Here is a 144,179-nt window from a genome sequence, read left to right as displayed (position 1 = left end):
GGGGCTGCCATTAGGGCAGACACAGGGGTGGAAGGCTTGTTGATCCCTGGAAGTGGTGGGCTGCGTGTTAAGATGACGCAGTACGCCGACGACACTTCCTTGCTGCTGTGCAAGGACTCGTGCCTGACAAGGTCCCTTGCCATCTTTGGGGATTTCACCCGAGCGTCAGGAGCAGTTCTGAACCATGCAAAGTCTTCCGTCAAGTTTTTCGGAAGATGGCGCGGTAGAATGGATGTGCCCGGGGGGTTATCTCTCTGTGAGGGGGCCCTGAGGATTCTCGGGGTCCATTTTGAGACCTCCGGCTCAGCGACGCTAAACTGGAACATGCGTATCGCAGTGGTACAGAGGAAGCTAGCAATGTGGAAGGCTAGGTATTTGTCTTTTATGGGCAAAGTCCTGGTTCTAAAGGTGGATGTGTTGCCGTCTCTTTTGTATTTGGCGTACATCTACCCATTGCCGGCTAGTCTGAGGAGGCCTCTAGTGAGGCTTGTGTTTCAGTTCATGTGGAGTGGCAGGTGCGAGTGGGTCGCCAGGGCACGCATGCTTTGTCCCATCGGGGCAGGCGCGGGGTCTGGACAACAGGCTCAAGGACCTGAATTGGTTGAGCCTCCATAAGTGCTTGCCGGTACGTTCCATCATGTACCGGTATAGTTTGGTGCAATCCCCCACCTGTCCAAGATCTTCTTGTGGCAGGGAGGAGACTGTGCGCCATGTCTTTTGGGACTGTGCCTTTGCCGGAGTAGTATGGGCTAGGGCACGGGTGTTGTTAGGTTTGGTAAGGGGGGATTTTGTATTGACGTGGGCCAGGTTAGAGAGAGGTGTAGGGAGAGCGAGAGGGACGGATAGGGACAGGTTTCTGCTCTGGCTTCTCATGAGTCTCTTTAAATGGGGGCTGTGGGAAGCCAGGCAGAACATGGTGAAGACAGGGAGAGATTGGGGGGTGGAAGGGATAGTGAGGAGGGTGGAAGGAGATTTGAGGGGGAGGATGAAGAGGGAGGAGAGGAAGTGGGGGCAGCATGCTGCCCGGGAGAGGTGGAAGGGGGGTTTAGGGCTGGGTGTCATTTAGATTTGTAAGGGGATAGATTAGGGACGGGGAGATAGGGAAAGGTAGTTTGTAGGATGACGGGGAGGGAAGATGCTCCCCTGAGGTTTTGTTTGGGGTTTTTGTTTTGTTTAAATTAAAATACCACTATTTGAGTTTGTATGGAAATTATGAGTTGTACAGAATGAATGGTATTGATGATAATAAATTATTTTTATAAAAAAAATTTTTAAAAGATAGGGCTGTTTTTTTTTTTTTCACGGTTCTTGTTTTTTTTTTTTGTATATTGTTCATTTATCATCTTCATTAAAGATGTATAAAGATAACTACGCTGCATTTTCGTCCTCCTCTCTTTCGACAGAAGAAAACCGTAACAGAAGCATGATTCATCACTCCAGCAAATGAGTTTCCACTGCTCCAGAGTCCAATGGCTGCGAGCTTTACACCCATCCAGCCAACGCTTGGTATTGCACATGGTGATCTTAGGCTTGCGTGCAGCTGCTCGGAAATGGAAACCCATTTCATAACGTTGCTTCCAGAGGCAGTTTGGAACTCGGTAGTGAGTGTTGCAACTGAGGACAGACGATTTTTACGCACTTCAGCTCTCGGTGGTCCTGTTCTGTGAGCTTGTGTGGCATACCACTTGGCGTCAGAGCCATTTTTACTCCCACACATTTCCACTTCACAATAACAGCACTTACCGTTCACCGGGGCAACTCTAGCTGGGCAGAAATTTGATAAGCTAACTTGTTGGAAAGGTGGCATCCTATGACAGTGCCACGTTGAAAGTCACTGAGCTCTTCAGTAAGGACATTCTAATGACAATGTTTTTGCTATGGAGATTGCATGGCTGTGTTCTATTTTATACACCTGGCAGCAACAGGTGTGCCCGAAATAGCCGACTCCACTAATTTGAAGGGGTGTCCATATACTTTTGTATATGTAGGGTATCAAGTTGTTTCAGATCTATACAAATTAATGTATGAATTCATTTGTATTTTCGTGTCAAATTACCAGTTGATAGCCCATCCCTTGACACAAACAAACATTACAATAATTATTCAATACAAAATAGCAAATAAGGTTATCCAAACAATAATTATATGCCAAGAGCAGTACAAAATGTACATACATATACATACACAGTTGAAGTCAGAAGTTTACATACCCTTAGATTTGGGTGGTTGAAAACCGCCATAAAAAAGCCAGACTACGGTTTGCAACTGCACATGGGGACAAAGATCATACTTTTTGTAGAAATGTCCTCTGGTCTGATGAAACAAAAATAGAACTGTTTGGCCATAATGACCATCGTTATTTTTGGAGGAAAAAGGGGGAGGCTTGCAAGCTGAAGAACACCATCCCAGCTTTGCTGCAGGAGGGACTGGTGCACTTCACAAAATACATGGCATCATGAGGCAGAAAAATTATGTGGATATATTGAAGCAACATCTCAAGACATCAGTCAGGTCAGGAAGTTAAAGCTTGGTCGCAAATGGGTCTTCCAAATGGATAATGACCCCAAGCATACTTCCAAAGTTGTGGCAAAATGGCTTAAGGACAACAAAGTCAAGGTATTGGAGTGGCCATCACAAAGCCCTGACCTCAATCCCATAGAAAATTTGTTGGTAGAACTGAAAAAGTGTGTGCGAGCAAGGAGGCCTACAAACCTGACTCAGTTACACAAGCTCTGTCAGGAGGAATGGGCCAAAATTCACCCAACTTATTGTGGGAAGTTTGTGGAAGGCTACCCGAAACCTTTGACCCAAGTTAAACAATTTAAAGGCAATGCTACCAAATACTAATTGAGTATATGTAAACTTCTGACCCACTGGGAATGTGATGAAAGAAAAAAGCTGAAATAATTAATTCTCTCTACTATTATTCTGACATTTCACATTCTTAAAATAATGTGGTGAGCCTAACTGACCTAAGACAGAGAATTTAACCTAGGATTAAATGTCAAGAATTGTGAACCTGAGTTTTAATGTATTTGGCTAAGGTGTATGTAAACTTCTGACTTCAACTGTATATTACCTCAATCCGAGGCCACCAGCAACAATGTTAAACACCCTAACCACTGTCCCAATAAGGGATATCTGAAGGGCATGTGCTTATTGGGCCACTATAGTTAGGCCCTGTCCAGAAGAAACTCCTCCTACCTAGGAACTTATGTAGATGAATCTACTTGATTGGTGTAAGGAATAGATGAATGCAACTTTGATATAAATCTCAGCTCTGATAAAAGTACACTCAAGAAAAACTATTTTTATTCAATCATAGTGATTCCGGAGTAACAATAAAACAGGTTAACATGCCCCACCAACATTAGACAACTATACAAAAAGCCTTTAAAAATCGCTGAAATAAGTAAGTCAAATCAACGATGAGACTCGTCAGATTAACTGACATCTGACACAGACATGGTAGCGTAGTGGAAAGATCAGAGTATCGTGGACCAAGAGGTTTTGAGTTTAAATCTCAGGTGAAGACATGATTAATAATTACTATATACATGAACATGCACAATGAAATTATTTATGTAAAATATGTAAGTTGAAAACTGCATGTTAAAAGCAATGTGTCGGTGTGAAAGTATCCCTAACCTTGCCAAAAGACAAAGACCTATGAATGGATCAGTGGTTCACTAATCAGGGCCTTGATTGGCTCTGCAAAAGTAACAAGGCATTATGTTAACGAAACATACATTTTGGGGGTATTGTTTCTTTGGGAACATCAGGCGACGTTCTGACAACTGATACAGAGAAATGTTCTTGCAACATGAAACATGTCTAGAACATTAACATCTTAGATTCTGAGAACATGGCAACCATGTTCTGTGTATGTTTGGTGGGACGTTGATGGAATATTCTCCTAACCCTCAGAAAACTGGACACATGAGACATGTCTAGAACATTCATATCTTATGTTCTGAGAACACGGCAACCGTCTGGACACAATGTTGTTGCAACGTTACCATGAAACGTGTCTAGAACATGAATATCTTAAATTGGTAACCACGTTCTGGGTAAGTTCTATTTGACATTAAGGGAATGATCTCTTGGAAATATTCCTTGTACATAATGGAAACATTCCTATGAAAACGTTAATTAATGACCTAATGAGACTCTTTAGGGAACATTCTCTAACGTTTTGGGAACGTGTTTTGTTAGCTGCATCCTCACCAACTGCACCATGCAGACAATTCCTGGTTAGTGGAAGGCAATATTTGTCTGGCTAATCATTAGGGTGTTTTTGGTTGACCTCCACGAACGTGACCAAAGATGTGACTGCAACTTTAAAGCGATTCTAAACATACAAGCAGAACAGAGGATACAAATGAAAGTGACATTTGAGACTCTCTTACCAATTTATTATACACATGTTATGTTTTTTTTAAATATGGGGATTAAGAAACGCTTATTTCAACATTTATAAACAATATGCCTGTTAATCTGAGCCTTGCTGTTCAGCTGTCACAGATTCATCTCTCCCAACTACACTCATCGACTTCCGTACAGTTGGTGTTGTTAGCCTTACTACTCGAACACACCCAATGAGATGAACATTATGCAAGACTTTGCTCTCACATAGTCACACAGAGTATCTGCACATGTGCACGGGTGTGCGTCACGCTGCTACAACCGGGTAGTTACGGGACCAAAACAGCTGAGAAGTTTAACCTCGCACTACAATGCTCCTGGTTGTGGTGGAAATTGACCCACTACTACTGTTTACTTCATTAAGCTACAACATCTCACTGAGTGTACCTTTAAACTTAACCTAACCTATGACCTGACCAAGGCCACAGGGTTCCGGTCTAGAAGCACACTTTCCACTGTACCCAGTGGACTTTTTTTTCTTTCGGTATTGCAGTTTAGCTGAATTCAAGCCCAAAAAGATAATTGCCATGGAGTAGTCCACACTGAAAATTGCAAATAAGACACCTTAGTCATCACCTTTAGTCAAGTAAATATTTTTTTCCATAACTCACAGCCAAAGATATTAACATTTATACTTCACAAAAAAATAAACGCAATATGCAAGGTGTTGGTCCCATGTTTCATGAGCTGAAATAAATTATCCTAGAATTGTTCTATACGCACAAAAAACATTTCTCTCAAATTGTGTGCACAAATTTGTTTACATCCCTGTTAGTAAACATTTCTCATTTGCCAAGATAATCCACCAACCTGACAGGTGTGGCATATCAAGAAGCTGATAAAACAGTATGATCATTACACAGGTGCATTACACACATTACACACCTTGTGCTGGGGACAATAAAAGGCCACTCTAAAATGTGCAGTTTTGTAACACAATGCCACAGATGTCTCAAGTTCTGAGGAAGCATGCAATTGGCATGCTGATTGTAAGAATGTCCACAAAAGCTGCTGCCAGAGAATTTAATGTTAATTTCTATACCATAAGCAGCCTCCTGCGGGAGCCGCCACCTGCAGGATCATCTGAGACCAGTCACCCGGACAGCTGATGAAACAGCTGAGTATTTCTGTCTGTAATAAAGCCGTTTTGTGGGCTTTTGATTGGCTGGGCCTGGCTCCCAATTGGGTGGGCCCATGACTGTTCTTAATTTATTTAAATTGACTGATTTCCTTATATGAACTGTAACTCAGTAAAATCATTGAAATTGTTGCATGTTACGTTTATATTTTTGTTCAATGTCTGCCATGCTTCTGGATGATGTGATGACGCTGCTCGCGCTTGTTCCAGTGCACACTGAGTGCTAGCTATCGGCTCTATAAAGCAGATGGCAACCACCATGAAACGGGGTATGTGAACGTGAGTAAATTACATTTAAAACAACGGGTGTCTATCTTGGACTATAACTCAGGACCTGACCCATCACCTTATGCCATTACTGCACCACAGTGGCAAGAAGTGACATCTCAAAAAACACCAAAACTATACAAAACATAAATGGCTCCTAGCCTCCCACACATAGGCTACTTTCTGTCCCTAACACTAAAACTGAAACCAAATAACATAAAACCTAAATAGAAATGTTTTTATAAAACTTAAACTAACTAAAAACTAGTAAATCAGATCTGAAAACTGACTGAAACTAAACTGAATTTCAAATAAAAATCTTGAAACTAATAGAAATATATACTAATATAAAAACACAAAACTATAATAACCTTGGTGTGCATGTGTGTGTGAGTGACTACATTCTGCTTTGTAAATGGAGAGAGGGAAAGTAGGCGTGCAGCTGTATGTTCGTATTTTTCCTCTTGGTCAGCACTTCATTAATGCCCCGCTTACACATTCCCTAACTGGCCTAATTTATGGACAACCTACTGGGTCTTTATAGTCTAATGACAAGTCAAGTACAGCAGGAGTGGCTGTAATACTCCAGTCTGCGTCACACACAGCTGGGAGTCTGGGTCAAAGTATTACATTAAAACACCCCATTGACTTCTACACTAAGCTTATGGCTGCCAATGCCTGCCATAAAGCTAAAACTTTACAATGAGCAGCAGAGTTGGATGACTACTCCTCGCTGATACAGACCACTATTTACAGAACATTGAATTTGAGTTGCATTTCATAACAAGACAATAACTGTATTTTGGAAACTATTATTTTGAATCAACTGAATAATGTCTGTCTGTCTTTCTTTATGTATGTATGTTTGGAAAATTGTTCAAATATTCCTGAGGTGTGATCAGCTTTCAATACAGGATGGGTAGAACTGTGTCCTGCTAGCCATTGAAAAGGAGTTTAGCGTTATAGTACACACTGACCTCTATACCTATGCACATTACTTGCAGCCTCCCTCTGTAACATTTTACAGAGAGCTGACAGGTATAACACTATATTACCTGTTATAAGCATATATGAACTATAATGTCTTATTATAAGGCGTATAATACTGTATCTTATTTCTCTCTATGAAGCCTAAGGCAAAGGTCATATACAGGCAGGCTCTTGCCTTGCAGGCTGACTGATATTGTTGTGCCCCATCTCACACGTGTCAGGTTACTGTATCTCAGTCAAGTTTCCTTTGTCACTGTTTTTCCCCTGCAAGTGATACTGTATGTCTCCTGACTTTGTTTTGCTTACAAACAAGCCTCTACCACTGCCATAATCTCACTAACAAATTTGTTGGAAAATCATCCATCACCCACCCATGGTCTGAATAAGGCAGTTCTTCAATAAACAGACTTCAGACTAAACTAGCATATGGAATGGATTTAAGATGGCCATACCATGGACCATTTAGCTATTTTATTTAGAATTGTAGGACCAATGTAGGTATAAAAAAATATACATATTAAATTTGGCCTCGTCTTCTATAGCCCATAAACGCATTGAATAACACATGCCTAAATGGCAAAACATACAGTCCCCCCAAAAAATCATAAGGAATAAGGTTTTGAAGTGTCTGTCCTGTATACAGTATAGGAAATATAAGAAAGCTCAGGAATATGCACTGAACTAAAATATAAACGCAACATGTAAAGTGTTGGTCCCATGTTTGACGAGCTAAAATAAAAGATCCCAGAAATGCTCATTTGCATAAAGAAGCTTATTTCTAAAATAAATTGTGCACACAGTTGTTTACATCCCTGTTAGTAAGCATTTCTCCAAGATAATTAATCCACCTGACAGGTGTGGCATATCAAGAAGCTGATTAAACAGCATGGTCATTACACAGACAATAAAAGGCCACTCTAAAATGCACACAACACAATGCTGACTGCAACTGGCATGCTGACTGCAGGAATGTCCAGCATGTTCATTTCTCTACCATAAGCCACTTCCAACTTTGTTTTAGAGAATTTGGCCAACTGGCCTCACAACCGCAGACCACGTGTATGGCGTTGTTTGGGCTAGCGGTTTGCTGAGGTCAACGTTGTGAACAGAAAGCCCAATGGTGGCTGTGGGGTTATGGTATGAGCAGGCATAAGTTACGGACAACGAGCACAATTGCATTTTAACAATGGCAATTTGAATGCAGAGAGATACCATGATGAGATCCTGAGGCCCATTGTCATGCCATTAATCCGCTGCCATCACCTCATTTTTGATAATGCATGGCCCCATGTCGCAAGGATCTGTACACAATTCTTGGAAGCTGAAAAGTCCAAGTTCTTCCATGGCCTGCATACTCACCAGACATGTCACCCATTGAGCATGTTTGGGATGCTCTGGATCGATGTGTACGACAGCGTATTCCAGTTCCTTCTAATATCCAGCAACTTCGCACACCCATTGAAAAGGAGTGGGACAACATTCCACAGGCCACAATCAACAGCCTTATCAACTTTATGCGAAGGGTGATGTGTCGCGCTGCATGAGGCAAATGGTGGTCACACCAGATACTGACTGGTTTTATTAAGGTATATGTGACCAACAAATGCATATCTGTATTCTGAGTCATGTGAAATCCATAGATTAGGTTGTAATGAATTTATTTCAATTGACTGATTTCCTTAGATGAACTAGCTCAGTGAAATCTTTGAAATTGTGGCATGTTGCGTTTATATTATTGTTCAGTACATATAAATATATGTATTTCTTTTACACGTATTTAACCCCTTTATTTGGAGCACAAAATACTTCCAAACTTCCTGGTACTGGGAGAACACCATCGTGTTTGTGGGAGTCTCCTCTTTCCTTCAAGTGGTTATATTAGTTTGTAGGCCAAACCTTTCGCACGCTACAAACATTTTTGTGAGAAGACTACCGGTCTGTCAAACAGTACTGTAGCTCTGCCACTTTCCACCGCAGATGCAGAACGCCAACATAGGCAGATGCGGTGAATTGAGACGCAGCCCATATCTCTAGCTGAAACAGACAAATTGTTATGGGGATTTTCTTATTATGTTAATTGGATTGACGCAAAGCAGCCAATCCATAAACATTCAAACGTCAAACAGTAACCAGTTTCTCAAAGATCATTCTGGTTTAAACATGTTGATTCCACTTAGGGACATGGAGCTATATCAGGTATGCTGCAGCAATGTTAATGACAGCCTAATAAACAGTCTAGCCCACTTTTTTCCTCCATCATGTACACACAGACACACCACACACACATGCATGCACGCACACACACACACACTCACACACAAAATACTAATTGTGCTTATGAAGGTCTATCAATCCCTATATTGGTAATTCATCATTACCATTGATGTTTTGCGGTCTCCTGCTGCTCAGTAAATGTCACATGAGGAGATCCAAAGCATTTTCTTTTGAGCTCAAAGCATAGTTAAGCAACATTAGCACAGATTCTCTGTTTGGGCCTCAATCCATGTGGGTAAATAGATATTATGACTAACGGTCATTCAGTGGATCTACTGGTTATTAGTGATGGGGGGGGGGAATCGATACAGTTACATATCACAATATTATTTTGTAGGTAGCATTAGCTAGCGCTAGTTGGCTGTACCTGCGCCCAAAACGCCAGTATTTTTCATCCTATAGCTTGTTCTCCATCTTATTTTTAAATAGTGTGACCTTTAATAATGTATTTGACTGATTGAGGACTAGAGTGGTCCTCAGTAACAAGTCCAGACATGTTGCCAGCAGGTGCATTTAAAGGTCAGGACAATCTAGCTCTCAGACATTCCACTGATTTGTATGACAAGAGAATGTACAAATACACCTATCATTTGTCCACAACAGAACATCTTGTGACATTTGCAGAAGTCTTGTCTCTCACCTTGGAGCTGTCGTCATGTGAACGCTGGTAGCGTTTCCAGCGGCAGCCATAGATCCCAGTGAGGAAGGACAAACACAGCTGCTTCTCATAGACCTGCTGCAAGGGTTGGTGCTTCACCATGCTCCTTCAGCCTCGGCTCGCCACCGGTCCGCTAGCATTCCACACTGAACAAGGAAGCCTGCAGGAGAAGAAGACCGAAACATCTTGAAGATAATTAAAAACTGGAGAGATCATTTGGAGAGAATAAAGTAACTTGAAGGAAGATAAAGGAGTGTTTGTGTGGAATACCGTTTATTATATTTTCCAGCTACTCAACATGATGACTGTCTTTCCAGTAACTGAACTCCATGGTGATTGTTGTGATGAACAACAGGAACCCTATAAATCCTAAAAACATGCATGAATATTCTGTGCCTTAGTCATGTAACTGGGGTAGCCGGATTGTGGATCAGTGGATTGGTTTCTTTACCTTTACTCATGGTAACTCTTCCATCCGAAGCCTCCAACCATCCTATGATTAATGAGTTCTTGGCAACCAAGCACACATCAGCATATTTCAAAATGGCCTGTTAAAAGAATAGCCTGCTCGAGAAAGAGGCCCAGTATATTCAGCTCCCATTTGCCTCATGCTTTTTAAAATGCTGGTTGTCTTGGTTGCGTTTAAAAATGTCCTCTTGGCAAAGATAGCTTTTTCATACCCTTTTGGAGAACAAGGAAACCTTTCCTCAAATTGCTGACACCTCTGTTCTGGAGTCACTGTCTATCATTTATTTTATTACTCTGTCGTTCAACATTTTCATCTTGACAGTCATTTAAACAGCAGTATTACGTAAACAATACCTTTGAAAGTGTCTCAATGCAACTACTGTAGTATGAACCTTCCTCATGGCTTCATAATACTTAGACACAACCAATGGGTCAATTGTCTACAGTTGCAAAACAAGAGTCGATTTTGTGAAACATTGACCTTCAGTTCTCTTTCTAACTGCTTTCGATGGTGCAGCTGCAGAACCTTTTCAGGATCTGAGGACCCATGCCAAATCTTTTCAGTCTCCTGAGGGGGAATAGGCTTTGTCATGCTCTCTTCACTACTGTCTTGGTGAATTAGGACCATGACAGTTTGTTAGTGATGTGGACACCAAGGAACTTGAAGCTCAACCTGCTCCACTAAAGCCCTGTTGATGAGAATGGGGGCATGCTCGGTCCCCCTTTTACTGTAGTCCACAATCATCTCCTTTGTCTTGATCACGTTGAGGGAGAAGTTGTCATCCTGGCACTACATGGCCAGGTCTCTGACCTCCTCCTAAGCTGTTTCATCGTTGTTGGTGATCAGGCCTACCACTGTTGTGTCATCGGCAAACTTAATGATGGTGTTGGACTCGTGCCTGGCCGTGCAGTCATGAGTGAACAGGGAGTACAGGAGGGGACTGAGCACGCACCCCCGAGGGGCCCCCGTGTTGAGGATCGGCGTGGCGGATGTGTTGTTACCTACCCTTACCACCTGGGGGCAAATAGAATACAATATATACATTTGAAATGAGTAAAGTAATGAGAAACTGGAGAGGTGCTCTGAAACAGTAGGTAAAACATATTCACATTAATTATGAACTTTTTGGATGAAGCAGCCTGGTCCCATAATAAAAGAGTGAACAATCTCAAGTTGCAACCTTCTCAATTATTGTGAAAAATTCTTATTACAATAAATTCTTAATGTTGTGTGACTAGGAAAGGAAATCATACTATATATCTGTAGGACTGAAACACATCATCCATCCTCTGGCAACTCACTTGATACTGAGGACCAATACCATGTTTTAATGGACAAAATGACAAATTAATGTCCTTTCAATTCAACACATATCAAGCCAAACCCAACCTCAGCACCCAGAACCAAATCAGCTGAGGCTGTCATGAGAGACTAGGCCTAACGACATGTGATGCACTTTCCAACATTCAATGAAAGTATTAATTACATGTAAAACAGAACATGATTCAACTTTTTGTCTATTATCTCATCTACAGTGTACTCGGAAAGTATTCAGACCTCTTGACTTTTTCCAAATGTTTTCCTCATCAATCCATACATACCCCATAATGACAAAGCGAAAATAGGTTTTTAGATTTTTATGTACAAATGTATAATAAAAAAAAAAAGTAATATATTATTTACATAAGTAATCAGACCTTTTGCTATGAGACTCGAAATTGAGCTCAGGTGCATCCGATTTCCATTGATCATCCTTGAGATGTTACTACAACTTGATTGGAGTCCACTTGTGGTAAATTCAATTAATTGGACATGATAGGGAAAGGCACATGCCTGTCCATATAAGGTCCCACAGTTGACAGCACAAGTCAGAGCAAAAGGAATTGAGGTCAAAGGAATTGTCTGTAGAGCTCCGAGACAGGATTGTGTCGAGGCACAGATGTGGGGAAGGTTACCAAAACATTTCTGCAGCATTGAAGGTCCCCAAGAACAGAGCGGCCTCCATCACTCTTAAATGGAAGATGTTTGGAACCACCAAGACTCTTCCTAGAGCTGGCCGCCCGGCCAAACTGAGCAATCGGCCTTGGTCAGGGAGGTGACCAAGAACCCGATGGTCACTCTGACAGAGCTCCAGAGTTCCTCTGTAGAGATGGGAGAACCTTCCAGAAGGACAACCATTTCCGCAGCACTCCACCAATCAAGCCTTTATGGTAGTGACCAGACGAAAGCCACTCTTCAGTAAAAGGCACATGACAGCACGCTTGGAGTTTGCCAAGAGGCACCTAAAGACTCTCAAACCATGAGAAACAAGAGTTGGTTTCATCAGAACAGACACTCTTTGGCCTAACTACCAAGCTTCATATCTGGAGTAAACTTGGCACCATCCTTATGGTTGTGGCAGCATCATGCTGTGGGGATGTTTTCAGTGGCAGGAACTGGGAGACTAGTCAGGATCGAGGGAAATATGTACTTTGCTCCGTTCACAGAGATCCTTGATGAAAACCTGCTCCATTGTGCTCAGGACCTCAGACTGGGGCGAAGGTTCACCTTCCAACAGGACAACAACCCTAAGCACACAACCAAGACAACGCAAGAGAGGCTTCGGGACAAATCTCTGAATGTCCTTGATTGCCCTAGCCAGAGACCGAACTTGAACCTGATCGAACATCTCTGGAGAGACCTTAAAATGGCTGTGCAGCAACACTCCCCATCCAATCTGACAGAGCTTGAGAGGATCTGCAGAGAAGAATGGGAGAAACTCCCCAAATACAGGTGCGCCAAACTTGTAGTGTCATACTCAAGAAGACGCAAGGCTGTAATCGCTGCCAAAGGTGCTTCAACAAAGTACTGAGGAAAGGGTCTGAATACTTATGTAAATGTGATATTTTATTGACAGCTGACCCTTACCTACTGACTCTTACCTTAACCCTAATATTAACCTAACCTTAATGCAAACAAATTTGGAAATTATATATCAGTTTGCCTGTCAGCCACATCCCCTTAGTTTTTCCCTACCTCAAGCTGAAAATCAATTTTACACGAGAACATACGGTATCAATCATTGCCAAAGCTACACTTCCACTATCTCCTCCACTCTGTTGATTTACCAAATCAATGCTACCATGCCAACCTAAACGAGATAAGCACGAAAATATTTATTGGTCTTTTTAATCACACCAGCGGTTCGGATGAGCGTCAGTGTTCTCTCAGTGAATGGCTGTCAGATGAAGACATAGAACAGTGACAGGAGCCCATTTCCTGGTTAATCTTCCCAGACAAAGAGAGCAGTGAATTTCCCCCTGTACTTTATCACCTAACAGACTGACCGATTCTCAGAACGGAGAGATAGAGAGAATGAGATTGAAAACGTGAGTGGCTGGCAGCTCCAGCTGTATTATCTGGTTTCCTCAGCTCAGCTGTGTTTTGTGTAAAGCTACTGTGCCAGGTCCACTGTTTCCATGACGCTGGAATGAGCTCCCTATCAGCCTTTCACAGATCTAGCCTGGTCCTGGAATAGGGTTTATTCAAGAAATAAGATTGATGCTTTATTGAGTAATGACCATATAAACCAGTGGAGGCTCTTCAGATGAGAATGTGGAGGAGCATTCTCCTCAGTGAATTTCATAAAAATAAAAATAGTGAAACATTAAAAAAGCAATCCTTTTTATATAAAACTATACTAAATATATTCACGTCACCAAATAATTGATTAAAACACACTGTTTTGTAACAGTCTACAGTAGCCTTAACAGCACTTTGTAGGGTAGCGCCATGGTTTAGCCGGAGGACAGCTCGTTTCCGTCCTCATCTTGGTACATTGGCTTCAATACAAAACCTAGGAAGCTCATGGATATCACCCATTCCATAAATTTACAGTAATTATGACAACTTCCGGGGGACATCGTCCAACCCATCAGAGCTCTTACAGCATGAATTGACATGATGTCCACCCAATCAAAGGATCAGAGAATGAATCTAGTACTGAAAGCATAAGCTACAGCTAGCTAGCACTGCAGTGCATAAAATGTTGTGAGTAGTTGACTAAGAGAGAGAAAGACAATAGTTGAACAGTTTTGAACAAATTAATTAATTGAAAAATGAAGGAGAAGCAAGAGAGCGAGAGATACATGTATTTTTCTTTTCACTTTCACTTAGCTAGTGAATGCAGCTAGCTAGTTTAGCCTACTCAAAATACGGCAGAGAGGGATGCTATGTTAGCTAGCTGGCTATGGCTATCCAACACTGGAACCCTTCCAAGTCAAGGTAAGCTTTTGGTTCAATTCATTATTGCCACTGGGGTCCACAGGTGTAACTGCTAAACTGTTTGCTGACTGTACACTGTACTGCATGATTGTAGCGGGTTTACTAACGAGTTAGTTCTAGTGGCTAAGTTGACTATGAAGTTAGCTAATATAGAGACAACAATGTAGGCTGTGTATAGCGGTTAGCGGTTATGATATGAAGGTTTGGCTTCGAAAGTTTTTTTCACCTGGTCACAGACAGCTGATGTGTTTGTTGTACACTGAAGTCTACAAGCGAAGGGACAGAGGAGGAAAGCGTGTAGATGTGAGAAGGAATTACACAATGAGTAAAATTATTATCCTGTTTGTATGTGGCTGCTATGAAAGTGAACTGTGTTTGCGTGTGATCTGGGGTGTATTCATTCCACCGAGTTTGTTGAAAAACACATCTTAAGCGGTAGCAAACAGAACAAAACAGAGATAAACATATACTAACTATATTGAACAAAAATATAAAATGCAACATGCAACAATTTCAAAGATTTTACTAAGTTACAGTTCACAGGAGGAAATTAGTCAACTGAAATAAATGCATTAGGCCCTAATCTATGGATTTCACATGACTGGGAATACAGATATGCATCTGTATTCCCATGACTGTGCCAGATAAGGTATCTGTATCTGTACAGACACCTTAAGAAAAAGGGCCTCACTATGAGCCTCAGGATCTCATTGCGGCAATTTTTGTGCATTCAAATTGCTATTCGATAAAATGCAATTGTGTTCTTGTCCGTAGCTTATGCCTGCCCATATCATAACCCCACCGCAACCATGGAGCACTCTGTTCACAATGTTTACATCAGCAAACCGCTTGCCCACACGATGCCATACACATGGTTTGCGGTTTTGAGGCCAGTTGGACGTACTGCCAAATTCTCTAAAACGATGTTGAAGGTGGCTAATGATAGAGAAATGGACAATCAATTCCCTGCCAGTAGCTCTGTTGGACATTTTTGGAGTCAGCATGCCAATTGATGCTCCCTCAAAACTTGTAACATCTTTGGCATTGTGTTGTGTGACAAAAACACACATTTTAGTGTGGCCTTTTATTGCCCCCAGCACAAGGTGCACCTGTGTAATTATCATGCTGTTTAACCAGCTTTGTGATATGCCACACCTGTTAGGTGGATGGATTATCTTGGTAAAGGAGAAATGCTCACTAACAGGTATGTAAACATTTTAGAGAAATAAGCTTTTTGTGCACATTTCTGGGATCTTTTATTTCAGCTCATGAAACATGGGACCAACACATATTTTTGTTTAGTGTACATTACCAAAAGTATGTGGACACATGCTTGTCGTAAAATCTCATTCCGCTCAGCCACAAGAGCATTAGTGAGGTCGGACAATGATGTTGGGTGATTAGGCCAGGCTTACAGTTGGCTTTCCAATTCATCCCAAATGTTTCGATGGGGTTGAGGTCAGGGCTCTGTGCAGGTCAGTCAAGTTCTTCCACACGGATCTCGACAAACAATTTCTGTATGGATCTCGCTTTGTGCACAGGGGCATTGTAATGCTGAATCAGGAAAGGGCCTTCCTCAAACTGTTGCTACAAACTTGGAAGAACAGAATTGTCTAGAATGTAATTGTATATTGCAGGGTTAAGATTTCCCTTCACTGGAACTAAGTGGTCTAGCCCGAACCATGAAAAACTTTATTCCTCTTCCACCAAACTGTACAGTTGGCACTATGCATTTGGGAAGGTAATATTCTCCTGACATCCGCCAAACCCAGATTTGTCTGTCAGACTGCCAGATGGTGAAGTGTGTTTCATCACTCGAAAGAACGCGTTTCCACTAATCCTAGACCACTTAGTTCCAGTGAAGGGAAATCTTAACCCTGCAATATACAATTACATTCTAGACAATTCTGTTCTTCCAAGTTCGTAGCCTTCCAAGGGTTGGCGCCCCCCCTTGGGTTGTGCCATGGCGGAGATCTTTGTGGGCTATACTCAGCCTTGTCTCAGGATGGTAAGTTGGTGGTTGAAGATATCCCTCTAGTGGTGTGGGGGCTGTGCTTTGGCAAAGTGAGTGGGGTTATATCCTTCCTGTTTGGCCCTGTCCGGGGGTGTCCTCGGATGGGGCCACAGTGTCTCCTGACCCCTCCTGTCTCAGCCTCCAGTATTTATGCTGCAGTAGTTTATGTGTCGGGGGGCTAGGGTCAGTTTGTTATATCTGGAGTACTTCTCCTGTCCTATTTGGTGTCCTGTGTGAATCTAAGTGTGCGTTCTCTAATTCTCTCCTTCTCTCTTTCTTTCTCTCTCTCGGAGGACCTGAGCCCTAGGACCATGCCCCAGGACTACCTGACATGATGACTCCTTGCTGTCCCCAGTCCACCTGGCCGTGCTGCTGCTCCAGTTTCAACTGTTCTGCCTTATTATTATTCGACCATGCAGGTCATTTATGAACATTTGAACATCTTGGCCATGTTCTGTTATAATCTCCACCCGGCACAGCCAGAAGAGGACTGGCCACCCCACACATGCTCTCTCTAATTCTCTCTTTCTTTCTTTCTCTCTCTCGGAGGACCTGAGCCCTAGGACCATGCCCCAGGACTACCTGACATGATGACTCCTTGCTGTCCCCAGTCCACCTGGCCGTGCTGCTGCTCCAGTTTCAACTGTTCTGCCTTATTATTATTCGACCATGCTGGTCATTTATGAACATTTGAACATCTTGGCCATGTTCTGTTATAATCTCCACCCGGCACAGCCAGAAGAGGACTGGCCACCCCACACATGCTCTCTCTAATTCTCTCTTTCTTTCTTTCTTTCTCTCTCTCGGAGGACCTGAGCCCTAGGACCATGCCCCAGGACTACCTGACATGATGACTCCTTGCTGTCCCCAGTCCACCTGACCGTGCTGCTGCTCCAGTTTCAACTGTTCTACCTTATTATTATTCGACCATGCTGGTCATTTATGAACATTTGAACATCTTGGCCATGTTCTGTTATAATCTCCACCCGGCACAGCCAGAAGAGGACTGGCCACCCCACATAGCCTGGTTCCTCTATAGGTTTCTTCCTAGGTTTTGGCCTTTCTAGGGAGTTTTTCCTAGCCACCGTGCTTCTACACCTGCATTGCTTGCTGTTTGGAGTTTTAGGCTGGGTTTCTGTACAGCACTTTGAGATATCAGCTGATGTACGAAGGGCTATATAAATACATTTGATTTGATTTGATTTGATTCAATAGTGGCGAGCTTTACAGCTCTCCAGCCGATGCTTAGCATTGCGCATGGTGATCTTAGGCTTGTGTGCGGCTGCTCGGCCAAGAGTTATTGTGCTGACATTGCTTCCAGAGGCAGTTTGAAAGTCATTAGTGAGTATTTATTTTTACGCGCTACTCGCTTCAGCACCTGGCGTTTCCATTCTATGAGCTTGTGTGGCCTACCACTTCGCAGCTGAGCCGTTGTTGCTCCTAGACGTTTCCACTTCACAATAACAACACTTGTTGACCGGAGAAGCTCTAGCAGGGCAGAAATTTGACAAACTAACTTGTTGGAAAGGTGGTATCCTAGGACGGTGCCCCAGCATCACTGCTCTAGAGGAGATCTGCATGGAGGAATGGGCCAAAATACCAGCAACAGTGTGTGAAAACCTTGTGAAGACTTACAGAAAACGTTTTACCTCTGTCATTGCCAACAAAGGGTATATAACAAAGTATTGAGATAAACTTTTGTTTTTGACCAAATACTTATTTTCCACCATAATTTGCAAATAAATTCATAAAAAAATCCTACAATGTGATTGTCTGGATTTTTTTTTCTCATTTTGTCTGTCATAGTTGAAGTGTACCTATGATGAAAATTACAGGCCTCTCTCATCTTTTTAAGTGGGAGAACTTGCACAATTGGTGGCTGACTAAATACTTTTTTGCCCCACTGTATATGACGTAATGACGACATTGTAAATGTTGCACTACACATGCAACACAGCATTTCTAACCCAGCCCACAATATCTGCTGTGTGGATCGAGCAGTAAACAAGTTGAGCAGTCATTTGAAAGAGTAATAAAATTCAGTGAGACAACTCTAATGGAATTCATTGCCCTTGACAATCAACAGTTCTCTGTCGTGAGTGATGTTGGCTTTCGCCGACTGGTCGAGCACCGGTACACACTACCAAGTGCGCTATTTTTCAGATGTTGCCCTACCGGAGTTACACAGTGATGCAGAAGGTTAGAATTGGTGGATAATGTTAAACAAGGTTGGAATGTGAAGCAATGAAATGGGATATCAGTCTACTCGGTGACACCCACAGAACACAACTGTGAAGAGTTCACGCAAATTTTAGCATCGTAGCTCTTATCGCGGGACTGTGACTGTGAAATCACCTCCCCAGTCAGCCTATTTTGTGTATTGACATTCATATTGCTCTGTACAGCTTACCTAAGGATTGGGGATCAATGAAATGGGGTTTCAGTCTACTCAATAATGAAGATATTTTTCCCCAACGTCCTCCTCAGAGGTACCAGACTCCAAAACATCCACGCAGTATTGTTTTTCCTCAGGAATAGTGTTCAATACAAATAGGTTGACAATAAATGTGTCTCAATTCACGGTTGTTTCAGAGTCCCGCAATATGCCCCCAGTGCAATTCTAAAGTATTATACATCCAGTGTGATTTCAACAGATTTTTGCAAATTAAACAATTATTGTCTTCTGTTGATTTTATATAACAACATTGCAACCTCGTTTAGCATTATCTATTCAATTATGGCATATGTAATAACTACGTAAAAAATGTATGAACACGTTCAATTATTATGTGGCGTGCAGTCATATTCAGGTCCTGATTGGTCAACAAGCTTATTTGACACGTCAAATAATGTTATATACACTGCTCAAAAAAATAAAGGGAACACTTAAACAACACAATGTAACTCCAAGTCAATCACACTTCGTTGAAATCATAATAATAGACAACAGGTGGAAATTATAGGCAATTAGCAAGACACCCCCAATAAAGGAGTGGTTCTAAAGGTGGTGACCACAAACCACTTCTCAGTTCCTATGCTTCCTGGCTGATGTTTTGGTCACTTTTGAATGCTGGCGGTGCTTTCACTCTAGTGGTAGCATGAGACGGAGTCTACAACCCACACAAGTGGCTCAGGTAGTGCAGCTCATCCAGGATGACACATCAATGCGAGCTGTGGCAAGAAGGTTTGCTGTGTCTGTCAGCGTAGTGTCCAGAGCATGGAGGCGCTACCAGGAGACAGGCCAGTACATCAGGAGACGTGGAGGAGGCCGTAGGAGGGCAACAACCCAGCAGCAGGACCGCTACCTCCGCATTTGTGCAAGGAGGAGCAGGAGGAGCACTGCCAGAGCCCTGCAAAAATGACCTCCAGCAGGCCACAAATGTGCATGTGTCTGCTCAAACGGTCAGAAACAGACTCCATGAGGATGGTATGAGGGCCCGACGTCCACAGGTGGGGGTTGTGCTTACAGCACAACACCGTGCAGGACGTTTGGCATTTGCCAGAGAACACCAAGATTGGCAAATTCGCCACTGGCACCCTGTGCTCTTCACAGATGAAAGCAGGTTCACACTGAGCACGTGACAGATGTGACAGAGTCTGGAGACGCCGTGGAGAACTTTCTGCTGCCTGCAACATCCTCCAGCATGGGTCAGTCATGGTGTGGGGTGGCATTTCTTTGGGGGGCCACACAACCCTCCATGTGCTCGCCAGGGGTAGCCTGATTGCCATTAGGTACCGAGATGAGATCCTCAGACCCCTTGTGAGACCATATGCTGGTTCGGTTGGCCCTGGGTTTCTCCTAATGCAAGACAATGCTAGACCTCATGTGGCTGGAGTGTGTCAGCAGTTCCTGCAAGAGGAAGGCATTGATGCTATGGACTGGCCCGCCTGTTCCCCAGACCTGAATCCAATTGAGCACATCTGGGACATCATGTCTCGCTCCATCCACCAACGCCACGTTGCACCACAGACTGTCCAGGAGTTGGCGGATGCTTTAGTCCAGGTCTGGGAGGAGATCCCTCAGGAGACCATCCGCCACCTCATCAGGAGCATGCCCAGGCGTTGTAGGGAGGTCATACAGGCACGTGGAGGCCACACACACTACTGAGCCTCATTTTGACTTGTTTTAAGGACATTACATCAAAGTTGGATCAGTCTGGAGTTTGGTTTTCCACTTTAATTTTGAGTGTGACTCCAAATCCAGACCTCCATGGGTTGATACATTTGATTTCCATTGCTAATTTTTGTGTGATTTTGTTGTCAGCACATTCAACTATGTAAAGAAAAAAGTATTTAATAAGAATATTTCATTCATTCAGATCTAGGATGTGTTATTTTTGTGTTCCCTTTATTTTTTTGAGCAGTGTATATATCTTGTGTTTGTGTAATTGGTGTCAAATGGTGTTATAGTGTTATATATTTTTTGACACGCAAAGACCCAAATGGCGTTCCATAGAAATCCTGATTGAGAATGAAAAGACTGAACAAATGAACAATGAAACAGCACAGCAAGTAAGTGAAAGAAATAGGTTTTGATTATGTTTTTCTGGTAATGGGGACATACGTAAATGCCAACAAAATTACTTTTTGGTCAGTGGTGTGTGTGTGTATGTGCGCGCGTGTGTAACCATTATTTAACTAGGCAAGTCAGTTAAGAACAAATTCTTATTTACAATGATGGCTTACCCAGGCAAAATCCGGGACGAAGCTGGGCCAATTGTGCGCCACCCTATTGGACTCCCAATCACGTCTGGATGTGATACAGCCTGGATTCGAACAAGAGACTGTAGTGACGCCTCTTGCACTGAGATGCAGTGCCTTAGACCACGCGTCCATGTGTTGTGTTAGCGTTTTTATTGTACTAGAATGCAAAAAAAGGCTGCAAGAACGTTTAATATTGGTTATCGGTATTGGTTTAATTTGGCAATGAAAATATCAGAAATCGGTATCGACCAAAAATGTCATATCGGTGCATCACTAATTCAGACCCTTTGCTATGAGACTCGAAATTGAGATGTTTCTACAACTTGATTGGAGCCCACCTGTGGTAAATTCAATTAACTGGACATGATTGGGAAAGGCACACGTCTGCCTATATAAGGTTCCACAGTTGACAACACAAGTCAGAGCAAAAACCAAGCCATGAGGTCGAAGGAATTGTCCGTAGAGCTCCAACACTGGATAGTGTCGAGTAACAGATCTGGGACAGACAGACTCTTCCTGGAGCTGGCTGCCCGGCCAAACTGAGCAATCAGAAGAGAACGGCCTTTGTCAGGGATGGGACCAAGAACCGATGGTCACTCTGACAGAGCTCCATAGCTCTTCTGTGGAGATGGGAGAACCTTTCAGATGGACAACCAGCTCTGCAGCACTCCACCAATCAGGCCTTTATGGTAGAGCGGCACAACGGAAGTCATTTGTCAGTAAAAGGCACATGACAACCTGCTTGGAGTTTGCCAAGAGGCACCTAAAGGATACTTTGGTCTGATGAAATCAGGATTGAACTGTTTGGCCTGAATGCCAAGCGTCACGTCTGGAAGAAACCTTGCACCTTCCCTATGGTGAAGCATGGTGGTGGCAGCATCATGCTGTAGGATGTTTTTCAGCGGCAGGGACTGGGAGACTAGTCAGGATTGAGGGAAAGATGAACGGAGCGAAGTACAGATAAATGCTTGATGAGGTCCTGCTCCAGTGCACTCAGGACCTCAGACAGGACTAAGGTTCACCTTCCAACAGGACACCGACCCTAAGCACACAGTCAAGACAACGCAGGAGTGGTTTTGGGACAAGTCTCTGAGTGTTCCTGAGTGACATCTCCGGAGAGACCTGAAAATAACTGACGTTCCCATCCAACCTGACAAACATTTCTAAAAAACTGTTTTTGCTTTGTCATTATGTGCTATTGTGTGTAGATTAAAGAGAGGGAAAAAACAATTTAATCCATTTTAGAATAAAGATGTAATGTAACAAAATGTAGGAACAGTCAAGGGGTCTGAATACTTTCCAAATGCACTGTATAGTGTGCCTGAATTTGTCCAATAGAAGCTCTCGTTTGCAACCCTATATCAGCTAGATGTAGGCAAGAGTGTGCAAGGCAGTATTGAATTTGTCACTGTCTGTCACCTTGATTACTCAAAATGTTCTCTCGACCTGTGCACCTACAGTACGTTGTGAACATTCGAGTCAATGTGCGCGGGTACAGGTTAGTCGAGGTAATTTGTAAAGTGACTATGCATAGATAATAAACAGTAGTAGAAGCAGTGTAAAAGCAGTGTGCAAGGCTGTACTGAATGTGTCACTGTATCTCACCTTGATTACTCCAAATTTACTCTCGCCCTGTACACCTACAGTACGTTGTAAACTTTAAATCATAGAGACCTAGCCTAGAGCAGCTCACCATGCTGGGCGAGCTGAGCCGTGGGCACCCTGCCAGAGTCCACACCCTGGACTGGCCCCCAGGAGAGGGTTATGCAGGGACGCCCAGCCCTCCATCACAAGGGAAATATTTTACCCAGGTCAGGTCACCCATCCCCCTATTGACACACTCTGCCTTTTCAGAACAAGAAATCTGATGACAGGTTAAATGTTTATCCCTGTTAGGCTGTTCCATTCAAATGAATAGTTGAACACAAAAGGAAAGGTCTTTATTTTTCTTTTGAATAGGTTTCAAACAGACAAGTGGAGGACAGATGAAGCCAGCAGCTAGCTGCAAAAGGAATGAAGTTTAAAAAACACTCATACCTTTCAATAAATCAAACTGCCAGAGACAAAGTCAGACCGATAATTATTTATCTCAATATTCTCTTAATAAGTTCAAATCAAATGTTATTTGTAATATGCGCCGAATACAAAAGGTGCAGACCTGACAGTGAAATACGTACTTACTAGCCCTTAACTAACAATGCTGTTCAAGAAATAGAGTTAAGAAAATATTTACTAAACATCTAAATCACATCAAAAAGTAACAAGAAAAATGACATAACAATAATGAAGCTATATTTATTTTATATGACTTTAATTTAACTAGGCAAGTCAGTTAAGAACAAATTATTTTTTACAACGACAGCCTACCAAAAGGCCTCCTGCAGGGACGGGGGCCAGGGATTTAAAAAATAAATACAATATAAATATCGGACAAAACACACATCACAACAAGGAAGACAACACAACACTACATAAAGAAAGACCTAAGACAACAAAATAGCAAGGCAGCAACACATGACAACACAGCATGGTAGCAATACAAAACATGGTACACACATTATTGGGCACAGACAACAGCACAAAGGGCAAGAAGGTAGAGACAACAATACATCACACAAAGCAACCACAACTGTCAGTAAGAGTGTCCATGATTGAGTCTTTGAATGAAGAGATTGAGATAAAACTGTCCAGTTCGAGTGTTTGTTGGAGCTCGTTCCAGTCACTAGCTGTAGCGAACTGAAAAGAGGAGCAACCCAGGGATGTGTGTGCTTTGGGGAGCTTTAACATAATGTGACTGGCAGAACGGGTGTTGTATGAGGAGGATGAGGGCTGCAGTAAATATCTCAGATAGGGGGAGTGAGGCCTAAGAGGATTTTAAACATAAGCATCAACCAGTGTGTCTTGCGACGGGTATACAGAGATGCACAGTTTACAGAGGAGTATAGTGCAGTGATGTGTCCTATAAGGAGCATTGGTGACAAATCTGATGGCCGAATGGTAAAGAACATCTAGCCGCTCGAGAGCACCTTACCTGCCAATCTATACATTATGTCTCCATAATCTAGCATGGGTAGGATGGTCATCTGAATCAGGGTTAGTTTGGCAGCTGGGGTGAAAGAGGAACGATTACAATAGAGGAAACCAAGTCTAGATTTTACTTTAGCCTGCAGCTTTGATACGTGCTGAGAGAAGGACAGTGCACTGTCTAGCCATACTCCCAAGTACTTGTATGAGGTGTCTACCTCAAGCTCTAAACCCTCAGAGGTAGTAATAACACCTGTGGGAAGAGGGACAATCTTCTTACCAAACCACATGGCCTATGTTTTGGAGGTGTTCAGAACAAGGTTAAGGGTGGAGAAAGCTTGTTGGACACCAAGAAAGCTTTGTTGTAGAGGATTTAACACAACATCCGGGGAGGGGCCAGCTGAGTATAAGACTGTATCATCTCTAAATAAATGGATGAGAGAGCTTCCTACTGCCTGAGCTATGTTGTTGATGTAAATTGAGAAGAGCGTGGGGCCTAGGATCGAGCCTTGGGGTACTCCCTTGGTGGCAGGCAGTGGCTGAGACAGCAGACTTTCTGACTTTAAACACTGCACTCTTTGAGAGAAGTAGTTAGCAAACCAGGCCAAAGACCCCGCAGAGACACCAATACTCATTAGTCGGCCCACAATAATGGAATGGTCTACCGTAGCAAATGCTTTGGCCAATATACAGGGGGTACCGGTAGCAAGTCAGGTTAGTCGAGGTAAATCCTGGATGTCAGGATGCTTGGCCCCAGTGATGTACTGGGCTGTACGCACTATCCTCTGTAGCGCCTAAATGTCAGATGCCAAGCAGTTGCCATACCAAGTGGTGATGCAAGTGGCGATGCTCTCGATGGTACAGCTTTCAAACTTTTTGAGGATCTGGGGACCCATGACAAATATTTTCAGTCTCCTGAGGGGGAAAAGGTGTTGTCGTGCGCTCTTCACAACTCTCTTGATGTTTTAGGACCATGATAGTTTGTTGGTGATCTGGACACTAAGGAACTTGAAACTCTTGACCCGCTCCACTTCAACCCCATCGATGTTCAGCCCTCCTTTTGCTATAGTCCACGATCAGCTCCTACATCTTGCTCACATTGAGGGAAAGGTTGTTGTCCTGGCACCACACTGCCATGTCTCTGACCTCCTACCTATAGTCTGTCTCATCGTTGTCTGTGATCAGGTCTACCATTGTTTTGTCGTCAGCAAACTTAATGATGGTGTTGAGCGGCGTGCTTGGCCACACAGTCGTGGGTGAACAGGGAGTACAGGAGGGGACTAAGCACACACCCCTCCTGTACTAAGCGCGCACCCCTCCTTTGTCTCGGGTTTCCGGCATGATGGTGTTGATGTGAGCCATGACCATTCTTTCAAAGCACTTCATGGCTACCGACGTGAGTGCTACGGGGCGGTAATCATTTAGGCAGGTTACCTTTGTTTTCTTTAGCACAGGGACTATGGTGATCTGTTTGAAACATGTAGGTATTACAGACTCGGTCAGGGAGAGGTTGAATGTCAGTGAAGACACTTGCCAGTTGGTCCACACATGCTTTGAGTACACGTCCTGGTAATCCGTCTGGCCCCGCAGCTTTGCGAATGTTGACCTGTTTAAAAGGTCTTGCTCACATTGGCTACGGATAGCGAGATCACACAGTCGACTGGAACAGCTTGTGTTCTCATGCATGCTTCAGTGTTGCTTGCCTCGAAGCAAGCATAAAAAGCATTTAGCTCATCTGGTAGGCTCGCGTCACTGGGCAGCTCGCGGCTGGGTTTCCCTTTGTAGTTCGTAATATTTTTCAAGCTCTGCCACATCCGACAAGTGTCAGAGCTGGTGTAGTAGGATTCAGTCTTAGTAATATATTGACATTTTGCCTGTTTGATGGTTTGTCTGAGGGCATAGCGGGATTTCTTATAAGCGTCTGGATTAGTGTCCTGCTCATTGAAAACGGCAGCTTTATCAATTTGCTCAGTATGGATGTTGCCTGTAATGCATGGCTTCTGGTTGGGAAATGTACATACGGTCACTGTGGGGACAATGTCGTCGATGCACTTATTGATGAAGCCGGTGACTGAGGTGGTATACTCCTTAATGCTGTTGGGTGAATCCCGGAACGTATTCCAGTCTGTGCTAGCAAAACAGTCCTGTAGCGTAACATCCACGTCATCTGACCATTTCCATATTGAGCGAGTCACTGGTAAATCCTGCTTTTGCTTGTAAGTAGGAATCAGGAGGATAGAATTATGTCAGATTTTCCAAATGGATAACGATGGAGAGCTTTGTATGCGTCTCTGTGTGTGGAGTAAAGGTGGTCTATAATTTTTTCCCCCTCTGGTTGAACATGTGACATGCTGGTAGAAATTAGGTAAAAAGGCCACCATTAAAGTCCCCAGCCACTAGGAGTGCCGCTTCTGGATGAGGATTTTCTTGTTTGCGCATGGCCTTATACAGCTTGTTGAGTGCAGTCTTAGTGCCAGCATCGATTTGTGGTGGTAAATAGACGGCTACGAATACTATAGATGAGAACTCTCAGGCGAACAATACCTTGAGACTTCTTTAATAATAGACATCGCGCACCAGCAGTTATTGACAAATAGACACACAACCCCGCCCCTCGTCTTACCAGACATAGCTGCTCTGTTCTGCCGATGCACGGAGATTTCGATTCCTCGTTTAGCCACGTCTCGGTGAAACATAAGATATTACAGTTTTTAATGTCCAGTTGGTAGGATAGTCTTAATCGTAGATCATCCAGTTTGTTTTCCAATGATTGCACATTCGCCAATAATATGGAGGGTAATGTGTGGTTTACCTACTCGTCAGTGAATTCTTCAAGCACTCCTTGGGGTTTAACATACAATACTGCCAATGGTTGATGCAGTTAACTGGAGAAATATCTATAACAGAGCTTTTTGGAATAAAATTTACCCTGGGCAGGAAAATATCCCAGGTAGTAAGACTTCAGAGGCCTTTAAAGGATCGCTGCAGGGAGTTTCATAACTGCCGCCGTACTGTAGCTGAGGAACAAGTGTCCCAGGGGCAAACAGAGAAAAGCAAAACAACCTGAAACAAGACAAGAGACAGGGTGGTGTGTATTACAAAACAACTGGCAAATCAAATATTAGAGAAGGGTGTAGTCCCCTTTGGGAATTAGTCCTAAATTGTATAAATTGTTAAAAACTAGAGAAACAGTCGCAGGTGTGGGGATGCTGTGCAATGTTGGTTTCTCTATTTTTCCATGGAAAAAGATACAACAATTCCATAATCCACTGCAAATGTCTGTCAACACACTCTATCAGACGGCACTGTCTAGTTCCACCTGTGAGAGATGGAGAAATCAGTCTGGTTGTCTGTTTGCTGACCGGAGTGTCTTCAACACCCGTTGTTTTAACGCGTCCCCCTAGCAACTTGTAATAACCATGCAGAAGAGCCACCCAACTGACTGGCCCCTAAATGTCTTGTGACATCTTTCATCAACAGTCTCCTCTCAGCTGTTTGTGGTTATCTGTCCATAGCCAGAGGGACTGAACTGAAGAGACAGGACTTCCTTCCTGTTGGGGTGTCATTATGTCTTTCCTCTGAGTCTGGCTTCCCTGGTCAAAAGATCTACCACACTCCATCTCAATCATCTCAAGTTGCTTCCTCTGCTCATCTCCTGTTTGAGTCTGCTTTCTTTGAAGCTACCAACCAACACTGCTACATCTCAATAATCTAAAGTGGCTTCCTCTCCTTGTCTCCTTTTTTATTCTGCTTTCCTTGATGCTACCTACCAACATGGCTGCATCTTAGTCATCTAAAGTGGCTTCCTCGTCTCCATCTGCACTAGTATGAGAAGTATGACAAGCCAAGTAAAATCCTTACAGCAGAGGGACTTGTTTTCTTCTGTCCAGCATGCAGGTAAAGAAGAGGAGACAAGGAGAGTGAATCTGTTTAGATTATTTGAGAGGCTGCCCACAACAACCTGAGAAGACTTCTCTAGGTTTCTCTCCCTGTGTCTCACTTCCTTGCCAAATCTGTTCTAGAACCATCCTCTCAGACGATAGCATTGTTCTAGAATTGGCTTCTCAGATGAGAGCACATGTCAAAGTTACCGTTGTCATTAGAATCATCAGCTCATGGTTATTCATAGAATAATCCACTGAGTCTCTGCCATGGATATATATATAATTAGCTCTTTATATTGGTCAGTGTTACTTATCTCCAGGCTCCCTCATCATTCATTCATTCCCTCATGAAAAATATATTACATGAGTTATTCATTCCTGGATCTCTCATTCAGTGTGTTCACCTCCCCACAATAGGGTTTTCATTAGAGCAATGTTCTCATCATAGCTACTCATCAAAGGGGTGGGAAGACATTGAACATTTACTAACACTGCCCTCATTCAAACCATAGGTTCAGATATGACTCATACTACATGTGAAATCAATCATCGCTGAGGTTGCTGGTGCCAGAAATAGACTTTGCTGGCACTGTGTTATGTACCTGACATTATCAGGTAGTGGGTGGATGTGGCTTAAAGCTGATTGAGATGTCCCTTAGTAGCAACGCTGTGTAACCTCTTGGCATTAATTTGATCATTCATGCAGAGTCTGCCACATTGAGGCCAAATCATTATTTCATTAATGATGATTCAGACCTGACAGATAATAACCTCATGATGACGTAGGTTGGGAAAGGCAGGGTAAGATACAGACTGGAAAGTGTTGTTACAAAAGCACTGGCTCGACACTCTTAGAAAAAACGGTGCTATCTAGAACCTAAAGGGTTATTTGGCTGTCCCCATAGGAGAACCCTTTGAAGAACTATTTTTGGTTCCAGGTAGAACCATATTGGTTCCAGGTAGAACCTTTTGGGGCTCCATGTAGAACCTTTTGGGGCTCCATGTAGAACCTTTTCCACAGAGGGTTTTACATGGAACCCAAAATGTTTCAACCTGGAACCAAAAGGGTTCTCCATGGAACCTCTCATATGGGGACAACCAAAGAACCCTGTTGGAACCCTTTTCTCTAAAAGTATAGTCTCTCGACCAGATTCTCAAAGGCAAAAAAAAAAAGTCAACTTAATTAACCCAATTAATTAAAATGGAGATCCTAGAGTTGCTTATGACTGAGATGTTACAACGGCCCTGGTGCGATTTGTTGCTGTGATTACTAGAGCCCATCCCAACCTTCTCTCTAAAACTATTGACGGATCTGGTACAGGACAAAGATAGGAAGAGATCCATATCACAACCTGGTTGGCCAACACCTGGTGAAAATATTTCAGTCAGTCTACGGGCTCCCGAATGGCGCAGCGGTCCAAGGCACTGCATCTCAGGCTGTATCACAACCGGCCGTGATTGGGAGTCCTATAGGGCGGCACACAACTGGCCTAGCGTCGTCCGGGTTAGGGTTTGGCCTGGGGTAGGCCGTCATTGTAAATAAGAATTTGTTCTTAACTGACTTTCCTAGTTAAATAAAGGTTCAATAAATACAAATAATAACCTGTCAAAATGTCAAAACAGGCCTCAATATTAATTGTATTAAAACACAAAGCGAAATGTGTGCATTCACAAATGTTGATCTTCTCTCAGAAATCATAATCTCTATGACAGGCCCAAGCTAGACAAACAGATAATAGCAGCCCAGAGATGTCTTTGCTGGCCCAGTCATATATGGCAGAGGACCCAAATGTAACTATGAGCCATTTCTTCATTTGGCCTTGAATTTAACTCTGGTTATAGATCAATATATGAGATATATGAGATATGAGTTGGGAAATAGTTTGCATAAAGTTGCCCTTCTGCAATCTGTAACATATATAGTATTGTCTAATTACTCAGCTAGTACTACACTGTAATTGCAGACACAGTGTATAAAACAACTAATTCAACTAGAATTGAAGCAAGTGGCCAAGTACTTTCTGCATTGGTCACTAGTACAGTTACTGTGTAGTTATTTGGTCATTACGCAAGTGAATTCAATTTCTATTTAACTAGGTATCAGTGCAACTTAATGTAAGGGTTGACCAGGAATTGTAGGCTACAGTGAGAAATAATACAGTAAGGTATGATGATGGTGATGTGATAGAGAACAAAAATCATATTTAAACTGTCCAGGTCTGGTCAGCCACTGTGAGCTACTTTACCTGTGCCAATTAACATGTTTTATATACATTATACAGGATGTATATTTTATCTACCCAGTTAGCCAAAATAAATACAACTTTCTGGTCATCATGGTCTCATTGCGTCTCATGAAATGATAGCAGGGAAACAAGGCACTTCACACAGGTCAATAGACTATGTGACAGCGATCGGATTATATGAAACGTAATCCGTTAACCTGCGCACAATGTCAACACTCACCTTCCCTCCACGACCGTGTATCTTCTCCAAAGCAAAACGTATAAAACAGGTTCCTGTCTGTCACAGCTATGTTCTTGTGAGATTAGGCTACACCAATACTTGTCCCCTCTTTGAAGTTATTGCAGATTCAAACTTCAAATAATACGCAAATGTGTGGTTTCTGGTTATATTGGCAACCCATCTAATGACAAAACATCACATGAATTAAACTAAACGCAGCGAGGATTATATTTCAAATGACAATGTCCGAAGTTATTTTTCTTTAAATCCCAAGAAAATTACTCACAGGACTGTGACTCGCCGACACACTTCGCAGATCAGGAGAGGACCTTAATCCATTCGACACGGTGTGGGTGGAGCTACAGTGTATCCTCTGCATTTGCCCTGGTTCTAAATAGAGGGCGTTAGAAACTAGTGACACAATGAGCATCGGAGGTATGATCAACTGAATCAGGTCTACACATTGGATAGGTAAATAAAAGTGCACACTGTAAACGACATATTCCAATAATGACTAAATAACGCAATTATTTTTTCCATAGGTTCCCTGCAAGGATCATATTCCTAATCAGGGCCAGATTAATCCAGGCCCGTGGGAGGCCCAAGGGGCAGCTAAAGATAAAACAAAATGCTAAACTAATACATCAAAAATATAACAGTGAGTGTAAAAAACATTACAAACATGCTATTTCCATGGAATAAACTGAGCAGATGATTCCAGGTGAAAACTAGGATCCCTTATTGATGTCACCTGTTAAATCCACTTCAATCAGTGTAGATGAAGGGAAGGAGAGGCTAAAGAAGGATTATTAAACCTTGAGACAATTGAGACATCGGTTGTGAATGTGTGCCATTCAGAGGGTGAATGGGCAAGACCAAGGATTGAAGTGCCTTTTCACACTCAACAGTTTCCCGGGTGTATCAAGAATAGTCCACTTCACACAACTGTGGGAAGAATTGGACTCAACATGGAGCAGCATTAATGTGAAACGTTTCCAGCACCTTCTAGAGTCCATGCCCGATGAATTGGGGCAGTTCTGAGGGCAAACAATGTACAACTCAATATTCGGAAGGTGCTTTGAACACTCAGTGTATGTATGATGTACAGTTGAAGTCAGAAGTTTACATATACTTAGGTTGGAGTCATTAAAACTCGTTTTTCAACCACTCCACAAATTTCTTGTTAACAATCTATAGTTTTGGCAAGTCGGTTAGGACATCTACTTTGTGCATGGCACAAGTAATTTTTTCAACAATTGTTTACAGACAAATTATTTAACTTACAATTCACTCATCACAATTCCAGTGCATCAGAAGTTTACATACACTAAGTTAACTGTGCCTTTAAACAGCTTGGAAAATTCCAGAAAAATGCCATGGCTTTAGAAGCTTCTGATAGGCTAATTGACATCAATTGAGTCAATTGGAGGTGTACCTGTGGGTGTATTTCAAGGCCTACTGTCACGACTCCTACGGAAGGTGGCCCCTCTTCCTGTTTGAGTGGTGCTCGGTGGTCGTCACCGGCCTACTAGCTGCCACCAATCCCTTTTCTGTTGTTTTTGTCTGATTAGTAACACCTGTTTTTTGTTTAGGTTTAGTTGGGCTATTTAAGCTGCTGGTGGGCCCGCCTGCTCTTTGTGCGGGCTTGTTTAGTTCCCCACTGGTTATTTTGTGTGGTAGTGCTGGTTGTTTTGGATTTTCCCTCCGGACTGTTGCGGTCCTGGTTTTGGGCAATTGTATATGTGCGCCCAGTTTCTTGGTGAGTACATTTTCCCCGGTGTGTAATAAAGCGCTACTCTGTATCTTCTGCCTCCTGTGTCTGAATCCGCACCCACTACGCCCAGTGCGTTACACCTACCTTCAAACTCAGTGCCTCTTTGCTTGACATCATGGGAAAATCAAAATAAATCAGCCAAGAGAAAATGGTAGACCTCCACAAGCCTGGTTCATCCTTCGGCGCAATTTTCAAACGCCTGAAGGTACCACGTTCATCTGTACAAACAATAATACGCAAGTATAAACACAATGGGACCACGCAGCCGTCATACCGCTCAGGAAGGAGATGAGTTCTATCTCCTAGAGAGGAATGTACTTTGATGCGAAAAGTGCAAATCAATCCCATAGCAACAGCAAAGGACCTTGTGAAGATGCTGGAGGAAACAGGTACAAAAGTATCTATATCCACAGTAAAACAAGTCCTATATCGACATGACCTGATAGGTCGCTCAGCAAGGAAGAAGCCACAGCTCCAAAACCGACATAAAATAGCCAGACTACGGTTTGCAACTGCACATGGGGACAAATATCATCATTTTTGGAGAAATGTCCTCTGGTCTGATGAAACAAAATTAGAACTGGCCATAATGACCATCGTTATGTTTGGAGGAAAAAGGTGGAGGCTTGCAAGACGAAGAACACCATCCCAACCATGGAGCACGGGGGTGGCAGCATCATGTTGTGGGGGTGCTTTGCTGCAGGAGGGGCTGGTGCACTTCACAAAATACATGGCATCATGAGGAAGAAAAATGATGTGGATATATTGAAGCAACATCTGAAGACATCAGTTATAGCTTGGTTGCAAATGGGTCTTCCAAATGGACAATGACCCCAAGCATACTTCCAAAGTTGTGGCAAAAAAGGACAACAAAGTCAAGGTATTAGAGTGGCCATCACAAAGCCCTGACCTCAATCCTATAGAAAATTTGTGGGCAGAACTGAAAAAACATGTGCGAGCAAGGAGGCATACAAACCTGACTCAGTTACACCAGCTCTGTCAGGAGGAGTGGGCCAAAATTCACCCAACATATTGTGAGAAACTTGTGGTAGGCTACCCGAAACGTTTGACCCAAGTTAAACAATTTAAATGCAATGCTACCAAATACTGATTGAGTGTATGTAAACTTCTGACCCACTGGGAATGTGATGAAGGAAATAAAAGCTGAAATAAATAATTATCTTGTAACGATCCTCTTCCTGTGAATGACTGGACCAAGGCGCAGCGTGAGACGTGTTCATGATATTTTATTAAAATCAGAACTGGAACAAAAAATAACAATGAGGAAACAAACAGTTCTGTAAAGAACCTAACAATACAGAAAACATAGAAAAAAATAACATAGAATGCCTAGTCACAGCCTGGCCTAACCAAAATAGAGAATAAAAGCCTCTCTATGGCCCCCCCCCAAAGGTGCGGACTCAGGCCGCAAAACCTGACTCTCAAGGGGAGGGTCCAGTGTGGGCCCTCTTTACGGTGGCGGCTCTGGTGCGGGACGGAGACCTTTGGCTTGGCCCCCTTAGGTGGTGCCTCTGGAACGGGGACCCTCGCGGCGGGCCCCGGACAGGAGGGAGACTCTGGCAGCTCCGGACAGGAGGGTGACTCTGGCAGCTCCGGACAGGAGGGCGACTATGGCAGCTCCGGACAGGAGGGTCGACTCTGGCAGCTCCGAACAGGAGGGCGACTCTGGCAGCTCCGGACAGGCTACAGGCACAGGACTCACCAGGCTGGGGAGACCTACTGAAGGCCTGGTCCGTGGAGGAGGCACAGGATAGACCGGGCTGTGGGCGAGCACTGGAGAGCTGGTGCGTAGCCTTGACACCACTCTTCCAGGCTTAATGCCCACTCTAGCCCGGCACGTGCGGGGAGCTGGAACAGGCCGCACTGGGATCTCCTGGCGAACTGGGGAAACCGTGCCTAGAGCCGGCATGGGATATCCTGGCCCGAGGAGACGCACTGGACCCAAGAGCAGGGCTGGCACCATCCGTCCTGGCTGGATCCTCACCCTAGCCCGGCAGATGCGGGGAGCTGGAATGAAGCGCACCGGACTAAGAACGCGTACTGGAGATCTGTTACGCCAAGCTGGCACAAGACGTGCAGGGCTGGGGAGGCGCACAGGAGGCCTGGTGTGTGGGGCTCGCACAGTCTTCACCAGACGGCTACAACGCACCTCAGGACGAGTATGGAGAGCTGACTCAGGTGAAATCAAATCGAGGACATGCTCCGTCGGGCGGATGTCGTGCCTCATGCACCAACACAGCAACTCTCTCATTACTCTCTCCTCCAATCTCCCCATCAACTCCTTCACTGTCTCTGCTTTGCTTCCTTCGCTCACCTCCAATTTCACCCTGACTGGCTCTGGTTCCATCCTCAGCTCCGCCGACCGTCCCGTGTGCCCCCTCCCCCCAAAAATATTGGGGCTGCCTCTCCTGGCCACGCTGCTTGGTCCTTTGGTGGTGGGTAGTTCTGTAACAATCCTCTTCCTGTGAAAGACTGGACCAAGGCGCAGCGTGAGACGTGTTCATGATATTTTATTCAAATCAGAACACTAGAACAAAAAATAACAAAGAGGAAAATGAACAGTTCTGTAAGGTACCTAACAATACAGAAAACATAGAAAAAAGAACATAGAATGCCCACCCTAGTCACACCCAGGCCTAAACTAAATAGAGAATTAAAGCCTCTCCATGGCCAGGGCGTGACATCTCTCTACTATTATTCTGACATTTCACATTCTTGAAATACAGTGGGGATCCTAACTGACCTAAGACAGGGAATTCTTACAAGGATCAAATGTCAGGAATTGTGAAAAACTGAGTGTAAATGTATTTGGTTAAGGTGTATGTAAACTTCCGACTGCAACTGTATTATACAGTATATACAGTATATATCAGTGTTCCCCAACTGGTGGCCCGTGAGCCGAATTTGGCCCACGGGTGGTTTTATTTGCCCCCTTAAGTTTTCTGAGCAAAAAATACCATGGCAATTTCACTGTTAATTGTATGGGTATGCTAACAATGGCTGCCAGTCCTGACTGCCATCTATGGATTATATTTCTATGGTTGTTCTCAAGAAAACCGTACAGTTTAGAAAGCAAATGTTTAAAGCTGAAAAGAGAAGACTAATCTGTCTCTAGAACCAACAGAACATTTTATTTTCTCAACAACTCCCAATTTTTAACAGCACTGTTTTTCAAAGTAGCTCATCTTTAGAAAGGCTATTGCCACGATGAGGGCATCAGCCATCACTGTGAGGAGCCTATGACTTAATCTTTGTTATTAGGTGAGTCAGTGCACCATTGGACATGTTATTTAGTAGCCTACAGTAGCCTATATTCAGACCCCTTGACTTTTTCCAAACGTTGTTATTTTACAGCCCTGTTCTAAAATGGATTAAATAGATTTTCCCTCGTCAATCTACACACAATACCCCATAATGACAAAGTAAAAACAGTTTTTTATTACAATTTTAGCAAATGTTTAAAAAATACAAAACTGAAAAATCACATTTACATAAGTATTCAGTACCTCTACTCAGTACTTTGTTGAAGCACCTTTGGCAGCGATTACAGGCTCGAGTCTTCTTGGGTATGACGCTACAAGCTTGGCAAACCTGTATTTGGGGCGATTCTCCCATTTTTAGTCGCTGCACAACTATTTTCAGGTCTCTCCAGAGATGTTTGATCAGGTTCAAGTCCAGGCTCTGGCTGGGCCACTCAATGACATTAAGAGACTTGTCCCGAAGCCACTCCTACGTTGACTTGGCTGTGTGCTTAGCGTCATTGTCCTGTTGGAAGGTGAACCTTTCCCCAGTCTGAGGTCCTGAGCGCTCTGGAGCAGATTTTCATCAAGCATCTCTCTGTACTTTGCTCTGTTCATCTTTCCCTCGATCCTGACTAGTCTCCCAGTCCCTGCTGCTGAAAAATATCTCCACACCCTTCACCTTCGGGATGGTTCCAGGTTTCCTCCGGACGAGACGCTTGGAATTCAGGCCAAACAGTTCAATCTTGGTTTCATCAGACCAGAGAATCTTGTTTCTCACAGTCTGAGAGTCTTTTAGGTGCCTTTTGGCAAACTCCAAGCGGACTGTCATCTGCATTTTACTGAGGAGTGGCTTCAGTCTGGCCCCTTTACCATAAAGGCCTGATTAGTGGAGTGCTGCAGAGATGGTTGTCCTTCTGGAAGGTTCTCCCATCTCCACAGAGGAACTCTGAAGCTCTGTCAGAGTGACCATCGGGTTCTTGGTCACCTCCCTGACCAAGGCCCTTCTCCCCTGATTGTTCAGTTTGGCAGGGTGGCCAGCTATATGAAGAGTCTTGGTGGTTCCAAACTTCTTCCATTTAACCTCTATGGGATCGGTGTCCATAAACCGGGACGGTTGTTGCTAAAGTGCGCTAATGTGTCCAATTTACAGTTGCTATTACAGTAAAAAGATACTACGCTATTGTTTGAGGAGAGTGCACAACAACAAAAAACTTTTATCACGTCAACTTGTTTGATACATTCACCTCTGAGGGTAAATAATGTACTTACGTTCAGTAATCTTGCTCTGATTTGTCATCCTGAGGGTCCCAGAGATTAAATGAAGAATAGTTTTGTTTGATAAATCAATTTTTATTTTCAAATGTAGGAACTGGGTTCTACAGTTTGAACCCCTGCTGTCTCTGGCCCCACACCCACCCCTAGACATGTGAAGATAAGTGTTTTTTCTGCAGGGAAGCTAATTATCCATCATGTATGACATTCCTGGATGTGTGTAAACTTACATTTTTCATTACCATAGCATTTTTGTGTGTTCTCTATACTTATGCACTTGAAAATATATCAAGTGACCAATTCGTCACATTTGGGCAAACTCCTGGCAGACTAAAGTGTAGGAATGTAATACTTCTCTGGATCAGTCTGAAACGTTGCACAACCCTGCTACCACCTGGTGGTCAGAATCTACAATTACACAAATTCCTTTCTCTTCAATTTCAAATATCATGGAACAATTTTTTTTAATAGAAAACACATGTTATTTTGTTTTATTATCTTTTACCAGATCTTTTGTGTTATATTCTCCTACATTAATTTCACATTACCACAAAATTCAAAGTGTTTCCTTTCAAATGGTTCAAGAATATGCATGTCCTTGCTTCAGGTCCTGAGCTACAGGCAGTTAAATTTGGGTATGTCATTTTATGCAGAAATAGAAAAAAATGGGTCCGATCCTTAGAATGGTGGAAGCCACTGTGTTCTTGGGGACCTTCAATGCTGCTGATATTTTTTGGTACCCTTCCCGAGCTCTGTGCCTTGACACAATTCTGTCTCAGCCCTCCACGGACAATTCCTTCGACCTCATGTCTTGGTCTTTGCTCTGACATGCACTGTCAATTCTGGGACCTTATATAGACAGGTGTGTGTGTACCTTTCCAAATTATGTGCAATCAATTGAAGGATGATCAATGGAAACAGGATGCACCTGAGCTCAATTTCGAGTCTCATAGCAAAGGGTCTGAATACTTACACAATTGAGGTATTTCTGTTTTTTTTGTTTTGCACATTTGCAAAAATGTATAAAAATGTGTTTTCACTTAGTCATTATGGGGTTATTTTGTGTAGATTGCTGAGGATTTTTTTCTATTTAATCTATTTAAAGCTGTGACGTAACAAAATGTGGAAAAAGTCAAAGGGTCTGAATACTTTCCGAATGCACCGTACATGTATATAAAAAATGAAAAGCTCTGGGGCCCGTGATTTTTTAATCCGGCCCTGTTCCAAATCATGGTAGTTGGTGATTTTCAATGCTGGATTTGATGTCCATGCCTTAATCGGCTGTACTATTTGTGTATGGTACCTCCAGTAATCAGGATGGCTGGCCTACTACAGGTGCCATCAAGCACCAACCCCTGATACAGCTCGGAGGCATTGAGCCAACACCAGGCACAGGGAGTGACTTCCAACAGTATATCTATTTCAGGCCTAACAGCCACAGATTAACTCCTGGCTTGGAAGATGATTGCGTCAATTCCCTCTAATCTTGTGCAACTGACAAGTGAAGTTAATTTACTTTAGCATACTGTACAGTAGGTGACCAGAGACTCTGTGAATCTGTGTCTGTCTCTGAGAGCACTCTGCTGGAGATTGACTGCAATAATTTACAAGGCGGTTTATAAGGAGTTTATAAACTGTAACTGTTAATTACTGTTACTTTTAAATATATAGATCATTTCTAAGTCTATAACCAATAGTTTAAATTGTGTGACTGTCATTTGATTTAAAAAAAAACAGATATCTAAATGCTATAATCAAGTGGAGATAAATATATATATATATATATATATATATATATATATATATATATATAATTGTGCAACAGAGCTCATGGCTGAACATTCCCTAGCATTTGGTAGTCCCTGGTGGTGAATCATAATCGTCTCCTCTCTCTATAAGTCCCTGATCCCTGCTCTGTCATGATCATGGCACATTAGCAGATTTTCATCCACCAGAGAATGCTATTGCCATCTGTAGCTCACTTTGCTCACTTGAGGGCCTCTCTCTAAAACATTTGTCCAGTTCCAAATGTACACTAGCCCCTACTCCTACGCACAACGCCTGAAAGTATTGTCAATATGTATGTCAGCAATATGACCAAAAAATTACAAAAGATTCTGCATGATACAAATCTTCTACACAAACTCTACTCATTAGTGCAGTGGTCTTCAATCATGGGTTGAAAGACCCACAGTGTGTGCAGGATTTTGCTCTAGCCCAGCACTAACACACCTGATGTCAACTGACCCCCTGATTAACTGACTCAGATTCATTAGTATGGGGCTGGGTCAACGGTCTGCTCACCTGGCAGTGGGTCTTCAGGAACATGATTGAAGAACACTGCATAAATGGGATCAGAATAAACTGTAACAGTATATCTCTGCACACTTCCACTCTTTCCAGACAGGCACTAAACTACTGTACCAGAGTTTATACAGTAAATCACATCTTTGAGTGGGTTTGGCAGTAGTTGGTGAGAGTTAAACAGCTGAAGGTTGCATCAGCATGCAGGGCAACATTACTGAGGTCTTACATCATGAGAATATCAGGCCAATTTCTATTTCTAAAGGAAGAAACCGACTGTGACAATGCTTCCTCTTACAGAGAGCTCGTATTTGAGAGAAAAGTCAAAGTTAGCTGAAAAAAGTTCCAAAGAATAAGAAGGTACCTTGAGGATGCTCCTCGGCTTCAAAATATGGATGAGCTATAGGCCTAAGATATGGAAGTTGTCATTCATTTTATTTTATTTTATATGATATACAAAACATTCTCCAAAACCCCTCATAAATTACTTAAATAAATGTAAAAAGTTAAGCAGAAGTGCTGAACGAACTGTAGGGTAACTGAAACCAGATGGCTTTGGAAGTTTTTCACATGAATGCTTATTTTTCCCTCTCCATGATCAGCACCTCCATCCCTCTGCTACATGGTATTTCTGGATGTGGAACCAAGGCAGGTCATCACAGGAAGCTGGACAACATGGAGACGGATATACGTTCTGTTCCACTGCCCCTTTTTCCTACTGTTTGTTGATGGGATTCCCATGCCGCCATCATTGCTATTGTTACATGCATCTTGACATGCAGTATTGTGCAGGCACTAACCAACGTGAGCTATTAAGTCCTCAGTGAATGTATACAATACAGTACAGCATAGGAGGTTGGTGGCACCTTAATTGGGGAGAACAGGCTCGTGGTAATAGCTGGAGCAAAATAAGTGGAATGGCATCAAATACATAAAACACATGGTTTCCATGTATTTGCCATTCCATTTGCTTCGTTCTGACCATTATTATGAGCCGTTCTCCCCTCAGCAGCCTCCTGTGCAATACAGTAATCTATTAATGACAGAGAACATTGTGTTTTGCATTGCCTATAAGATCTTAGTTGGAGACTGCACTATATAGCCCTTTATATACTGTACACAATTAAACCATTACCACAATTAAACCATTCATGGATTGGTCTGTAAACATTTGTAGAAATATGCAGAAAAGGCCCAAGATGTTTAAAGCCATTACAATATATTAAGAGGGTCTGTTCCATCAGTTTTACCATTGTGTCTCTCCTACAGATGTAGGATGGATCTTAATTTGACCAGTTTCTCACAACAGGAAAATAAGCCTGCAGAAACAGGAAATTATCATTATTGTGTGGATTATAATTAATGGGCATTTTTGTAGGGGTTGATTCATTTTTTAGTTTGGGCAAAACTTTAGAAGCCTTGAATACACTATAAATGTGCATTTCCAGCTGTGCAGGACATTTCCTGCAACAACAGGGTGACCAAATTGAGATCCTACTTCTGTATCTGCCGTTAATCAGTGACAGTAAATTTGAGTTTAATGAAAATATATCTGAACTGTATAGATGTTCGAAATGCCATCTCTTGGCTAGCTGAGCTGCAGCCTTAGCAGCAGAGTTCATTGAAGCTGCCTAGCCCTATATGCACGCAAAACTAAACCAATGCTGCCCTCAGGCAGTATATCAGGCCAACCTATTCTTCTGAGACAAAGAGCCAGTTTGGAATTTAGCTATGTAATACAAAAGCATGTAGCCAAGTGCTATGCTTTTTCATGTTGAGGGTGGAGATGTGGTGTGGGTGAGTGGGGTACTTCTTTTGTACTCAGACCAATGTTGGCCCTATGTAAATTGTCCATTTATCTAAACATCAACAGAACATGTGTCTTATGCATAGCCTTTTCACTCTAGCAGTGCTGAGGCATAGCCAATGTAATGTGACCTAATTTCTAACATGATGTCACAAATCCCTTGGCACCAAACACTGGGCTACTATGGCATGTTGAGTGATTTCCTAAACTTTATTGCTGTTCAGCAGAAACACTCCATGTTTTAGAGTGCCTGGATAGATTTTTCGACAGGGAATAATCAGATACACTGCATGCATGTCCATAATGACATGTTGTTCAGTGAGTCAGTTAGACACCAGGGGATCATTTAACAATTTGGCATGGCTAGGCAGACCAGGTAGGGGGGCTTGAATGGACACACCCCCCATCCTGCATCCCACGCTATCAGTCTCTCAAATCAGACAGACACAGCCACAGACGTGGCACTAAGAAGGGGGAGGAAGAGGAAGAAAAAAACGGTCAAATCTTCGCAACTTGCAAGCAAAATTTACGAACCACAACAATTATAATACCAAAGTACTTTCTACCCCCTAACAATTATTATTCTTCGGTCTCATGGAATTTTTGATTTTCAATGACCTAGTTAGAAAACTTCCCTGCAACTCTGTTTGCAGTAGGTAACCCAAACAGATGGCACTATTATTAATTTGATGTTGTTTGCCATCTGCGTCTGACATTAATGTACCCAGCCCGCTATACACTCGTGTCCACCAGGGACCAGCTCATACATAAAGCATCATCCATTCAGGCTGCAAAGGCCTCAATTTCCTCCTTAACTTGATTTAATGGCACACACAAACACTAGGAAAATATGTGTACTGTCTTAAGAAAACACAATTTCCCACCACTATTTTCTGACAATTTATAGATGTTGCACACTGTGTTCAGTCCAGCAGTCTGTTGTTAACCCCTGGCTCAAAGCGGTGTGCAACATCTAGAAGTTGTCAGAAAATCCGAAAATGGAAGTGGAAAATGTTGTTAAATTAAGACAGTATTCATATTTTCCCCGTTTTTTTAGGCAGGAGGGCCATTAATACAAAATAATGTTGCTCTATGATGCATGGTCTAAAACTGTGTACAGTATATTACAGTAGCAACATTTGAGAATACAGAACTATGAACTTTATAGAAACTCTGCCAGATGTCTGTCTGCAGTGTGAATGAGCTTTCAGTGTGTCTCAGGCTTTAGGACCTGGAGGGGGAAAGTCCCACTCACATAGCTGCTCAACAGATACTGTGGGAGTGCCCAGTGCATTGAAAATCACTGTACGTCATTAACATTTTCCATTCCCCAACTTCCAGAATATTTCCCCCATGGTTTGTAGACCAGCTGAAGGATCGTGTGGAAGCTGAGAGAGAAATTGGAGGAAAACTGCTGAAAGAGCCTGGTAAGTTAAAAAGGAGGGGGGGGGGGGGCTGGACTGCAGGAAAACTTCTGACCAGGAATGTGAAAGTCCCTCCATTTCGGGCTTATAAAATTATTTTTGCTAATTTAGTTCTGTATTACAATACAGCTTCATGTGATTGAGCATGTGCAGGCCAGTTGAAAGGAAAAAGTTGTCAGGCTAAAACATACTTCTTCCTCCCAACTTCACTGTTCACACTTAATGAATGGGTCACATGACAGTGAAAATGCTATGATGATCAAATAAAGTGATGGTCAATTAACAGTGGCAATGCTGCTTTGAATTGTGCCATGTCTGAGGAAGCCTATTTTATTAGTAGCGGTCCCACCCAGCAACAGACTCTTGTGCTCTGATCTGAGTCTCAGTTGCCTCTGCCAGGGGGCATCTCACTTTACTTGGTAAATTGAACACATGCTGTGTGGTGGTAGAGAGTGTAGAGAAAGTATCAGATAGATTATCAGAAGAAATGAGCTGTGTAATTTATAAACATATGTTCAGACAGATATTAATGACGATGCACGGAACTGTAAACCGGCATATTCCTCCTCCTCTAAACTTTCTCTCACACTGGTTTCTGTCCAATTAGATGAGACCGCCATTGCCGGTATTTGTACGTGCCAGGATGTTTCTTTGTTATGACTTATAAGGGCATTGAATTAAGCCCGTTGTCCACCAGATGCATATGCATTTTGTTTTGCCGGATGTCTGGCCCACATTTTCCGTACTTGACACCCGTGTTTCGCTTTTCAACTAGCTAAAACCTAGCTAGTTGGAGTCAGTGTGTTTACCTCCATTTGTAAAGCAAAGCACAAGTTGAAAATATTGAAAACATGCAGTACACACACAGTTGTGGACTGCTCCATTCACAATGAAGAGTTTGATGCATCTGGTGGACATGAGGCGTTAGCTTGTGCTGTGATTTGTAATTATGCATGCAGAATCAAAATAATAGGTAATGCAAATTTAGAATGTACTGAAATAATTTGTAGTTCCAACAAAACTTCTACGGGCGTCATTGTTACATTAGAGATCAAACTTTCTGTTTAATACTGAAAAATGTGAAGCCTCACGCCTGCTTAAGGTCACTCATTCCAGGCCTCAGAGGATGCATAGCATCCTTTTGTTTAGACTTCATGGCTTAGCCTGATCATGTTGCTACTTGTCTGCTACCGAAAGCCTCCTGCAGGGCAACACAGAACAGGGAGAGATAAATAAAAAGTGTTTGGTCCCCCAAATGAAGCGAGAGCTTGATTTAAATGTCCATTGTTCTTCTTAAGAGAACTTGTATTCTTTATTCAGTAGCTAATGGCCCTCATTAGTTGCTGTAGAATTATTCCACTTAGAATGTTGACCACTGTTTCATCTTCTAGGCGTTTTACAGCTGCAATGTCAACGTGGCTCTTGAGTCTTGCCTTGAATGTCTACTTGGAGACTCTCCAATGGCACGGTCAACCCTGCTCTCAGATTCTCTACCAATGAATTCAGGTCTATAATTACATTACAGACTGCATAATGAAAGCTTAGTATACCACACAGCATGTCCATTCTGCATCATCCAGGTTGAATAAAAGAGAATGTGGTATTCCTCTTGAAGCTCAGCGAAGTGTTTGAGAAGTGCATTATCTCCTTAACTTATGCTATCACTGGCAAGAGCAAGGAGAGAAGTCCCGCAAGAGGTTTTCTGCATTCAAAATACAGGACAAATTTAATTTAATTTGCCTCTAACACATGGGATTTGAGACTCTGTTGCTCTGTAATCGCTATGATGCTCCATAAGAAAGTCCACTGTATACATCTAACTCATACACCTTTTCCATGTCCCCTCTCAAGTCTCTACTGATATGGTTGACACCATGTGGGTGACTAACCTGGTAGCCATGGCCCTATTGGCCACTGCAGCCTCCGCTGCCACCGCCGCCTCAACAGACAAGGTCTTGAGCAACCACGCCACCCTGCTGGCTGACAACAGCGCCAGCCTGGCCTTCAGTCTCTACCAGAACATAGCCAAGGAAAAGGACCTGGAGAACATCCTCATCTCCCCGGTGGTGGTGGCCTCTTCCCTGGGCCTGGTGGCACTCGGGGGCAAGGCCTCCACTGCCTCCCAGGTCAAGACCGTGCTGAGCGCTAACAAAGTGAAGGACGAGCAGCTGCATGCTGGCCTGGCCGAGCTCCTGGAGGAGGTCAGCGACTCCAAGGCCCGTAACGTCACCTGGAAGATCAGCAACCGCCTATACAGCCCCAGCTCGGTCAACTTTGCAGATGCCTTTGTCAAGAGCAGCAAGAAGCACTACAAATATGAACACACAAAGATAAACTTCAAGAACAAGAAGAGCGCTGTGAAGTCCATCAACGATTGGGCGGCCAAATCCACCGATGGCAAGCTGCCCGAGGTAACCAAGGATGTGGAGAAGACCGATGGGGCCATGATCATCAATGCCATGTTCTTTAAACGTGAGTTCTCTCTTACAAAGGACCAGAATTTTGTAGATGCACTCTTCTCTCTTTCGCTTAGTTTTTTTACTCATTCACATATTTACAGTATAATTGTATTTTACTTTATATCTGAACAGCCCATTGGGATGAACAGTTCCACCATAAGATGGTGGACAACCGTGGCTTCCTGGTGTCTCACACTCACACTGTTGGTGTACCCATGATGCACCGCACAGGTCAGCCCTCATTATAATATCATAAAGTACCTTTGAACTGAACTGGGGTGTTCTCATTTCAAAGTGAAGGAAGATGTAAAGAAATGCCCTAGAAATGTCTCTTGAGTCTGTATCCATACTGACTGTACCTGCAGGTATCTATGGCTTCCACGAAGACACGGTGAATAAGCTGTTCATCCTGAGCATGCCCCTGGCCCATAAGAAGTCCAGCCTGGTGTTCTTCATGCCCTACCACGTGGAGCCCCTGGAGAGGCTGGAGAAGCTGCTGACCCGCAAGCAGCTGGAAGACTGGATGGGCAAGCTAAAGGAGATGGCTGTTGCTGTGTCTCTTCCCAAAGTCTGCATGGAAGTCAGCCACAACATCCAGGTACTGGAAATACCTAGAGATGACACAGGTCATTGTTTAAAACAACATTTATTAATAATTTTGTTAACTGTTATAAGATACACGTTTGAATAACAATAATTTTGTTAACTGTTTATGAGATACAAGTTTGAATAACAATACTTTTGTTAACTGTTTATGAGATCCAGATTTGAATAACAATAATTTTGTTAACTTGTTTATGAGATCCAGATTTGAATAACAATAATTTTGTTAACTTGTTTATGAGATCCAGATTTGAATTACAATAACTTTGTTAACTGTTTATGAGATCCAGGTTTGAATAACATTTTAGGATACAGTACACATCACTGATACTCTTAGGTGGCTGAGAGTTCCTTCGTGCTTCAAACTCCTTTACAATAAATCTCTCTCTCTCTCTCTCTCTCTCTCTCTCTCTCTCTCTCTCTCTCTCTCTCTCTCTCTCTCTCTCTCTCTCTCTCAGAAACACCTTGGGGAGCTGGGTCTGACTGAGGCTGTGGATAAGACCAAGGCGGACCTGTCCAACATCTCTGGGAAGAAGGACCTGTATCTGTCCAATGTATTCCATGCCTCTGCCATGGAGTGGGACACCGATGGGAACCCCATAGACATAAGCATCTTCGGCACAGACAAGCTGAAGAACCCCAAGCTGTTCTACGCTGACCATCCCTTCATCTTCCTGGTGAAGGACACCAAGACCAACTCCATCCTCTTCCTCGGCAGACTGGTGCGACCTAAGGGCAAGAAGATGAGAGATGAATTATAACACTTTGGAGTCTTATGTGAAGTGTTTTTGTATGTGTGCGTGTTATGGTGTTTATGTGTTTGTATTTTTCTATGCAAAGAGAGGAAAGGGAGAAAATGAATTGTACGTTTAATACCTCAAGAGTACATTCCCATTTGATCATCAATGTGCCAACATTTGTTCCTGTTGTTCACTATGCATGATTCAGAATGATATGTTTGTGTTGTAAGAAACAAAGCATTGTGTACTCTTAACTTCAACTGGACATGGTATTATCATCAAGCCTGCTTTCAAAACTGAATATCGCCCCATTTCACAAAAGAGAGTGATAATTGGGTTTGGTCACCCTCATGTTTGAGTATTTCAATTAAGATGAGATCACAGGATGGATACTTACATTAACTATTGCTTAAATGTAAAATAAGCATTCCTCTGTTTTCCTCTCCTGTCTCCAGTTGGGATCCCAACTGATTGCACACTCTTTCACTTCACTTTGGATTATAGGCTATTTTTCTGTTGTAGTTGTTTATTTGAATTTCACCGAATCCACATCAACTTACTTTCAATAACTAATTGAACCTTTATTTTACTAGACAAGCCAGTCAAGAAAAAAATATTATTTTACAATGACAGCCTACCCTGGTCAAACCTAACCCGGACAACACTGGGCCAATTGTGCGACACAGCTCAGGATCAAACCAGGGTCTGTAGTGACAACTTTAGCACTGAAATGCTGTGCCTTAGACCACTGCACCACTTGGGAGCCCACTCATCCATTTGATAGTTGTTCAAAGGTGCTGAGCAAATTGCTACTTTTAGTTTTTTTGCCAGGATTACCGTGTACCTTTCACCAAATATCTAATTGTGAGTTTGTGAAATTTGTGTGGGCTCTTCCAATATCTTTAATGTTTAAAGTAAAAACACATTTTTCACAAGCTTTTTCACAGGTTTACAACCTGGTGCTAGCCTTTTGTTCACTCCCCCAAAGAACATTCATCAATGACCCAAGGGTCACGCCTCTGTCTGCTACTCTGCTTGGCTTTTTACTGATCCACACTGAAGGCACTGCACAGCACTCTATAGCTAACTTACTAGTGAAAGAAAAAAAGTATCAGGGATCAAGGTAAGACCCAGATGCAGACTGTCGAAGTAACAATGTTTATTGTAGCAACAGGGGCAGGCGGACTCAGGGTCAGGGACAGGCAGAGTTCAGTAATCCAGAGGTGGAGCAAAGGTACAGGACGGCAGGCAGGCTCAGGGTCGGGTAGAGAGGTCAGGTGGGCGGGTACAGGGTCAGGACAGGCAAAGGTCGAAAATTAGGAGGACGATTAAAAGAGAGGCTGGGAAACGATAGGAGCTGACAGGAAAAATGCTGGTAAGCTTGAATGAACAAGACGAACTGGCAACAAACAGAATGAGAAAACAGGTATAAATACACAGGGGATAATAGGGAAGATGGGCGACACCTGGAGGGGGGTGGAGACAAGCACAAGGACAGGTGAAACAGATCAGGGCGTGACAGAAAGGCCATGTCTGTGGAAGGCTTTTGACTAATCAGTCTTGTCTCCAACACTATCACATTTTGCCACAAAAAAAATATTTTTGGGAACAATGGAATGGCATGAGATATTTACAAGTTTCCTCTTTTTCCCATAAAATGGTAATACAAAGAAAGTTGTAATGTGACTTTGTTTGATAGTGGGCTGTGGGTGACTACTAGGATGAAATGATAGCCATAGGTAGTGTGGCTAGCATTTGTGATGTCATGCAAAGTAGCCAATAGGTTTTTCCAACTGGTTGGCTGTAAAGGAATTCTAGCTATGGGGCTTTAGAGTACACAAGGAAGGACAGATACACTATATATAAAAAGTATATGGACATCCCTTCAAAATAGTGGATTCGGCTATTTCATTGTATGCTGTAGCGTTAAGATTTCCCTTCACTGTGCATGGTGATCTTAGGCTTGTGTGCGGCTGCCTGGCCATGGAAACCCTTTTCATGAAGCTCTCGACGAACAGTCCTTGTTTTGATGTTTCTTCCAGAAGCAGTGTGGAACTCGGTAGTGAGTGTTGCAACCGAGGACAGATGATTGTTACGCGCTACTCGCTTCAGCACTCGGTGGTCGCGTTCTGTGAGCTTGTGTGGCATATCACTTAGCAGCTGAGCCGTTATTACTCCCACACGTTTCCACTTCACAATAACAGCACTTACAGTTCATCGGCACAGCTCTTGCAGGGCAGACATTTTACAAACTGACTTTTTGGAAAGGTGTCATTCTATGACGGTGCCACGTTGAAAGTCACTGAGGTCTTCAGTAATGCCATTCTATTGGCAATGTTTGTCTATGGAGATTGCATGGCTGTGTGCTTGTTTTTATATACCTGTCAGCAACGGGTGTGGCTGAAAAGCCAAATCCACTAATTTGAAGGGGTGTCCACATACTTTTGTATATATTATTGGACCCAAGGAAGTCAGGTTCGTATCCTGTTGCTCTTGGTAAGATTGCCAGGTCAGCCAATTGTTGGCATTCAATGAGTTGCTCTTATACCTGGGTATTAAAGAGATTCTCAGGTACTTTTGTATTCTTTTTAGCCAGTAGTTCTGAAGGTAGTGCTCACGAGACAAAAGTGGTAACCAAAAATTGCACACTTCGTCAAAAACGTGTATATATGTGCTATATGTCATTGCTCTCTCTTTCACTCTGCTATGTGTGCATCTTGATAGCTGTCACTCAAATGGTGAGGGGCTGAAGCTCATTGGATAGAAATCAAATTTCTTGGGGGCTGGCCCACATGGGAGAAAAAGTAGGGCAAATAGCGCATCACAGCTTCCAGAAAAACAGTCGCTTTAAATCTCGGGATTTCATGGCTAATTAAGTAAAAGTTATTTTCTTATAGATTATACATGTATGAACTACAAATTGAAACATCCAGTTGCCAATGTTCCAGAACATTAAATATATGTTGTTACTGTAGTAATTAATTACACAGGTATAAGAGCAAGTGTTACCCAGTTGGTCAAAGTAGTAAGCCTAAATCTAAATCCATGTATTTTGTCATAGGCTACATGCATGGTATGCCTATCTCTAATGAAGTGGCACTGTGGATAATTTAAGTATCTCTCACCAGCAAGTGGTTTACATTGCAGGCCTACCAATGGCCGCGCGACAGCTTCATTCACAGAGCGCCCGTGACAGCTGTGCTCCTGCCGTTTTTCTGACACAGCCCAGCCGCCCTTCACCCGCCCTTCTCCCAACCAACGACACTATTACAGCTGCCAGTTGGAGACAAGACACTAATTTAGCATCAAGCCAGCAGCATGCCTACTACCTGTCACCACTTATTTTTATATTTATAGATTTTTATTATTTAAGGTACATTGGATGCCATGTCCATTTGAAAAAGGTTTGTGGAAAGGTGCTGTAAATGATTGTGTGTGTGCAAAACATATCAGATAACGAGGATCAATCGTAGTCACCTGGATCCAATGGTGACGACTAATCAAATGTTATTGTCATGTACTTGCAGGTGTCGTGTCTTGGCTATGCCGGATTAAGTGATATGATTTGCTATTCTATAAAATCATTTATCTGTAATTAATATTACCTGATTGAACTAATTATGTAAATGTAATTAACTGGAAAGTTGGGGCTCCACGAAATAATGTTTATAGAGCTGTTATCTTCCGAATAAACTCTTAAAGACCTGGTCATCTTTTACATCAATAGCCGTCAATTCTTAATCGTCACCTTATTCAGTCTCATCTGAAGTCATTGAATTCTTGGTTATCTTCACGAACCCTGGCTAACAAGTTGAGTCAGCAATACCAAATTTGGTTTAATCATTTATTTACTAAATACTTAAACAATCACACAGAATTACATATACACAGGATGGGTCATACATTGATTACTAATTATGTCATAAAATAAAACGTTCCTAGCGGACAGAACAGATATGACGGCTGGTTACACAAAGAAAGGGGGTTGGGGGTTGAATGAAAACGCGGGAAGACTGAGGATGTAACGGCCGTTGGTGGAAGAAGGTGAGGACCAAGGTGCAGCGTGGTAAGTGTTCATCATTTTAATGGTAAAACTGAACACTATCAAACAAGCAAAAAAAGAACAACCGAAACAGCTCCGTCAGGTGTAAAACACACTAAACAGAAAATAACTACCCACACCACACAGGTGGGAAAAGGCTACCTAAGTATGGTTCTCAATCAGAGACAACGATAAACAGCTGCCTCTGATTGGGAACCATACCAGACCAAACACAGAAATACAAAACATAGAACAAAACATAGAATGCCCACCCCAACTCACGCCCTGACCTAACAAAATAGAGACATAAAAAGGGAACTTAGGTCAGGAGATGACAGAGGAACAAAGGATTTGGTCTCTGATCGGACCTTGTAAAGCTATGCTATCGTAAATACAGAATCTTATGCATTCTAAATAACCGCCCATTTGGAGAAGGAAAATGCAAGAAATATTTACTCTGAGCTGTGCTTCAATAGGTTGGTCGTAGATGGAAGGCCGTGTTGCCCAACAGAGATCTTCCTGTCCTCTGAAGAATGTCTGGTAGAACGGATGCGTTGTAGTACCATCGTGTGTTTGGTAGAAGAGATACTTTGTCCGTCCTTTTTCTAGCCCACGTTTACAGCTGCTGCTGCTCACTCAACGGCTAGGAGGTATCACTTCTTTAGTGTATAAGAGTTCAAAGTTCATACCAAGTTGCCATACTTTAAGCTGACGCTGAAGTTGGCTTAGTTCTGTAGTTTGATATTAGCCCTTTTAACGTATGGACCGTTGTCCTCACGTCCTCGGGAACACAAATGTAACATTTTTGTAAAGGCCTTATGTAGTAGGGAGAGAAGGGCGTGTTTCATAGTTCACAACCAATGTCTGTTCACATGGGCGTGGCCACTGAGTTGAGCCTAGTTCACTTATGAAAACCAATTCTCTCATTTAGAAGCTAAAATTACATTTAATCTGTTCACAAATAGTTTCATATTTAAACATTTAAACAATTGCACAACAATTCCATGTGAATCTGATAACTATAATGTGTAGACTTTCCAAGATACCATTTTTGTCATCATATCATCAGTAATAATGTCTCAGATGACAACTGATCTGATATCATATTCTTTAAGAACCAACGCATATTTTCAACTGGTTGGATTACCAAAATATGGTTCTGTTCACCACCCTTTTCATGTTAACAGACTCTCTCTGCGTTTACAAAGGGCTTTCCAATAGTCACATCTGTAGAGTAGAGAGAGGAAAGGGGAAAAGGTATTTACAGTGCCTTGCGAAAGTATTCGGCCCCCTTGAACTTTGCGACCTTTTGCCACATTTCAGGCTTCAAATATAATATATATATATATAGTCTTTTTTTGTGAAGAATCAACAACAAGTGGGACACAATCATGAAGTGGAACGACATTTATTGGATATTTCAAACTTTTTTAACAAATCAAAAACTGAAAAATTGGGCGTGCAAAATTATTCAGCCCCTTTACTTTCAGTGCAGCAAACTCTCTCCAGAAGTTCAGTGAGGATCTCTGAATGATCCAATGTTGACCTAAATGACTAAATAATGATGATAAATACAATCCACCTGTGTGTAATCAAGTCTCCGTATAAATGCACCTGCACTGTGATAGTCTCAGAGGTCCGTTAAAAGCGCAGAGAGCATCATGAAGAACAAGGAACACACCAGGCAGGTCCGAGATACTGTTGTGAAGAAGTTTAAAGCCGGATTTGGATACAAAAAGATTTCCCAAGCTTTAAACATCCCAAGGAGCACTGTGCAAGCGATAATATTGAAATGGAAGGAGTATCAGACCACTGCAAATCTACCAAGACCTGGCCGTCCCTCTAAACTTTCAGCTCATACAAGGAGAAGACTGATCAGAAATGCAGCCAAGAGGCCCATGATCACTCTGGATGAACTGCAGAGATCTACAGCTGAGGTGGGAGACTCTGTCCATAGGACAACAATCAGTCGTAAATTGCACAAATCTGGCCTTTATGGAAGAGTGGCAAGAAGAAAGCCGTTTCTTAAAGATATCCATAAAAAGTGTTGTTTAAAGTTTGCCACAAGCCACCTGGGAGACACACCAAACATGTGGAAGAAGGTGCTCTGGTCAGATGAAACCAAAATTGAACTTTTTGGCAACAATGCAAAACGTTATGTTTGGCGTAAAAGCAACACAGCTGAACACACCATCCCCACTGTCAAACATGGTGGTGGCAGCATCATGGTTTGGGCCTGCTTTTCTTCAGCAGTGACAGGGAAGATGGTTTAAATTGATGGGAAGATGGATGGAGCCAAATACAGGACCATTCTGGAAGAAAACCTGATGGAGTCTGCAAAAGACCTGAGACAAGGACGGAGATTTGTCTTCCAACAAGACAATGATCCAAAACATAAAGCAAAATCTACAATGGAATGGTTCAAAAATAAACATATCCAGGTGTTAGAATGGCCAAGTCAAAGTCCAGACCTGAATCCAATTGAGAATCTGTGGAAAGAACTGAAAACTGCTGTTCACAAATGCTCTCCATCCAACCTCACTGAGCTCGAGCTGTTTTGCAAGGAGGAATGGGAAAAATTTCAGTCTCTCGATGTGCAAAACTGATAGAGACATACCCCAAGCGACTTACAGCTGTAATCGCAGCAAAAGGTGGCGCTACAAAGTTTTAACTTAAGGGGGCTGAATAATTTTGCACGCCCAATTTTTCAGTTTTTGATTTGTTAAAAAAGTTTGAAATATCCAATAAATGTCGTTCCACTTCATGATTGTGTCCCACTTGTTGTTGATTCTTCACAAAAAAATACAGTTTTATATCTTTATGTTTGAAGCCTGAAATGTGGCAAAATGTCGCAAAGTTCAAGGGGGCCGAATACTTTCGCAAGGCACTGTATGGGGGTCATAAACCTCACCAACAGGGCAACGTCATGACACAGGCTTCTCACCAAAGTAACATAGTCATCAAATAAATAACATAGGAAAGCAATCAAATAAGTGACAGAGTAAATATACTGTATAACATACTACTAAAAATACTAAATCAATTAAATCAAGTACAAGAGGCATGCAGAAAAGAAAATAAGATAAAGTAAAATACGATTTTTTTCAAATAGCCTATAGCGATATATTAGGCTATGGACATTGTTTGCCCATGTGCATTATGAGTGGAATAAGTACAGCACAGTTGCAGCATAGAATTATATGAAATCATATTCATTAGTAGTACTGGAAGGTGACATAACTACTGCAATGGTCCGGTCTACAAAACTGATTTTGGTGTGTATGGAATATAAATAAACGCTAAGTGTGTGGTAGGGTGCAGTAGTTCAGCTGTTGGAACAGTCTTTTGGCTTGGAGGTAGAGGATGGCTTTGAGACAGGTGGTTGTGGCGATGGCAAGATGGCTTGACAGAATGCAAGGTAGCATCCACCACACTGTCGACTTCAGGTCCTTGGCACCCATTATAGCCAGAAATCTAAGCTACAAAATGTAATAGAAGTATTAGAAATTACACATATTTCCCTCCCCCCTATATATACCCCCTATATTTTATATACATGTATTGTGACAGTCTAAAGACAGATGGCAGATATTTCAAATAAGTATTTACATTTAAGTTGGTAACAGTTATGTTCTTACCTTCAACAAAAAGTGTTACAAAAAACACGTACTGGTACCAAGTGTTACAGAAACAAAAAGTGTTACAACACATGCTGGTACCAAGTGTTACAGAAACAAAAAGTGTTACAACACATGCTGGTACCAAGTGTTACAGAAACAAAAAGTGTTACAACACATGCTGGTACCAAGTGTTACAGAAACAAAAAGTGTTACAACACGTGCTGGTACCAAGTGTTACAGAAACAAAAAGTGTTACAACACGTGCTGGTACCAAGTGTTACAGAAACAAAAAGTGTTACAACACGTGCTGGTACCAAGTGTTACAGAAACAAAAAGTGTTACAACACGTACTGGTACCAAGTGTTACAGAAACAAAAAATGTTACAACACGTACTGGTACCAAGTGTTACAGAAACAAAAAGTGTTACAACACGTGCTGGTACCAAGTGTTACAGAAACAAAAAGTGTTACAACACGTGCTGGTACCAAGTGTTACAGAAACAAAAAATGTTACAACACGTGCTGGTACCAAGTGTTACAGAAACAAAAAGTGTTACAACACGTGCTGGTACCAAGTGTTACAGAAACAAAAAGTGTTACAACACGTGCTGGTACCAAGTGTTACAGAAACAAAAAAGTGTTACAACACGTACTGGTACCAAGTGTTACAGAAACAAAAAGTGTTACAACACGTGCTGGTACCAAGTGTTACAGAAACAAAAAGTGTTACAACACGTGCTGGTACCACTTTATATAATATTTAGTATGATCTTCAAAAGTGAAATACGTTTGTATTCAACGTGTGCCTTGCACAAACGTGTGTGTTCGTATTCAGTGTGTGACTGTCAAACCTCATATGGACCAGAAAAAAACGGCCCCGAACTGAACACTGCAGTCAGGCTTATTTGAATCAGTGAGGTGGTTTAGGGAGTGACATTTATTGCTAGAAAGGAACAGTTTGTACTGCCTCAATTTATAGTAGCCTATATAAAATTAATGGCAAAAATGTTGGGTATTTTTGGACATAATCAATATATCATTAATCTACATAACCTGTAAATGATTAGGTGTATCACTTTATGTGTCATCCTCAATGATTTTAAATGCATTATGTCCACTTGCATTGTATTGTGTTTTTAAATGGGCAACATTAAAATCAAAACAAATGTAAGGTATTTATAAAAACAACCAAAACAGCTTGCATCCTCTGGCTGGCTGTGTGGTTAGTGGAAGGCGGCAGGATGCATTTGAGATTAAAGAAATTCCTTGCTATTGTCTTTCAAATTAAATCATGGCTAGATTACTTGTCTTGGGTTTATAGCTATTCTCTGAGCGGAGGCTAAACGACAGAGATGAGAAAGCTGCCTGCCAAAGGCTTATTGCGATCGTATGAATGGGGGCTACCCGACAAAGATGCAAATCACTTCATTTGGCAAACTCCATTCGCCCTCTGGCGGTAGGAATGTATAGCCTTGGGCGTAAGAAAATAGCATGTGGGAGGAAGGTTTACAGGCAAAATGTTATCATCCCATGGGATAAATGGGCTCAAGGGGCCTACTTAGATTTTTCCCTCAGATCAAGAATAAGTATCGGTTTGCTTACATTTAGATTGCGTGTCAAATGTATCCAGCATATATTTGTTTCATACCAATTAAAATAATGTTTTTGACTTCTTGACTTGTTAGATCATATGTTCGCATATTAGCTTTAAGAAAACATATCAAATGAAAAGTTTTACTGCAATTAAAGTCAAACATCAAACATCAATCTCATGAAATGTGTTAATTCAAGGACTACATTTATTTGTGTTGTTGAGCCTCCGTCCCAGGCTGGATTTTGACTGCGGTCAAGCTATCCTGCAAACGAAAATGATCGCTCAAGTCATCCGCGCTGTAGAATTTGTGTACGCATGCACTGCACGTTATGGTATCAAGCGTAATATGTTTGACAGAAGAGAGAACCTATTCTTAACAGATTTAGTGTCGCCAGATAACTATGTTATGTTGATGTGAAATATTTATATCCAGTAACTTCATTCAAAAAGGTAGGCAAATAGTATTGTCTTTTTTCACACTTTTTTTTGTTTGGTTTCGGTACCAACATACATCAAATGCTGAAGCACATGCCTCCCAGTCAGTAGTTCGTTTAGACACTATTCAGTGAATATTGGGGGATCTCGGCTTGTTTTCATAATGTCCATGGCATTTCTAGGACAGCGAGATGTGTTTCACACATACAGTGCATTCGGAAAGTAGTCAGATCTTCAACTTCACTTTTCCCACATTTGGCTATGTTACAACCTTATTCAAATCCTTATCGATCTACACACAATACCCCATAATGACAAAGTGAAAACAGTTTTTTTTCTGTGCAAATTAATATAAAAAAAAAACCTTAACATTGATTATCCTTGAGATGTTTCTACAACTTGATTGGAAGCCACCTGCGGTAAATTCAATTGACTGGACATTATTTGGAAAAGCACACACCTGTCTAGATTAGGTCCCACAGTTGACAGTGCATGTCAGAGCAAAAACCAAGCCATGAGGTCGAAGGAATTGTGCTCCACCAATCAGGCCTTTATGGTAGAGTGGCCAGACGGAAGCCACTCCTCAGTAAAAGGCACATGACAGTCCGCTTAGAGTTTGCCAAAAGGCACCTAAATGACTATCAGACCATGAGAAACCAGATTCTCTGGTCTGATAAAACAAAGATTGAACTCTGGCCTGAATGCCAAGCATCACGTCTGGAGGAAACCTGGCACCATCCCTACGGTGAAGCATGGGGGTGGCGGCATCATGCTGTGGGCAAGTTTTTCAGTGGCAGGAATCAAGGGAAAGATGAACGGAGCAAAGTACAGAGAGATCCTTGATGAAAACCTGCTCCAGAGCACTCAGAACCTCAGACTGGGGCAAAGGTTTACTTTCCAACAGGACAATGACACTAAGGAGACAGCCAAGACAATGCAGGAGTGGCTTTGGGACAAGTCTCTGAATGTCATTGAGAGGCCCAGCCAGAGCCAGCACTTGAACCCAATCTAACATTATCTGGAGAGACCTAAAAATAGCTGTGCAGATGAATGGAGCAAAGTACAGAGAGATCCTGATAGAGCTTGAGAGGATCTGCAGAGAAGAATGAGAGAAACTCTCCAAATACAGGTGTCCCAAGCTTGAAGTGTCATACCCAAGAAGACTCAAGGCTGTAATCACTGCCAAATGTGCTTCAACAAAGTCTGTGTAAAGGGTCTGAATACTTATGTAAATGTGAAATCAGGTTTTTATTTTAAATACTTTTGCAAAACTGTTTTTTTTTTATCTGTTTTTATGGGGTATTGTATGTAGATTGATGAGGGGGGACAAGACAATTTAATCAATTTTAGAATAAGGCTGTAACGTAACAAAATGTGGAAAAAGTCAAGGGGTCTGAATACTTTCCGAATGCACTGCAGTTATGAATGTGTCTCCCTCTGCCATATGGAAGAATTGTATGATACACCGAGAGCAAATGGCGGCAAAAGAGCTGAGCACAGAACTTGGAGATATACTGCAGCAGGTAACTTCAATTGTAAACTAGACCAGATCCACTGCGCACCTGCCTTTTCACAAAGCTATGCGAAGATATGGGATCAGAGCCTGACAATGTTCTACTTCACACCGAGGTTTGGTGGTTATCGAGGGGGAGTGTTGGAAAGATTTTTTGCATTGAGAGAGGAACTGTTTATTTTACAATGGATGTCAAAACAAAAACAAACACCTGGTTGACTTTCTGTGTAAGAAAATGTGTCTCCTTGCCTATGTAACAGACATATTTGGTAAACTGAACAAACTGAACGCAAGCATGCAGGGGAAATACAAAAGCAGTCTACAGATGAGAGACCAAATCAGAGTATTCAGATCAGAGGAAATCATTTTTTCAAACGCGAACCATGCCCCTTTCCCTCCGCTGTGCACGTTTCTAACATAAGACAGCATCAGTAGGTGTCCCACACGAGTGAATGCTCATCTCCAATGCTTAGAAGAACACTTTAGGACCCACTTCCCAATTTGTTTGATCCTGGCTCAGTTGACATGCCGGTAAGTGATCAAGCTGGATGTGACCGAATGCTGCAGACAACGCATTCATGGTTCACAATGCAGGAGTTTTGGTTTCAGACTCAAAGGGAATATCCTGCAGTCTCCATCTGAGCATAAATGCGGCATTCAAAACAACTGGGAACTCAGAACTTAGAAATCTCAGACTTCCGACTTCAGTGCATTCAAGACAACTGGTGAAAAAACTAGCTTTGAGTGGGAAAAATCATTTTGAACGGTCATCCAACTCGGAATTCCAACTCAGGAACTCAGGCCTATTTCTAGAGCTCCAACTTTCCAACCTGAAAATCACTGACATCATGATTTTACCATGTATTTTTCAGAGTTCCCAGTTGTCTTGAAAGCACCATAAAACTCATGGTACCCTTCGCCAGTTCATATCTGTATGAAGCTGGATTCAGTGCACTCGTCTGCATTAAAACCAAATATCCAGGTTAGATGTGACAGCAGAAATGAGGTGCGCACTGTCGACTATGCCCCCTGACTTTGAGAAGGTCTGACGCGACATGCTTCATGCACACCCATCTCATTAGTGATGGTGAGATAAGAGACATTATGTCAGACTAATTTGCAATTGACTGTCATAGCCCCACATTAAAAGTATGTGACAGTGAGCTTTGATAGCCAAGCCCCCAGGACTCTCTCACCATAGCAGACAGAGAGCCAAGCCCCCAAGCCAAGTGTTGTTCTCACTGACCGTGTCCATTCCACATAGGCAACCAGTGCCCTCACAGGGCACAGCATGTCGGGGGGAGGCCCAGACCCCCCCCCCCCGCCACTGCCGGGGGATCGTAAGCAGACAGGTTAGAATGGATGTTCACATGCCTGTCTGACAGAGCCTTCAGAGGAATGAAGTGTTGGGGCAGAGAGATATAACCCCCCCGGGGTCCATCCAGTAGCACTCAGAACTTACCGAAAGAGCATGGAGCTCACACCCACCCTCTTCATGGAATTAATTGCTACCAAGAAAGCCACCTTCATAGAGAGGTGTTTCAGGGAGGCAGGCTCCAACGGTTCGAATGGTGGCTTTGCCAAAGCTGCCAAGACAACATCCAGATCCCAGCTCGCCACAGAGCGGATCTGGACACAGGCGACGAACCCCCTTCCTAAACCTGGAGACCAAGGGATGGTGCCCCACTGGCCTGTCCATCCACCCCACATGACAGGCTGATATAGCGGCCAAATACACTCTCAGTGTAGAGGCTGCTAAGCCCTCATCCAGGTGATACTGCAGGTATTGGAGGTCATACTGCACCCCGTATGGCTCGGGCAGCACCTCAATACCAGTGCACCAAGAGCAGAACAACCGGCAGCGCAACTGGTATGCCGAGGTTGTAGCCGGTGCCCTTGCACTCTGCATGGTGTTTATTACACCCTCCTGTAGTCCTAACATGGACCATTGGTGCAGTGGCCAAGCCCACAGCCTGAGGCGGTGCTGCCTCGGATGCGACAGAGTTCCCCCAGCCTGAGACAGCAGGTCCGGTCTCAGGGGAGGTTGCCAAGGTGTCCCAGAAAACAGGGACAGGAGAAGGCTGAACCAGGGTCGTCTGAGCCAGTATGGGGCCACCAGAAGCAGACGATGCTCTGCCATCCTGTTCCTGTCCAGCACAGCCTGGATCAGGGGAAATGGGAGGAATGCGTAAAGCTCCAGCCCTGGCCAATCGTGAGCCAGAGCGTCCAAGCCCCGAGGCCCTGGTGGCTCTGACATGGAGTACCACAGGGGGCAGTGCACATTGTCCAGGGAGACAAACAGGTCCACCTGTGCCCTGCTGAACTTGTCCCACAGGTGCTGCACCACCTGGGGATGTAGGCTCCAGTCCAAAGGTGGCGGGCCCTCCCTTGAGAGAATATCCGCTGCCACATTCAGGATGCCAGGTATGTGCACTGTGCGTAGAGACGCTAGACATTCCTGAGCCCAGAGAAGGAGATCCCGTGCCATAAGATGGAGGCGGTGAGACCTCAGTCCACCCTGATGGTTGATGTAAGCCACCACTGTGCTGTTGTCAGTTCTCACCAGGACATGTCTTCCCTTCAGATGTGGAAGGAAAGACTGTGGAGCATTGCAAGTTAACACCATGTTTAGCCATTGTTCTCTCTCTTACGTCTGGTCTTCACAAGAGAATGCCACGGTTGTTTTGTACGGGTATCTTTCATTGGACTACAGCCAAACAGTAGCCTGTGTGGAGTTTAGTTAATAAACCGTGAATTCGTAAACTCAATCAACTGTCTGGACAATTGTTCCTTTACGATCTAGCCAGGTCATTACATTGGTGTCAGAATTAAAAACGTAGATAAAAGTTAGCCAGCTACCTAGCTGACTACCGTGGCTAGCTAACGTACGTGAGAACGGGGGTTGAAAATGCTTCGAGGGAATCCGAAAGTGAAGGTGGAGATAGGGGACGATTATGGCCAAGGAGGTGCGTTTGCATGGACGTCGGAGGATGTGGCTGAGGAGATTGCCAGGGCATCGGAGCACAGAGGACGACTGAGGGACACCGCAAGAATGATGGCATGAGTGCTTCATCGACTGTGCCTTGTGCGGATTCTGATGGGCTGACCAAAGGGGTGATCTCGACGCTGCGGGATGAGGAATCTGGGGCTCAGGATTTAAACAAACATGGTGGCGCCCAGTTCCCGATTGCATCCGTATCTGTTAAAATAGGATTGGGAAGCTTTTCATGCTCAGTTTGAACTGTTAGCTCATTTTGGTGGGTAGTTGAATGAAGAAAGGGCACTGCAGTTGGCTTTTTGCCTCCCGGATGATGCTATGTCCTGTTTGATATTGATTAGCCCCGAGGACAGACAAGATTATGGGGCTTTAGTGGGAGCACTGAGGAGGCGCTTTGGACAGTGTGTGCAGCCCGGGCTGCTGCGCTCCAAACTGAGTAATAGACGCAGGCAGCCTGGAGAGCCACTACGGGTGCTAGCTAATGACATTGAGAGCCTCTCTCTGTTGGCATAAGCTCACATGCCCCCCTCCGTGCAGAGCGAGCTAGCACGGGACCAGTTCATCCAGCCGCTCTCTCCTATGGAGCAGCGCATACAGACCCAGCTGGCTCATTCTGAGTCATTGCAGATAGCCTTGGAGATGGCTTTGAAGAGGGAGCTCGTGTAAGTGAGTGACCATGACCAAGGCCCCTCTCCTCCGATTGCTCAGTTTGGCTGGATGGCCAACTCTAGGAAGAGTTTTGGTGGTTCCAAACTTCTTCCATTTAAGAATGATGGAGGCCACCGTGTTCTTGTGGAACTTCAATGCTGCAGAAATGTATTGGTACCCTTCACCAGATCTTTGCCTTGACACAATCTTGTCTCGGACCTCTACGGAAAATAGTTTTGACATCATGGCTTGGTTTTGCTCTGACATGCACTGTCAACTGTGAGACCTTATATAGACAGGTGTGTGCCTTTCCAAATCATGTCCAATCAGTTGAATTTACCACAGGTGGACTCTATTCAAGTTGTAGAAAGATCTCAAGGATGATCAATGGAAAGAGGATGCACCTGAGCTCAATTTCGAGTCTCAGAGCAAGTGGTCTGAATATTTATGTAAATAAGGTGTTTCTGTTTTTATTTTTAATACATTTGCAAAAACAAAAAATAAACTGTTTCACTTTGTCATTATGGGGTATTGTGTGTAGATTGATGAGGATTTTTTCATTTTTTAAATCCATTTTAGAATAAGGCTGTAACGTAACAAAATATGGAAAAAGTGAAGGGGTCTGAATACTTTCCAAATGTACTGTATTTGAAAAGGTCCTTTAATTGAGTCTCCAACATGGGATAAATGCCATTATTAACCGGGTAGTTTGGGTCCTGGATGCTGATTGGCTGAAAGCCATGGTATATCAGACAATACACCACGGGAATGATGCAAAATGTTTACTGTTCTATTCATGTTGGTAATCGGTTCATAATAGCAATAAGGCACCTCGGGGGTTTGTGTTATATGGCCAATATACTGTACCATGGCTAAGGGCTGTATTCAGGCACTTCACTTCACGTCGTGCCTAAGAACCCCTTGGGTCTTATTGCTTATTTATGTCATGTATGTGTATTTTGTATGTGTATTTTCTAAATGATACATATTTGAAACAGTATGTTAAACTTTCATTGAGTCTCCAATATGGGATATATATTTTTGGGGAATATGAGATTAATTACCATGTGTATTTGAAAAATGAATGAAAAAATGAATGAATGAAAAAGCATTGTTCAATGACAGTATGGCTAAGAAAGGCAATTCACCTTTAAGAGAACTGGCAATCTATTTGAATTAGCTCTTCAAATAAAATCATGACCATCCACATCTTATACATTATCATATTTGACAATAGGTTATGATCATTAAAAACAATCCAATCATAGCTTTATTAATCAGGAAATGATTTTGATCAAATTTGTGCCTTCAAGTGCTGTTTCCTTGCTTCGAGACCGTATTTCTGACCTATTTCAAGAGATCCAAAAGCAATCCTAGTTCTGTGGAATCTCAATCACTGAATAGGATCTAACCGAACTACTGCCTAGGAGGCATGTGCTTCCGCGTGTGATGCATGTTGTTACCGAAACCGAAACAAAAAAAGTGTGAATAAAGTCAGTATCATTTGCCTAAATTATTTAAGTTACTGGGTATAAACATATCACATAATCGTCACACAATTCACTGGCGACACTAAATCTGAAGAGGTTCAGAGATCGGATCGTCTTCCCTGTCAAGCATAGGTTATTCCTCGTGATACCATAATGTTCAGTGCATGGGCGCATTCATATTCTACAGCGCGGATGGCTTGACGGAGGATTTTTGTTTGCAGGATAGCTTGGCCGCAGTAGATTTTGCATCGTGAGCCATGGCACGAGTTTTTCCGCAAAAGTAATCTGAGAAGAACGAGGTTAGAAATAGGTTAAAATGGGCGGCACACTTCTGCTTGCGTGAAAGTCGTTACATGGACTGTACTGGTGAAAAGTTATACGGCAGATGGGGGAAGCAGACAAAGAGGAAAAAATGTAAACGACAGTCTGTTTTAACATAATACTGTCTCTTGCCATCGCAAAGGGATCTATCTTAACATATCGACTGAATAAGTGCCACAAACGTGGTACAATTCTTCAAGAAGGGTGAGCAGTTTACATTGCATTCAAATCACCCATATAATGTGTCCTGAACTTTTCAAAAGACAGTTCACATAACTTTTTTTTCTGAGGCTATTATGTCTGGAGGAAAGTACAATTGTTGTTGACTTTTGAAACATTGTAACATATCACAACGATAACATTGCTGTCTATGTGATTCCTGGCGGACTAAACTTGGTGAAGGAAGATTCTGATGAAGTTCCTCAAACTTCCTTCACCATGCAGTGGAGTTTAGTCTGCTATGTGATTCCCTGTTGTAGTATAGGTTAATGATCTAAACATGAGACAAAAGCATACATGGCTTACCAGAAGTCAAATCATGCAATAAAGAATTTAGATTTGTTTCGTATCAAGTAAATACTTTTATTCAGAATCCCCAAACTTCTCTTTTATTTGATGACCAAAAAGTAACATCCATCTGTCAAGATAATAATACAATGGCCTTTACACACCTTCTGCTCCCCAAAGAAAGGATAAAGGATGTAGTTTTAGTTAGTGATGCTTTGAACAGTGAAAGCAAAAGGGTGGTGGTGAGAGAATGGTAGAGCAGAGAAAGGAAAGGGATGCCGTAATTGTAGATGTGATAATTGTAGTTGAGGTGATAATAACGGGTCTCCTCTATGTTGGTGAATTATTGGCCAACTCCACATCTATCTATAGAGGCTGTGAGAGGAGAAATGTTGTCAGTACAGGAAATACACGCAGTATATGCACTCAGTTTCAAATAAGTCTGTTAATTAGTTCATTAAAAAAACTGTGGTGTAAAGTACTTAAGTAAAACAAATAATTGAAAGTACTAATTAAGTAGTTTTTTGGGGTATCTGTACTCTACTTTACTATTCATATTTTTGTCAACTTTTACTGATTTTAATGATGTACTAATGATATACTTTTTACTCCATACAGTTCCCCTGACACCCAAAAGTTACTCGTTACATTTTGAATGCTTAGCAGGACAGGGAAATTGTCTAATTCAAACACTTATTAATATTAAGAGAACATTCCCTGGTCATCCCTACTGCCTCTGAACTGGCGGACTCACTAAACACATGCTTCGTTTGTAAATTATGTCTGAGTGTTGGAGCGTGCCTCTAGCTATCCGTAAATAAAAATAAAATGGTGCTGTCTGATTTGCTTAATATAAGGAATTTGAGTAGGATACTCAAGTAGGATTTTCTGAGTGACTTTTACTTGAGTCATTTTCTAATAAGGTACCTTTACGTTTATTGTTCTGTTGATCTAATATGGAACCTAATTAGAGGTCGACCAATTATGATTTTTCAACGCCGATACCGATATTGGAGGACCAAAAAAAAGCCGATACCGATTAATCGGACTATTTTTATTTATTTATTTGTAATAATGACAATTACAACAATACTGAATGAACACTTATTTTAACTTAATATAATACATCAATAAAATCAATTTAGCCTCAAATAAATAATGAAACATGTTCAATTTGGTTTAAATAATGCAAAAACAAAGTGTTGGAGAAGAAAGTAAAAGTGAAATATGTGCCATGTAAAAAAGCTAACGTTTAAGTTCCTTGCTCAGAACATGAGAACATATGAAAGCTGGTGGTTCCTTTTAACATGGGTCTTCGATTTTCCCAGGTAAGAGGTTTTTAGGTTGTAGTTATTATAGGAATTATAGGACAATTTCTCTCTATACGATTTGTATTTCATATACCTTTGACTATTGGATGTTGTTATAGGCACTTTAGTATTGCCAGTGTAACAGTATAGCTTCCGTCCCTCTCCTCGCCCCTACCTGGGCTCGAACCAGGAACACATCGACAACAGCCACCCTCGAAGCAGCGTTACCCATGCAGAGCAAGGGGAACAACTACTCCAAGTCTCAGAGCGAGTGACGTCACCGATTGAAACGCTATTAGCGCGCACCCCGAGTTGATAGACTTGAAGTCATAAACAGCGCAATGCTTGAAGCATTGCGAAGAGCTGCTGTCAAATGCACGAAAGTGCTGTTTGAATGAATGCTTACGAGCCTCCTGGTGCCTACCATCGCTCAGTCAGACTGCTCTATTAAATCATAGACTTAATTATAACATAATAACACACAGAAATACGAGCCTTTGGTCATTAAAATGGTCGAATCCGGAAACTAATTTAGAAAACAAAACTTTTATTCTTTCAGTGAAATACGGAATCGTTCCGTATTTTATCTAACGGATGGCATCCCTAAGTCTAAATATTGCTCTTACATTGTACAACCTTCAATGTTATGTCATAATTATGTACAATTCTGGCAAATTAATTACGGCCTTTGTTAGGAATAAATGGACTTCACACAGTTCGCAATGAGCCAGGCTGCTTGCACGGAATGCAAGAGAAATGACACAATTTCCCTAGTTATAAGAAATTCACATTAGCAGGCAATATTAACTAAATATGCAGGTTAAAAAATATATACTTGTGAATTGATTTTACAGAAAGGCATTGATGTTTATGGTTAGGTACATTGGTGCAATGACAGTGCTTTTTTCGCAAATACACTTGTTAAATCATCACCAGTTTGTCGAAGTAGGCTGTGATTCGATGAGAAATTAACAGGCACCGCATCGATTATATGCAACGCAGGCCACGCTAGATCAACTAGTAATATCATCAACCATGTGTAGTTAACTAGTGATTATGTTAAGATTGATTGTTTTTTATAGGATAAGTTTATAACCTTGTTGTTCCTAGGCCGTCATTGAAAATAAGAATGTGTTCTTAACTGACTTGCCTAGTTAAATAAATTCTGCAAATCGTTGTCCAAATATACAGGTTACCGATTGTTATGAAAACTTGAAATCGGCCCTAATTAATTGGCCATTCCGATTGATCGGTCGACCTCTAAACCTAATAATACTCAAAATAGTTGTATTGCCAATGCAAAATACTAGGTGAATATAGATAGAGCTCATTCAAGTTCCAGAGTTCAGATAGGGTGAGCCGTGCTTTGTACTGCACACCTGGAGCTCAATGCTCCCACTTGGCAGGTATTTCACCATAACTCCATTGTCCGGGCACACACTCACAAACACACTGCACAACTGATCCCTCCCCGGAGCAGAGGTGGGGACAGGTGTGACCCCTCCGGTTGACATGACACATCTGAGCAGTGTGATTTACCACAGAACACAGGGCCACAAGAATGTTCTGTGAATACTGAATAAACTCGTAGGCCTAGGATTCATCCGCAACATGTCCAATGTGCAAATGTAGCTTCTGAGAGAAAAGGAAGATGGTTGTTATAGTATTTGAGATGGTGTGCTGTAGCAGTTTATTGTACTTAAAGAACGACTGCCCCTAAAAAGCAAATAATCCCTTTGAAAACGGCCTATGTGGAATCGATATGAGTCAGAAACAAAATTGACAAAGTGTAAATAGGATCATTTGGTTCATAAAGTCAGTCTTGTCTAAAGCAGAGTTTGGAACCTCAGTGTATCAGTGAGTAAATGATTACAAATATATAAACAAATCATGGCCCATTTTGCCAAGCTCCACGTGCAATTCGCCCCTCCGCCCACTCTGCTTCCCTTCATTGAATGGGGCTCCGTTGTTTCATCGCCCCCAACGCGTTCCAAGGACGGCAGACTGAAAATCCTTATACGGATTGACCATGCCTGGTGAGTATAACCAGAGATCCTGGAATATAATGACATCTCTGGTATAATTTAGCTAGCTAACGACGTTACATAACGCTATTGCTGGTTATGTAGTTAGCTGCAGTTGTTCAAGAGATGTCCAGTTTGTAGCCGAACATGCATCATAGAGAAGGTCAGCTAGGGGACCCTCAGACTCACGCAGACATCCCTCGCTGTGAGCCGTCCTATAAATGGAACAGGGAGAACACTTGAATTAGGTTGGTGACATTTGACCTGGTCAAAGGTCAAAAGAGTTTAGAGGTTTGTCCCAATTCACCTTTGTAACCTAGCCTGGTGGAACCAGCCTGATCGCTGCATATACCATTCTATTTCACTTCACTGATCATGATATCTAAAGTGAAATAGAAAGGTGAATGCATCGATAAGGTTGGTTCCACCATACTAATCACCATACTAATCATAACCACCATTGATAATCTAATCAGTGTCTTTGATACGGGATCAGAAGCTGATCTATGCTGCCATGCCCATCAATGTGGGACTGAAGGTGATTACTAATAATACAGTACAGCAGAAATGTCCAGTATTTGCAACACCCTTTTCATTCCATACGTCACTGATGAACTTTGCCTCAACTCTGCCTAGTTCTACAGATGGAGAGGACTTTAGATGCGTTTGCCAGTCGCCAGTCTCGGTCGTTTGATGGGGAGACCATAATTGGGTAGGTATTATCTGACCTGTTCTAACTTTAACATAGTACCAGTTTGTGTGTCAGATATGACCTATCCTAACTCTAATTGGTAATAAAACAGTGACTATGTGTTCACAGAAACATGTATGGAGCCAGCACATACACTTGCAAGATTATGTGATGAAGTCGAGACTGACAGACGGGCTTGACACTGATGTCTCTAAATGGAGATACCTGGCACTCGGCATTAAAATGTTACTAGACACTAACTTTTACTTGTATTGTCTTTATTATTATTATTGAATTGAATGGTATCAGTCAATATGGGGAGGGAGAAACCCTGTGTATTCTGCACCAGGATCAAGGAAGGAACTCCTGTTATATACGATACACCACACAGGGCGGTATGACCACTCTGACATGAGAGGACTGTTGTTATATTAGCAGAACATCTCTGGTATAACAACTGCAGCTACCTGCTTCAATGGTATTTTGTAAAGGGTTGTTTATTCTACATGAACCTGTTACTACATTTAAAAAATGATCAAAACACTAAGTTTAGAATATCTACATAAATTCAGCAATTGCATTCTTCTCATATTGCTCTGTAGGCTACTGACCTATTCAAAGCTTCCTCCAGCATATCACCATACATCTGCATGTATATTATTTAACTCAACCTGCAGGAGGTTTGTTTGTGGGGATTGAGTGGGGTGAAACAGCTGCGGGAAAGGTTCTGACAGATGGGTGTGTCTTGATGGCGTGAAGGACACACCCAAGAAACACACACATCAAACCACACCCCCAAGCCGACTCACGTTTGGCTTCTGTCATGGGCGCCAGCATTTTTTGAGGAGCAAGCCAAAAAACTAGGTCAAACCAGTAGGGTTTGCTTTTGTTAATTAAAGCGAAAGGGTCATTAATGATGATTTATGACTAATATGTGTTTAAAAAAAATATTAAGTGGCTCTAAATGTGGTCCCTCCATGTGTGATTATGATAGATGCATACATGGTGGATGAATGAACACAGACGGTTGTATGATTTACAACAGTCAAGCCAATGCTTCCCCCACAGAGAAAGTTATTTACTCTGACCAAAAACCATATCGCAATTTATACTGAAAATATACAGTACTTTCCTCACTATTTCTCATCTCCCTTGACAACCGAAATAGAAAAAGTGTTCATGTTAGTTATCTCTGTGCATTTGAGCGTATGATTGAACTTGTCCTGAGGGACATTACATTAATTCTAAGAGAAAAAAAGTTCTTATTTGAAGACGTTAATAATATAGGTCTTCTAAATAACCAAATTCTTGAATAGGAATGTAATGAATTCATGAAATGAAAACATAATTTAATCAAACATGTTGCGTCTTCCTCAGGATTTGCTATGTCCAGTTTCCTGGGTGTGAGTGTTTGGTTCTTGCTTGTCCTTCACTATGTGGCTGCAGTGATGGACTGCCACCCGGGTTGTCGCTGTGAAGTCGAGAGCTTCGGCCTGTTCCACAGCTTCAGCCTGACCCGGGTTGACTGTAGTGGGGTGGGCCGTGGTCATGGCCTGGTGGTCCCCATCTCCATCCCCCTGGACACCTCCTCCCTGGACCTGTCCTCCAGCTCCATCCACACCATCGCTGACTCCATGCTGTCTGGGCCGGGCTACACCACGCTGGCCAGCCTGGACCTTAGCAACAACCTCCTCTCCAGGCTCAACAGCAGCATCTTCTCCAGGCTGCGCTACCTGGAGACCTTGGACCTGAGCCACAACACCCTGGAGGAGCTGGCCCCCGGCTGCTTCTCTGGCTTGCCCCTGGCCGAGGTGGACCTGAGCGGCAACAGGCTCCAGGAGGTCAACCTGGAGGTCTTTTCCAACAAGGGCCACGGTGCAGGACCTCTCAATGTGGACCTGTCTAACAACCTGCTGAACACTGTCACGACTAGGGATCCACAGGTGCTAAGCCCTCCTAATATTCAGAGCCTCAGTCTGGCAGGGAATCGTCTGAGGGCTGTGCCCAAGCTGCAGGGCCTCCCTCTGAGGTCTCTGAGCCTGGACGGCAACCCCATCCTCAGCATCGAAAGGCACAGCTTCACAGGGCTAAGGGATCTGGCTTACCTGTCTCTCAGTGGACTGTCTGAGCTCACCTCCATCCAGCTCCAAAGTTTCAGTGAGCTGAGCAGCCTGCAGGTCCTGGACCTGTCCCACAACAGCAGGCTGAGACCACTTAACCCTGAGGTGTTTAGCGGACTGGCTGCCTTACAGGAGCTCAACCTGTCTAACTCAGGGGTGGTGTCTCTGCCCAGCAACATTCTCCACCTCCTGCCCAGCATCAAAAGCATCGTTCTCAGGGAGAAGGTAAACTGTTGGAAGACCCATAGACAGGTGCAGTTCCACAGACAGATAGGAGGACAGTCAACAAGGGGGGAGGAATTGACCTGTGATGTCATAGGAATTGTTTTATGAGTCTGCCGGCCTTAACAGGTTGGTCAAAATGAAGAAGGTGGAGAAGCAGTGAGAGCCTCACAGTGAAATCAGCTTATACAGTAATTACACTATATTTCAAAATTCAGTCCTCAGATTTGTGCATCATCATCAAGGGTTGCACTCAATTTCAAAATATAGCTTTTGTTCCACTGCTTCAAGGGAGTGTGCAATAAAATACCAGTGTAGAACAGTGGCCATGGGCTAATAAATGATGCTGGCAACTGAACTAACCATCTTGATAACATGACGACGTGTGATGATTTACAAGGACAAAGTCAGAAATTATTACCTGAACTTGTTTTGTAGTTTTCAATCCCTTTTCTATTTTTTAACGAATTCAACTGAACTAAATAATGACAACTCATACAGTGTTATGATGCATTAATGTCCATCAGACTTATAATGTAATAAACTGTTTTAGAGGGCCTCATATTGTTAAACATTACAACAATTTCTGCTGGCAGATAATACCTTTTGATTACTTGACAAAAAATCTTTTTAATAACATTTTGCAACATTTTCTACAGTATTGCCTTGGACATATTGTGTTGTGTATATGAAGTCTGTCAACTATTGTTAATGACTGAAACAGAGACATGTATTTTGAATAAAATGGATGCAACACAATTTGTTCCACACCCTTTTCTGGTCTCGCAACACAAGGTCCAGTGTGTGACTGATTCACATAAGGTTTGTTTCATTCTGTACAGTCAATAGCACCATGTAAAAAATGTGAACGTAAGAGAGTCTTGTCACCGTTTACAGAGTTGAGGAGCGACTCACCAGCAAGCTGTTATGTGGTCACTGAGGAGGCGTTTTCACATTTTAATTGCACTGTCATGTAATGATGTCACACAGTTCAGCTCTTCTCACTGCTGTGGTTTAGTCACTGGATGTGTTGTGTCTGTCTTCAGATTGTGTTAAGAGCATGTTATAGACCTAGTTTTAGGATGAAATTTGGTCTCAAGACTCAAATGCAGTTCCACTAATGCGGGAAGTGGAGAACGGGGTAATGTAATAGTGAGACTGTTAAGAAAAAAAGACGAACAAGCTTATTCTTGTTATTACCTGTTCTTTGTTTAAATCAGAGGAAAGGTTGAAATAGATTAGGTTCAAATAAACTCTGATCCACTTGCCTCAGTCCAATCTCAAATAAAATGTTGCATCATCTTCGCTATTGTTCCTTTGGCTAATAGAAACAGGCAAGCTGGCCATGTTTGACAATCATTTTGACACATCCCCTTAGTTGTAGAGATGAATGAAGAGTTTCATTCCAAAACACCATATATCCATTTTCAGAAATGTTGGTAAATTAGCTTTTATTGTTTTAAGGAAATAATGAAATAGAGAGTGGAAAAAACACAATCTAATCATAGCAGGATTTACACAGTCAAATGTAACAGATAATTACAATTTTAATAAACAACTGTACAAATGCTATGTTTGTGACATCAAAATTTTAATGTAAAAATAAATATATACAGTGAATTTGGAAGGTATTCAGACCCCTTGCCTTTTTCAACATTGTGTTACGTTACAGCATTATTATAAAATTGATTAAATAAAAAAATGTTCCTCATCAATCAACACACAATATTTACATAAGTATTCAGACCCTTTGCTAGGACACTCTAAATTAATCTCAGGTGCATCCTGTTTCCATTGATCATCCTTGAGATGTTTCGACAAATTGACTGGAGTCCACCTGTGGTAAATTAAATTGATTGGACATGATTTGGATGTCTATATAAGGTCCCACAATTGACAGTACATGTCAGAGCAAAAACCAAGCCACGAGGTCAAAGGAATTGTCCGTAGACAATTAGCAATGTCGGAGCAGCATAGACTTAAAATACTAGTAGAATAGAATACCGTATACACACATGCAAATGAGTAATGCAAAATATGTAAACATTATTAAAGTGATTAATGTTCCATTATTAAAGTGGCCAGTGATTTCAAGTCTATGTATATAGGGCAGCAGCCGCTAAGGTGATAGTGATGACTATTTAACAGTATGATGGCCTTGAGATAGAAGCTGTTTTTCAGTCTCTCGGCCCCAGCTTTGTTGCACCTGTACTAACCTTGCCTTCTGGATGATAGCGGGGTGAACAGGCAGTGGCTTGGGTGGTTGTTGTCCTTGATTATCTTTTTGGCCTTCTTGTGACATTGGGTGCTGTAGATGTCCTGGAGGGCAGGTAATTTGCCCCCGGTGATATATTGTGCAGACTGTTGTCGTACCAGGCAGTGATACAGCCCAACAGGATGCTCTCAATTGTGCATCTGCAAAAGTTTGTGAGGGTTTTAGGTGTCAAGCCAAATTTCTTCAGCCTCCTGAGGTTGAAGAGGTGGTGTTGCACCTTCTTCACCACACTGTCTGTGTGGGTGGACCATTTCAGTTTGTCACTAATGTGTATGCCGAGGAACTTGAAGCTTTCCACCTTCTCCACTGCAGTCCCGTTGATGTGGATAGGGGGTGCTCCCTCTGCTGTTACCTGAAGTCCACGATGAGGTCCTTTGTTTTGTTAACACTGAGTGAGAGTTTATTTTCCTGGCACCACACCCCCAGGGTCCTCACCTCCTGCCTGTAGGCTGTCTCGTCATTGTTGGTAATCAGGCCTACTACTGTTGTGTCGTCTGCAAACTTGATCATTGAGTTGGAGGCATGCGTGCCCACAGGAGGGGGCTGAGCACACATCCTTGTGGGGCCCCTGTGTTGAGAATCAGTGAAGTGGAGGTGTTGTTTCCTACTTTCACCACCTGGGGGGCGGCCGTCAGGAAGTCCAGGACCCAGTTGCACAGGGCAGGGTTCAGACCCAGGGCCCCGACCTTAATGATGAGCTCGGAGGGTACTATGGTGTTGAATGCTGAGCTATAGTCAATGAACAGCATTCTTACATAGGTATTCCTCTTGTCCAGATGGGATAGGGCAGTGCGATGGCAATTGCATCGTCTGTGGATCTATTGGGGCGGTAAGCAAATTGAAGTGGGTCTAAGGTGTCAAGTAAGGTAGAGGTGATATGATCCTTGACTAGTCTCTCAAAGCGTAGCACTCACTAATGATGACATTAGTGAGTGCTACGGGCGATAATCATTTAGTTCAGTTACCTTTGCATCCTTGGGTACAGGAACAATGGTGGACATCTTGAAGCATGTGGGGACAGCAGACTGGGATAGGTGTAACCGGTGTGAAATGGCTAGCTAGTTAGCGGGGTGCGCGCTAATAGCCTTTCAATCGGTGACGTCACTCGCTCTGAGACCTTGAAGTTGTTATTTCCATAGGTAACGATGCTTCGAAGGTGTCAGTTGTTGATGTGTGCAGAGGGTCCCTGGTTCGAGCCCAGGTAGGGACAGGGACGGAAGCAAAACTGTTACATAGGGAGAGATTGAATATGTACGTAAACACTCCAGCCAGCGCATGCTCTGAGGACACGGCTAGGGATGCCGTCTGGGCCGGCAGCCTTGCGAGAGTTAACACGTTTAAATGTCCTACTCACGTCGGACACGGAGAATGAGAGCCCACAGTCCTTGGTAGCTGGCCGCATCGGTGGCACTGTGTTATCCTCAAAGCGGGCAATTTTTTTTTTTAGCTTATCTGGAAGCAAGACGTCGACGTGGCTGGTTTACCCTTTGTAGTCCGTGATCGTCTGTAGACCCTGCCACATACGTCTCGTGTCTGAGCCGTTGAATTGCAACTCCAATTTGTCTCTATACTGACGTTTTGCCTGTTTGATTGCCTTATGGAGGGAATAACTGCACTGTTTGTATTCGGCCATATTCCCAGTCACCTTGCCATGGTTAAATGTGGTGGCGTGTGCTTTCAGTTTTCAGTCATACCCAAGACTCGAGGCTCTAAATGCTGCCAAAGGTGCTTCAACAAAGTACTGACTAAAGGGTCTGCTTACTTATATAAATGTCATATTTCATTTTTTTCTTTCTAATATGTTTCCTTTTACATTATGGGGTATTGTGTGTAGATTGATGAGGGGGAAAACATATCAAGGCTGCAACCTAACAAAATGTGGAAAAGTCAGGTGATCTAAATACTTTCCGAATGCACTGTATACTGTATATGTATGTAAAACATTTACATTTGAGATTTTAGTCATTTAGCAGATGGCCTTATCCAGATCGATTTGCAGTAAGTGCATTCACCTTAAGATAGCTAGATGAGATAACCACATAGCACAGTAAAATATACAAGATACAAACATTCCATTCCAGATAAACAATGGCTATAAACTCAGCAAAAAAATAAATGTCCTCTCACTGTCAACTGTGTTTGTTTTCAGCAAACTTAACATGTGTAAATATTTGTATGAACATAACAAGATTCAACAACTGAGACATAAACTGAACAAGTTCCACAGACATGTGACTAACAGAAATGTTATAATATGCCCCTGAACAAAGGGGGGGGTCAAAATCAACAGTAACAGTCATTATCTGGTGTGGCCACCAGCTGCATTAAGTACTGCAGTGCATCTCCTCATGGACTGCGCCATATTTGCCAGTTCTTGATGTGAGATGTTACCCCACTCTTCCAGCAAGGCACCTGCAAGTTCCTGTACATTTCTGGGGGGAATTGCACTAGCCCTCACCCTCCGATCCAACAGGTCCCAGACGTGCTCAATGGGATTGAGATCCGGGCTCTTCGCTGGCCATGGCAGAACACTGACATTCCTGTCTTGCAGGAAATCACGAACAGAACGAGCAGTATGGCTGGTGGCATTGTCATGCTGGAGGGTCATTGTCAGGATGAGCCTGCAGGATGGGTTCCACATGAGGGAGGAGAATGTCTTTCCTGTAACGCACAGCGTTGAGATGTTCTGCAATGACAACAAGCTCAGTCCGATGATGCTGTGACACACTGCCCCAGACCATGACGGACCATCCACCTTCAAATCGATCCCGCTCCAGAGTACAGGCCTCGGTGTAACGCTCATTCCTTCAACGAAAACTGCGAATCCGACCATCACCCCTGGTGAGACAAAACCGCAACTCGTCAGAGAAGGGCACTTTCTGACAGTCATGTCTGGTCCAGCGACGGTGGGTTTGTGCGATGACATTGCTGGTGATGTCTGGTGAGGACCTGCCTACTGGAGGCCTACAAGCCCTCAGTCCAGCCTCTCTCAGCCTATTGCGGACAGTCTGAGCAGTGATGGAGGAATTGTGCGTTCCTGGTGTAACTCGGGCAGTTGTTGCCATCCAGTATCTGTCCTGCTGGTGTGATTTTCGGATGTACCAATCCTGTGCAGGTGTTTTTACACGTGGTCTGCCACTGCGAGGACGATCGGCTGTCCGTCCTGTCTCCCTGTAGCGCTGTCTTAGGCGTCTCACAGTACGGACATTGAAATGTATTGCCATGGCCACATCTGCAGTCCTCATGCCTCCTTGAGCATGCCTAAGGCACGTTCACGCAGATGAGCAGGGACCTTGGGCATCTTTCTTTTTGTGTTTTTTAGAGTCAGTAGAAAGGCCTCTAGTTTTCATAACTGTGACTTTAGCATGGGAAACCATGTTTAAACCCTTTACAGTTCAAATCTGTGAAGATATTTGGATTTTTTCTGATTATCTTTGAAAGACAGCGGCCTGAAAAAAGTCAGTTTCTTTTTTTGCCAAGTTTATTTGCGTTTTGCAAAAAATATTACAATAATAAAAAATGTAAAATCGATTTTTTTTTTAAATCTGAGAACAGTAATATTTTACACACACATGAATGTACTCATAAGCAATCATTTCTGTTGAAAACACAAATGTGAAAAATGTGTGGATATACGATTTTGGAAATAAACTCCTCACATTGATATTTGATTTTCTTTTATCTTTGTACGTGGGACTCCAATGAGTAAATCAGAGGTCTGGTTTCAGTGTTTTCAGAAGAGTGGGGGAAAAAGCAGCACAGGCACTAACGCACAGGATGTGACACTGAGCAACTTCGTAGCTTTCTCTCTTCAGACCATAGCAGTGAACAGATTTATTGATGGAGACTATGTCAGTCAAGGTACTCCACAATTGAACAAGAGACGCTGGCTTTATTGCTAGCCTTACAGTTCTTTGAGGTATATGTCGGCTCCAGTGCCTTGCCTGTAATGGTCTTCACAGACGATAATCCTTTAGTTTTTTTTAAACAAATGTACAATCAGAACCGCCGCCTTATGCGGTGGGCTCTGATTGTACAAGGATATAATGTACAGATAGCTTATGTGAAGGGCTCGGCGAATGTGGTTGCCGACGCTCTATCACGGGTTTACTAACTGGGGATACGTTGGTTTTTGTTATTGCAAACTGTATGTTTGCATTTTTTTGTGGTGGGCGTGTTACGTTCCCCAGTTAATGTGTTGTAGTTTTTGTATTTGCATGTATTTATTTCAGGAGATGGCTTCCTGAATTCTCCCCAAGCAGCTGATTGGTCAGCCCCATTGATGATTGGAGCTGATCCCTCCCCCTCGTCAAGACGCAGCTGTCTCCAATTACCCATTCCTTCTGAAGATATATAAGCCAGTGTTCTGTTCAGAGGGATTTTGTCACATCCTGGTGTAACATTGAAAGCAGAAGAAATAATAATTATTGAAAATGTTTGTCTAAACATAGCAGTTAAACTAAACATTAGATTATGCATCATGTGAACACATTTGCATAAGCAAAACAATATCCTCAGTAAAATATGAGACATTGTGTCAGTGACACTATGAGCACTGGCAAAGTGTGTTATAATGATCTTAGAGATTTTAAGAATTTAGTTTCCAGATGACTGCTTAGGCTATTATTTGTATAACTGGTAATCACACACAATTAGTTTTTGCTTTTTGTAGCCTACTTGTAGAGTATTGTCTTCATGGACAAGTAGGCTGAAACAAATGTCAATGGCTTTCTGTTTACAGAATAGCTAGATGCCTTACCACACAAAACAATGTGGCTACCCTTGTCATCTCAATGTAATAAACTATCTGTAAACTGGTATTACTGGCTAGTATGTCACAGCTTCCTGCATCCTCTATTTGTACTGGTCCTCTAAACCTTTGTCAGGAACAAAGCAGTGTATATTTCCCAATAAATAAATCAAATGTTACCACTTTCAAATTCATAGACAGCTATGGATGCAAGGACTGACCGTCAATACTATAAAAATGATAGTTTTAACCATGTTTTGAGGCTATACCATGTGTGTTGACAGTAAGGCCTGCATTGTTTACTAACAAAGTAAAACAAGCATATTTTGGGTTCTGATGAGGATGACAGTTGACAGAAGCTCTTGAGGAATTTTAAGTTATATTCTTCAAGAAAATTGTATTATAGTATATAAATCACCAGATTAAAAAAATATACATGGTAAAATTATAATTACACAGTAATAACATATTAATACATTTAGTATGAGTACCAGAAAGTGGGCTATTCCTTTGATACATTTATTTTCCAACTAAATATGCAGTTAGGAAATACTGTTGTGCCAGTAGGCATGTTTCTGCAGTAACCTGCCAAACCAAACCTCAACTGTGCTCAGGTTAACTGTAATTGAGGGAATGGAGGGAGCCTCTCAGTCATTCATCCATTAGTAGGCTACTAAAGATTCAGCACTCCTCCCTCACACACACAGCTCTACCGTTCGTTTTTTCCATCATGGCTCCCTCAGCAGACAGACTGGGATATTGGGGGCGACCAACCTCAACGCTGGATTGGTGTGAGGAGAATTATGTCGTCTCTTTCTACATCGCAGAATTCTGTAAGTACATCTGACACCATGCGTATGGCTAAACTGGAGTTTTAGGACACGAAAACGAACGCAATAAACACGGATGTGGATCCTTGCAGAAGGCCGTCTCGGAATAGGTAAACATCATGACAACGAGCCTGGTGGTGACAACGGCATTCCCTTACGCTCGCGTCAGTAGATCAAGGTGCTCTTATATTTTATCTTAATAGACCTATAACTATAACTGATACATTTTATCGGTGATGTTTTATACCGGTAAGTAAGTTGCGTGTGCGATGCCACGACGCAGACATGCTGATGACTCAGAACTTCACTTGCAGCTGCAGCACCGCCCTTTAAAGTGCCGTTGCGATTACTGTAATAGGCTATCTAGTTAACGTTATATCAATGAGCTACCTATACATTGATTCACTGGTGCGTAAAATTTACCGCACATTGAAGTCGCTACAAGACAGCTTCAGCTTCATACTGGGACAGCACAGCCTCTCACATAAACACCCGCAACGTGTTTTATATTAATGATAATTAACCTGAAGACTAAGAGTTCCATTCCAAGATAAAAAACTGGCTACTCGGCTTTCGTGATTTTCTTTTGCACACCTTTCTGAATGATACATGAGAGCGATAAAAAAAAATATGAGTGCAGCAGGCAGCACGAGGCTTTCTGAGGATACAACGCCCATTGATTGACCTGTTAATGGAATTTTGCCAAAATGCACGAAGGTCTGATCTGGCTACAAATGGCACTTCATGATGCAACATTGTATTTAAGGTGGAACTATGTCAAGTGGGTCATAGTTAATTGTGTTGGACTACTGCTCTTTCACCGTTCTCTCTCTCTGATTTACACGTGACTCAGATTACACTGATTGACCCAACACCCCTCTTCTTTTCTCCTTCATGACCACAGGAAGGTGAAAACACTGGGTTGAATGACTATTTACATGCATGATGCATCACATGAAGAAAAAAGGCATCGAACTGGGAACTGATAACAGAACACTTACATTGTTCTTATAAATGTGTAGTAACACAGTATTACTAAAGTGACCATGTAAATGAACCAAGGCTAGCTTTTTCAAACATAAATTTGCATCCTGTAGCACTAATTCCAAAAAGTTTTGGGACACTGTAAAGTCCATGGAGAATAAGAGCACCTCCTCCCAGCTGCCCACTGCACTGAGGCAAGGAAACACTGTCACCACCGATAAATCTACGATAATCGATAATTTCAATAAGCATTTTTTCTACAGCTGGCCATGCTTTCCACCTGGGTACCCCTACCCCGGCCAACAGCTCAGCACCCCCTGCAGCAACCTGCCAAAGCCCCCCTCCCCCACTTCTCCTTCACCCAAATCCAGACAGCTGATGTTCAGAAAGAGCTGCAAAATCTGGTTCCCTACAAATCAGCTGGGCTAGACAATCTGGACCCTCTCTTTCTAAAATTATCTGCCAACATTTTTGCAACCCCTATTCCTAGCCTGTTCAACCTCTCTTTCGTAACGCCTGAGATCCACAAAGATTGGAAAGCTGTCGCATTCATCCCCCTCTTCAAAGGGGGTGACACTCTAGACCCAAACTGTTATAGACCTATATCCATCCTAGCCTGCCTTTCTAAAATCTTCAAAAGCCAACTAAACAAACAGATCACCGACCATTTCGAATCCCACCGTACCTTCTCCGCTATGGTTTCCGAACTGGTCATGGGTGCACCTCAGCTACGGTCAAGGTCGATATCATAAGCGGCATCGATAAAAGACAGTACTGTGCAGCCGTCTTCATCGACCTGGCCAAGGCTTTCGACTCGGTCAATCACCACATTCTTATCGGCAGACTCAATAGTCTTGGTTTCTCAAATGACTGCCTCGCCTGGTTCACCAACTACTTATCCGATAGAGTTCAGTGTGTCAAATCGGAGGGCCTGTTGTCCGGACCTCTGGCAGTCTCTATCGGGGTGTCACAGGGTTCAATCCTCGGGCCGACTCTTTTTTCTGTATACATCAACGATGTCGCTCTTGCTGCTGGTGATTCTCTGATCCACCTCTACGCAGACGGCACCATTCTGTATACATCTGGCCCTTCTTTGGACACTCTGTTAAACAAACCTCCAAACAAGCGTCAATGCCATACAACACTCCTTCCGTGGCCTCCAACTGCTCTTAAATGCTAGTAAAACTAAATGTATGCTCTTCAACCGATTGTTGCCCGCACCCGCCCGCCTGACTAGCGTCACTACTCTCTACGGTTCTGACTTAGAATATGTGGACAGCTACAAATAGCTAGGTGTCTGGTTAGACTGTAAACTCTCCTTCCAGACTCACATTACGCATCTCCAATCCAAAATGAAATCTAGAATCGGCTTCCTATTTCGCAACAAAGCCTCCTTCACTCATGCTGCCAAACAAACCCTCGTAAAACTGACTATCCTACCGATCCTTGACTTCGGCGATGTCATTTACAAAATAGCCTCCAACACTCTACTCATCAAACTGGATAAACTGGATGTAGTCTATCACAGTGCCATCTGTTTTGTCACCAAAGCCCCATATACTACCCACCACTGCGACCTGTATGTTCTCGTTGACTGGCCCTCACTACATATTCGTCGCCAAACCCACTGGCCCCAGGTCATCTATACGTCTTTGCTAGGTAAAGCCCTGACTTATCTCAGCTCACTGGTTACCATAGCAACATCCACCCGTAGCACTCGCTCCAGCAGGCATATTTCACTGGTCATCCCCAAAGACAACACTTACTTTGGCCGCCTTTCCTTCCAGTTATCTGCTGCCAATGACTGGAACGAATTGCAAAAATCACTGAAGCTGGAGTCTTATATCTCTCTCTCTAACTTTTAAGCGTCAGCTGTCAGAGTGTTTTACCGACCACTGTACCTGTACACAGCCAATCTGTAAATAGCACACCCAACTATCTCATCCCCATATTGTTATTTATCCTCTCGCTCTTTTGCACCCCAGTATCTCTACTTGCACATCACCATCTGCACATCTACCACTCCAGTGTTAATGTTACATTTGAATTATTTCGCCTCTATGGCCTATTTATTGCCTTACCTCTCTACTCTTCTACATTTGCACACGCTGTACATAGATTTTTCTATTGTGTTATTGACTGTACGTTTGTTTATGTGTAACTCTATTGTTGTTTTTGTCACACTGCTTTGCTTTTTCCTGGCCAGGTCACAGTTGTAAATGAGAACTTGTTCTCAACTGCCCTACCTGGTTAAATAATGGTGAAATTAAACATTTAAAAATGTCAAGTGTTACTGCAACCTGGTCTCAGAGCACTTTTTATTATTCTGTACGTAAATCCGAGATACTCCATTTAGTTTGACGTTACGTTTCAAATTAAATCAAATTGTATTAGTCACAATAGTCAAATTAGTCACATGCGCCGAATCACCTTACTTATGCTTACTTATGAGCCCCTAACCACCAATGCAATTTAAAAAAATACAGATAAGAATAAGAAATAAAACTAACAAGTTATTAAAGAGCAGGTATGTATTATTATGGTATGTATTATTTTGGATGTCAAGCACCCATTTCGGATGATATGTTACACATTTTCAAAACAAACAATATGTTAATAATTTGCTAAACTTACTATATGTTATATATGATATGTTATGAATTCTAGCTAGGTGGCTAACGTTAGCTAGCTGGCTAACGGTCGCTAGGGGTTAGGGGAAGGGTTATCTCAAATGGTTAAGGTTTGGGTTAGGGGAAGGGTTAGCTAACATGCTAAGTAGTTGCAAAGTAGAAAATAAATTGTAAGCTTTTGAAAAGTTGATAATTAGCTAAAATGCTAAAGTTGTCTGTGATGAGATTCAAACTCGCAACCTTTGGGTTTCTAGACGTTTGCATTATACGCCCATCCATCCGCCCCGGCCAACTACCCTACTTTCGTTTTTTTACCTTAAGTAACCATTTGTCTTATGTAACCATACCAAAGGCCTAGTTAAATAAAGGTTAAATAAAAAAATATTTAAAAAATGTAACATATCATACTAATTTGCGTGTCCCGGATTTACATCTACTGTGTTACGTCTAGTCTGTGAGACCAGGCTGTCCACATGACTATGGTTTGGCTTTTAAATGGGTCCTAAATTGTAGAATAAAAGACCTAGAATGTGCAATGTCCAGTAAATTGTATGTGGAAGACCGACAAAGAAAGAGGCCACCACAATTGTTGTGCTATTGTGTGTGTGCTAGAGCTCAGATTTCAAAACCTCAGCAGAGGAGAGCAATAGTAGCGCTGCTTGCACATCAAGGTAGGTCAGAGTACGTTAAACAGGAGATTCTCCTCATGTTTGCTAAATTCAACGTACGGAAACGTTAAACAGGAATGTTCCTGGCATTTGACTGAATACAGCACCTTGGGGCATGCCTGCTATTATTTGATCTGAAGTCAGTCAGCCTAATGTACAACACAAGATTAAGATTACAATCACTTTGATGGTCAATTACACACAAGGTCCAACTGAAATTTGTCAGAATAATAGTAGGAAATGATTTACTTCAGCTTTTATTTCTTTGATCACATTCCCAGTGGGTCAGATGTTTACATACACTCAATTAGTATTTGGTAGCACTGCCTTTAAATTGTTTAACTTGGGTCAAACGTTTCGGGTAGCCTTCCACAAGCTTCCCACAATAAGTTGGGTGATTGTCCCATTCCTCCTGACAGAGCTGGTGTAATTGAGTCAGGTTTGTAGGCCTCCTTGCTCGCACACACTTTTTAAGTTCTGCCCACACATATTCTATAGGATTGAGGTCAGGGCTTTGTGATGGCCACTCCAATACCTTGACTTTGTTGTCCTTAAGCCCCTTTGACACAACTTTGGAAGTATGCTTGGGGTTATTGTCCATTTGGAAGACCCATTTGCGACCAAGACTGATGTCTTGAGATGTTGCTTCATTATATCTACATAATTTTCCCGCCTCATGAAGCCATCTATTTTGTGAAGTGCACCAGTCCCTCCTGCAGCAAAGCACCCCCACAACATGATGCTGCCACCCCCGTGCTTCACGGTTGGGATGGTGTTCTTTGGCTTGCAAGCCTCCCCCTTTTTCCTCCAAACATAACAATGGTCATTATGGCCAAATAGTTATATTTTTGTTTCATCAGATCAGAGGACATTTGTCCAAGAAATACGACCTTTGTCCCCATGTGCAGTTGCAAACCGTAGTCTGGCTTTTTTATGGCAGTTTTGGAGCAGTGGCTTCCTTGCTGAGCGGCCTTTCAGGTTATGTCGATATAGGACTCATTTTACTGTGGATATAGATACTTTTGTACCTGTTTCCTCCAGCATCTCCACAATGTCCTTTGCTGTTGTTCTTGGATTGATTTGCACTTTTCGCATCAAAGTACGTTCATCTCTAGGAGACAGAACGTGTCTCCTTCCTGAGCGGTATGACGGCTGCATAGTATGATGTTTATACTTGCGTACTATTGTTTGTACAGATGAACGTGGTACCTTCAGGTGTTTGGAAATTGCTCCCAAGGATGAACCAGACTTGTGGAGGTCTACAATTGTTTTTCTGAGGTCTTGGCTGATTTCTTTTGATTTTCCCATGATGTCAAGCAAAAAGGGTACTGAGTTTGAAGGTAGTCCTTGAAATACATCCACAGGTACACCTCCAATTGTCTCAAATGATGTCAATTAGCCTATCAGAAGCTTCTAAAGCCATGACATCATTTTCTGGAATTTTCCAAGCTGTTTAAAGGGACAGTCAACTTAGTGTATGTAAACTTTTGACCCACTGGAATTGTAATACTGTGAATTATAAGTGAAATAATCTGTCTGTAAACAATAGTTGTAAAAATGACTTGTGTCATGCACAAAGTAGATGTCCTAACCGACTTGCCAAAACTATAGTTAGTTAACAAGAAATTTGTGGAGTGGTTGAAAAACGAGTTTTAATGACTCCAACATAAGTGTATGAAAACTTCCGACTTCAACGGTACATTCCTGATCCTTGTACCTAGATTTGTAAGAATATTATTTTAAGAATCATTTTCTTTTGTATCCAGCAGCGCAAGCAACACATACAATACAGCAGCAAAGCTCCCTTAAAGGTGCTATCCAGAACCTAAAAGGGTTATTTTGCTGTCCCCATAGGATAACCCTTTGATGATCCTGTTTGGTTCCAGGTAGAACCTTATTGGGTTTCATGTAGAACCCTTTCCCAGAGTGTTCTACATGGAACCCAAGAGTTCTTCCTGAAACCTAAAAAGTGTTATCCTATGGGGACAGCCAAAGAACTCTTTTGGAACTCATTTTTTCTAATAGTGTTGGCAGATGGGTTGCCTCCCACAATGTAAACAATGTGCCACGTCTGAGATTTCCGAGACTAGGCTTCAAGCTCTGGATGCAGGAGGAACAAAGAACTGAGTTAGCCAGGGAGCTCTTTTAGTGTTATACCTCTTGCATGCTGTATAAGTCCCATTAAGCACCATTCTAATCATTAGCATGTCCATTTCCCATCAGTCTATATGTTAAATGGTTTGATTGTTCCTAACTTGATCACTAACCATCACTGGGTGTGGTGAAATCTTTAAATGAATGACTAAATTAAACTAAATTTACCAGTCTAAATCTTGCTTACAGAATGTAAACACAATTCTTTCTCTAAAACCTTGTTTTCTGTCTGCTAAGAGACACTAGTCATATACACCAAATTACTGTTTGTTGTTTGCTGTCATACAGTACATGTTGTATTGTCTTCCGCTGACAGTTGCTCTGTCTGTTATCTTGTTGTACAGGGAACACTGTCAGTAACCTGATTATGATCCTGCCTCCTATCTACGGTGCCATCCAGACGTATAAAGGCGGCCTAGAGTACCGCTACGTCTACTCCTTCCTTGGACTGGCAGGTAAGTGTTCCATAGACAAGGAAAGTCGCACACACGCTAGGTTCTCAGTTGCAATAATTGAATAACCAATGTTTCATCAGGGTATAATTACAGGTGTCTGTATGTAATCATGGTCGGGTGTGGCAGGATTTCATTGGTTAATTTACAGATATAAATCAAACATATAAAAAGCATGAATGGATAACATACACTCGTAGATCAAATTTTGCTACATAGGCCTACAAACATTTACAATTTGTAGGCCTATGTAACCTATTTGTATCTATGATCGTATGTTATCCATTCATGCTTTTTATATGTTCTATTTATATCTGTAAATTAACCAATGAAATCAGGCCACACCCGGCCATTATTACAGACACCTGTGTGTCCTTTGAAACTATATAAACTAGTGACCCGCAGTGTTTGTCATTGTACCCTGATGAAGACAGCTTGTCTGTCGAGACGTTGGTTGTTAAATTATTTCATCTGAGCTCCTAGTGTACGGCTCTCCTTTTCTCTTTCAAGTGTTCTACTCCACTAGCCAGGCCCTTGCCTAAACAGGTTTCTTTTGCCTCCAGATTTAAGTGTTCCATAGTCATCTGGAATTATTAGCATGATTGACTCATATCTGATAATACATATATGGGTCAAAGACGTATAAGGTTTTCAAAGTAGTAAAAAAAGAAAACAGCAATTACAATTCCCTAAAATGCTTTTTATGTTCATTGAAGTGTCACCTATGCCTTTATATTAGATATATAATAAAGCCAATACTTTTTTTTGTGAGTCATATGAATGTACCTTAGTAAAATGTCATTCAGTATAACACAAGTGTTTAATTTTTTAAATTTTTATAATGCCCATTTTTCATAATCACAAGGTTATATGTCCATGCTTAGACTGGCAGAAATACAACTACCCAGAAAAAATGACATTCTTTTATTTTGAATACACACATACAGTGCCTTGCGAAAGTATTTGGCCCCCTTGAACTTTGCGACCTTTTGCCACATTTCAGGCTTCAAACATAAAGATATAAAACTGTATTTTTTTGTGAAGAATCAACAACAAGTGGGACACAATCATGAAGTGGAACGACATTTATTGGATATTTCAAACTTTTTTAACAAATCAAAAACTGAAAAATTGGGCGTGCAAAATTATTCAGCCCCTTTACTTTCAGTGCAGCAAACTCTCTCCAGAAGTTCAGTGAGGATCTCTGAATGATCCAATGTTGACCTAAATGACTAATGATGATAAATACAATCCACCTGTGTGTAATCAAGTCTCCATATAAATGCACCTGCACTGTGATAGTCTCAGAGGTACGTTAAAAGCGCAGAGAGCATCATGAAGAACAAGGAACAAGTTCAAGGGGGCCGAATACTTTCGCAAGGCACTGTATTTGATGTGTCACGGGTACAACTCAAAATTTGAAGTTATTTACAAAAACGTCCTTCCTTACACTGAAGAAAATGCTAAAATCTATGAAAATATCGTTCAATTCATCCTTTGAGATTTGTTTTTTCACTCTGAGTCAACAAAACAAAGTTATTGTATTTTAGTAGAAATTTTGTTACTATTTGATTGCTAATGTTAATAATAATCACTTTACTATAATTTGAGCCTGCGGCAACACTTTACGTTGCATTATTACACAATTATTACAAGATAGTTAATGTTGTAATTATGCATTGTTATTAACTGATATAATCCATCAGTTATACCTTAATTGTAGTGCAATTAAACATTAACTACAGTGTAATAGTGCAACTTAATGTTAAGCGTTATCCACCCAGCTTTACATCCTATTATCCTATTCTGTTGCTGACAGTAGCATGAAACCATGAAAACAATACCTTGCTAGTCTTTCCTCCCTAGCAACTGGATCTGCGTGAATATTTTGTCTATGCCATGCAGCCCTCTCCTTATTAGACAGTGACATCTACATTATAAAGATAATGTGCCTTGAAATACCATCAAATGCCATGAAATAGTTTAAAATGAGAATATTCATTATTCATACAAGTAAATATGAATTGCATGATTAAATGTTGTAAACTAGTGAAAACATGGGATAACATAGCAACTGTCATTCAGCATAACGGGTTACATTGTGGTATTACATTAAACTTTTGTTGTGCTGAAGGACAAACGCATGATACTGAAGGACGTATTTCATACATAAGCATATTTAACAGGCAGTTCCTTGGCTATCTATATAAATTAATGACCTTGACCAATAAAGATTATCCTTACTTTTCATATTTAATATATAGCTTTTTTTCTGTGTTGTACTGAGGGATATGTGTTTTTGTTACAAAGGTTACTAGAGGGTGAAAAGGTGAAATCATCAAATATTTCAGAGATTTACTCACCAAATCACATTGATAGAGGGTTTTCAATGTGTCTTCTTTGTGATGTCACACACTGTCACATGATTACCATCATGTGATATGCTTTAAAATGTATTTTTACCTTTATTATACTGAATGACATTGATGAAGCGCCAAAGTCCAGACAAAAGTTATTCAAGTTATAAAATATTTTTTTAGATACATATTTGTATGAACATAACAAGATTCAAGAACTGATACATAAACTGAACAAGTTCCACAGTCATGTGACTAACAGAAATGGAAAAATGTGTCCCTGAACAAGGGGGGGTCAAAATTAAAAGTAACAGTCAGTATCTGGTGTGGCCACCAGCTGCATTAAGCACTGAGGTGCATCTCCTCCTCATAGACTGCACCAGATTTGCCAGTTCCTGCTGTGAGATTGTTACCCCACTCTTCCACCAAGGTACCTGCAAGTTCCCGGACATTTCTGGGGGAATGGCCCTTGTCCTCACCCTCCGATCAAACAGGTCCCAGACGTGCTCAATGGGATTGAGATCCGGGCTCTTCGCTGGCCATGGCAGAACACTGACATTCCTGTCTTGCAGGAAATCACGCACAGAACGAGCAGTATGACTGGTGGCATTGTCATGCTGGAGGGTCATTGTCAGGATGAGCTTGCAGGAAGGGTACCACATGAGGGAGGAGGATGTCTTCCCTGTAATGCACAGCGTTGAGATTGCCTGCAATGACAACAAGCTCAGTCCGATGATGATGTGACACACCGCCCCAGACCATGACGGATACTCCACCTCCAAATCGATCCCGCTCCAGAGTACAGGCCTCGGTTTAACGCTCACTCCTTCGACGATAAACGCGAATCCGACCATCACCCCATGTAAGACAAAACCGCAACTCGTCAGTGAAGAGCACTTTTTGCCAGTCCTGTCTGGTCCAGCGACGGTGGGTTTGTGCCCATAGGCGACGTTGCTGCCAGTGATGTCTGGTGAGGACCTGCCTTATACAACAGGCCTACAAGCCCTCAGTAGAGCCTCTCTCAGCCTATTGCGGACAGTCTGAGCACTGATGGAGGGATTGTGCGTTCCTGGTGTAACTCGGGCAGTTGTTGTTGCCATCCTGTATCTGTCTCGCAGGTGTGATGTTCGGATGTACCGATCCTGTGCAGGTGTTGTTACACGTGGTCTGCCACTGCGAGGACGATCAGCTGTCCGTCCTGTCTCCCTGTCTTAGGCGTCTCACAGTACGTACATTGCAATTTATTGTCCTGGCCACATCTGCAGTCCCCATGCCTCCTTGCAGCATGCCTAACACGGAACCCAAACCGGCTGCGCGCATGCGCCATCGTGTATAAATGTATTTTGTTCCCCCACACCAACCGAATCACGACACGCAGGTTAAAATATCAAAACAAACTCTGAACCAATTACATTCATTTGTGTGGACAGGTCGAAAGCATTAAACATTAATGGCAATTTAGCTAGCTAGCTTGCTCTTGCTAGCTAATTTGTCCCATTTAGATAGCTTGCTGTTGCTAGCTAATTTGTCCTGGGATATAAACATTGAGTTGTTATTTTACCTGAAATGCTCAAGGTCCTCTTCTCCGACAATTATTCCACACATAAAACTGTCAACCTAATTATTTCTAGTCATCTCTCTTCTTCCAGGCTTTTTCTTTTCTTCTTGACGTTATATTGCGATTGGCAACTTTCATAAATTAGGTGCATCACCGCCACTGACCTCGTTCGTCTTCAGTCACCAACGTGGGTATAACCAATTTATTTTTATTTATTTATTTTACCTTTATTTAACCAGGTAGGCAAGTTGAGAACAAGTTCTCATTTACAATTGCGACCTGGCCAAGATAAAGCAAAGCAGTTCGACAGATACAACGACACAGAGTTACACATGGAGTAAAACAAACATACAGTCAATAATACAGTATAAACAAGTCTATATACAATGTGAGCAAATGAGGTGAGAAGGGAGGTAAAGGCAAAAAAGGCCAATGAGGAGATGGCAGGTGGGTACCTGCTTCTACAAACCAATGAGGAGATGGGAGATGCAGAACTTGCATCAGAAATATAACTGATTTCTATTTTAGCACTTGGCAACGCAGACACTCGTTGGCACACGAGAGCAGTGTGGGTGCAATAATTGAATAACATAGTGTGGTTAGCCTATAAGGCACGTTCACTCAAATGAGCAGGGACCCTGGGCATCTTTCTTTTGGTGTTTTTCAGAGTCAGTAGAAAGGCCTCTTTAGTGTCCTAAGTTTTCAGAACTGTGACTTTAATTGCCTACCGTCTGTAAGCTGTTAGTGTCTTAATGACTGTTCCACATGTGCATTTTCATTAAATGTTTATGGTTCATTAAACAAGCATGGGAAACAATGTTTAAATTAAATGTTTACGGTTCATTAAACAAGCATGGGAAACAATGTTTAAACCCTTTACAATGAAGATCTGTGAAGTTATTTGGATTTTTACGAATTATCTTTGAAAGACAGTGATCTGATAAAGGGACATTTCTTTTTTTGCTGAGTTTATATATTGTTGCAAACACTAACACAATTATGCCATGGGTGTTCATTTATATTTTTAGGATTAATTTCTACATTTTAAAAACACTTTTGTCATTAGAATTTTAACCTGGACAGTTACACTGCAGGACATTTTGACGCTTTAGAGCTCAAAATGTAATAGTTTGCAAAACAAATATTTCTGGGTCAAAAGAAGGGTAAGAGTTTAGTGATTTAATATAATATTCATACATATTTATCTTTTTATGTTAAATGAATGGCCTTTGGACACCAAATTTACACGTCTCGTCTTTGACCCTTATAACCTATAACCTTACAGTCACAAGGATTTGGCAAAGTTAGTCTTGTCCCTAATGTCTTTTAAAGTGAGAGTTTTGTTTTGACTGAAATTGCATTATCAAGATGCTTTCCTTTATTTGAAAGATGGGTTTGAATGTCTATGCTTCTTGCTGGTTGTTTGATCTGATCTCTTCTTTTGTTCCAGCTGTTGGCATTGGTTCCTGGTGCTTCCATATGACGCTGCAATATGAGATGCAGGTGAGCTGACTTTTAGTATCTAAAAATAAATCATGATTTGTCAGCATACTGTATGCATCCACCATAGATCACTGTGTTCTCATAATTGCATGGACTTTTTCAGCTGTTAAGGACATAAAAAATGACACCTCATCGTTTCCTGCAGAATGCTCAAACTGTTTTTCAACTCTCCTTATAAGTAAGGTTTGCGCCGACCATCCCATTATACATCACTATCTGTGTCTCTGCTGTCTGTCCCCCACAGTTGCTGGACGAGCTGCCAATGATCTACAGCACCTGTGTCTTTGTCTACTGTCTGTAAGTACCCAACATAATGAATTTACACTCCAACTTTCACAGTGCCATTGCCATTGAGCAGCCCAGGCCCAAAGCCCACTGAAAGTAATTTGAGGGCAGTGTACATGTGATCAACGAAAAGTTAATCCAATCCTACAATTGATTTATTTATCCCAAGAAAACACACCTTTTTCATGGCTATAGATGACATGGTACAGAGTTGATGTCTATTGATTCAGTGCCACTTGCACTTCCCCCATTTTAACTGGGTCATCGTTCATCATCTTGCTCTCCATCCCTCTCAAAAGCCTTACTGTATACTGTATGTCTATAATTACAAATATGTGTTTCATTAGAGGAATGAGAAATTAATTCATTTTTTTCTGTTGCAGATATGAATGCTTCAAGCAAAAAAACACTTTGGGTGTATTCCCTATCATGTTGTTATTCATCTTCAGTGTCTCAGTCAGTGTGGTGAGTGTCTTATATTTCCCACATAACTGTTTTGTCCCTTTTCATTCCATGACTATATCTCAATGATTAATGTCACTATCTCAAATCTCTTTTTCCCAGGTGTATTTACAATGGAAAGAGCCAGTCTTTCACCAGGTAAGAAAGAGAGTACATTTTCGCTCTTCGGTGAGCATGCTCTTTGTTTGCTTTTAGAGTTTACTGTTTCATTAGTACATATTGCCCCTGGCTAACTGTGGAAACAGCCGGACATGAGGTCCTGTTAGATCCAGTTAGATTGCTATTGTGGCATGTCCGTTCAAATGTCTCTGTTCAGGAATCTAATATTTTGCAGCATTGTCACTTTGGGCTATTGACAATGTCGCACAACACCTTTTGACTATGGCTCAGTCTGATTTTACAACTCCAGGTTACAGTTGTATTATAAACTCCTCTCTAGCATACCTCACAATAGTCAGTGAGGCTGTGGATATTGAGAGTCTAGAGAAGCGTCTGTGTTGCTCCACAACAACAGAAACAACGTGACAAAGCAACCTTTGTTTACACTTCAGAGCCCTCTCTGCTTACTAAACCCCACCGCTCCATGGTGGCACACATTTAGCCATAAACATGCCCACAACAGTCAGTTTTAGCAGACATGGAATTGATTTATTAGATAATTACAAGAAGTAGGCTGCTCCAGCCATAGACAACATTACATACATAAAAAATGATCGAGGATAAAAACACATTAAAGCCCAAAGGCTTATTTCCATTGTGGTCCTTGGAGACAGTTAGATGGCAGGTGGTCATGAGCTCTATATCAGCATATTATTTAAATGGATTCTTACCAAACTGATGCAAGTATTTGATTTGCTACAGTGTACCCATTTAGATACAATACAACAACGGTGACCATTTATACGTTCCATTAACCGTCACAAAATAGCAGTCTTTATTTGAGCATGGCTTTAGCACAACCTGGTGGTTGGAACATGTACACGCTGTACAGTAGTGTTGTCTATCAAGGTCCTTAGTGTTGAGCAGACTGGTATAAAACATGTGCATTATACACTTAATTTCACCTCTGTTCTGAAAACACCAGGTTTAGGCTACTGTAAAATATGACAGGTCTAGATTTGGTTGCTTTTCAAAATGTGTTCTTTGTGTGTCCTCACCCCTCAGGTCATGTATGGTGCACTTGTAGCATGCTTGGTGATGCGCTCTATCTTCATAGTTACATGGTAAGTGGCAGTGTGGCAGCAGAAATGTGGCCCGGTAGTTTGGGAAATTAACTGAGAGGTCAAGAGTACATTTATTATCCTTACAATGTACATCAATTGTTTAATAGCCACTCACTCACTGGATTCTGCTGGTATCCTGATATTTGCGATTCTGGATGACATTTTCAGAAACTACAGTACAAAGTAGGGCTATGTTATAACAGTGTTTATACATCTCACCGGACTCCCTGTGTTTCCATTGCAGGGTGTACCCCTGGCTCAAACCTGTGTGTTACATCTCCCTGAGTGTCTTTCTGCTGGGGTTCATGTTGTGGAACATTGATAATCTGGCCTGTGACTCACTCAGGTGAGTACAATCAAATGACAAACGCTGCCAACAGAATATGGACATCCATTTGTAGACAGAATCAAAATGTAAAACTCTCTCTCTTTGCTCGACACTCTCCTTTTAGATCCACCAGACAGAGACTGCCCCCTGTTGTTGGGGCGGTGACACAGTTCCATGCCTGGTGGCACATCCTCACAGGCCTGGGCTCCTACCTACACATACTCTTCAGGTAAGACATGAATAGATCTATAGGATTTAAATAGGGTCTGGTCTTTGTATTTGTTCCCACTTAAATTGATTTATGCTGCTTCAAGAACATCGTCATTGTTTAATGAAAACAATTGATTGGTATCTTGCGTAGTTTATGATTTAAGTGTAATGACTGATTAGATGATTCCGACAACAATGTATCACAAAAAAAATCTAAAATGTTCTGTTGTCACTTAGCCTCCAGATAAGGTCAACCTTTCTCAAACACAGACCAAAAGTAAAGGTAAGCGTTCTTTCCTCCCAGTTCTTCAACACATCCCAGTCCTATGCTTGTGTATATGGCACCACAATACCAACACTAACTTAACACTGGTCTACAATGTGTTCAATCAGTTCCTATGTGGAGTGTGGCCCATGTTGCACATTGAGGCACAAAAGACTAGCTGAGTGACTGGGGACCATGAAGGATGGTGACTGCCATTAAACAGGCATCAGCACAGAGACCTGACCTGCCAGTCTGCCAACCCCCCTCTGCTGTCTATGGGACATATGTACCCCACTACCAGAGGGCAGCCAGGCTACACCCCAACCTACCACTCCGGGGACCCTTTGGTTCTGCACTGTGACGATTTGCCAAGTACAGTATAGCATTGAGAGTTTATATGGAATTATCTGATTTTTCACTTTCATCTATCAACATATAGTAGATTATTAGATTTTGGTGGTGATGTTGTAGTGACATTTTGTTTAAATTTACTCGAACATATTTCCTGGAATATGGATACCGCAAAAAAAAATATATAAATCATACTAGTGTATCTATTAGAGGTCGACCGATTATGATTTTTCAACGCCGATACCGATTATTGGAGGACCAAAAAAAGCCGATACCGATTAATCGGCCGGTTATTTTTATTTTATTTGTAACAATGACAATTACAACAATACTGAATGAACACTTATTTTAACTTAATATAATACATCAATAAAATCTATTTAGCCTCAAATAAAATGAAACATGTTCAATTTGGTTTAAATAATGCAAAAAAAAGTGTTGGAGAAGAAAGTAAAAGTGCAATATGTTCCATGTAAAATATGTGCCATGTAAAATATGTGCCATGTAAAAAAGCTAACGTTTAAGTTCCTTGCTCAGAACATGAGAACATATAAAAGCTGGTGGTTCCTTTTAACATGAGTCTTCAATATTCCCAGGTAAGAAGTTTTATGTTGTAGTTATTATAGGAATTATAGGACAATTTCTCTCTATACGATTTGTACTTCATATACCTTTGACTATTGGATGTTCTTATAAGCACTTTAGTATTGCCAGTGTAACACTATAGCTTCCATCCCTCTCCTCACTCCTACCTGGGCTCGAACCAGGAACACATCGACAACAGCCACCCTTGAAGCAGCGTTACCCATGCAGAGCAAGGGGAACAACCACTCCAAGTCTCAGAGCGAGTGATGTTTGAAACGCTATTAGCTCGCACCCCGCTAACTAGCTAGCCATTTCACATCGGTTACACCAGCCTAATCTCGGGAGTTGATCGGCTTGAAGTCATAACTAGCTCAATGCTTGATGCGTTGCGAAGAGCTGCTGGCAAAACGCACAAAAGTGCCGTTTGAATAAATGCTTACGAGCCTGCTGGTGCCTACCATCGCTCAGTCAGACTGCTCTATCAAATCATAGACTTAATTATAACATAATAACACACAGAAATACGAGCCTTAGGTCATTAAAATGGTCGAATCCGGAAACTATCATCTTGAAAGAAGACGTTTATTCTTTCAGTGAAATACGGAACGGTTCCGTATTTTATCTAACGGGTAAGTCTAAATATTCCTGTTACATTGCACAACCTTCAATGTTATGTCATAATTACGGAACATTCTGGCAAATTAGATGTCCCAAACTTGCAAACACACTGACTCTGCGTGCAATGAACGTAAGAGAATTGACACAATTTCACCTGGTTAATATTGCCTGCTAACCTGGATTTCTTTTAGCTAAATATGCAGGTTTAAAAATATATACTTCTGTGTATTGATTTTAAGAAAGGCATTGATGTTTATGGTTAGGTACACATTGGAGCAACGACAGTCCTTTTTCACAAATACGCACCACATCGATTATATGCAACGCAGGACACGCTGGTAACGCTAGTAATATCATCAACCATGTGTAGTTAACTAGTGATTATGATTGATTGATTGTTTTTTATAAGAAGTTTAATGCTAGCTAGCAACTTACCTTGGCTTCTTACTGCATTCGCGTAACAGGCAGGCTCCTCGTGGAGTGCAATGTGAGGCAGGTGGTTAGAGTGTTGGACTAGTAAGTAACTAACTGTAAGGTTGCAAGATTGAATCCCCGAGCTGACAAGGTAAAAATCTGTCGTCCTGCCCCTGAACAAGAAAGTTAACCCACCGTTCATAGGCCTTCATTGAAAATAAGAATGTGTTCTTAACTGCCTTGCCTAGTTAAATAAAGGTGTAAACAATTTTTTTAAATGGCCAAATCGGTGTCCAAAAATACTGATTTCCGATTGTTATGAAAACTTGAAATCGGCTTTGATTAATCGGTCGACCTCTAGTATCTATTGTAACATTCAATATAACACCTTAGCATATTCACAAACCATAATAACGTCAGGTAGTCGGCATTAGCTGGCTGTATGTCATGGTTGTGTTTAGACCTGGGAACTGTTTGTTACCCATCCATCCTCTGAGGGAATCTGGTCTAGATGATGCAGTGTGTTGGTCACAGACGGGACTGAAACAGGGACACAGGAAAAGGTTTGATGTCCATTTCTTTCCTCTGCAAGGGATTGGTCACACAGGAAAACTCTGACTTCAATATTTGATTTATGCCAAGTGTGGATCTGCATTGCAAAATCTGAAGTTGCTCTGAGATTGTGTTTTTGATGATTTACTTTAATATTATTAACAAATCAAAGGGATATGATACAATTTAATCTAAGGATTGTTCCACTGCACAAAATTCAGTACCATGTATATCATAGTGGGAATTCCACATGGTCATTATTTTCATGTGTACTATTACAAAAAAAGTGTATTTCCCAACGCAAAATATCATAAAGGCTTACCTAAAATATATACCCTACCGTTCAAAAGTTTGGGGTCACAAATGTCCTTGTTTTTGAAAGAAAAACAAAAAAAATGGTCCTTTAAAATAACATCAAATTAATCAGAAATACAGTGTAGACATTGTTAATGTTGTAAATTACTATTGTAGCTGGAAACAACAGATTTTTTATGGAATATCTACATAGGCGTACAGAGGCCCATTATCAGCAACCATCGCTCCTGTGTTCCAATGGCACTTTCTTTAGACTAGTTGAGTATCTAGAGCATCAGCATTTGTGGGTTCGATTACAGGCTCAAAATGGCCAGAAACAAAGAACTTTCTTCTGAAACTCGTTAGTCTATTCTTGTTCTGAGAAATGAAGGCTATTCCATGTGAGACATTTCCAAGAAACTGAGATCTCGTACAACGCTGTGTACTACTCCTTTCACAGAACAGTGCAAACTGGCTCTAACCAGAATAGAAAGAGGAATGGGAGGCCCCGGTGCACAACTGAGCAAGAGGACAAGTACAATAGAGGGTCTAGTTTGAGAAACAAGTGCTCAACTGGCAGCTTCATTAAATATGACCCGCAAAACAACAGTCTCAACGTCAACAGTGAAGAGGCGACTACAGGATTCTGGCCTTCTAGGCAGAGTTGCAAAGAAAAAGCCATATCTCAGACTGGCCAATAAAAATAAAAGATTAAGATGGGCAAAGGAACACAGACACTGGACAGAGGACAGAGGAACGACACATATATGTCTACACTGTATTTCTGATCAATTTGATGTTATTTTAATCTACAAAAAAATAGTTTATTTCAAAAACAAGGACATTTCTAAGTGACCCCAAACTTTTGAATGGTAGTGTTTATCTGCACAAGCTTTGATATTGCTGTCAAAACAAGGAATGGGGGATGGGAAAATAGTGTTTTGACTGACCACTGACCCTGACTAAATCATTTGGAGTGGTTTGTTTTTGGATGGATTTGTCAATTGATATCTATACTTTGTCTTAGCAATGAATACAGGCATCTGCATGTCTGCAATATTTAAATTATTATCATTGTCCCGTATTATCCCACACACATTTGCCTGAAGGATGACACTTTTGAACCTGTTAGTATCTACTGTACCGCTCAGTTCATGCATATCTTTTCGAATGGCCACTAGATGGCATGGATTGCCATATTTCAGTTTCAGGTTATGTTAATTTGCCAAAGGATCCTGTCCTGTGAAAGGTTTGCCTGCTAAACACCCTCCGGTTTTATTTGTTTAACTCTTACGGGTCACAAATGTAAACATATTGGGGAAATACTGTAGCTCACAATGCAGCATTTTGGGGATGTGGCTATGTGAAACTTTATGTGACTTTGATCTTCAAATGTGAAAATGTAATGTACTTATGTATGGGAATAATATATATGTCTCTTAAGTAATGGAATAACACAGATATGAAGTGAATACAGAGTGTGATACAAGAACCCATTAACCTTATGGAGTACCTGAACTGCTACATGCTCAGACATTGTGACACATGCATATCAGTGTTTTGATTAGTGTTACATTCGCATGGTCTTTGTTCTCAAACCTTAGATTAGGTTACAATAATGTTTATATGTTCAGCAGCACCATATGAAGGAGAGATAAGTAGTCATTTAGATATTACAATGTATTTAATGTCCTTAAATCACTGCTTGTAAAAGTTGGAAGGTGGACGGTTATTACTGATAAAAGGCGCCTTGTTTCAAGTGACCTTGATGTTCACGATCAATCTAAACTGCTTAAATAAAATCCCCTGTGTGTTTTAGGAACACTTGTCTACTGTGATAAAGTGATAAAGCCAGTGAAAATAGCTTTTTTTGGATGATGCGATAGACCATGTAATAATCATTCATAACCTGTCTTGTCTGACGTTCCAATCTACCAGTATAGCTACATAATACATATGTCTTTTGTTTTATGTAATCTGTTATCTAATCGATAGCCAGAAGCTACTGTAGTTGTACATAAATACTCAATCTGATGATTCTGGATGACAGAATCACAATCGTCTATATATTTAGTTTGTTTAGTTGGTAAATGTTCAAAGCTAAAACCTGTTATTCATAATCTAAGCTCAGGGTGGCAGTGTTAACAGAAATAAATCTCAGGTTTACAACACACCCAACGCTTCTACAGTAGCATGCTATGCTTGTTTAGTGATGAATACAGTGGAAAAATACTGATCACTAAAGAAACACCCATGAATGATTCATGGTTTTGATACCATGTCTGCCACCACTTTTATATATCTTGTCATAATGGAGCATAATTGAAACTAGTCGGACATAGTGTGTTGGGTCATGCACCTTTGAGATGTGTCAGATAGTAGTAGTGAGCTACGTCACTGTTGGTTTACTGCCAATAAAGAGACAGCATATTTACCTGAATGACTAGTGACATGCTGAAGTCCAATGTACTACTTACTGAAAGTGAACAACATTCAAGATGTACTGTAAAGTACTACGTTCAATCAAAGTGTATGAGGAGTAAGAGCAAACAGCCCCAAGCCAAAATATCCATTTGTAAGGGGAAGATTGTAGAAGGTTGTTTTTGATTGTTTGAAAGCTTTACTGAGAGACATATTACATAATTGCCCCTCCTCTCTTCTTTGTCTCACTTGTAAAATGTGTAGTACATAGGCTAGGCAATATTGACTCACTGTCATGTGAGTATGTAGGAGTATAATGATGTCTGGCTGTTGTGTTGACATGAAACTGCAAACTGATGTGGAATTCCCACAGAGCATGGAAGGCACTTATGACCAGGGGAAACCAACTGTGTGTTGGTCAGGAGTATTGATAGGTGAGAATTGTCTGTTAATTGAATGATTAGAATATTCCGCCCTGAAACATATAATTGTATGGAATTGATTAGAATGTATAAAATCATAATCAATAAATGTGTAGTCCTAGTCAGAATTAGGGTAAAACAATATGTCTTTATGGTATTTTAAATACAGACTGTCTGAGCTTGGTGCCGACCTGACTAGAGATTTGGGAGAGAACGGGGAGTACGTCTCAAGGACAAGGTCACTATCTCTGTCGGCTGGGTAGTGAGACAGACAGTGTGTGTAACGGCTGTCGTAGGTGGAAGAAGGTGAGGACCAAGGTGCAGCGTGGTACGTGTTCATACTTTCAATAATGGAACTGAACACTGATTAACAAAACACAGAGAACAACCGAAACAGTTCTGTCTGGTGCAGACACAAAAACAGAAAGCAAACACCCACAACCAAAATGGGGAAAACAGGCTACCTAAGTATGATTCTCAATCAGAGACAACGATTGACAGCTGCCTCTGATTGGGAACCATACCACGCCAAACACATAGAAATACCAAACATAGAACAAAAACATTGAATGCCCACCCCAACTCACGCCCTGACCAACCTAAAATAGAAACATACAAAAGGAACTAAGGTCAGGACGTGACAGTACCCCCCCCAAAGGTGCGGACTCCGACCGCAAAACCTAACCCCATAGGGGAGGGTCTGGGTGGGCATCTGTCCGCAGTGGCTGCTCTGACGCGGGACGTGGACCCCACTCCATCATAGTCTTGGCCCACTTAAGTGGTGCCTTTGGAGCGGCGACCCTCGCCGCCGACCTCGGACTGGGGACCCTTACAGCAGGCCCCGAATAGAAGGGAGACTCCGGCAGCGCCGGACAGGTGGGAGACTCTGGCAGCGCCGGAGTGAAGGGCGACTCTGGCAGCTCCTGACTGACAGGCAGCTCTGGCAGCTCCTGACTGACGGGCGGCTCTGGCAGCTCCTGACTGACGGGCGGCTCTGGCAGCTCCTGACTGACAGGCTGCTCTGGTAGCTCCTGACTGACCGGAGACTCTGGCAGTGCTGGACAGGAGGGAGACTCTGGCAGCGCTGGACAGGAGGGAGACTCTTTATGATTCTCAATCAGAGACAACGATTGACAGCTGCCTCTGATTGGGAACCATACCAGGCCAAACACATAGAAATACCAAACATAGAACAAAAACATTGAATGCCCACCCCAACTCACGCCCTGACCAACCTAAAATAGAAACATACAAAAGGAACTAAGGTCAGGACGTGACAGTGTGTGCGTAGCAGGACATGTGTGTGCGTCTGTTTGTGTGCATGTGTGTGTGGGTATGTGTGTATGTGCGTCTGTTTGTGTGTGTGTGCGTATGGCTGTGTGAATGTGTGGGTGTGAGAAGTCAGTATAAAATGAATTGTTTTGTATTCTTGACTTTAGAACGTTCCGTGAATAAACCTTTTTGACTATTTAGCTGGGCCTCCGTCTGTTTCATTCGACCAGGATCTTACAAATTCTGTTTTGCAGACTGAGAGTAATATAGTTAAATTGGGTGATGTACCTGGAGAACATAATTCTCTTATCAAGTATGCGTTATCCAAGAGTCAAACACTTAATGCAAGGATTCATCTCCCAAAAAACATTACAATTAGTATTTCCTTTAAGTCACCATGCCGTTAGAGTCTGATCAGACAAGTCTGAAAAATGCACTGGGCGACAAAAAATATATGAAATGTTATTATTATTTTCTACTACAAACCTCATTAAAAAAGGTTCACAGAACAGATATGGAAGTTTTTACAGTTTAGACTCTAGAGGCAAGTCAGAAAAAATCTGTTCCACCAAAGAATTACAACACAGCTAATCTGCCCCAGCTCCTTCTCATCGAATCAACAAGCTGTTCAACACTAAACACACAAAATCACTATCCCATTTTCCAAGCAGGTTCTCTAGGGTTTTTAGGAAATGTGGGTATTTCCTGCCTCAATAATTACAGTAGATTATTTGTTTTCATAGATAGGGATTTTATCAGATCCACCCAAGAACTACATGTCATTTTGTTTTTTGTTTTTAAGCATCTTTGAGATTATTTTATAATGAAAAGTGCTATATAAAATAAATGTATTATTATTGTTATTATTACTCTTAGTTTTGTGAATTCTATGAATTATTTTGCAATCAAAAGAGTTTCTGGGTTCAATGACTGAGAACATTCTTCTTGGGCTGTGAGAATACAAGATTGATCTAACACATTAGATAGTGAAAACTATGAATTAAATGCAAATAAACTCAAGACAAAACCACAAAATACAAGTATTGATTTCAATTAGATTTGATCATGTATCTTGTGCATCTCAGTTTTGTCCCTGTATTTAGTTGAGCAAGTACCAATGCATGTACTGTAGAAGGTATACAAACGTGTGGAAATTAGGTAAACATAAAAAATAAATTTAAAAAACTGAAGTTATCGGTAGTGGTAATCAATCTGAAGTCCCTGAGTCATTCTTCCTGTGTAATTAACACTCCCTGCTCTGAGACGGTAATATCACTGGGCAGAGCTCTGGACGTGTGCTACCTTTGCATGTCGTGTTTCAGTTAATATGTCATCTAAGAGCTGGGAACAACATGGTGTAGGTAGAATAGTTTCCTCACATAGAAACCTGGGACATACAGTACATTAAAGTACATATTATGATTCTCTGTCTCTGCTCCTTATTGATTGTTTTTGTTCTAAGGTTCACATTCATCCCCGTTCTCTCTTGCAACAGAGATGTTATTTCAATGAAACAGACTAACCTGGATAATTAAAGGTTAAACAAGGCAACAGTAAACATGTCGTCTCTCACGAATGACGCAGCAACCCCCTTGTGCCAATTGAGATATCGTGTGACTAACAGATTTCAGTTAATCACTATATTTCCCACCTTGGGCCAATCAGTGTAATTTTGTAAATGCCGGATCTCTATGGCAAGACGCATAATTCACTCAAGTTTAGTCAAAATCGGGCCAGTACTGTCTGATATATCAAGTGACTAACGTACTAATGGACGGAGACAGATCCAAAGTCCCCTCCACTTCATCGTGGGGGACAATAAAAATATTTTGTGCCCAAATAGGGTGAAGGGTCAGAAAGTTACAAACTTATTTAAACTGTACAAAAATATAAATGCAACATGTGTTGGTCCCAAGTTTCATTATCTTAAATAAAAGTTCCCAGAAATGTTCCAAAAGCACAAAAAGCTTATTTCACTCAAGCCTGCTGCTTCGCTCAGTTGTGTCTGTTTTTTTTTTAAGTCTTATGTTTTCTTTCTAGTATTTATTCATTACACTGTATGTAATACAAAATGTGCAGTATTTTCTGAACAAAATGACATTTGCGCAGGTACATATCTATAGGGGAGGCATGTTCAATGGGAGGCATTGGAACTGTTCCATCAGATGATTCCTCCCCATAAAACCATGGTTTCTCTCTTTTTAGCATTTCAGGCATTGGGTAGGTACACAGGTGCTACTGTAGGCTGCTATGTGACAGCCTGCAGAACAGCCACAGAGCCACTTGTATCCTTAGGGGTTACTGGCACAGGCTTAGCGTATACTAAAGGCCAAGCCAACATTTTAATGAGAGCAATACATGCATGATGAAGGCCATTAGCAAAGAATAAGACCCAGCGTTTCCTGTTTCAAAATGATTCAGCATGAGTTGCACAAGACAGACAACTAGCTATGAGTTTGTTTTAGTAGTCACACGCCCTTGGCTTGGGTTGCATCAGTTTGAGCTGATTTATAGTTGTCCAAATGTTGATGAACAGCAATTACGAATTTGGACCATCATTACAGCATATCAGTCAAACATGATGGAAAAGGAGATTGCAGCAGTGGTGTTTTTCCTGAAAAGACTGATCAAGAAGGTGGAAAAGTTGGAGACCCAGAAAGTGGACATGTTTGTGGAGCGGTTGACTGTTGCCCTGCAGGAGAATTCAGGGTGCATTGGTACCCTGACAACCCCAGCAAATGACTTTAGGTGTATTCGGCTGAACAGGTTGCAGAGGGAGGATCCAGAGCTGCTGCGAGCCTGCCAGGAGAGTGGGGTTCAGTACAAGGACCTTGGCCTGCTCAGGGGAAGTGTGTTGCATATTTGGAGAGAAGAAACATGCTTTCAAGGTGGCCAATTTCTTTGGTGATGAGGATGTGACTAAGAAGGTGACCAGCGCGGTTCCTCCTCAGATGAGTATAGTGACCTCAGGGAAACCCGTCCTCCCCCTACCTTCCCCTAAAATCTCCACACATATCAGGTGATCTACCCAGCTGCTCCTTTGCGGCGTCCTCCAGTTCCCAAGAAGAAGAAGATGGTACCCGGTAAATCATATGACAGCCCTCCACATCCCCCTCACTATGGCTTCAGACCCCAAGGGAGACACACCCAGCCCTTCACAGACAAAATGTCTGGAATCTGCTGGCCAGAGAGGGGGGCATGGGTACTAGGGTGGAACTCCAGGCCTGGCTTCCTGTTAGTGACCACTGTAGCAAGTGTTGACATTAGTATTAGCCTGTTCCTGGGGGAAAATCTGTCGATGTGCCCTTGAACGATTCATCTAACCGTAAATCGCTCGGGATAAGAGCGTCTGCTAAATGACTCAAATATAAATAGGGCAGCGTGGGTGAGACAGGTATGAGTCACTTAATGAGAGCTTAACAATTAGGAACTGAGTCATGTCTGGAATACCGAGATTAATAGATTGTTCAAATACACTAAATTACCAAAAGTATGTGTGAGCCATTCTGTGAGCTTGTGTCCACTTCGCGTCTGAGCTGTTGTTGCTCCTAGACGTTTCCACTTCACAATAACAGCACTTACAGTTGACTGGGGCAGCTGTACCGTAGCAAGGCAGACATTTGACCAACTGACTTGTTGAAAATGTGGCATCCTATGAAGGTGCCACGTTGAAAGTCACTGTGCTCTTCATTAAGGTCATTCTACTACCAATGTTTGTCTATGGAGATTGCATGGCGGTGTGCCTGATTTTATACACTTCTCAGCAACGGCTGTGGCTGAAATAGCTGAATCCACTAATTTGAAGGAGTGTCCCATACTTTTGGATATATAGTGTAGTTAATGATAGTTTCCAAGATGGTGGCACAGTAGGACGTTTATATCTATCTTCGTCTTATCCCTTATAAATAGCCGGTCTTTTTCATATATATCTTAATCTCACTTCTATCTACGAACTAAATATACTTTCCTGCAACCCACCTCACCCAATGTGGTACGGATCTGCTATTTTTATTCCTTATAACTGGAACTTCCATCAGGAGCTAGCCAGCTAACTAGCTACTAGTCTTTGTTAGTCACAGCTAGCTGTCCTCGCCTTTTTTCCCGGAATCAGCCAGCCTTAGCTCGGACAATCACCTGCCAGTATGCACCGCGCGATATCAACCCAGAGCATATCGGACTGATTCTCTCTACCATATCACCGGATTCCTGCCGCTCTGGATCAATACACTGGATCATTAATCCTAGCTAGCTGCTAGCTAGCTAGCTAGCTGCAAACGACTGGCTACTGATAGCTAACGCCTCTGTCCCGGAGTAAGCACCAGCTAGTCTCGAGCTAGGCCCATATACCAACTAATTCTAGGGCTACAATTACCTCCTTTGCCAATCGGCCTGGACCCTTTATTGTCAACATGGAGCCCCGCCGCTCCACCATGATTGGACTGCCGACGTGATCGCCTGATGTGGTCTCAACAGGCTATTCTGCTACGATATCGCCACAGAACCATCCACTAGCCCCGGCCCATTAGCTTTTTCTGAATGCTGTGTCCCCTGCTCGCCCAGTGTAGTAGTGTTGTAATAACATATTAAAACATGTAATGACGCATTCACTGACTGTTGTCTGCCTGGGCTTAACCATACAATTTTGGCTTGTACTCTGTGTTATACCCTCTCTCTCTCTCTGTTTCTCAATATACTAACTGCACGGGAAACCCCCACCAGGGTGGCGGAATAAGATAAAACACACTGACAACCCATAAATAAACACTGCTCAAAACCCTTTGGGATGGGCTCCAAAGACAAAGAACTCTGTCGAGAACCAATGGGATACTGACGCCAGGCTGGAGAGGACTGTCTATCACCTACGAACAACCAACCAGGAGCCAGGACTACTAGAATCTACCTATGTCATTTCAATGTATAAATGTACTGCCCAAATATGTCGTACCTCCTCTTTTTCCGAAAGCTCCCTAAGGGTTGGACGAATAGGAGCCGTGCTGCACGTTTGCCAGATATTATCATGCTTGATTAAAGGCCTCTAATATACCGTATCCGCCTTGTCCAGAGTCTCATCTTGGTCTTGTTTCTCCAATAACTAATCATTTACAGTAGTGAATACCGTCTAACCTATTGCTACTCTTTTGACCCTATGATCACTTGGCTACACAGCTGATGCCCCCTGGACTGTTTCAATAACGCCGTACCTCATTTTGTTACCTGTCGGCCTCAGCCTCGAACTCAGGTCCTGTATGTATCTAACTGACCCGCTCGGCCATTTCTTTGCCATTTACCCGTTGTTGTCTTGGCTCTCCTGATCAACACCTGTGATTGCTTTATGCCTCTCTCTAATGTCAATATGCCTTGTCTACTGCTGATTTGGCTAGTTTTTATTGTTTTATTTCACTGTAGAGCCCTCAGTCCCGCTCAAATTGCTTTAGATAGCCCCTTCGTTCCACCCCACACACGAGGAGACCTCACCTATGTTAATTGATGCCTCCAGAGACAAAACCGCTCTTATCATCACACAACCCATAGGTTTACCTCCACTGTACTCACATCCTACCATGCCCTTGTCTGTATATTATGCCTTGAATCTATTCTACCACACCCAGAAATCTACTCCTTTTATTCTCTGTCCCCAGCGCACTAGACGACCAGTTTTTATAGCCTTTAGCCATACCCTTATCCTACTCCTCCTCTGTTCCTCTGGTGATGTAGAGGTTAACCCAGGCCCTGTAGCCCCCAGTTCCACTCCTATTCCCCAGGCGCAGTCATTTGTTGACTTCAGTAACCGTAAAAGCCTTGGTTTCATGCATGTTAATATCAGAAGCCTCCTCCCTAAGTTAATTTTTTCCACTACTTTAGCACAATCCACCAACCCTGATGTCCTAGCCGTGTCTGAATCCTGGCTTTGCGAGACCACCAAAAATTCAAAAAATTCCATCCCCAACTATAACATTTTCCGCCAAGATAGAACTGCCAAAAGGGGTGGAGTTCCAATCTACTGAAGAGACAGCCTGCAGAGTTATGTTATGCTATCCAGGTCTGTGCCAAAACAGTTTGACCTTCTACTTTTAAAAATCCACCTTTCTAGAAATAAGTCTCTCACTGTTGCCACTTGTTACAGACCCCCCTCAGCCCCCAGCTGCACCCTGGACACCATATGTTAATTAATTACCCCGCATTTATCTTCAGAGTTTGTACTGTTAGGTGACCTAAACTGGGATATGCTTAACACCCCGGCCATTCTACAATATAAGCAAGATGCCCTTAATCTCACTCAAATTATCATGGAACCTACCAGGTACAACCCCAAATCCGTAAACTCGGGCACCCTCATAGATATCATCCTGACCAACGTGCCCTCTAAATACACCTCTGCTGTCTTCAACCAGAATCTCAGCAATCACTGCCTCATTGCCTGTGTTCGGAATGGGTCCGCAGTCAAATGCCCACCCCTCATCACAGTCAAACGCTCCCAAAAACACTTCAGCGAGCAGGCCTTTCTAATCAACCTGGCCCGGGTATCCTGAAAAGATATTGACCTCATTCCATCAGTTGAGGATGCCTGGTTGTTCTTTAAAAGTGCTTTCCTCACCATCTTAAATAAGCATGCCCCATTCAATTTTTTTAAAAATGGGAACAGATATAGCCCTTGGTTCACTCCAGACCTGACTGCCCTTGACCAGCACAAAAACATCCTGCGGCGTACTGCATTAGCATCGAGTAGCCCTGTGTTTCTTGTTTTGTTCTATGTAAATGTATTTACTAAATACAGTCCCTGAACTTGCTTCCCAACTCCCAGTGTAAAGGGTACAGAATAATGCTTCACCAAAGCGAAGCATCAGGGAGTGTTTTTTTTGTTAGTATGGGTGACGTTGGGTCCGGGTGTTGCTACTGGAGCAACCGGGGACGCCTCAGCTGAGTTTACAGACCCGGTTGGCCTGTCAAGTGTCCGTTGTCGAGTCTACCGAGGATGCCTTTGAAGAGGGGGATGACCGCGGCAGCTTTCCAATCTTTGGGAATCTCAGACGATACGAAAGAGAGGTTGAACAGGCTAGTAATAGGAGAGGTTGAACAGGCTAGTAATAGGGGTTGCAACAATTTCGGCAGATCATTTTAGAAAGAGAGGGTCCAGATTGTCTAGCCCGGCTGATTTGTAGGGGTCCAGATTTTGCAGCTCTTTCAGAACAGCAGCTATCTGGATTTGGGTGAAGGAGAAGTGGGGGAGGTTTGGGCGAGTTGCTGTGGGGAGTGCAGTGCTGTTGACCGGGTTAGGGGTAGCCAGGTGGAAAGCATGGCCAACCGTAGAAAAATTATTCTTGAAATTCTCAATTATTGTGGAATTATCGGTGGTAACAGTGTTTCCTAGCCTCAGTGCAGTGGGCAGCTGGGAGGAGGTGCTCTTGTTCTCCATGGACTTTACAGTGTCCCAGAACTTTGAGTTTGTAATAGAGGATGCACATTTCTGCTTGAAAAAGCTAGCCTTAGCTTTCCTAACTGCCTGTGTATATTTGTTCCTAACTTCCCTGAAAAGTTGCATATCACGGGGGCTGTTCGATGCTAATGCAGAACGCCACAGGGTGTTTTTGTGCTGGTCAAGGGCAGTTAGGTCTGGAGAACCAAGGGCTATATCTGTTCCTGGTTCTACATTTTTTGAATGGGGCATGCTTACTTAAGATGGTGAGGAAGGCACCTTTAAAGAATAACCAGGCATCCTCTACTGAAGGGATGAGGTCAATATCCTTCCAGGATACCCGGGCCAGGTTTAGAAAGGCCTGCTCGCTGAAGTGTTTTAGGGAGTGTTTGACAGTGATGGGAATGGGAAGCTGTGTACGGTTATTGTAACTGAACTTACTGAGAACCACCACAACTACAGACTTACAGTCAAACTGCCAGACCATTCATAAATTACAATTACTGATCTGAAGCAAGGTTCTACTTCACCAACTCCAAATTCTGCAGTATAATTTAGTTTAATTTGTCGGAGCGATTGCTACAAAATAAGCACAAACATGCACAAATTGGGTACAAGGTACCTTCCCATACCTTGTCTTCAGAAAAGAACAGGGATGTTTATGAGTCTTGCAAGACAGAGGAGATTGTGTAAATTTATATAACATGTTGGTTGACATCCCAGAGATCAAATTAACTGTGGTGCTGATAGATACTGCTGTGCTGGCAGACACCCCATAACAACTCAAAGCGATGTCATGTCAGATTTATGTGGCGTAGGTTTCCTCAATTTGACGAGACAGGCATCACCCGGATCACCAGCCTGTGGTCAGATACACAGTACCTCCTTACATGGACGGTGCCTATGAAAACATTGAGATGAACAACATGCTGTTTTTCAAAGATACTGTAGCACTGCACAGGAATATTTTGAATCAAATTAACTGGTCGATAACAAATGCTTTGATGTGTCAATAAATATCCTGCTGTTGCAACTCAATAATAGGAGAGTGACAGTAATTGACAAGAACGTTGAATGTAGGTACTGCATAATGTGATGAATTAACACATGACATGTTTGTTTTTCGTAGTGAATGGTCATTTGTTTTGTATCGTTCATGCTCCCAGTACTGGGCAGTGAATCAGCAAAATCTCCTCGAGGGCTACCCCATAAACATCTCAGACTTTGGCTTCCCCTCCAGGGTGAAGGCTATAGATGCTGCACTTCACTTTCGCATTGCCTGCCTCACAGTGTTCTTCACCGTGCACAAGTGCTGGAAGTACTCCTTAGACCTATCTAAGACTCTGCCATAGACTGACTCCTTTAAGACGGGCTCCCTTTAGACTGACTTTACTTCCATGAGACTTCCTCTTTATCTGCCCACTAACACTGTCACATATAATGATTCAAAAAATGTGGGTAATGTGGTTATGTAGTCACAACATATGCTAGCAATTCTATTGCGTCATCTGGAACAATGGATCAAGAAACTGTTTTGCTCACAGAAAACGCCAGTTTATTGTGTTCAACAAGGGGAACCATGTTGGTTTCAACCAGAATGGATATTAGGCTACATGTACTGTGTATCATAACCTGGTGGGTGGCATTTCTGATTCTGATTGATCTTCAGGTATGATGAGGAAACCTACTGCCCAACTGTGGCCAGGCATACATACATGACCTGGATGCAGCCATTGTATATGAAGGTAGCTATTGTATATAAATTGCATCCATGAAAATCAGATACCTTTCTAAGTCCTCCCCCAAACCATAAATACATACCATAGAACTTGACTTATGACTGATTTGAATGTCATCACACTCCACATACTAAACTACCTGTTTTATTTCCAAAATAATTAATCTACTTCCTCAAGGGGTATGTTGAGTATAAAAATGACCCCAAATGCAAACATGTCACTGCCACGGGGCCTGCATATGAGTTACTGGACTGTAGACTGTACAGAACAAATTAACGACAACAACACGCTAAAGAGGCTGATATATCTTCTGCTCAAAGCCTTACACGCTACCTGGCTTCACCCCAGAGACGGTTGTCCAAATTAGGGAGGACTCAATAGAGGAATGTAGTCATATGCATGAAATAGATGTGTCATTATGTTGTGGAAAACCACAACAAATTGGTTTACATCACAGGAGACTTACGCCATTCACAGGTTTTCATTAAATAGACTGGGAAATGTATTTTTACAGTATCCCACAGCTGTAAGCAATTAAATGCTTGTTTTGAAATCCTGGGATGAATTGACAGGATGCTGTCTGATGAAAGATGTTGCATGATTATGTGATGTGACGCTACTTGATAATGATGGCATGTTTACCATATTAACGATTGTCACGTATACTCCCTCTCCGGTCACCAAGGCTGCTCATTATAATGCACACCTGTCACCATCGTTACGCGAATCACCGCCTCAACAGACTCACCTGGACTCCATCACCTGCCTGATTACCTTCCCTATATAAGTCACTCCCTTAGATTATTTTCCTAGGTGTTGTTGTTTCTGTTCCAGAGTTAATGTCTTTATCCTACCTGTGTTTCTGGTTTTGTCCTATGTAAATTTATTTACTAAATACACTCCCTGAACTTGCTTCCCGACTCCCAGTGTAAAGGTTACAGAATAAAGCTACACCAAAGGGAAGCACCAGGGAGTGTTTTTTTGTTTGATAGTATGGCGGACGTCAGGTCCGGGTGTCGCTACAGGAGCAACCGGGGACGCCTCGGCTGGCTCGTCAGGTTTCCATGGCCAGAGAATTGAATGTTCATTTATATACCATAAGCTGCCTCCAATATCATTTTAGATAATTTGTATAGCATTGTAGCTGGGCTCTGCCTGGCCAGAGAGGGGGGCACGAGTACTGAGGTGGCACTCCAGGCCTGGCTTACTGTTTGGGACCACTGTTGCAAGTGTTGATGTTAGTACAGTATTAGCCTGTTCCAGGTTCACTGAGTTGTTGAGGGTAACTAATAGAGCAAGCAATAATTAATGGGCGGCAGGTAGCCTAGCGGTAAAGAGCGTTGTGCCAGTAACTGAAAGTTTGCTGGTTTGAATCCCCGAGCTGACTAGGTAAACAAATCCATCAATGTGCCCTTGAGCAAGGCACTTAACCCTAATTGCTCCTGTAAGTTGCTCTGGATAAGAGTGTCTGCTAAATGACAAAAATTAAAATAGGGCAGCGTGGGTGAGACAGGTATGAGTCACTTATTGAGCGCTTGCCAGTTAGGAACTGAGTCATGCCTAGAATACCAAGATTCATAGATTGTTCAAATACACTACATGACCAAAAGCATGTGGACCCCTGCTTGTTGAACATCTCATTTCAAAACCTTGGGCATTAATATGGAGTTGGCCCTCCTTTGCTGCTATAACAGCCTCCACTCTTCTGGGAAGGCTTTCCACTAGATGTTGGAACATTGCTACGGGGTCTTGCTTCCATTCAGCCACAAGAGCGTTAGTGAGGTCGGGCACTGATGTTGGGCGATTAGGCCTGGCTCGCAGTCGGTGTTCCAATTCCTCCCAAGGGTGTTTGACTGGGTTGAGGTCAGGGCTCTGTGCAGGCCAGTTAAGGTATGCCACACGATCTCGACAAACCATTTCTGTATGGACCTCGCTTTGTGCATGGGGACATTGTCATGCTGAAACAGGAAAGGGCCTCCCCCAAACTGTTGCCACAAGGTTGGAAGCACAGATTTGTCTAGAATGTCATTGTATCCTGTAGCGTTAAGATTTCCCTTCACTGGAACTAAGGGGCCTCGCCCGAACCATGAACAACAGCCTCAGACAATTATTCCTCCTCCACCAAACTTTACAGTTGACACTATGCATTCGGGCAGGTAGCGTTCTCCTGGCATCCACAAAACTCAGATTGATCCGTTGGACTGCCAGATGGTGAAGCGTGATTCATTACTCCAGAGAATGTGTTTCCAATGTTCCAGAGTCCAATGGCGGCGAGCATTACACCACTCCAGTCGACGCTTGGCATTGTGCATGGTGATCTTAGACTTATGTGCGGCTGCTCGGCTATGGAAACCCATTTCATGAAGATTCCGACGAACAGTTCTTGTGCTTTCATAAGCAGTTTGGAAATCGGTTGTGAGTGTTGCAATCAGGGACAGACAATTTTTACACCCTACGTGCTTCTGCACTCGGTGGTCCCGTTCTGTGAGCTTGTGTGAACTTCCACTCAGCGTCTGAGCTGTTGTTGCTCTTAGACATTTCCACTTCACAATAACGGCACTTATAGTTGACTGGGGCAGCTGTAGTAGGGCAGAAATTTGACGATCTGACTTGTTGAAAAGGTGGCATCCTATGAAGGTGCCACGTTGAAAGTCACTGTGCTCTTCAGTAAGGTCATTCTACTGCCAATGTTTGTCTATGGAGATTGCATGGCTGTGTGCTTGATTTTATACACTTCTCAGCAACGGGTGTGGCTGAAATAGCTGAATCCACTCATTTGAAGGGGTGTCCACAAACGTTTGTAGATATAAGGTAGTTAATAGTTGTATCAAAGCCATTAATATATTTAAGGGCTATATATATTTAAGGTTTATTTTGAATTGTACTCATTTGCAGCTTAAAGCTGAATTGCAGCATACATACATTGTATAACTACGTTTTCAGGATCTGATCACACTGATCATTTTCTGTAACACTTTTTTAAATACGGAAAGGCATTTAGAATTTCAATGAAAATGCGTCAAAGTATTTAGATTGCAAACACCAGAACATGTTATTGACTAACACTTTTTAAACACATCAACACATGTATTCAGCACAAGGTGTTTCATTTTTAAACACTAATCACTGGAGGTGTTGTTTTAACACTGTAGGGTGTAAAGCCATATTTGAATATTTCCCAGCATGCCTTTTGAGTGAATGTGAGAGAGAGATGGTTGTTGTATTCAATAACTTCTATTCCTGGAGCTAATTATTGTGTTTAAATTAAAAGTAAATCCTTTATGATATTTAAGATTTCATTAGGCCTAGTTATCCTCAACATTGTTGTCTGAAAAGCCTTGGTCATGAGCAACATCAGATCTGCAAGTCACAATACACTAGTTTGTGTAGTGATTAGTAATTCCAATCCAGCCAGAGGGATAATATCCAAGAATTTGAATATTTCATCAATCAATATCTGCGCTCAGAATGACTACTATGATGTAGAATATATTAGACAATACAACCTAAAACATCTAAACAGGAACAACCATCTCAGTAACGGGTGCAATAAATCCAACCCCTACAGATTGGATTAGTTTAGAAAAATGTAAATTATTTATCTTTGCATAGTATGAGATAAAATAATCAATCAATGTGCATGAGATATTAAAACAAACTATGCAATTGTCACGACTCCGACCGAAGGTGGCTCCCCTTCCCGTTCGGGTGGCGCTCGGCGGTCGTCGTCGCCGGCCTACTAGCTGCCACTGATTATTTCCTCCCCCTCCCTTATGTGTTCATTGAATGCACCTGTTTTGAATTATGTATAATTAGTGAGGCTTTATTTAGTCAGCCGGCCCGCCTGGTTCCTTGTGCGGGATTAATTATTGTGACCTTCTGTGTTGTGTAAACTTGTGTGCACGTCTGTGAGTTACGTGCTTCCCCATTTCGTGGGTCTTTTCTGGACAGTCCCCCTGTTTGGGGCGTTTGTTTTGTATTACGCCCTGTGTTTTCGTGGGGTTGGCTTATGTTCGCCGTTGTGGTGCATTAAAATAGCACTCCCCTGAACTCTCTGCTTCCTGCGCCTGACTTCTCACCCACTACACTCAGAACGTTACAGAATCCCGCACCCTGAGGAATGGAGTCAGCAGGAGCAACAGCCAATCCCCTCCCATCGATGGAGGAAAGGGTTCTACATCATACCACCGTTCTCCATCGGATCGGAACGGCTATGGATCAAGTGATGGAGAGAATGGACCGATGGGAGAGAAGTGGTCTCCTCTCTCCACCTTCGGCTCCCCCCCCCCTCAGGACTCCCCATCTCCCGACTCCAGCACCCTCCGTCTTACGCTCCCGAGGGTCTATGATGGAGCGGCGGCGGGGTGCCAGCGGTTCTTACTCCAGCTGGAACTGTACCTAGCCACCGTCAGACCCACTCCCTCGGGAGCGGAGAGGGTGAGTGTCCTCATCTCCTGTCTCACGGGTCGTGCTCTGGAGTGGGCGAACGCAGTCTGGAATGGCCCAGACTCAGCGAAGGAGCACTACCCAGAGTTTTCCCGCCGCTTCCGCGCAGTGTTTGACCACCCTCCAGATGGCCGAGCAGCGGGAGAGCGACTATTCCATCTCCGGCAGGAGAAGAGGAGCGCCCAGGATTACGCGTTGGAGTTCCGGACCTTGGCAGCAGGATCTGGGTGGAACGACAGGGCTCTTATCGACCACTACCGGTGTAGTCTCCGGGAGGACGTCCGCAGGGAGCTAGCGTGTCGGGACACCGCTCTTTCCCTGGATGAGCTAATTGACATGTCCATCCGACTGGACAATCTGCTGGCTGCCCGCAGGCGTTCGGAGAGGGTCCTGTGTGTTCCACCACCCAGCACCGCCACTCCCGTTCCGATGGAGTTGGGAGGGACTGTGCCGAAGGGTACCGGAGGAGGAGGCTCCCTCTGCACCAGCTGTGGTCGGAGAGGACACACGGCCGATCGGTGCTGGGGGGGTCCGTCTGGGAGTCGAGATGGCAGGCGGAACATTTCTCGATCACCCCAGGTGAGTCAGCACCAAACTCACCCACCCCCTGTTGGTCACATGTTTGTCTTGATTTTTTTCCTTAAATTTTTCCCCTCTTCCCAGCATAGGGCGCTAGTCGATTCAGGCGCAGCTGGGAACTTTATGGATCGCGGACTCGCTACTAAATTAAGTGTTCCGCTTGTGCCGATAGATTCTCCCTTTCCCGTGCACTCCCTAGATAGCCGGCCATTAGGGTCAGGGGTGGTCAGGGAGACCACGGTTCCACTGGACATGGTAACACAGGGGAATCATAGGGAGCGTATCAGTCTCTACATTATTGATGCGCCTGCGTTTCCAGTGGTGCTAGGGATTCCCTGGCTGGCCCGGCACAATCCTAAAATTTCGTGGAGACAGGGGGTTCTCCAGGGGTGGTCAGAGGAGTGTTCTGGAAGGTGTCTGGGAGTTTCCATCGGTGCCACGTCGGTGGAGAGTCCAGACCAGGGTCCCACGGTGTGCATTCCCCCCGAGTATGCCGATTTGGCAATCGCTTTCAGTAAAAAGAAGGCGACTAAATTACCACCACATCGACCGGGAAGGGATTGTGCGATAGATCTCCAGGTAGACGCTGCGCTTCCCAAGAGTCACGTGTACCCATTATCCCAGGAGGAGACGTTGGCTATGGAGACATATATCACAGAGTCTCTGGGACAGGGGTACATTCGGTCCTCCATCTCACCCGTCTCCTCGAGTTTCTTTTTTGTGAGGAAAAAGGAGGGAGGTTTGCGTCCGTGTATTGATTATAGAGGTCTAAATGCCATCACGGTGGGATTCAGCTACCCACTACCTCTCATTGCTACGGCAGTGGACTCATTTCAGGGGGCGCAGTTCTTCACAAAATTGGATCTCAGGAGCGCGTATAGCCTGGTGCGTATTCGGAAGGGAGACGAGTGGAAAACAGCATTTAGTACCACATCCGGCCATTATGAGTACTGCGTCATGCCGTATGGGTTAAAGAATGCTCCAGCCGTTTTTCAATCCTTTGTAGACGATATTCTCAGGGACCTGCACAGGCAGGGAGTAGTTGTTTATATCGATGATATTCTGATCTACTCAGCCACTCACGCCGCGCATGTGTCTCTGGTACGCAGGGTGCTTGGTAGACTGCTGGAGCATGACCTATACGTCAAGGCTGAGAAGTGTGTGTTCTCCAAACGAGCCGTCTCCTTTCTGGGTTATCGCATTTCCACCTCGGGGGTGGAGATGGAGGGTGACCGCAGTAAGGCCGTGCGTAATTGGCCGACTCCGACCACGGTAAAAGAGGTGCAGCGGTTTTTGGGTTTTGCCAACTACTACCGGAGGTTTATCCGGGGTTTTGGCCAGGTAGCGGCTCCAATTACCTCACTGCTGAAGGGGGGTCCCGTGTGGTTGCGGTGGTCAGCAGAGGCGGACGGAGCTTTCAACAAGTTGAAGGCGCTGTTCACGGATGCACCCGTGTTGGCCCATCCGGACCCCTCTCTAGCATTCATAGTGGAGGTGGATGCGTCCGAGGCTGGGGTGGGTGCCGTGCTATCACAGTGCTCGGGTACGCCACCAAAACTTTCTTCTCGAGGAAGCTCAGCCCAGCGGAGCGTAACTATGATGTGGGTGACCGGGAGTTGTTAGCAGTGGTCAGGGCTCTGAAGGTGTGGAGACACTGGCTTGAGGGGGCTAAGCACCCCTTTCTCATCTGGACCGACCACCAAAATCTGGAGTATATTCGGGCAGCTAGGAGACTGAACCTGCTTCAGGCAAGGTGGGCCATATTTTTTTACCCGATTCCGGTTCACTTTATCGTACAGACCGGGCTCCCAGAACGTGAAGGCAGATGCACTGTCCCGCCTTTACGACACAGAGGATAGGTCCACCGAACCTACTCCCATCCTTCCCGCCTCAAAGCTGATAGCACCAGTGGTATGGGAGGTGGACTCGGACATCGAGCGGGCGTTATGGGCTGAACCCGCGCCTCCTCAGTGTCCGGCGGGGCAGAAGTACGTGCCGCTTGGTGTTCGGGACCAACTGATTCGGTGGGCTCACGTCCTACCCTCCTCGGGTCACCCTGGGGTGAGGAGGACAATAGGGAGCCTTCGGGGGAGGTATTGGTGGCCTACCTTGGCTAGGGACGTTAAGGTTTATGTCTCCTCCTGTTCAGTATGCGCCCAGAGTAAGGCTCCTAGGCACCTTCCTAGAGGGAAGTTACAGCCCCTCCCCGTTCCACAACGGCCATGGTCACATCTATCCGTAGACTTCCTGACCGATCTTCCCCCGTCTCAGGGGAACACCACGGTTCTGGTGATTGTGGATCGGTTCTCTAAGTCCTGCCGTCTCCTCCCGTTGCCCGGTATCCCTACAGCCCTACAGACTGCGGAGGCATTATTCACCCACGTCTTCCGGCACTACGGGGTGCCGGAGGACATCGTTTCTGATCGGGGCCCCCAGTTCACATCCCGAGTATGGAGGACGTTCATGGAGCGTCTGGGGATCTTGGTCAGCCTGACCTCCGGTTATCACCCCGAAAGTAATGGGCAGGTGGAGAGAGTAAACCAGGAGGTGGGTAGGTTTCTGCGGTCGTACTGCCAGGACCGGCCAGGGGAGTGGGCGAGGTACATCCCCTGGGCCGAAATGGCCCAGAACTCACTACGCCACTCCTCTACTAATGTGTCCCCTTTTCAGTGTGTGTTGGGGTACCAGCCGGTCCTGGCACCGTGGCATCCGAGCCAGACCGAGGCTCCTGCGGTGGAGGAATGGGTGCAGCGCTCCAAAGAGACCTGGAGGGCCGTCCGGGAATCCCTTGAACAAGCTAGTGGACGGCAGAAAAGGAGTGCTGACCGCCACCGCAGTGAGGCCCCCGTGTTTGTACCGGGGGACAGGGTCTGGCTCTCGACCCGAAACCTGCCCCTCCGCTTGCCCTGCCGGAAGCTTGGGCCGCAGTGTGTAGGGCCTTTCAAAGTCCTGAGGAGAATAAACGAGGTGTGTTATCGATTACAACTCCCTTCCTATTATCGTATTAACCCCTCGTTTCATGTGTCTCTCCTCAGGCCGGTGGTAGCTGGTCCCCTACAGGACGGTGAGGTGCCGGAGGTCCCTCCTCCCCCTCTGGACATCGAGGGGTCCCCGGCGTATACGATACGGGCCGGTCGTCGGCGGTCGTCGTCGCCGGCCTACTAGCTGCCACTGATTATTTCCTCCCCCTCCCTTATGTGTTCATTGAGTGCACCTGTTTTGAATTATGTATAATTAGTGAGGCTTTATTTAGTCAGCCGGCCCGCCTGGTTCCTTGTGCGGGATTAATTATTGTGACCTTCTGTGTTGTGTAAACTTGTGTGCACGTCTGTGAGTTACGTGCTTCCCCATTTCGTGGGTCTTTTCTGGACAGTTTAAGTCCCCCTGTTTGGGGCGTTTGTTTTGTATTACGCCCTGTGTTTTCGTGGGGTTGGCTTATGTTCGCCGTTGTGGTGCATTAAAATAGCACTCCCCTGAACTCTCTGCTTCCTGCGCCTGACTTCTCACCCACTACACTCAGAACGTTACAGCAATAAATCCAACCCCTACAGATTGGACTAGTTTAGAAAAATGTAAATTATTTATCTTTGTATAGTATGAGATAAAATAATCAATCAATGTGCATGAGATATAAAAACAAACTGTTCTACAAAACCTGTTGGGAAGTATGATAATGTCGTCCTACCACGTCTTTTTCACTCAGAGAATTAACGGAAATTAACTCAACACAGTTGAGTAACAACAACACAGCGCGATTGAAAAGATTTCTTTAATCAAATGTCCTGTTCAGTTGCGCTGAAATGTAGGTATCCCAGAGATCAAATTAACTGTGGTGCTGATAGATTCTGCTGTGCTGGCAGACACCCCATAACAACTCAAAGCGATGTCATGTCAGATTTATGTGGCGTAGGTTTCCTCAATTTGACGAGACAGGCATCACCCTGATCACCAGCCTGTGGTCAGATACACAGTACCTCCTTACATGGACGGTGCCTATGAACAACATGCTGTTTTTCAAAGATACTGTAGCACTGCACAGGAATCATTTGAATCAAATTAACTGGTCAATAACAAATGCTTTGATGTGTCAATAAATATCCTGCTGTTGCAACTCAATAATAGGAGAGTGACAGTAATTGACAAGAACGTTGAATGTAGGTACTGCATAATGTGATGAATTAACACATGACATGTTTGTTTTTCGTAGTGAATGGTCATTTGTTTTGTATCTTTCATGCTCCCAGTACTGGGCAGTGAATCAGCAAAATCTCCTCGAGGGCTACCCCATCAACATCTCAGACTTTGGCTTCCCCTCCAGGGTGAAGGCTATAGATGCTGCACTTCACTTTCGCATTGCCTGCCTCACAGTGTTCTTCACCGTGCACAAGTGCTGGAAGTACTCCTTAGACCTATCTAAGACTCTGCCATAGACTGACTCCTTTAAGACGGGCTCCCTTTAGACTGACTTTACTTCCATGAGACTTCCTCTTTATCTGCCCACTAACACTGTCACATATAACGATTCAACAAATGTGGGTAATGTGGTTATGTCTAATATAGTTACAACATATGCTAACAATTCTATTGCGTCATCTGGAACAATGGATCAAGAAACTGTTTTGCTCACAGAAAACGCCAGTTTATTGTGTTCAACAAGGGGAACCATGTTGGTTTCAACCAGAATGGATATTAGGCTACATGTACTGTGTATCATAACCTGGTGGGTGGCATTTCTGATTCTGATTGATCTTCAGGTATGATGAGGAAACCTACTGCCCAACTGTGGCCAGGCATACATACATGACCTGGATGCAGCCATTGTATATGAAGGTAGCTATTGTATATATATTGCATCTGTGAAAATCAGATTCATTTCTAAGTCCTCCCCCAAACCATAAATACAAACCATAGAACTTGAGTTATGACTGATTTTGAACGTCATCACACTCCACATACTAAACTACCTGTTTTATGTCCAAATGAATGAATCTACTTCTTCAAGGGGTATGTTGAGTATATATGTTTGACCCCAAATGCAAACATGTCACTGCCACGGGGCCTACCAATGAGTTACTGGACTGTACAGGACAAATTAATGACAACACGCTAAAGAGGGGAGATGGCTGATCTATCTTCTGCTCAAAGCCTTACACTCTACCTGGCATCACCCCAGAGACAGTTGTTCAAATTAGGGAGGACTCAACAGAGGAACGTAGTCATATGCATGAAATAGATGTGTCATTCTGTTGTGGAAAACCACAACAAATTGGTTTACATCACAGGAAACTTAAGCCATTCACAGATTGGGCAATGTCTTTTTACAGTATCCCACAGCTGTCAGCAATTAAATGCTTGTTTTGAAATCCTGGGTTGAATTGACAGGATGCTGTCTGATGAAAGATGTTGCATGATTATGTGATGTGACACTAATTGATAATGATGCCATTTTTACCATATTAATGATTGTCATGTATACTCCCTCTCCGGCACTCGAGGTCACCAAGGCTGCTCATTATTACACACACCTGTCACCATCGTTAAGCACACCAGCGCATCATCAGACTCACCTGGACTCCATCACCTGCCTGATTACCTTCCATATATATGTCACTCCCTTAGGTTCTTTTCCTAGGTGTTATTGTTTCTATTCCAGAGTTTATGTCTGTACATCACCTGTGTTTCTGGTTTTGTTCTATGTAAATGTATTTACTAAATGCAGTCCCTGAAGTTGCTTCCTGAATCCCAGTGTAAAGGTTACAGAATAAAGCTACGCGAAAGGAAAGCACCAGGGAGAGTTTTTTTTGTTGGGTGTCCCTAGCATTGCCAAAAGACAAAGATGGCGCCGACAGACATGGCAGCTCTGCTTCCAGACGAGAAGGAAAGTATTTTTGCGTGTTATTTCATTATTAGCCCAGAACATTTTATGTGTTATTACATACAGTTGAAGTCGGAGGTTTACATACACCTTAGCCAAAGACATTTAAACTCAGTTTTTCAACATTTCTGACATTTAATCCTAGTAAAAATTCCCTGTCTTAAGTCAGTTAGGATCACCACTATTTTAAGAATGTGAAATGTCAGAATAAAGCAGATAATTATTTATTTCAGCTTATACATCTTTCATCACATTCCCAGTGGGTCAGTTTACATTTACTCATTTAGTATTTGGTAGCATTGCCATTAAATTGTTTAACTTGGGTCAAACATTTCGGGTAGCCTTCCCCAAGCTTCCCACAATGAGGTGGGTGAAATTTGGCCCTTTCCTCCTGACAGAGCTGGTGTAACTGAGTCAGGTTTGTATGCCTCCTTGCTCACCCAAGCTTTTTCTGTTCTGCCCACAAATATTCTATAAGATTGAGGTCAGGACTTTGATGGCCACTCTAATACCTTGACTGTGTGATCCTTAAGCCATTTTGCCACATCTTTGGAAGTATGCTTGGGATCATTGTCCATTTGGAAGACCAAGCTATAACTTCCTGACTGATGTCTTGAGATGTTGCGTCAATATATCCACATAATTTCCCTTCCTCATGAAGTCATCTATTTTGTGAAGTGCACCAGTCCCTCCTGCAGCAAAGCACCCCTACCACATGATGCTGCTACCCCCGTGCTTCAAGGTTGGGATGGTGTTCTTCGGCTTGCAAGCCTCCCTTTTACCTACAAACACAACGATGGTCATTATGGCCAAACAGTTCTATTTTTGTTTCATCAGACCAGAGGACATTTCTCCAAAAAGTACGATCTTTGTCCCCATGTGCAGTTGCAAACCGTAGTCTGGCTTTTTTATGGCGGTTTTGGAGCAGTGGCTTCTTCCTTGCTGAGCGGCCTTTCAGGTTATGTCGATATAGGACTCGTTTTTTTTGTGGATATAGATACTTTTGTACCTGTTTACTCCAGCAAGGTCCTTTGCTGTTGTTCTGGGATTGATTTGCACTTTCCACACCAAAGTACGTTCATCTCTAGGGGACAGAACGCGTCTCCTTTCTGAGCAGTTTGACGGCTGCGTGGTCCCATGGTGTTTATACTTGCGTACTATTGTTTTTACAGATGAACGTGGTACATTTAGGCATTTGGAAATTGCTCCCAAGGATGAACAAGATTTGTGGAGGTCTACAATTTTTTTTCTGAGGTCTTGGCTGATTTCTTCTGATTTTCTTATTATGTCAAGCAAGGAGGCACTGAGTTTGAAGGTAGACCTTGAAAAACATCCACATGTACACTTCCAATTGACTCAAATTATGTCAATTAGCCTATCAGGAGCTTCTAAAGCCATGACATAATTTTCTGGACATTTCCAAGCTGTTTAACTTTGGGGTCCCCCTCCTTCTCAATTTCCGCCTAAAGACACACCCTAATCTAACTGCATGTAGCTCAGTCCCAGAAGCAAGGATATGCATATTCTTGGTATCACTTGAAAGGGAACTGTCACGTTCTGACCTGTATTACCTTTGTTTTGTATTTATTTAGTATGGCCAGGGCGTGAGTTGGGTGGGCAGTATATGTTTGTTGTTTTGGGGGATTTCTATGTTTCGGCCTAGTATGGTTCTCAATCAGAGGCAGGTGTCATTAGTTGTCTCTGATTGAGAATCATACTTAGGTAGCCTGGGTTTCACTGTGTGTTTGTGGGTAATTGTTCCTGTCTCTGTGTTTGCACCAGATAGGACTGTTTAGGTTTTCACTTTTCTTGTTTTGTTCAGTCTGTTCATGTATAGTCGTCTTTATTAAAAACATGAATAACCACCACGCCGCATTTTGGTCCGCCTCTCCTTCAGATGAAGAAAACCGTTACAGGAACACTCTGAATTTTGTGGAAATGTGAATTGAATATAACACAATAGATCTGGTAGAAGAAAATACAAGGAAATAAACATACATTTTCTGTTTTTTTATTGTTGTTGCATCTTTCAAATGAACAAGAACAGCCAAACATACAGATAGGATGCTGGGGATGATTTGAATGAAGACCATAAGATAGCAACAATAGCTGAGCAAAGTTTTAGACAGAACTTCAAAAATGAGCGAGCTACATGACATTGAGCATGAAGTCACCCAGGTGTCCAACACAAATGTACCCAAGTGGCCAAATTGGTACAGTGATACATTTTGAAGGAAAGAGCTATATATAAATTACATAAATGCTATTCTAACACACCCCACAAAAATATTTAAAAAAATAATAATAATTAAACAAAACAAGGGTAACTACTTACACATTTTCTATTTACAATATTGTGAAGACCCTCAGTCCTCTACACAATATTGTGCTGCTGGTGCCATGGCCCATAGCAGTCTCTTTCTGCTGTAAAGCAGAGGCTTACTGAACAGGTGGTGCAGGTGATGGGGCATTTCCTGTGACAAAGGGCACAGCGACATCTCCCTGCTGTGCCCTTTTTGCCCGGAGGCACATTCATGCCTGCAGAGATGAATCTGGGCAGGTGAACACCACTGGTTGGAGCAGAAGGGACAGAGGTAGAGTGGACAGAAGGTGCTGCATTGGACTTGCTCTAGCAAGCTCCTGGATAAGCAGCTCCCTGAAGGCTAGCTGTGAGATGGGTGGCTGTCCACAGCTCTTGGCCATTTCCTTCTGGAGGATGAAGGCTTTCACCACAGCAATGTCAATGAAATTATATCAATATTTCTTATACCATTTCATGGTCTTGTGGACAACATTGTAGTATCCTATCAGTGCATCTGACAGGTCCACACCTCACATGCCCTTGTTGTAGTCCTTCACAGCAGCTGGAATGAGAAAAATGTTTGTGGTCCATGCCCCGCTACCGTCCTTCACATGCCTGACAACGTGATCACCACTGAAGGACTTGTGGATAGTTGTGCACATGACCACCTCTCTGGTATTCATCCACTTTACAAAGAGCAGGTCATCTTCACGAATCCATCGCATGGTACCCCGCTCAGCCCGCTTAGGCATGTCATTCACCTTTGTTTTTGGAAAGCCCACTCTGTTGGTCTGAATGCTGCCACAAGCCCACACATCCTGCTTTCTCAGCTCTGTAAACAGGGTAGGGCTTATGTTGAAGTTGTCCACAAACAGTTTGTCGCACTTCCCCAGCAGTTGAAAATCCAATAACTCCATAACGGAATCATAACTCAGTCCATTACCGGTACCGGAAAGCGGTCTCGCTTTCTCTGTCAATTTCCTCTATAATTTGGGTTAAATCTGTATACCTAGACTTTGTTTTAGCTTTTTCTGATTTATTCACCATAATATATATATATATAAACTTGCTGAAAATGCTATTGACTATGTACTACTTTGCATAACACTCGTGGCTCTGTCAAGTAGGATTTGCAAAGGCGAATGAACGTCTTTTACGCCAGAGTTTACGACAAAGGCTGATCTTTGAACGTATAACCTTTACATATTGCAGTTTACCTCAGCTCATTGGCTATCTTCCAAGCTAGATTTCAAGAAGATCAGTGGTCATTGGGCCAAAATAGTCAATCAACGATAGACCGGTCCTACCATTGGTGCGCAATGAGGTCATTGATTGGTGTCTTCAAATCGGTCAATACGTCCTGGGAAAAGAACCATCAAGTATGGTTGTGTTAGTAACAACCAGAGGATTGCAATGAAACCAACCATGACTGGATAAACGTTTTGTTTAGTGTTGTTTAGTGTTTAGTGTGTTAGGCTATATAAATGGATGTTATCAAACATTCACTGTGTAGTTAGGACACTTGGCATTGTCACCAGAGGAAGATCTTCAAATGTAAGCGATTTGTTATTTCTGACTTTCGTGATAGTTATGCTTGGTTGGAAAATACTAGTAATACTTGTGTGTGCGGGGCGCTGTCCTCAGAAAATCGCTTGGTTCGCTTTCGCAGTAAATCCTTTTGGAAATCTGACACAGCGGCTGGATTAATAAAACGTTAATCTTTTAAATTATGTAAGATGCATGTATTTACAAGAATGTTTAATACAACGAATGGTGTATTTAGAATATTAGCACTCTGCAGTTTCACCGGATGTTGGCCTGGTGGGACTGTAGCGTCTCACCTACCCTAAAGAGGTTAACCTGTTAGAGCTCTAGGGGCGCTATTTCATTTTTGGATAAAAAACGTTCCCGTTTTAAGCGCGATATTTTGTCACGAAAAGATGCTCGACTATGCATATTCTTGACAGTTTTGGAAAGAAAACACTCTGAAGTTTCAGAATCTGCAAAGATTTTGTCTGTAAGTGCCCCAGAACTCATTTTACAGGCAAAACCAAGATGATGCATCACCCAGGAATTAGCAGAATTTCTGAAGCTCTGTTTTCCATTCTCTCCTTATATGGCTGTGATTGCGCAACGAATGAGCCTACACTTTCTGTCGTTCGCCCAAGGTCTTAGCAGCATTGTGACGTATTTGTAGGCATATCATTGGAAGATTGACCATAAGAGACTACATTTTCCAAGTGTCCGCCTGGTGTCCTGCGTCGAATTCGGTGCGCAATTACCAGCTGCTTCTACTTTACCATTTGATTCAGGGGAGAAAGCATGTGTCCAAGAACGATGTATCAATGAAGAGATATGTGAAAAACACCTTGATGATTGATTCTAAACAACGTTTGCCATGTTTTCAGTCGATATTATGGAGTTAATTTGGAAAAAAGTTCACGTTTTGAGGACTGAATTTTGGGATTTTTTTTGGTAGCCAAATGTGATGTATAAAACGGAGCTATTTCTAATACACAAGGAATCTTTTTGGAAAAACTGAGCATCTGCTATCTAACTGAGAGTATCCTCATTGAAAACATCAGAAGTTCTTCAAAGGTAAATGATTTTATTTGAAGGCTTTTATGTTTTTGTTAATGTTGCGTGCTGGATGCTAACGCTAATGCTAACGCTAAATGCTAACGCGAAATGCTAACGCTAGCTAGCTACTTTTACACAAATGATTGTTTTCCTATGGTTGAGAAGCATATTTTGAAAATCTGAGATGACAGTGTTGTTTACAAAAGGCTAAGCTTGAGAGATGGCATATTTATTTCATTTCATTTGCGATTTTCATAAATAGTTAACGTTGTGTTATGCTAATGAGCTTGCTGATAGATTTACACAATCCTGGATACAGGGGTTTTTTCATAGCTAAACGTGACGCAGAAAACGGAGCGATTTGTCCTAAACAAATCATCTTTCAGGAAAAACTGAACATTTGCTATCTGAGAGTCTCCTCATTGAAAACATCTGAAGTTCTTCAAAGGTAAATGATTTTATTTGAATGCTTTTCTGTTTTTTTGTGTAAATGTTGCCAGCTGAATGCTAATGCTAAATGCTACGTTAGCCATCAATACTGTTACACAAATGCTTGTTTTGCAATGGTTGAGAAGCATATTTTGAAAATCTGAGATGACAGTGTTGTTAACAAAAGGCTAAGCTTGAGAGCTAGCATATTTATTTCATTTCATTTGCGATTTTCATGAATAGTTAACGTTGCGTTATGGTAATGAGCTTGAGTCTGTATTCACGATCCCGGATCCGGGATGGGGAGATCAGAAAGGTTAAAAAATCGAATTTGAGGAAAACGCTACCGGAGTTCTATCAACACAATGCCTGTAGTACTCGTGCTACAAAAACTATCGACCATGATTATTCCCCCTTCCGGAATAGCTACAGGGCACTCCCACGTTCTCCCTCCATTTTGCTCCCCTCTTCTTATAGGCAGAAACTCAAACAGGAAGTACCCGTGCTAAGGTCTATTCAACGCTGGTCTGACCAATCAGAATGCATGCTTCAATATTATTTTGATCACACGGACTGGGATATGTTCTGGGTTGCCTCAGAGAATAACACTGACGTATACACGGACACGGTGACTGAGTTCATCAGGAAGTGTATAGGGGATGTTGTTCCCACTGTGACTATTAAAACCTATCCAAACCAAAAACCGTGGATAGATGGCAGCATTCACACAAAACTGAAAATGCGAACCATCACATTTAACCATGGCTGGGTGACTGGGAGTATGGTAAAATACAATATTCCCTCTGTAAGGCAATCAAACAGGTAAAACGTCAGTACAGAGACAAAGTGGAGCCGCAATTCAATGACACAAAACGTATGTGGCAGGGTCTAGAGACAATCACGGATTACAAAGGGAAAACCAGCCACATCCCGGCCACCGACGTCTTGCTCCCGGACAAGCTAAACACCTTCTTCGCCCGCTTTGAGGATAACACAGTGCCACCAATGCGGCCCGCTGCCAAGGACCCTCCTTACCTGACACCCTAGACCCACTTCAATTTACATACTGCCCCAACAGAGCCACAGATGATGCAATCACCATTGCACTGCACACTGACCTGTCCCATCTAGAGGAGGAATACTTATGTAAGAATGCTGTTCATTGACTATAGCTGAGCATTTAACACCATAGTACCCTCCAAGCTCAACATCAAGCTTTGGGCCCTGGGTCTAAACCCCGCCCTGTGAAACTGTGTGGACTTCCTAACGGGTTGCCCCCAGGTGGTGAAGGCAGGAAACAACACCTCCACTACGCCGATCCTCAACACAGGGGCCTCACAAGGGTGTGTGCTCAGCCCCCTCGTGTACTCCCTGTTCCTCCATGACTGCGTGGCCACGCACGCCTGCAACTCAATCATAAAGTTTGCAGACAAGGTCCCTGGTGGAGTGGTGCCAGGAAAAAAACATCAACAAAATGAAGAAGCTGATCGTGGACTTCAGGAGACAACAAATAGAACACACCCCTATTCACACGACAAGACTAAAGTGGAGAGTGAAAAGCTCCAAGTTCCTCGTCGTACACATCACTGACAATCTGAAATGGTCCACCCACACAGACAGTGTGGTAAAGAAGGTCCAACAGCACATCTTCAACATCAGGAGGCTGAAGACATTTGGCTTGGCCCATAAGGCCCTCATAAACATTTACAGATGTACAATTGAGGGCATCCTGTCGGCCAGGATCACTGCCTGGCACGGTAACTGCACCGCCTGCAACCACAGGGCTTTGCAAAGGGTGGTAAGGTCTGCCCAATGCATCACCAAGGGTACACTGCCCTCCAGGACACCTACAGATCATGAAGGACATCAGCTGGTGCGCAATGTCTAAAATGAAAAATCTTGAGGTATTGCTCGCCTGAAGTAGAGTACCTTATGATAAGCTGTAGACCACACTATCTACCAAGAGAGTTCTCATCTATATTATTCGTATCGGTCTATTTACCACCACAGAACGAAGCTGGCACTAAGGCCACTCTCAACCAACTCTATAAGGCCATAAGCAAAGAAGAAAATGCTCACCCAGAAGCGGCACTTCTAGAGGCCGGGGACTTTAATGCAGGCAAACTAAATCAGTTTTACCAAATTTCTACCAGCATGTCACATATCTATGCATAGTCACGTCACCTCTACCTACATGTACAAATTATCTCAACTAACCTGTACCCCCACACACTGACTCGGTACCCCTGTATATAGCCTCGTTATTGTTATTCTTATTGTTACTTTTTCTTATATTTTTACTTTAGTCTATTTGGTAAATATTTTCTTAACCAACAGTGCAGTTCAAGAAGAGTTAAGGGCTTATAAGTAAGCATTTCACGGTAAGGTCTACACTTGATTTATTTTGATTTGAACCACCCGAGCCATGACCTGTTCACTCTGCTATCATCCAGAAGGCGAGGTCAGCACAGGTGCATCAAAGCTGGGACCGAGAGACTGAAAAACAGCTTCTATCTCAAGGCCATCAGACTTTTAAATAGCCATCACTAGCAGGCTACCACGCGGTTGCTCTACCCTGCACCTTAGAGGCTACTGCCCTATGTAGAGAGACATGGAATCACTGGTCACTTTAAATAGAACACTAGTCACGTTGATAAAGTTTGCATACTGTTTTACTCATTTTATATGCTTTTCACCCAGTTTAACTTCTCCCTTTCCTACCGCCCGGGTTCCAAGAATGTCAAGCCGGATGCGCTTTCATGCTGCTATAGCCCCACAGCTACTCCCTCGGACCACGAGACCATCCTCACCACCTCGTGTCTGGCGGCGGCACTCAGCAGGGGAATAGAGAATCAGGTCCGTGAGATGCAGCGTTCCCAGCCAGACCCGGAGGGGGGGGGGGGGGCAGATGTTTGTCCCTGACGCTGTCCTCCCCTCAGTATCTGCCACCCGGGCTCCCGTCGGACCCTGGCCTATATACGACAATGCTTTTGGTGGCCTACCATGGTCCCTGACGTGTGTCCGCGTTCGTCGACGCCTGCACGATCTGTGTGCAGAATAAAACTCCTTGGCAAGCTCAGCTCTGGCTGTTCTCCTTCAACCACTTCCTGTCATTCACCGTCCTTGGTAACACATATCCCTGGACTTTGTGGCTGGACTTCCCCCATCTGATGGCAACACCATCATCCTTACAGTAGTGGACTGGTTTTCCAAGGCCGCCTGTTTCATTCCTCTCCCCAAGCTACCCTCTGCCAAAGAGACAGCTCATGGTGCAGCACATCTTCCAGATCCATGGACTCCCAGTGGACATGGTCTCTGACCGGGGTCCTCAGTTCTCATCCCGGTTGTGGAAGGCCTTCTGCACGCTCATTGGGTCGTCGGACAACCTGTCCTCCGAGTTCCACCCCTGTCTAACGGCCAGTCGGAGCGAGCCAATCTGGACCTGGAAACAACTCATCGCTGCCTTGTCTCTGCCAAAACCACCACCTGAAGCCAGCAACTCATCTAGGTTGAGTATGCCCGCAACACCCTCCCCTACTCTGTCACTGGTCTCTCGCCGTTTGAGTGTTCCCTGGGATATCTGCCCCCGATCTTCCCGGAGGAAGAGGTCGGCATACCCTCTGCCCAGATGTTTGTCCGCTGCTGTTGCCGGACCTGGAAGAGAGCTCAGTTGGCTCTTCTCAAGACCACTTCCAGGTATCGATGACAGGCAGACCACCACTGGCTTTTCACTAGGGATCTGCCCCTCGGGCCCTCTCCCCATCTCCAAGATTCTTAGCCTCCCTGCTGTTCGTCTTCTGCTGCCCCACACCCTCTGTATACATTCCACTTTTCATGTGTCTAGGATTAAACCTATGTCTCACAGCACTTTGTCTCCTGTTTCCAGGCCCACCCCTCTCCTCCGTCTCATCAACGGCCAACTAGCGTACACGGTGAGGCGCCTCCTGAAGGTTTGACCACGGGGCAGGGGATTCCAGTAGCTGGTTGACTGGGAGGGTTATGGCCCGAAGGAGAGGTGCTGGATCCCCGCTAGGGACATCCTGGACCCAGGCATCATCGCTGAGTTCCACCGCTGGCACCCCGGTCAATCAGGTATCGGTCAATCAGGTATGCACCCAGGTAGGACACCAGGTTGCTACTGTCACACCCTGATCTGTTTCACCTATCTTGGTGCTTGTCTCCACCCCCCTCCAGATGTCACCCATCTTCCCCATTATCCCCGGTGCATTTATACCTGTGTTATCTGTCTGTTGCCAGTTCATTTTGTCTCATCAAGCCTACCAGCATTTTTTCCCGTACTCTCTTGTTAGTTCCTGTTTTCTAGTTCTCCCGGGTTTTTGACCATTCGGCCTGCCCTGACCCTGAGCCTGCCTGCCGTTCTGTACCTTACGGACTGCCCTGGATTACTGATTACCTCCACCTGCCCTTGACCTGTTTATCTTCCCCCTGTTTCGAAAATGAACATTTGTCACTTTGAACTTTGTCTGCATCTTGGTCTTAACCTGAGGTCTGATAATTTAGCTGATTTGACTATTGATTTGATTTTTGTGTCTAAATCAATTTGAGGGTATTTTTTCCTCCAAATTATAGTACATAATGAACGGTTAGATGTAGTGATAAAAAGTACACACTTCATTGGGATATAACATGATTATCATAACAATCAATGACAAATAACAAATATGACAATGTGTAAATATAGTAGATGAAGGCAGGGTTTTTGTCTTTGTCATAATTCCTTTGTTGTGGAAAATGTATTTGGTGATGTCATCACCTTGATTTCCTTCCTCTTGTTTGATGGAGAGGGTTTTGACAGTTATTACTCACCTGAGACATTGCTCAACTTCCCATGCTTTAAGCGTATATAAGACATCCCCTGGCCACACACCACACAAACAAGAACCTCTCAAGAAAGAAGCATCATGAAGACTTTCAATCTGTGCTTACTACTAGTCAACCTGGCAATAGTGGTTTACTCTTTGCCAATATTGCCACCTACTGAAGAAGATGAAGCCCTTGCAGATGTATGATTATTGTCAAATATTTTGGAAGGAAGGTCTTTATGGGTTTTACAACTGAAAATATTATGATGGAACAGATGTGTGCATGCAACTTCATATGGCTCAGTCAGGTTGAATGTGTTATATTATATTCATAACACTGTAGTAAATGGTACTATCGTTATAACATCATGCTTGCTGTGTTTTCTGTAGACATACCTGAAGACGTTCTTTAACCTGACGGAGGAGACGGGTCCAATGTTCAGACGGGGGCCCAGCCAGCGGAGCAGGAAAGTCAGCGAGATGCAGAGGTTCTTTGGCCTCAAGGTGACAGGAACCTTGGACGCTGAGACCGTAAAGATGATGAAGAAGCCACGCTGCGGGTTACCTGACGTCCAACTCGGCCGATTCACCACCTTCGATAACCTTAAGTGGCCAACAAACCAGCTTACCTACAGGTGAGAGGAGTGAGAAAAACAAGTTGACCATGGTGAATTGATACTAAGCAAAAATAGGGTTTGTAATGTTAACATTTAGTTAGTTGCAGTACCAATTAGGTTGTCTGTAAACTTTGAGAAAAACACTAAACTACACCAAACTGTTTGTTGCACTCACCACAGTAGGTCGCTCTGGATAAGAGCATCTGCTAAATGACTCAAATGTAAAACAAAATGTAAATGTGTCAATCATAAAGGTTTTGTATTTGCAAACATCAAATTATACACAGAGACACTGTGAGTGATAGGCCAAAGTCAGGGTTTGCTTAACAAACCCCCCAAAAAATTCAACATTGAGAAATATTTTTCTAATGTTGACTGTTGGTGTATTGTCTTTTTCAGAATTGAGAACTACACTCCTGACATGTCTGTGGCTGAGGTGGACAACTCCATAGAGAGAGCACTACAGGTGTGGGCCAAGGTCTCCCCCCTAAGGTTCACCCGTATCTACCGCGGCACCGCTGACATCATGATCTCCTTCGGCAACAGAAGTAAGAAACTTTTATCTTACCTAACACAATGTTAATGTGACCAACTGAAACAGAATTCAAACAGAATTCAATATTCAATATTTAGAAAGTGTAACCTGGAATTACTTGGATGGGATTCTGAATGTTTGTAAAATCTACTAATAACCTATTATAACAATAATATTGGTAAAATACCATAGGTCTGATGCACCAACATGTCATGCTGTACATGTACACTAAGAATGTATACATTTAAAGATCCACTCCATATATACACACTACCTTTCAAAGGTTTGGGGTCACTTACAAATGTACTTGTTTTTGAAAGAAAAGCATTTTTTTGTCCATTAAAATAACATCAAATTGATCAGAAATACAGTGTAGACATTGTAAATGTTGTAAATGACTACTGTAGCTGGAAACGGCTGATTATATATGGAATATCTACATAGGCGTACAGGGGCCCATTATCAGCAACCATCACTGTGTTCCAATGGCACGTTGTGTTAGCTAATCCAAGTTTTAGAAAACCTTTTTGCAATTATGTTAGCACAGCTGAAAACTGGTGTGGTGATTAAAGAAGCAATACAACTGGCCTTCTTTAGACTACTTGAGTGTCTGGAGCATCAGGATTTCTGGGTTCGATTACAGGCTCAAAATGGCCAGAAACAAAGAACTTTCTTCTGAAACTCATCCGTCTATTCTTGTTCTGAGAAATTAAGGCTATTTCATGCGAGAAATTGCCAAGAAAGTACATTAGTGTCTAGTTTGAGAAACAGACGCCTCACAAGTCCTCAACTGGCAGCTTCATTAAATAGTACCCACAAAACACCAGTCTCAACGACAACAGTGAAGAGGCGACTCCGGGATGCTGGCCTTCTAGGCAGAGTTACAAAGAAAAAGACATCTCAGAATGGCCAATAAAAATAAAATAATATGATGGGCAAAAGAACACAGACACTGGACAGAGGAAGATTGGAAAAAAGTGTTATTGACAGACAAATCTAAGTTTGAGGTGTTCGGATCACAAAGAAGAACATTAGTGAGAGGCATAAAAAATGAAAAGATGCTGGAGGAGTGCTTGACGCTATCTGTCAAGCATGATGGAGACAATGTGATGGTATGGAGGTGCTTTGGTGGTGGTAAAGGGGGAGATTGTACAGGGTAAAAGGGATCTTGAAGAAGGAAGGTTATCACTCCATTTTGCAATGCCATGCAATACTCTGTGGACAGTGCTTAATTGGAGCCAATATCCTCCTACAACAGGACAATGACTCAAAGCACAGCTCCAAAATATGAAATAACTATTTAGGGAAGAAGCAGTCAGCTGGTTTCTGTCTATAATGGAGTGGCCAGCACAGTCACTGGATCTCAACCCTATTGAGGTGTTGTGGGAACAGCTTGACCGTATGGTACATAAGCAGAGCCCATCAAGCCAATCCAACATGTGGGAGGTGCTTCAGGAAGCATGGGGTGAAATATCTTCAGATTACCTCAACAAATTGACAACTAGAATGCCAAAGATCTGCAAGACTGTAAATGCTGAAAACGGTGGATTCTTTGACAAAAGCAAAGTTTGAAGGACACAATTATTTCAATTAAAAATCATTATTTATAATCTTGTCAAAGTCTTTACTATATTTCCTATTCATGTGTCCCTGAACAAAGTGGGGGTCAAAATCAAAAGTAACAGTCAGTATCTGGTGTGGCCACCCGCTGCATTAACTACTGCAGTGTATCTCCTCCTCATGGACTGTGCCAGATTAGCCAGTTCTTGCTGTGAGATGTTACCCCACTCTTCCACCAAGGCACCAAGTTCCCGGACATTTCTGGGGGGAATGGCCCTAGCACTCACCCTCCGATCCAACAGGTCCCAGATGTGCTCAATGGGATTGAGATCCAGGCTCTTTGCTGGCCATGGCAGAACACTGACATTCCTGTCTTGCAGGAAGTCACACACAGAACGAACGTGTCATGTCAGGATGAGCCTGCAGGAAGGGTACCACATGAGGGAGGAGGATGTCTTCCCTGTAACGCACAGCGTTGAGATTGCCTGCAATGACAACAAGCTCAGGCCGATGATGCTATGACACACTGCCCGAGACCATGACGGACCCTCCACCTCCAAATTGATCCCGCTCCAGAGTACAGGCCTCGGTGTAATGCTCATTCCTTCGACGATAAGCGCGAATCTGACCATCACCCCTGGTGAAACAAAACAGTGACTCGTCAGTGAAGAGCACTTTTGCCAGTCCAGTCTGGTCCAGCGACAGTGGGTTTGTGCCCATAGGCAACATTGTTGCCGGGGATGTCTGGTGAGGACCTGCCTTACAATAGGCCTACAAGCCCTCAGTCCAGCCTCTCTCAGCCTATTGTGGACAGTCTGAGCACTGATGGAGGGACTGTGTGTTCCTGTTGTAACTCAGGCAGTTGTTGTTGCCATCCTGTACCTGTCCCACAGGTGTGATGTTCGGATGTACCGATCCTGTGCAGGTGTTACACGTGGTCTGCCACTGCGAGGAAGATCAGCTGTCCGTCCTGTCTCCCTGTAGCGCTGTCTTAGGTGTCTCACAGTACGGACATTGCAATTTATTGCCCTGGCCACATCTGCAGTCCTCATGCCTCCTTGCAGCATGCCTACAGCATGTTCACGCAGATGTGCAGGGACCCTGGGCATCTTTCTTTTGGTGTTTTTCAGAGTCAGTAGAAAGGCCTCTTTAGTGTCCTAAGTTTTCAGAACTGTGACCTAAATTGCCTAACGTCTGTAAGCTGTTCGTGTCTTAATGACAGTTCCACAGGTGCATGTTCATTAATTGTTTATGGTTCATTGAACAAGCATGTGTTTAACCCCTTTACAATGAAGATCTGTGAAGTTATTTGGATTTTTACAAATTATCTTTGAAAGACAGGGCCCTGAATTTTTGGGCTGAGTTTATATATATATATTTTAATTTCTTTGTTGAAAAACATAATTCCAAGTATAATTAGTAAAGTCAGTCGTTGACTTTGAGTAAAAGTTAAAAAGTTAAGATACCTTAAGAGACAATTACTCAAGTAAAAGTGAAAGCCATCCAGTAAAATACTACTTTAAAAGTCTAAAAGTATTTGGTTTTGAATATACTTAAGTATCAAAAGTATATGTAATTGCTCAAATATACTTAAGTATTGAAAGTAAAAGTTTAAATCGTTTCAAATTCTCTATTTTAAACAAACTAGAAGGCACCATTTATTCACTGATAACCTGGGGCACACTCCAACACTCTGACAAAATAAGCAGTGTTTAGTGAGTCCACCAGATCAGAGGCAATAGGGATGACCAGGGATGTTCTGTTGATAAGTGTGCGAATTTGACAATTTTCCTGTCCTGTTAGACATTCAAAATGTAATGAGTACTTTTGGGTGTCAGGGAAAATGTATGGAGTAAAAAGTACATTTTCTTTAGGAATGTAGTGAAAATATAAGTAGAGTACAGGTACCCCAAAAAACAACTTAAGTAGTACTTTAAAGTATTTTTACTTAAGTACCTTACACCACTGAGTAAAGTCCACACCCTTAAGGGTGAAAAAACAAAATAGTGTTTTTTTTTTACACAATTGCTAAATTCGGTTGGTCTGGTGGGTGCACTCTGATATCATTGGCCTCCCCCTTGCTTATGGCAACAACAGAGGAGCAATAGTGGAAAGGCCAACCCACCCCAACTTGTTCCATGTAATTAGGAGCCCTGCACCATCTACTAAAATTCACCTTTTGTGAGGTAAATCAGGTGATAACTGAGGTGCTAGGGAGGCTGAAATGGGTCTTCAAAACTGAAACATGAAAGACAGACACTTAAAGCTCTCAGGATGTTTGAGTAGCAGGGTTAGAAAGGGAGAGCGGGAGATATAGTACCTGTGGAGGATCCACTCTTTACATTCCTCCTGTCAGAGCACAGTGCAGGTATATTCAGACATTATTACAGTATTCCCTGACAAAAAGCTTTGAAACAGAGGTGCACCCTACGCCCATCCCACTTACATAACCAACATCATCACCACTCGTAAAAAAAAACACATGACATCAGTATCAGATCACTGCTTGTCCCCCTCACTGTAATCTGTCTACAGTTTGACGAGTTGAAAGAGTGTTAATTAGAGTCACTTTGCCTTATTACATTGGGCCCCTATAAGTGCATCGGTTTGAGAAACTAACATAAATAATTCATTTTTTTTATACAGTGTGCATTTGTCCTCATCTCTGATGGCTCATACTATTATTTCTCCTGTCTGTGTAGATCATGGTGATTTCTACCCCTTCGATGGCCCTGAAGGCACCCTGGCCCATGCCTTCTCCCCCGGCGCTGACATTGGAGGAGATGCTCATTTTGATGATGACGAGTACTTCACCTTCAGCTCAACCAGAGGTGAGAACCTCTATCACAACAATAAATGTGGAAAATAACTTAATTTACTACATTACCCTGTTTCAAATGTAGGACAATCCTGGGTGAAGTGTCAGGTAACCGAGGGGTTAAGAGCATTGGGTCAGTAACAGAAAGGTTGTTGATTTGAATAACCAAGTCGACTAGGTGAAAAATATATCAATGTGCCCTTGAACAAGGCACTTAATCCTAATAGCTTTTGTAAGTCGCTCTGGTTAAAAGCGTCTGCTAAAATGTAAATGTCATGAAAATGTCCACAACAGAGTAGAAGAATTATATATTTTCATCATATAGGGTACAACCTGTTCTTGGTGGCTGCCCATGAGTTTGGCCATTCCCTGGGTCTCAGCCACTCCAACGACCCTGGAGCACTGATGTTCCCAGTGTACAGCTACACAGAGCCCAGCACCTTCTCTCTGCCTCGTGATGATGTCACCGGTATCCAGTACATATACGGTCAGTATTAAATTATCTTTTCTCTTTCTGACCTGTTTGATTTACATTTATGTTGCTGTATTCCACTTCTTTTGACTGACTAACAAAAAGGCTCATGCTGAAAATCTCCAAGTAACACATTTTATGAGACTTTCCAATATTGGAACCGGAACTAATGAGTATCTGTGTCCTCCAGGCCCAAACCCAGATGTTAACCCCAACCCAGATAAGCCCGACCCTACACCTGTTTCCACCCCTGATGCCTGTGACCCCACCCTGGTCCTGGATGCTGTCACCACTCTGCGTGGGGAGAAGATGTTCTTCAAGGGCAGGTACAGCACATCATGTAGCCTAGATCAGATGTTCAGTGACTTATGGTAACCTACAGCTCAGACACAGTCAATGAATGACACTGGTTCCCAGAGAAACAAAATGGTTGCCTTTTAATCTGTGATCCAGAGCTCTAACGTTCTGATGACCTCCCTTCATCTTTAGGTTCTTCTGGCGTATTTACCCTCAGAGCAGCAAACCACATCAGAACCTCATCAAGACTTTCTGGCCTGAACTCCCCGACAACATCAATGCTGCTTATGAGAGCCAGCTATCTGACAGAGTGTTCCTCTTTAAAGGTATTGCAGTCACCAATTGCCTCAAATTAGCCCTTGTATGGCTGTAGTCTCCACATGGTGTCTAGACAACAACTGTGGAGGTTACAGCCATATCAGTGCTAGCCTCACTCTTTGCCTGTAATGAATACTGTGTGAATGCATTAAGCTGTTTAATTCAAATCAAATCAAATCAAATTTTATTTGTCACATACACATGGTTAGCAGATGTTAATGCGAGTGTAGCGAAATGCTTGTGCTTCTAGTTCCGACAATGCAGTAATAACAAGTAATCTAACTAACAATTCCAAAACTACTGTCTTGTACACAGTGTAAGGGGATAAAGAATATGTACATAAGGATATATGAATGAGTGATGGTACAGAGCAGCATAGGCAAGATACAGTAGATGGTATCGGGTACAGTATGTACAATGAGATGAGTATGTAAACAAAGTGGCATAGTATAGTATAAAGTGGCTAGTGATACATGTATTACATAAGGATACCGTCGATGATATAGAGTACAGTATATACGTATGCGTATGAGATGAATAATGTAGGGTAAGTAACATTTATATAAGGTAGCATTGTTTAAAGTGGCTAGTGATATATTTACATCATTTCCCATCAATTCCCATTATTAAAGTGGCTGGAGTTGAGTCAGTGTCAGTGTGTTGGCAGCAGCCACTCAGTGTTAGTGGTGGCTGTTTAACAGTCTGATGGCCTTGAGATAGAAGCTGTTTTTCAGTCTCTCGGTCCCAGCTTTGATGCACCTGTACTGACCTCGCCTTCTGGATGATAGCGGGGTGAACAGGCAGTGGCTCGGGTGGTTGATGTCCTTGATGATCTTTATGGCCTTCCTGTGACATCGGGTGGTGTAGGTGTCCTGGAGGGCAGTTAGTTTGCCCCCGGTGATGCGTTGTGCAGACCTCACTACCCTCTGGAGAGCCTTACGGTTGAGGGCGGTGCAGTTGCCATACCAGGCGGTGATACAGCCCGCCAGGATGCTCTCGATTGTGCATCTGTAGAAGTTTGTGAGTGCTTTTGGTGACAAGCCGAATTTCTTCAGCCTCCTGAGGTTGAAGAGGCGCTGCTGCGCCTTCTTCACGATGCCGTCTGTGTGAGTGGACCAATTCAGTTTGTCTGTGATGTGTATGCCGAGGAACTTAAAACTTGCTACCCTCTCCACTACTGTTCCATCGATGTGGATAGGGGGGTGTTCCCTCTGCTGTTTCCTGAAGTCCACAATCATCTCCTTAGTTTTGTTGACGTTGAGTGTGAGGTTGTTTTCCTGACACCACACTCCGAGGGCCCTCACCTCCTCCCTGTAGGCCGTCTCATCGTTGTTGGTAATCAAGCCTACCACTGTTGTGTCGTCCGCAAACTTGATGATTGAGTTGGAGGCGTGCGTGGCCACGCAGTCGTGGGTGAACAGGGAGTACAGGAGAGGGCTCAGAACGCAACCTTGTGGGGCCCCAGTGTTGAGGATCAGCGGGGAGGAGATGTTGTTGCCTACCCTCACCACCTGGGGGCGGCCCGTCAGGAAGTCCAGTACCCAGTTGCACAGGGCGGGGTCGAGACCCAGGGTCTCGAGCTTGATGACGAGCTTGGAGGGTACTATGGTGTTGAATGCCGAGCTGTAGTCGATGAACAGCATTCTCACATAGGTATTCCTCTTGTCCAGATGGGATAGGGCAGTGTGCAGTGTGGTTGAGATTGCATCGTCTGTGGACCTATTTGGGCGGTAAGCAAATTGGAGTGGGTCTAGGGTGTCAGGTAGGGTGGAGGTGATATGGTCCTTGACTAGTCTCTCAAAGCACTTCATGATGACGGATGTGAGTGCTACGGGGCGGTAGTCATTTAGCTCAGTTACCTTAGCTTTCTTGGGAACAGGAACAATGGTGGCCCTCTTGAAGCATGTGGGAACAGCAGACTGGTATAGGGATTGATTGAATATGTCCGTAAACACACCGGCCAGCTGGTCTGCGCATGCTCTGAGGGCGCGGCTGGGGATGCCATCTGGGCCTGCAGCCTTGCGAGGGTTAACACGTTTAAATGTCTTACTCACCTCGGCTGCAGTGAAGGAGAGACCGCATGTTTTCGTTGCAGGCCGTGTCAGTGGCACTGTATTGTCCTCAAAGCGGGCAAAAAAGTTATTTAGTCTGCCTGGGAGCAAGACATCCTGGTCCGTGACTGGGCTGGGTTTCTTCCTGTAGTCCGTGATTGACTGTAGACCCTGCCACATGCCTCTTGTGTCTGAGCCGTTGAATTGAGATTCTACTTTGTCTCTGTACTGGCGCTTAGCTTGTTTGATAGCCTTGCGGAGGGAATAGCTGCACTGTTTGTATTCGGTCATGTTACCAGACACCTTGCCCTGATTAAAAGCAGTGGTTCGCGCTTTCAGTTTCACACGAATGCTGCCATCAATCCACGGTTTCTGGTTAGGGAATGTTTTAATCGTTGCTATGGGAACGACATCTTCAACGCACGTTCTAATGAACTCGCACACCGAATCAGCGTATTCGTCAATGTTGTTATCTGACGCAATACGAAACATCTCCCAGTCCACGTGATGGAAGCAGTCTTGGAGTGTGGAGTCAGCTTGGTCGGACCAGCGTTGGACAGACCTCAGCGTTGGAGCCTCTTGTTTTAGTTTCTGTCTGTAGGCAGGGATCAACAAAATGGAGTCGTGGTCAGCTTTTCCGAAAGGGGGGCGGGGCAGGGCCTTATATGCGTCGCGGAAGTTAGAGTAACAATGGTCCAAGGTCTTTCCTCCCCTGGTTGCGCAATCGATATGCTGATAAAATTTGGGGAGTCTTGTTTTCAGATTAGCCTTGTTAAAATCCCCAGCTACAATGAATGCAGCCTCCGGATAAATTGTTTCCAGTTTGCAGAGAGTTAAATAAAGTTCGTTCAGAGCCATCGATGTGTCTGCTTGGGGGGGGATATATACGGCTGTGATTATAATCGAAGAGAATTCTCTTGGTAGATAATGCGGTCTACATTTGATTGTGAGGAATTCTAAATCAGGTGAACAGAAGGATTTGAGTTCCTGTATGTTTTTTTCATCGCACCCTGTCACGTTAGTCATAAGGCATACGCCCCCGCCCCTCTTTTTACCAGAAAGATGTTTTTTCCTGTCTGCGCGATGCGTGGAGAAACCTGTTGGCTGCACCGCTTCGGATTGCGTCTCTCCAGTAAGCCACGTTTCCGTGAAGCAAAGAACGTTACAGTCTCTGATGTCCCTCTGGAATGCTACCCTTGCTCGGATTTCATCAACCTTGTTGTCAAGAGACTGGACATTGGCAAGAAGAATGCTAGGGAGTGGTGCGCGCTGTGCCCGTCTCCGGAGTCTGACCAGAAGACCGCCTCGTTTCCCTCTCTTTCGGAGTCGTTTTTTTGGGTCGCTGCATAGGATCCACTCCGTTGTCCTGTTTGTAAGGCAGAACACAGGATCCGCGTCGCGAAAAACATATTCTTGGTCGTACTGATGGTGAGTTGATGCTGATCTTATATTCAGTAGTTCTTCTCGACTGTATGTAATGAAACCTAAGATGACCTGGGGTACTAATGTAAGAAATAACACGTAAAAAAACAAAAAACTGCATAGTATCCTAGGAACGCGAAGCGAGGCGGCCATCTCTGTCGGCGCCGGAAGTACATCTCTGGAGTACTTGGAGTCATATCTCAGTAATACTCTGTCTCTGTCCCTGCAGATCATCAGGTCTGGGCTCTCTATGGCTATGACATCGTCCCCGGCTATCCCAGAAACCTGAAGAGCTTGGGTCTGCCCAGGACCGTGAAGAAAGTTGACGCCGCCCTGTACGATGAACATTCTCGCAAGACCTTGTTCTTTGTTGGCGACAACTACTACAGGTTAGTGGAGTCTAGTATATCAATACAAGCAATGTAATTTTTGGTCACTTTTTCTATGTACTGTATGTTGCCATTATACTGTATATTTATGTCAAGAGTATCACAATCTCACTAATATTGCTGTTACCGTAGTTACGATGAGGAAATGAAAAGCATGGACAGAGGTTTCCCCAAGCGTGTGGATGAACAGTTCCCAGGCATGACAAGCAAAGTGACTGCAGCCTTCCAAGTCCGAGGTGAGTGTGATACAGCATCTAAGCACACAACTGTGCATTACAAGCCAAGGAGACGTAAATATACAAAATATTATTTCCTACCTTCTAAAGTATTCATTGAATATAAGAAAATCCCCTTAATAGTCCTTTTAAGTCATATTTTAGATTTTCTTGAGCATTGATAGTTTGTCAGTGTGGCATGTCGCTAACCTCTCTACCCTATATGGTTTTTAGGCTTCACCTACCTCTATAGTGGCCCCTACGTGTTTGAATACAACATGAGGACCAGAAGACAGTTCCGCGTGCTAGGAAACAACTACTTCCTGCCTTGTTAGACCATCGACCATGATGAAACGCTTAAGAAGCAGCCGTGAACAATGATGAATTTAGCCAAATGACAAAGTTGTTTCAAACATGAAGTTGTTGTATTTTTGGGAGATTTTACAGATTTGTTTTCTCTGAAATATTATTGCCATATATCTATTTAAATATATATTTATGTATCTAAATTATTTTATATTTTTCTTGACTAAATAATCTGAAAACATGAATGTATATTGAATATAGGACGAACATATTTGTATATGTTGCATATTCAAATAAATTCCAAGTTTTTGTGATTCTTTGTTTTTGGCTTTTACTATTTATTTTTTATTTCATCTTTATTTAACCAGGTAGGCTAGTTGAGAACAAGTTCTCATTTGCAACTGCGACCTGGTGAAGATAAAGCATAGCTATTCGACACATACAACAACACAGAGTTACACATGGATTAAACAAAACATACAGTCAATAATACAGTCAAAAAAAAGAAAACAACAAGTCTATATACAGTGAGTGCAAATGAGGTAGGATAGGGAGTTAAGGCAATAAATAGGCCATGGTGGCGAAGTAATTACAATATAGCAATTAAACACTGGAATGGTAGATGTGCAGAATATGAATGTGCAAGTAGAGACACTGGGGTGCAAAGAAGCATGATAAATAAATACTGTATGGGGATGAGGTAGGTAAATGGGCTGTTTACAGATGGGCTATGTACAGGTGCAGTGATCTGTGAGCTTCTCTGACAGCTGGTGTTAAAGCTAGTGAGGGAGATATGAGTCTCCAGCTTCAGTGATTTTTGTAGTTCGTTCCAGTCTTTGGCAGCAAAGAACTGGAAGCAAAGACGACCAAACGAGGAATTTGCTTTGGGGGTGACCAGTGAGATATACCTGCTGGAGCGCGTGCTACGAGTGGGTGCTGTTGTGGTGACCAGTGAGCTGAGATAAGGCAGGGCTTTACCTAATAACCTGTAGCCAGTGGGTTTGGCGACGAGTGCGAAGCAAGGGCCAACCAACGAGAGCGTACAGGTCGCAAAGGTGGGTAGTGTATGGGGCTTTGGTGACAAAACAGATGGCACCGTGATAGACTGGACTCAATTTGTTGAGTGTTGGAGGCTATTTTATAGATGACATCACCGAAGTCGAGGATCGGTAGGATGGTCAGTTTTACAAGGGTATGTTTGGCAGCATGAGTGAAGGATGCTTTGTTGTGATATAGGAAGCCAATTATAGATTTAATTTTGGATTGGAGATGCTTAATGTAAGTCTGGAAGGAGAGTTTACAGTCTAACCAGACACCTAGGTATTTGTAGTTGTCCACGTATTCTAAGTCAGAGCCGTGCAGAGTAGTGATGCTTGACGGGCGAGCAGGTGCGGGCAGTGATAGGCTGAATAGCATGCATTTAGTTTTACATGCGTTTAAGAGTAGTTGGAGGCCACGGAAGGAGAGTTGTATGGCATTGAACCTCGTCTGGAGGTTAGCTAACACAGTGTCCAAAAAGGGACCAGAAGTATACAGAAGTATACAGAACTATGGTGGACTTATGGTGGAAACATTATGAAGCAGAGATGTTAATTTGAACCCTTTTCTGATGAAACCTAAGACAACTTTACCAAACAATTAACTTAAACAAATATACAACCAACATGTGGACATCCCTTCAAATGAGTGGATTTGGCTATTTCAGATAGACCCGTTTCTGACAGGTGTATCAAATTGAGCACACAGCTATACAATTTTCATGGACAAACATTGACTGTATATTGGCCCATACTGAAGAGTTCAGTGACTTTCAACATGGCACCGTCATTTGATGCCACCTTTCCAACAAGTCAATTCGTCAAATTTCTGCCCTGTTAGAGCTGCCACGGTCAACTGTAGGTGATGTTATTGTGAAGTGGATACATCTTGGAGCAACAACGGCTCAGCCGCAACATGGTAGGCCACACAAGCTCACAGAACGGGACTGCTGAAGCGCCAAAAAATTGCCTGTCCTCGGTTGCAACACTCACTACCGTGTTCCAAAATGCCACTGGAAGCAATGTCAGCACTATAACTGTTCGTCGGGAGCTTCATTGAAATCGGTTTCCATGGCCGAGCTGCCGCACACAAGCAAAGATCACCATGCGCAATGCCAAGCGTCGGCTGGAGTGGTGTAAAGCTCACCGCCAGCAGTGGAAACGCATTCTCTGGAGTGATGCATCACGCTTCACCATCTGGCAGTCCGACAGACGATTCTGGGTTTAGTGGATGCCAGGAGAATGCTACCTGCTCGAATGCATAGTGTCAACTGTAAAGTTTGGTGGAGGAGGAATAATGGTCTGGGGCTGTTTTTCAACTTTCGGGCTAGGCCCCTTGGTGCCAGTGAAGAGAAATCGTCTCGTTACAGCATCAATGACATTCTAGATTATTCTGTGCTTCCAATTTAGTGGCAATAGTTTGGGGAAGGCCCTATCCTGCATGACAATGCCCCCAGGCACAAAGCTAAGTCCATACACAAATGGTTTGTCGAGATCGGTGTGAAAGAACTTGACTGGCCTGCACAGAGCCCTGACCTCAACCCCATCAAACACCTTTAGGATGAATTGTATAGCCGACTGCGAGCCAGGCATAAGCACCCAACATCAGTGCCCGACCTCACTAATGGTCTTGTGGCTGAATGGATGCAAGTCCCCACAGCAACGTTCCAACATCTAGTGGAAAGCCTTCCCAGAAGAGTGGAGGCAGTTGTATCAGCAAAGGGGGGACCAAATCCATATTAATGCCCATGATTTTGAAACGAGATGTCTAAGGAGTAGGTGTCCACATACTTTTGGCAGTGTAATGTATCTATGTTAGGATACATGAAAGCATAACAAATGGAATTGATCATATAATAAGATAGATAGAGAATAACAATGAAGAAACACAGTGGCATACCCATTTCAATTTCATACATGCAGCACACTGATTCAGTATACCGCAAAGTATTGAAGTACATTATATGGTGTGTGGCTTTGATCTGATCAGCCTAGACTGCTATGTCTTTGATTATTTCCACACTACAATTTTTATGACAAAACTCAGAACCGCTATGGCCATATGAAACAATGTCCTCTTGTAATAAAATACAAAGACCAATGAGTATGAGCAGTGGAAAGAAACCATGAACTTGCGTGGCAGTCCCCAGGCTAGAGAAAATAAGGTATGAATCTCCAACTCCATGTACTGCTTTGCTTGGTCAAACCCACATTATAGTCCAGTGACGCAGGACAAAATCAGAGGTAAGTGTTGCACAGATAACAATTACATGTTACGAAACGTTAGAAACAGGTTATCTGTTGTCACATCAGTATGAGGCATCGTGACGACGCA

At 42.9% G+C, this 144,179-nt stretch overlaps 5 protein-coding genes and 2 pseudogenes across 12 annotated transcripts in view; 5 read left to right on the top strand and 2 right to left on the bottom strand.

The window, feature by feature from the left end:
- Positions 1–30,931, bottom strand: part of LOC110537442 (glycerophosphodiester phosphodiesterase 2) — a 69,154-nt gene extending 38,223 nt beyond the window's left edge. Inside the window, exons 1-2 of one of the 2 annotated variants that reach the window (XM_021623495.3) lie at positions 30,577–30,931; positions 9,735–9,912 (exon numbers count right to left, since the gene is read on the bottom strand). In XM_021623495.3, the coding sequence (XP_021479170.2) occupies positions 9,735–9,854 (120 nt within the window). In that variant the 5' untranslated portion in view covers positions 9,855–9,912; positions 30,577–30,931. Of the gene's footprint in view, positions 1–9,734; positions 11,236–30,576 lie in introns of both variants that reach the window. The other variant, XM_036937394.2, reaches the window with a different exon arrangement.
- A 2,890-nt stretch (positions 30,932–33,821) lies between these two features.
- Positions 33,822–34,718, bottom strand: LOC149979147 (uncharacterized; annotated as a pseudogene).
- Positions 34,719–42,205: 7,487 nt separating this feature from the next.
- Positions 42,206–47,896, top strand: LOC110537441 (serpin H1). Of its 2 annotated transcripts, XM_021623489.3 has the most exons (6): positions 42,246–42,423; positions 43,812–43,926; positions 44,272–44,892; positions 45,012–45,110; positions 45,245–45,477; positions 45,941–47,896. In XM_021623489.3, the coding sequence occupies exons 2-6, from the start codon at positions 43,881–43,883 to the stop codon at positions 46,241–46,243; spliced, it is 1,302 nt and encodes a 433-aa protein (XP_021479164.1). In that variant the 5' UTR covers positions 42,246–42,423; positions 43,812–43,880; the 3' UTR covers positions 46,244–47,896. The 2 variants fall into 2 exon arrangements, with proteins under 2 accessions (XP_021479165.1, XP_021479164.1); XM_021623490.3 differs by lacking the exon at positions 43,812–43,926 and having other exon boundaries at positions 42,206–42,423.
- Positions 47,897–62,516: 14,620 nt separating this feature from the next.
- On the top strand, positions 62,517–70,516 carry LOC110537440 (tsukushi). 3 transcript variants are annotated; one of them, XM_036937392.2, is made up of 4 exons: positions 62,626–63,087; positions 66,609–66,736; positions 67,361–67,436; positions 68,793–70,516. In XM_036937392.2, exon 4 carries the CDS (start codon positions 68,801–68,803, stop codon positions 69,866–69,868), a length of 1,068 nt encoding a protein of 355 aa, XP_036793287.2. In that variant the 5' UTR covers positions 62,626–63,087; positions 66,609–66,736; positions 67,361–67,436; positions 68,793–68,800; the 3' UTR covers positions 69,869–70,516. The 3 variants fall into 3 exon arrangements, with proteins under 3 accessions (XP_021479162.3, XP_036793287.2, XP_021479163.3); XM_021623488.3 differs by having other exon boundaries at positions 62,956–63,087; positions 66,696–66,736; XM_021623487.3 differs by lacking the exons at positions 66,609–66,736; positions 67,361–67,436 and having other exon boundaries at positions 62,517–63,087.
- Positions 70,517–77,372: 6,856 nt separating this feature from the next.
- LOC110537438 (alkaline ceramidase 3) lies at positions 77,373–97,327 on the top strand. The gene is made up of 11 exons (XM_021623486.3): positions 77,373–77,615; positions 84,393–84,503; positions 89,866–89,918; positions 90,163–90,215; positions 90,587–90,668; positions 90,768–90,803; positions 91,830–91,888; positions 92,133–92,234; positions 92,341–92,445; positions 92,664–92,709; positions 92,820–97,327. The coding sequence occupies exons 1-11, from the start codon at positions 77,513–77,515 to the stop codon at positions 92,871–92,873; spliced, it is 804 nt and encodes a 267-aa protein (XP_021479161.1). The 5' UTR covers positions 77,373–77,512; the 3' UTR covers positions 92,874–97,327.
- A 4,871-nt stretch (positions 97,328–102,198) lies between these two features.
- LOC118937817 (protein BTG3-like) lies at positions 102,199–118,228 on the top strand (annotated as a pseudogene).
- A 6,076-nt stretch (positions 118,229–124,304) lies between these two features.
- mmp (matrix metalloproteinase) lies at positions 124,305–141,121 on the top strand. 4 transcript variants are annotated; one of them, XM_090191323.1, is made up of 12 exons: positions 124,435–124,573; positions 124,942–125,003; positions 128,871–129,076; positions 130,198–130,442; positions 130,824–130,972; positions 135,222–135,350; positions 135,663–135,824; positions 136,000–136,135; positions 136,299–136,432; positions 140,127–140,286; positions 140,419–140,522; positions 140,736–141,121. In XM_090191323.1, the coding sequence occupies exons 3-12, from the start codon at positions 128,984–128,986 to the stop codon at positions 140,834–140,836; spliced, it is 1,413 nt and encodes a 470-aa protein (XP_090047449.1). In that variant the 5' UTR covers positions 124,435–124,573; positions 124,942–125,003; positions 128,871–128,983; the 3' UTR covers positions 140,837–141,121.
- The last annotated feature ends 3,058 nt before the right edge of the window (positions 141,122–144,179 follow it).

Source organism: Oncorhynchus mykiss, chromosome 12 (assembly GCF_057628025.1).
Source record: "Oncorhynchus mykiss isolate SJ-2025 chromosome 12, ASM5762802v1, whole genome shotgun sequence".
In the NCBI taxonomy this organism is placed as follows: Eukaryota; Metazoa; Chordata; class Actinopteri; order Salmoniformes; family Salmonidae; genus Oncorhynchus; species Oncorhynchus mykiss.
The sequence above is the reverse complement of the archived record's forward strand: the minus strand, read 5'-3'. Positions and strand labels throughout refer to the sequence as shown.

What these genes read in the sequence shown, in the direction of transcription:
- LOC110537441 (XM_021623489.3), top strand. Translation starts at nt 43,881, where the DNA reads ATGGCACGGTCAACCCTGCTCTCAGATTCTCTACCAATGAATTCAG. An exon ending in TTCTCTACCAATGAATTCAG is followed by an intron (nt 43,927 to 44,271) that starts GTCTATAATTAC and finishes TCCCCTCTCAAG; the next exon opens with TCTCTACTGATATGGTTGAC. An exon ending in AAGTCAGCCACAACATCCAG is followed by an intron (nt 45,478 to 45,940) that starts GTACTGGAAATA and finishes TCTCTCTCTCAG; the next exon opens with AAACACCTTGGGGAGCTGGG.
- mmp (XM_090191321.1), top strand. Translation starts at nt 128,984, where the DNA reads ATGGCCCGAAGGAGAGGTGCTGGATCCCCGCTAGGGACATCCTGGACC. An exon ending in ATCAGGTATCGGTCAATCAG is followed by an intron (nt 129,092 to 130,197) that starts GTATGCACCCAG and finishes TGTTTTCTGTAG; the next exon opens with ACATACCTGAAGACGTTCTT. An exon ending in ACAAACCAGCTTACCTACAG is followed by an intron (nt 130,443 to 130,823) that starts GTGAGAGGAGTG and finishes TGTCTTTTTCAG; the next exon opens with AATTGAGAACTACACTCCTG.
- LOC110537438 (XM_021623486.3), top strand. Translation starts at nt 77,513, where the DNA reads ATGGCTCCCTCAGCAGACAGACTGGGATATTGGGGGCGACCAACCTCA. An exon ending in CTCCTTCCTTGGACTGGCAG is followed by an intron (nt 84,504 to 89,865) that starts GTAAGTGTTCCA and finishes CTTTTGTTCCAG; the next exon opens with CTGTTGGCATTGGTTCCTGG. An exon ending in AAGAGCCAGTCTTTCACCAG is followed by an intron (nt 90,804 to 91,829) that starts GTAAGAAAGAGA and finishes CTCACCCCTCAG; the next exon opens with GTCATGTATGGTGCACTTGT.
- LOC110537440 (XM_021623487.3), top strand. Translation starts at nt 68,801, where the DNA reads ATGTCCAGTTTCCTGGGTGTGAGTGTTTGGTTCTTGCTTGTCCTTCAC.